This window comes from Urocitellus parryii, chromosome 1, assembly GCF_045843805.1.
Source record: "Urocitellus parryii isolate mUroPar1 chromosome 1, mUroPar1.hap1, whole genome shotgun sequence".
Lineage (NCBI taxonomy): Eukaryota > Metazoa > Chordata > Mammalia > Rodentia > Sciuridae > Urocitellus > Urocitellus parryii.
In genome coordinates, this window is record NC_135531.1 from 131,241,499 (window position 1) to 131,385,677 (window position 144,179).

Sequence of the window (144,179 nt, forward strand, 5' to 3'; positions counted from 1 at the left end):
CCTATTTCTACAGCTGGAGCAGGAGACGGTCTCCTCTGGTTGAAGCCAGGCCCTGAGCATTGATCTTGTACCTGCTAAGCCCAGCCTAACTATAGACTGCTTTCCCCAGATATTGACAGGCAATACTCTTCACAGCCAGGAAGCAGGGACAGTTCCTGCTGCCATCCGAAGAGGGTCTTTTCTAATGTTGCCTAAGGGATGCCAGGAACTGAGAGACAGTTTTGGGTAGGGATAGGGAAATGAGGAGGTGACTCTAGATAGCTCCTGGAATTTCAAGTCTTCTTGAGTTTGGCCCCAACAGCACCATTTCAGGTCCCCATTGGGAGCAGTACATGGAATGTGGAGGGGCAGAGAGCCTGGGATCATCTCAAGACTAGTTTCCTACTTTGCCACTATCTGCCTACTCTACTTGCCCTTTCTGGGGTCTCAGGGGAAAAGGGGGATGGTTGGTTGTGTGCAACCCTAATATGTAGCACTCTCACAACTCCGCCAGGGTTCTGGCTCCTGGGTCCTCCTGGGGCCTTACTGAAGTCCTGGTTCACCAGGTACAGTTTCCCGAGTTGGGTGAGGCACTCATAGCCGCTGGTTATCTTTTCCCTGTCTGTCCCCCAAGACAGTCCCAGTTTTGTTCTGAGTGGGTCCCAGCCACTGCGGGGCCTAACATGGGCAGGAACCAGGTGGGGTGGGCCAGTGCATCTCAACACTCCATCTACTTCCTACACCTGTGCCCACACCTAGCAGTCCTTGACCTGCAAAGAGGGTGCATATCGCACTCCATAACTTCCTGACTAGGTGAACTCATCACAGGCCAGGTGAGGCCTCAGCTGCTCCACTGCTCATTTGCTTCCTGGTCCAGTATAGGAGGGACTAGAAATACAGGCTGGGTGAAGACTGTGGGGGAGCCGCAAGGTGTTCCCTATTGGTTTTATTGCCACCTTCTCTGTACAAGAGGCATTTGAACACATGCAGGCAGTTGGTATCCATTCACCACAGATTTACTGAGCACTTGATATGCACCAGCCTCTGTCAGCATGACATGGGGTCTATGGATAGGAAATGGCCACCACTTCCTACTCTTGAATGTCAGCGGCAAACATTCTTGGGGCTGATTTAAGAAACAACCCTGCATCTTGGTTGAATGCTACTTAAAATCCAGAAGTCAGTGACTCAGAGTGGACGTGGATATCCAGGATTTATGAACATGTGTTTATACCAACTCTAAAGTTTACAAGGGAGCTATGCAACAGGATTGTAATGTTCACGTTGTCAACTTGGTGACCCACGTGTGTCCTGCTAAGCTGTTTCACAGCCGTCACCAGAAAGTTATCCTGATATCAGCAGGATCCAGAAAGGGAAGGGTGCATGGGGCTGCAGAGACAAGCCCATTGGGAGGGACAGGGTAGCAATCTGTCAGCAGAATGGCAGGGGCCACTGGTCGGCTCTGAGCTGGTATAGGCTTATTTCACATCATGTCATGATGCCTGCTATAGTTCCAGAGACTCTCAACCAACTGGTGACAAACTGTGTGGACTTCTGTGGTGCATGTCACTCAGTAAGATAATGCGATTGCAGTCGCTCAATTCTCTGGGAGTAGCACCATGTCCTTGTCCAGGATGGACAGACTGACTGGCAATGTGGCCTCTACCGTCCTTAAGGCAGGTAGTCACCAAGGCGTATGCCACCCATGTGTCTGGGGGCCCTGTCTAGTCTGCCAGGGCTGAAGTCCCACAGTAGGTTTCCTGTACCCATGCAGCTATTGTGGTGGGTACCAAGGCCACAAGGGCTTGATTTGCAAAGTAGTGAGGCGCTGCTTCTGCCTCCGCCAACTGGGCCATTTGAGGCGGGGCTGTGGATGGCCTCTGCTGGCTCCATCTCTTCCTCCTCTTTCAGCTCCAGGCTTCTCAAGTCTTCCCCAAAATAGAAGATCTGTAGATTTAAAAATGCCAGAAAGTGATGAGGGTCCCAGCCCTGATTTCTCCCCAGCATGGACACCTTCACAGCACATGAGAGGAGGTGGCCAGAGAATGTTTGGCAAGTCTTTTTGGCTCAGTCCTCACGAGCCCATTGCTGTGACTCATTTCTGATCTCCATTCTGCTGTCATTAACATGCAGAATAAACAGGATATGGTATGTGTGTTTTGCTTTCTGGAGTAGAAATATGGACTGAAAGTTTCTGGCCCTGGGACACATGTCTTGATTGCCCAAAGAGGCAACTACCAGCTACCAGTGGTCATGGACTTACCCTAGCCCTTGAGTTCTGTCCCAATCCCTATGAACTTGGGCTTATTCTTCTCCCTGTCTATGGTCTGGCCAAGGCCCCAGGAGACTGATGATCAGGTATCTCAGAAGCCCTTTAGCCCTCTTCCAAGCAGCCCAACCCCCTCCCTCCACCCACCCTATACCCATCCTGGCACAAAGACTGACCTTAGAGATTTCCACCTTTCTTTTTCTGTTTGGTTCTCTGGGCTCTCACTTTCATAAGAAGCCAAATAAAGACCTATGCAGAAAAGGAAGTGAAATTATATAATTATGGTAGATGATGATAATCGGTACTACTCTCAGACCTGGGTCTACATTTTATTTGTAAATTGAACTTTTGCTTGCAGACAATTGTAGATTCACATGTGGTTGTAAGAAATAATGTGCCAAGATCCTGAAACATTTTACCAATTTTCCTCCAATAAACTATAGTATAGTATAGTTTATACCATTCCTTGATGATGCTGTGAAAGTGATACTCATTCAGTAGAAACTGCACTTTGAATTTCAAATTTGTGTCTTTTCCCTGGTAGTGATAGGTGGGAAGATCTCATTTGAGATACCAGGCAGTTAGCCGGGTGATCACAAGGGGAACAATCAATACTCAACAGTGCATCATATTCAATGAATTATACAAGAACCTTTATTATACAACAAGCTTTGTGTTAGATGATTATGCTCAACGTGGGCTAATATTAGTGTTCTGAGCACATCTAAGGTAAGCTAGGCTGAGGTAGGTTAGGTGTATTCAGTAGTAGGTTAGGTGTATTCAGTGCATTTTTTACTTAAGAATATTTCTAATGCATGCTGAGATTTATTGAGATGTAACTCCTTCGTAAGTTGGGGAGCATCTGTGCAGTATATATCACAAGTGGAATATTGATACTGATTCAGAACATTTCCATTGCCACCAAAGTATCCCTCATGTTGACCTTTTATAGCCACAACTATTTCCTTCTTAGCCCCATCCTTTCCTTAACCCCTGGAAACACTGATCTTTTGTCATTTCAAGAATGTTATATAAATTGAGCCATAGAGTATGTTACCTTTTGGGATTGTCTTTTTTCACTTATCATAACTCTGGTGATTTATCCATCCTATAGCGTGTATTGATAGTTCGTTCTTTTTTGTAGCTACATAGGACATGGTAAAGATGTATTATAGTTTGTTTAACCATTCACCCACTGAAGGACATCTGGGTTGTTCCTAGTTTTGGGCTATAACAAATAAAGCTGCTATAAACATTGGTGTACAGATTTTTTGCTTTTATGTGACCTTGAGTATTCATTTGTCTAGAATAAAAAATGGTCAACAGTGCAATTACTGGGTCACATAACTTACATATTTAGTTTTATAAAATATTCTACCTAGCTCTATACAGATGCTCCTCAACTTTTGATGGGATTACATCCCAATAAGCCCTTTGTAAAGTGAAATAATTTTAAGTAAAAAGTGCCTTGAGGGTTGGGGTTGTAGCCCAGTGGTAGAGCTCTCGCCTAGCATGTGTGAAGCACTGAATTTGATTCTCAGCACCACATATAAGTGAACAAATAAAATAAAGTCCATTGAAAACTAAAAAAATATATTTTTTAAAGTGCATTGAACACCTAATCTACTGGCCATCATAGCTAAGCAACACAGCACACTGTAGAGTCTTGGATATTTTCCTTCAGGATCACAGAGCGGACTGGGAGCTGGGGTTCACTGCCCTGCTCAGCATTTCAAGAGAGTATTGGATTGCATATTGCTAGTCCAGGAAAAGATCCAAATTCAAAATTTGAAGGGTAATTTCCACAGATTGACATTGTTCTCACTGTAAAGTTGAAAAATCATAAGCCAAACTATTTAAGTTGGGGACAGTCTGTATTTTGAAAATTTTCTCTTGCCCCCACTCCCCAAAGTTTTAGAGTTTTGCATTTTGTATTTCTGTCTGTGATCCATTTTGAGTTATATTTTATTTTTGGTATAAGGTCTTAGACTTCAGTTAAGGTTCATTTTTTTGGTTTTTGGATGTCCAAATGCTTCAGCACAGTTTTTTGAAAGACTATCTTGACTCCTTTCAATTGTTTCTGCACTTCTGTTAAAAACCACTTGGGTACATTTGTGTGGGTCTGTTTCTGGGTTCTCTGTTCTTCTGCATTGATCCTTAAGTCTGTCTCCTCTTGCAGTATGACACTGTCTTGATTACTGTACTATATAACAACAGCCTTGTTATTGTTGTTGTTATTTTGGTATCAGGGATTGAACCTAGGGGTGCCTAACCACTGAGCAACATCCTCAGCCCTTTTTACTTTTCATTTTGAGATAGGATCTCATTAAGTTGTTTAGGGCCTGGCTTTGAATTTGAGATTATCTTTCCTCAGCCTTTTGAATTACTGGATTACAGGTGTGTGCCACCAGGCCTGGCAGCTCCAGGACTTTTTGTAGATTCCTTGAATTTTTTAAAAAAATATCATCATCTGCAAATATGGATAGTGTGATTTTTTTCCCTTTATGATCTGTTGTTTCCTTTTCTTGCCTTATTACACTAACTATGTTGACTAACTAGGGAACAGAACATTCCTTGCCTTGTTATTCATCTTAGCTGCCAGCAGATTCAGAGTTTGGTGAGAGTTAGTAAGAAAGCATTTAGTCTTTCACTATTAAATATGATGTTATAAGGTTATTTGTAGATGTAATTTATCAAGTTGATAAATTCTGCTCTGTTATTATTACCTGATAATTTTTTCCTTCCTCTCTCCCTCCCTCCCTTCCTCCCCGCACCCCCACCCCTCTCTCTCTTATTTTTTTCCTTCAGTTTTCAGAAGTTTGAATGTGATGTGCCATGGTATGGGTTTCTTTGGGTTGATCCTATTTGTGCTTCATTCAACCTTTTGAATCTGTAGGTTTGTCTTTTCTAATTTTGAGAATTCAGTACTTTTTCAATAGTGCTGGGGTTTTGTTTATATATTCACTACTGACTCACTGCCACGCACATTGCAGGGTCTCAAGAAATACTGTTTACCTCTGTCCCTCTTCTCATGTACCTTTTTTTTTTTTTAAATGTGATGCTGAGGATTGAACCTAGTGCCTCGAATGTGCTAGGTGAGCGCTCTACTCCCTGAGCCACAATGCCAACCCCTTCTCATGTACCTTTGACATATTTCATTGCCCAAGTTCCACTATGAGGTGATTGGCTAATGACAATAATCATCATAATAACTAGTATATTTGGTTGAGGATGAATATTTTCTCCAGAGAAACCCAGGTCCTAACCCCTAGGATGTTAGATGTGATTAAATTAATATTTTGGGGATGGGGAGATTATCTTGGATCATCTGATTGGGCCCTAAATGCAATCACAAATCCCTATAAGAGGGAGACAGAGGGAGATTTGACTATAGGTGAAAAAAGAGGATACAATGTTGGAAGCAGAGATTGAAGGTGATGTGCTCTGAAGAAAGAGGAAGGGGCCACAAGCCAAGAAATACAGGCAGCCACTAGAAAAAGGCCAGGAAATGGATCCCTCCCACCCCAGCCCCATAGCCTCCAGAAGAAACTAGACCTGCTGATAGTTTGATTTTAGCCCAGTGAAACTGATTTTAGACATCCAACCTCCAGAATTGCACAAGGATAAGTTTGTGGTTGTTTTGAGCCATCAAGTTGGTGGTGATTTGTTTTAGTATCCATAGGAACCTAATACAATTGTCCCTCCTTATCTTTGGTTTTTCTTTTTTGAAGTTTCAGTTACTCATGGTCAACCATGGTCTGAAAGCATTAAATGGAAAATTTTAGAAGTAAACATTTTATAAGTTTCAAATTACATGCCATTCTGAGTAACATAAAATCTCACGCCGTTCCACTTCATTTTTCCTGGTACATGATTCATTCCTTTTTCCAGTGTATCCACGTTATATATGTTACCCACCTGTTAGTCACTTAGCAGCATTATGGTTTGGATATGAGGCATCCCTCAAAACTCCTGTATTAATGAAGAAGGTGAAATGATTCAACTATGAGAGCCACAGTCTAATCAGTATATTGATCCATTTGATGGATTATCATTTGAATGGACCAACTGGGTGGTAACTTTAGGCAGGTGGGGCATGGCTGGAGGAAGTGGGTCACTAGGGTATGCCTTTGGGGTTTATATTTTGTCTCTGGATCCTCACTGTTCCCGCTCTGCTTCCTGAATGCTATGAGGTGAGCAGTTTTCCTCTGCTATGCCCTTGCACCATGATGTTCTGCTTCGCCTTGGGCTTAAAGCAATGAAGTCAGGCATCTATGAACTGAATCTCTGAAACTGTAAGTCAAAAGGAAGTTTTCCTCCTCTAAGGTGTTCTTGTTAGGAAATTTGGTCACAGCAACAAAAAGCTGACTAACACAAGTAGCTCTCTTGGTTATCAGATCAACTGTCATGGAATCACAGTGCTTGTGTTCAAGCAATCTTTATTTTACTTAATAATGGCCCTAAATCACAAGAGTAGGGGTGCTGGTAATTTCAATATGCCAAAGGTTGTAAAATGCTTCCTTTAAGTGCAAAGGGGAATGATTTCCACTAAACAAGGAAAGAAAAAAAATCATATGCTGAGGTTGCTAAGATCTGTGGTAGGAACAAATCTTCCATCTGTAAAATTGTGAACAAGGAAAAAGAAATTTGTGCTAGTTTTGCCATCACACTTTGAACTGAAAAAATTATGACCATAGTGCATGATAAGAGGAAAAAGGTATTATATTTGTGTATGTATACATAGGAAAAATATAGTACATATAGAATTTGGGTTTATCCACAGTTTTAGGCATCTACTGGGGATCTTAGAATATATCCTCTGTGAATAGAGGGGAGTACTGCAGACTAGCATTGATTGAGTACAGACTTGTGGGCTTTACCTCTTCCAACTCAAGTAATTCTCATTATTGCCCTAGGAAGAAGGTTCTCTCATTACCCCACTTGATAGAGGAAGTAGGTGAGGCTTAGAGAAGGTGATACCTGAGTTCATACAGACCTCTGTGTGAAGCAGCCTGGGCTGGTTTATTCATTGCTTTCCTTTTTTTGTGTGTGTGTTGGGGGTGGGGTGGGAGAGGGCAGTACAAGGGATTGAACACCTGGTACTTAACCACTGAGTCAAATCCCCAGCCTTTTAAAAAATTTTAAATTTTGAGACAGGGTCTCACTAATTTGCTTAGGGCCCTGCTAAATTGCTGAGGCTAGCTTCTAACTTGCAACCCTCCTGCCTTAGCCTCCCAAGCTCCTAGGATTACAGGTGTGTACCACCATACCCAGCTTGCTCTGTTTCTTGATGGAGGTAGGTAGTAGGAGGTTACAAATATAGGTAGAACTCCCTTCAGCAATTTCTGGGTCCCAAATATGAAAAGTAAAATGGCAAAGTTGGAAGTATCCAAAGGCAAATCATTAAAAAAGCTCGTCTCCCTAATTTTCCTATTTTCTCCCCTTTGGTGGGGCCGTAAATGTTCCCCAGACACAGATGTTTGTTGGTCCCTTTGTAACCCATGTGCTGGTGAAGATGAGCCGGGTCTCCTGTGTGCCGGAGTGGAGGGCAGATCCCAGGGTGAGAGCTGCTAAGCATTGGGCCACACTGCCCCCACAGCGGATGACAACCTGACAGCTGTCTTCTGTAGAGCTTTTGCTTTCTGAAAGGGGGATCTCAGGGTTTACTACTTAGCAAATTTGCAAGCAAACTGATTTGTGACAAGTGATTAGATGGGAATGTATGTTTACTGGAAGGGATAGACAGACGTTAACAGCACTCTGCAGAAAAGTCAACTCACATCATGCCAGTGTGTATTACACACCTAAACCAGCACACACTCTCACACACATACACATGTGGAAAGACCAGCCATGGAAAGACCCAAAGTCAGTCAGTGCTTAGCCATCCCCATGTGAGCCCCAGTTTTACCCTCACTCTCACTTCACTAATGATAAAAATGGGGTAATATACCCAGATGGTTCAGACTTGAAATACCCAACAGTGTCCGGACTGTATCCAGGGAGAAGCCTGGAGTTGGGGTCCTTGAGGCCCCAGCCCATGGCTCCTGGGATCTATCCTGAGTTCCTGATGGGACAGTTGGCCATCCTGGGTAATGCAGTCTTCTCTGCTCCATTTGAGGGCCATTAAGGGTGGGGATGGTGCATTCCTGCTCAGAGTAGAGGTTCCTGCATGGTGACTAAGAGGCCACCCAAGAGTCCCATGGCCTGAGGGGGTTAGGAAGGCTGCAGGGTCACCTTACCGTCCTCGCTGAAGATGGGGGCAGTGTACAGGTAATGGGTGATGCTGGGGTCTTGTTCGAAAGGACATTCCACTTGTTTCCATGTGATGAACTCTCCAACCTGCTTGGCCAGTTCCAGAAATTTCTGCCAGGGTCACACAGAGACACAAAATGGAGATACCCACAGTGCCTAAAGTTCTCTGTGAGTGTGAGTGGCCATCTCTGAGAAGTCCTCTTTTCTCACCCTTTTGTGATTTCAGGGATTTGAGGAGCATGGAGCAATAGATGGTAGCATTACCCAGCAAGAGAATTCATGTTTGTTGATTTATAGAATGATGCACATACATTTAGGTAAATGTATTTAAGTAAATTATTTTAATTACAATTTTATTTAAGTAAAATTTAAATATAGTAGTCTCTCAGTGTCCTGGGGGGATTGGTTTAGGACTTATCCTGCCCTGGGAATACCAAAATCTGCAGATGCTCAAGGACACAGGATTTACGTAGAACCTACATATGTCCTCTCTTAAACTTTAAATCATCTCTAGATTACTTATAATACTTAATACAGTGTAGATGCTATGCAAATAGTGCACTGTATTGCTTAAAGGATAACGACAAGAAAAAAGTCTATAAATGTTCAGTACAGATGCAATTTTAAAAAAATATATTTTTTTATCCACAGTTGGTAGGATTGTGGATGCAGAATTCATGGATATGGAAGCCTTATTGTAATGTGTATCTAATTTTAAAAACTATGCCAACTTTAAGAAGGATGTTAAATAAATAGCAGCACAAAGACATGCTTGGGTGGGGATCCCAGCTCTGTGGTACCCCTTGATCAGCCCTGGCAGCCATGTCTGGTTCCTAGTACCTGCTTTCCGAATCTGTGGCCCCATGATTTGCAATTTTACCCCAACCCCTTGCCTTGGTTTTGAGGACCAATTCAAGAAGGGCAAAAAATAGGAGATCCCACACTGGTTTGTGTGTCAGGGTCACCTGTGGAATAAAATCTCACTCTAGGCTGCCTGGGCCCCTGTAATCTCATCCATGTGGCCTCCAGCCTGGGCTGATCCCCAGGGGTGCAGCAGCTAGGACTGGACAATCTGCCAGATTGGACTGGATTTTCCCCAAGCTCTGCTGGCCTCAGGGGTGAGCAGGCTATCGGCAGCAGGTGATGGTCTGCAGGGGTGTCTGCAGAGGGCAGCTCCAGGCGGAAGGGCCCAGGCATGTGCTCTGGTGCTCATCAGCAGGGGACACTCAGAGCCTTTGGTGGCTCATGCTGTACATCTCCTCTTCCTAGCCTCTCTGTGTAGCCATAGTTGTGGTTGATGCCCCATTTTACAGAGGGAGAGACTGAGGCTCATAAAAAGCAAGTGACTGGCCCAGGACTTACTGCCCCTTGGGGAGTTGGAGGCTGAGGGCTTTTGCATCCATCTGTATCCCTGCTGGGGCTAGCACTAGGGTAGGTTGGCTCTTGAGAAGAAGAGTCCCTTTCTTCCTGCAGAGTGGGTGGTAACACTACCACATGGTATGTTCTGTCAGTCTGACTCAGTGACCTCCTGCTGCTACTGCCCAGTGTACTCTAGCCCACCAGTCACTCTGACACACGTGTGTGTGAGATGTTTTTGTGTGTTTGTGTAGCCCTGTCACAGCACCTTACAGTTGTCACCATGGGCCTATGGGGCCATTTTTCTTATTGCCCTTGTGCTCCTTAAGGGGCAAAAATGATTCGGCTTCACCCATGCTGGGCATAAGCCCCGGCACAGAGTGCATTATCCTCATGTGCATGGGCTTCAGAATCCCCCTCTGGTGGATGTGGGGGTGGGGAGATCCTGAGAACTACTATACTCTGTCTGCCTTAAGGCCCCCATTAGTTTGATGATTGAGGGTCCAGCAGGCTTTTTGGGGGGCACTTTTAGTGGCTGATCTCACTTGGTTGCATTCCCTTCCAAGGTCCCTGAGTCCTACCTCAAAGTTGACATGTCCATTGGGAAGGCGGTTGGCACATCCCTCGTTCAGGAAATAGATGTCTTTGATGAGTAGGCTGAAGAAGGGAATGACGATCTGGAAGGGAGAGGGTTTGGGTCAGCTCCCAGGCAGCCTCCCCATAGGGTTGGCTCAAGGGCAGGTGGCAACCTTGCCAGTAGACACATGCCCCAGGGACCTCAGATGCACCCCTGAATGCCGATGACAGGAGAGACTTCCTGGGCAAGCCCAACCAGCCTCGGGGCTTCATGAATTATATAAGACTATTACTTACTTTTCCATTACTGTGATAAAATGCCTGAGATAAATGACTTAAAAGAAGAAAAGGTTTATTTTGGCTTATGGTTTCAGAGGTTGCAACCAATGATCAGCTGGCTCGGTTGTTTTGGGGCTTGTGGTGAGGCAGAACACCATGGTGGGGCTACATGGTGGAGCAAAAGAAAGGATGAGCTGGGGGTCCAATATTTCCTTCAAGGGCACACCCCCAATGATCTGCTTTCTCCTACTAGGTCCCAATTTCTAAAGGTCCCACCATCTCCCAGTAGCACCATGGCTGGTGACCAAGTGACCAAGCCTTTAGCATACAGAGCCTTTGGAAGACTTTTAAGATCCAAATCATAACAAAGGATAATTTTAACTAATATGCATCATGGGGACAACATGAAAACCACTAAGAAAGGATGTACAGGCCTCATAACTCTGGGCCAGATTACGTTTCCTCCCAGGCCCATTAGGCACCAGTGCTGATGGAGCTCCCACTGCATGCAGTGCCATTTACCCTGCGTTGGGCTAGGTGCAAGATGCAGAGTCACAGTGACCCTTGGATGTTTTTTTCTATTACCTGCTGGGAGGGGCTGGTAGAAACCTCACAACATCCCCATCTGGAAGGCTACAGACTCAGGCCTCTCTCTCAAGTGTACTGGGAGCAGAGGCCCATGCTAAGCACACTATTAAACATTCCTGAACCATATATAAGTCAAATATTCTAAAATTTTGTGACCTGTTTTCTTTTCTAAAGAGTATTTAGTAATTTGTCATCCTGTCTTTCTTGATGCTAAAGATCCATCCTGATGCACTTATGATGAGACCAAGAGCAGAGCATTATTGCTCTGTTTTCTGAAGGGAGAGCCCATAGAAAGTCTTCTTCTTTGGGCCTAGCCTATGGTCTCTCTGGAAGATAGAGGAGAATGCAGTTAAAACTAAATGCACATTTTAAAGTCATCCACCTATAGCACAAGACCTAAATGCACAGTATCCCAGCACCCCAGAGTTTAGGAACATAAAGTCTGCCCTGCTCCATGGCTATCCTGCCTCAGCATGGATGGAAGAAAAATAGTGGTGACAGCCAGTGCTGCAAACTAGAGGCTGCAGCCACAGCTCAAAATCCAATGTGATATACCTTTGCCTCAGGGTCCAACTCCTGGGCTGTAAGCCAGGAACCTTGTGACTGTCACATATGGTCACTTTGTCCTGGGAACAGGGAGACAGACAATGATATGCAAAGACCATGAGATTCAGAGTCAGAGAGGTTGGAGTTTGATTTCTGGCTTAGCTCACAATTTGATAGGACAGTGAGGTCTCCTTGAGACTCAGTCTTCCAATCTGGGAAATGGCAATGCTGAAGCCATCCCATAGAATGGAGGAGGGGATAGAGATCAAGTGGCCTGCAGATGGTAGGTGCTCAGTGAAGTTAAATTTTTGCCCTTGCTATTCCAACTTCCTGGATTTCTGGCTTCTAGGAGACAGGCTCCTTTGCCCTGGAGTTGGAGGTCTTGCCTCACTCACTGCTCCACCGCATTCCATCAGCCCTCCTGGGACTCATTCACTGAAGAACTCACAGCCTGTACTAGAAGGACCAGCTGGGTAGCATATGGCCATCAGGGTTGTCAGTGTCTGCTCATGTGACCCCTGCTGTAAGACTCACTGGGTGGATGGTCAGGAAGTCCTGGTGGGTGGCACAAGCACATATCTTTCAGCCTGCTTCATAAACTTGACCACTGGTATCCATCCAGTACAATTCCAGAGTGATGTAGAATTTCATCTAGCATTTTTTCCCCTTAATTATCTCTCAGGATGGAGATAAGACCTCCACCAACCACAGTAGGGACCTGATTCCACCAACGTTCCTGCAGGAGACCAGATTTGAAAGGTACAAGTCTTGGTGTTTCCTTCCTTAAAACTTGATGACAAGTTTTAAGCCAGATGATTGTTGCAATCCTAGGACCTCAGTACAGAATCCTGTATCAGAGGCCAATCGGAGAATTTAGAGGAGAAATAAAATTGATCAGGATCATCAAAGGCCCTCCCAAATGCAAATGTATATGACATTTCTTGTGAAAAGGCAGTTTGGGTGAACAAGAAGCTTGGATAGTCATTGCCAAATCCAAAAATGTGATTTAAGGCCACATACATAGAGGTACTACATTTAGAATAACGCAGATGTAAAACCCTCTGTGCTTGGAGCTACAATTTGATCTGAAACAGAAGGGACTCTGACAGATGGAGCTCTTCAGGGTCATAGCCGGGAGGGGACTGGAATCGCAAGTTAGGCTTGGGACTGTCCATTCAGGCAAACAATGGTGGGGACACGCAGGCCGTGAAAGGACTGATAGCTAGAAGAGGAAGTAGTTCCCTTTAAGAGAATGTGATCTGAGGTGGCCAAGTCTGGCCCCACAAGGAAGCACTTATCAAGGAAGTTCAAGGCATCAGAGCTTCTTGGGGGTGGGGCATGACCTGTTTTGGAGGTGGCGAAGTTGGCCACACTGACAGCATGCAAGCAAGGTGACATGGCTATCTATCACAGATGCTGCTGAAGGGCAGGGGTTGGACCCAGTGATCTTTGAGTCAACCTCCAGATTCCCTGATTGCTGTAGTTTGGATCACAACGGTCCCCCAAATGTCCATGTGGTAAAGGCTTACCCCTGGGGGAGGAGGTGGTAGTGGGGAGTGGGGCCTGGCTGGAGGTCTTTAGGTCACTGAGACATGACCTTGAAGGAGACTGTGAAGCTATACCCTCTTCGTCTTCTCTCTTTGGCCCCTGGCCATGAGATGAGTGGATTTCCTTCACCACTGCCATAGACTCAAAACTTATCATAGGCTAACTTATCATAGAAGGAAACCTCTACAACTGAACCAAAATAAATCTTTTCTCTTTATAAGTTGATTATCTTAGCTATTTGTTATAGTAACAGAAAGCTGACTAACCCATTGATACAGCACACCTGGACTTTGACCATCAAGGCTTCTCACCTACCTTCTCCCGGCTGCTGTGGGCAGTCAGGGAGCGGTGGGCTGCCCCTCGCAAGGCTGTCCTGTAGTTGCAGAAATTCCCGGTTGGGTCCATCTGGTGCTGGAAGAAGACAGGGAGGCATTTGGGCACCTCTTTTCATGGGCCCGCTGGCTGAACCCCTTAGCCCAGCAACCTTGTTTACCTCCAGGATGAAAAACTTGGCTGTCTTCACTTTGGCCCAAGTCTTCTTCAGTCTGGAGACAGGGCTCATGTTCATGCCAGCTGGAAGAGGGAGGGGTGGGCTGGGGAGGGCTTCTCTGGCCTGGACAGTCCCCCTCACGCTCATGAGCAGGGAGGTCAGTGTATAGCTGCAGTTGCCCAGCCATTTAGGCTGAGTCCTAAGTACGGCTAAGGTCTGCAGTGGCCTCAGCTTGGGAGACAATGGGCATGTAGCAATGGACAATGAGGGTCCAGCTTGTGAGTGTGTAAACTCTGACCATGTTCCCACATTCAGGCCCCATCCTGGAATTAGTTCCTTCTCATTCTCTTTGGATCTGGGGATATGTTGCCAAGCCCTCACCAAGCACCCTAAGGAGGCTGAGTTTGCCTCAAAAGAGGTGCTTTCTCCAGGCCTTTGGGGGCAGGGACATGGGATTGCTGGCTGCCTTAGGCTGCAAACTGCTAAGCCCACACCCACCTGCTGCTCAGAAGAGGGTCTGGGCTTGACCCCACCTGCCTGGCTGTGCCGACTTGAACCTCTTTGAGGATCCTCCCATTGGGGGGGGGGGCTCCTGGAGCAACCCACTCACATATAATGGCCATCAGGGAGTTGAAGTTGCCAATGTTGAAGCACTCTCGGGCCACGTCAATGAAGAACTCGATCACCTGGGCCCTCTGCTTCTTCTTGGCTGGCTGGGGACAGGGCACCAGAGCCTTAGTGATATGTTTCTACCCTGCCCTAATCAGACACCCTGCTCACCTGCCCTGCCCTCTTCACCTTCTTCAAATCTATTTCACAGCTGAGGCCCAGGCAGAGCAGGACATAGTCCACTGCCAGGGAGACAGCTGAGCCCTGCTAGAGCTCCTGTCGGGGTACAGGAGTGACTTGCAGCACAGGATGGGCTGTGAGGCACCTCTGGGAGCAGCTTGATCACTCTTCCTGCTAGGACCTGTTCTACCTCTAGCACCTGTTCTTTTCTCAAATCAGAACGCATTGCCCCTTCCCTTTCCTCCCGGTACTGAGCTTGCTCTCCCCTCACTAGGGGCCACATGCAGATCCTGAGGCCCTGTCCCCTGAGCCCCTCCACTGCATGGCTCAGAAACCAACTGTGTCCTTCCCCTGAGCCATCCTGTACTATCCTGGGTAGGCTCCTGGGTGACCATGTGGGCTTAGTCCAGGCTTCACAAAGGTAAAATCCCATTTTAACTGCCAGACCAATGGTGTGACTGTAGGAAGAGGGCTGGGTCAGTGGTACCCTATATTGTATTTTTTTTTCCACAAGTAGACTTTACTTGCCTATGAAACATGCAGCAATTATCTATTGCCACCAAGAAGTTTGCTCTGGCCCCTGTGGGGACATGCTACAAGCCCCCTTTAAGATGTGATGTTGGCTTTGGAGAGCCACCTATCATTGATCCTATCCTTCAAAAGGGCAACCCTCATGGGTAACACTGATCTCAAACCAGGTGGGGGATAAAACCACCTCAGTCTATGTGGGCATTGCAGATCAGCTTCTCCCTCAGTGTATCCTGACTCCCCTGTACTCATTCACATCTGTTCCCCAAGCTCTCTGAGCACCTGCTTCCAGTGAGCCCAGCTGGCCTTAGAGACTGAGTCTGTCCAATCTGTTCTTGAGACAAACAGGGGCCTCAGGTGTGGGTCCAGAGGATGATTCCTCTGCTATAAGAAAGAGGATGGGCAGGCATGGCCAGGTGGACCCTCAACTCAGTGACAAGCATGTCCAGCTCCATGTTGTCAAGATTCCTTGCTTTCCAGGGGAAGCCAATGACCTGGACTTTTTATATGTACTCTCCTATTTCTTCAGAATCTGATAACTTCTCAATCCTGAGCAAGCCAAATCAAACCTCACTGCAGGCCAGGCTGCCTGGGGCAGACAGACAGGCATGGATGGAGGCAGTAGAGCCCCTTGGGCATAGTTGTGACTACTCCTCACTCCTTGAGCAAACATTCTGATTTCCTTGGTGACAGAGCTCAGTGGGTCCATCCTGGGTTCTACCCTGAGGGAAATGTCACTGCAAGAAAGCTTGGTGACACTTGGTGCCTAGCCAATCCTCAGGTGGACTCAGTCAAGATGTAACTGCCAGGAGACTATTGGGATTTAAGATGCCCTTCTAGTTCCCTCCCTGATAGGCTCCTCCAGGTCCCAGGCCACTTTTGCCTATACCAGGTCATGCCCACCCTGGCTTTCTACTCACCATGCAGATCTCAGTTGCCACAAGGTAGCACAGCCTGTTGAACCATTTCACATAAGCCTCCAGGTTGTTAGTCTTGTCATTGAAACAGGGCTAGAAGAGACACACAGGACCCCATGCTGAGTCTCTGCCAGTAACTTATTAGAACATGAAGTCAGTTCATGGTTATAGACAATTTGGACAATGTGAAAATCTCAAAACCATCTGGAAACACCAATGATTTGGTATGTAGCTTTCCAATCTCTTTTCTATATATTTAAGGGTGTATTTCAAAATTATGTGTGTGTGCATACCCATATACACAGACACACTTGATCTTCATTGTTCATGGATTTTATACTTGCAAATTTGCCTACTTCCTGAATTTTATTTGTAATCCCAATAGCTTGTGTGGTTTTCATGGTCATTTATGCGTATGTGCAGAGGAGCCAAAATATTTGTCACTCATCACTCATAAGTGTTTCCAGTTGAGGCTGAACTGAAGGACACTCTGCCTTCTTATTTCAGCCCTCACACTGTAAGTATCCTGTTTCCTATTTAGACTATTTAGAGTCTTCCCCCACAAATTTTGTGCTTTTTTTGTGGGGGGAATTATTTAAATGTTTAATAAAGTTCCCAAGCATAGTGCTGAAGTGCCTTACTACACAGGAAATATATTTATATAGTTGAGGTAAAGAACAAATATGGAAGCTTGAATTAAATTATTTGATAATATTCATGAATCATATTGTACTATTGGTCATGAGTTCAATGTTAATCAATGATATATATTTATATATATGAAATAAGGTGTCTTTAAACATGTAAAACAGGGTTATATACATTGATAAGTTGACAAAATGTGATAAGAATCTCGTAGGAATGTAACCCTGTATTTTCCCTAAAAGTAAGCATTCAGTATTTGCTGATTCAATGTTTGAGATGATATTATAGAACACAGCTACTGCAAATAAGGAGAATCAACTCTCCATGGGAATATATGCATGTATCTATAATTATACATATATGTTTCCACATTAATCTTTTCCTGGGTCAAAAAATATCCTTTGAAGACATAATTTTAAAATTTGTGTAGAAAAATAAAATTGGTGTAGAACATTCATGTATACATATAACCGAGCTTAACAGATCAAACTTAAATGTGTATGCTAAAACTGCCAGGATAACTTTCAATAAACAGAGGGGGGGATTAAATGGATTAAAGTTCATATAAGAACTCAAAGCAAACTAGGAAGGAAAGGGTACTTCCTTAAACGCGCATCTATAAAATCTATTAATCCAAAAGATGTAAAGAAAGGAGAAAGAAATAGAAAATATAAAGGAGACAAATAAATAGTGTAACAGAAGGCAGTAAGAGCAAATCCTTATGGATTAATAATCGTTTAATTTTTAAAAATTCCAGTTTCTTGTCAATTTCAAGATAAAAAGTCAAGGGTAAAATAATAGAAAAATATGTGTGTGATAAATATCACATAGCTATTTAGATGGTTTCCAACTTTTGATGTTTTGACTTACATTTTCTCTACTTTATAATAGGTTTATTAGAATGTAACTCCAACTCAAGCTAAGCAGCATCTTCATTAATGTCTGACAAAAGAGATTTTAAAGCAAAAAGGAATCTACGGCCAAAAGCATTAGAAGAGATGAAAGACTAACTCCACAACGATAAAGTTTCAATTCATCAGGGATATGTCAGAAGTCTAAACTCTGGGTAAAATAGGGTCAAAATACGGAGGCAAAGTAATCAGAAAGGTGACATTCCTTATTAGGAGAAGTTAAGTTCTATTGTTACAATCAAAGAGCTTAATAAACATGCCAGAAATTAATAGGTTAGGAAGACCGGAAAATAAAAAAAACAGTATGAATATAAATTTGAACAACACAATTTATATAGTTGAGGTAAGAAACAAATATGGAAGCTTGAATTCAATTATTTGATAATATGCATTATTTTCAGACATTTGGAAATCTAAGAACACGTTTAAAAATAATTATGGGTCTGGGATGAAATTATAATAAATTAGAATGGTAATAAAAGTACTAAAAAAGAAAACTTGGAAACTGTAAATAAAAATGTATATAAAGAGAAATGAATAGTCTTTTATGCTTTCACTAGAATAGAAGAAAGGATAAAAATAAGCTGAAATCCTACATTAGAAATCAGAAAAAGAACCACAGAATAAATCTAAAGAAAGTCAATGGAAGAAAATGGTAAAGATTGGAGAAGAAATAAATGCAATAGTAAAAGAAAGCTGCAATATTCAGAAACAACAGTCAAAAGCTTTTTATTTCTCTATGTATAACTTTATGTCTATAAGTGTGAAAGCTTAGGGGAAATGGGCAAATTCTCGAAAGAATATAAATTATAAAATGGACTTATGAGATATAAAAATATAAGCAGTCCTACAACCACTAAAACAATAGAATAAACATAGAAACAAGAAAAACCTTGGATCAGTGAATAAATCCTCAAATAACAAATGAGGCTCAGTGGCAAATTCTATAAATGCTCCAAGAACAGGTACCCCAATATTTCATATAGAATAGAGAATAAGGAAAGAGAAACAGAGTAGTCAAGAATAATGTCAGAAAGGGAAATAACAGATTAATTTCACTCATGAATACAATTGCAGAAATCCTAACCAAAACATTAGTACACCCAATCTAGCCATGTTTGAAAAAAAAAATAATGGCTTCATTTATCCAGTTTTTTGTATATTAGAAATGCAAGGTTGATTCAACGTTAATTAAAAAAACTAATATGAATAATCACTTAAAAGTTTAAAGGAGAAGAGAACATAAGAGTAGTAGGGTCCAGAAAAAGAATTTGATGAAATTCAATAACCTTCATATAAGAACTCTAAGTAAACTAGGAAGGAACAGGGTACTTCCTTAAACTGATAACATAGATCTAAAAAAAAAAATCCAATAACAAACATCATGCTCTTTTGTGACTGGTTAAAAGCATTCCTATTAAAGTCAGGACAAAAGAAGGATGTCAACCATCAACACTTCTATTTGACCTTGTACCAGAAGTGCAGGTTAGCACAATAAGCAAGAAAAGCAAATTCTATTGGATCAGGCAGAGTTATTCTGCAACAACTTACACTCTCAATATTTCAGAGACTTAAAATGATGCAGTAAAGTCTATCTACCTTTCCTGTCCATATCAATTCAGTTTTTTTAATATTTATTTTTTAGTTGTAGTTGAACACAATACTTCATTTTTACTTATTTTTATATGGTGCTGAGGATGGAACCCAGGGACTCGCACATGCTAGGCAAGCACTCTACCACTGAGCCACAACCCCAGTCCTCAAGTCAGTTCTATTCTATGACTACTATGGAAATAAAAAGAATAAACCTTTGAAAGGAAGAAACAAAACTTAATTATTTGCAGATGATGTGCCTGCCTACAAGAAATCCTCCAAAGAATGGTGACACATTAATATAATTAGTAAAGTTTTATAATATTGTCAGATATAAAATTGATACATAAGAGTAAATTAATTTTGGGGCTGGAGTTGTGGCTTAGTGATAGCATACTTGCCTGGCATGTGTGAGGCACTGGGTTTGATTCTCAGCAATGCATATAGATGATTAAAATAAAGGTCTATCAGTAACTAAAAAACATATTTAAAAAAGCAAATTAATTTCTTATACCCAAAACGAGCAGATAGAAAATACAATTACTAGATATGAAAAATTGTGGTATATATGTGTATTAAGAATTGTAATGCAAAAAAAAGTTTATGTATAATGGCATTAATTGATGTGAACATACTTTATGTACAGAGATATGAAAAATTGTGCTCTATATGTGTAATAAGGATTGCAATACATTCCACTGTTGTTGTGTATTAAAAAATAATAAAATCAATTAAAAAGAAAATACAATTACTACATAGTTGAGATAATGTGTAATTATGGAAGCCTGTGCTTATTTATTTGAGAATATGCACTCTTTTTGAACATCCAGAAATATAAAATCACATTTTAAAATAATCTGTGAAAATCGGTTTTTTTCATATGCAGTAGTAAAAGTATACATAAGGTACCTAGGGCAAAAGTGTAACAAAACCTGTGTAACACTTTTATGGAGAAAATTTTAAGCCATTTGAAAGATATATAATAAACCTAAGGAAATAGAAGTATATACTATTTTTATGGATTGAAAGAGTCAATAACATAAATCTGTCAATTCTTCTCAAATTGATCCATATTTAATATAGTCTAACAAAATCTTGGTAGGACTTTTCATATAATTTGACAGATGATTCTAAAATTTAAATGGAAAGGCAATAGGCCCAAAATAGCCACGCCATTCCTCAAGAAGAACCTGGGGAATTTGCTTTACTGGACATGAAGACTCATCGTCACGCTATAGTGAAGAAGACAACGTGTACTGACACAGATCAGAGGATCCTGAAGGAAAAGTTTAGTAAATTTAGGTGGAGCTTAAGAATGCTTGTTCATTAAAAGCCATGGTAACGAGAATGAGAAGCGAAGAAAACAACTAGAAAAATAAAAGGTTTAGTATCTAGGACATATTTCAAGTAAAACCAAAAACCAAAAAATTCCTTAAAATTTTTAAGAAAATTCACCAGTAGAAAAGAGGCAAAAAGTCAGAGATGGGGTATATCACAAAAGGAGGAAACGGAAATGGCCAGAACAGGTGAAAAAATACTCAATTTTCCAAACTTAAAAGTCTGACAATTTCAAGTGACTGAAGATGTGGAACAAGAATACCTCCCTACTGGGAGGTAAGTGGATACCTCACCTGGCATTACCTGGAAAGGCTGCCCACGTGCCTACCCTGTGACATAGTAATTCTCCTCCCTAGGTATGTGGAAGAGCAATAGTCCTGAATGTGTTGTCAACAGACTTCTCGGGGTCTCTGGTATACTTTCTGGGGAAAAGTATTTTCATAATAATTTGATCATATTCTTTTCCCCACTGTGTTGAGGTCTGCCCTGATGGTGCAAAAGCAATGGTGGGAAAAATTGCCCAGCAAAAGGGGGGGGGGAGTGTGACTTATGGATGTCCTTAAAGAGGCAACACTTTCAAGTTCTATTCAATCTCAGCCCGTGAGTACATGTTTCTTATTCAGTGTGACAAAATGGGGCATCAGAACAGAGCACTTTCGAAGTATACTCAAGTGTGGGGTTGTCTTGAGGGCAGGACTTGGCTCACCCATGCACTGAATTGGCCATTGTTTCCACTGAATTCTGTTTTTACTTAAAAAAAAAAAAAAAAAAAAAAAAGACTAACAGACTCTCATTCTCCAGATTTCAGTATTTGGCTGATATTTTCTTAAAAATGAACAAAATGAACCTGTCACTTCAAGGAAAACAGATCCCAGTATTTGTTGCCAGTGATAGAATTCAAGATTTCAAGAGAAAATTGGGAACTTGTAAAACATGTATCTGCTTCTGTGGCTTGACAGCTTCTCAATATTTACATACTCTTTTTTTTTTTTTAAAGACACATTTTAAACAACACTTTTTTTTTTTTTTTTTTTTTTTGGTGGTGCTGGGGATCAAGCCCAGGACCTCGCGCATGCTCAGCATACATTCTACCACTAAGCTACACCCCAGTTCCAGACATTTTTTAAAATTATGAGATCAGGAGTGTATACATACCTTGTTCATCACTCTACCCTTTTCTCTTGATATTAATGAATGTGATTTTAAAGTACTATACAATAAAATGTGCCAAACATTTGGAAGATCTGCCTAACTCAATGTTTCCTCATATTCTAAATGATCAATGTATGATGTTATAAAATCATACCCTCAAGATGCAAGGTGTAATGGATGTCATAGCATTAAGAAAGATCATTGATAATATTTTCAGATGTCACATTATAATTAATCTTTAAAAACTATTACTGGCTGAGTTTTAGTGCAGTATCTAACAAGAATATTCACAATTATCTGAAAAGGCTGTCAAATACTCCTCAATTTTCCAACTGCATATCTGTGTGAGATTATATTTCCTTAAACCAAATAGTATATGTCAAGAGACTGAACACAGAAGCAGATGAAAGAAATCGGCTGTCTTCTATGAAGTCAGACATTACAGAGATTTGTAAAAATTTTATAAAACAACATCACTTTTCAGGAATTTTCTATTGCAGAAAATGCATTTTTTAAAAATAAAATATGTTACTTATGTCACCATGCAATGGGTTATTGTATTTGTGAGTAAATATTTTAAAAGGAAATCAGTTTTGGGATTGGGAGTCTGGCTCAGTAGTAGAGCACATGACTATCATGTACAAGGTCCTGGGTTTGATCACCAGCACTACAAAAAAAAAAAAAAAAAAAGAAGAAGAAGAAGAAAGAAAAAGTAATCAGTTTTAATTGCTAATATGATAGTGATAGAAGTAATCAATTAACCAAAAGTTCTTTGGGGTCTTCAATAATTTTTAAGAATATAAAGGGATCCTGACCCCAAAACATGAGAGAAGTGGTGCCCCAGAGAAAATGTTCACTGGTGTATCCAGGGAAACACATGTAAGAATGCTCACAGCAATATAATTTATAATAGCAAAAAGAAGGAAATAAGACAACTGTTCATCTACAATTGGGTAGGATAAATAAATGTCATGTGTAATCTTGATGTATTTCACAATAAAAAGGAAATACTTGTAAATGGCCAAACAACACACACACACACACACACACACACACACACACACGCTCAAAAAGTAGCCAAGTCTCCTTCCTGTTCCTATGCCCTCAGTCCCATGGTCCCATGGTTGTCCTCCCCATTTTAGAGGTCATTTCTCTTGGTGATTGGATAGATGGATCTTGATGACTGCATACTTGTGGGCAGCCTTATTTTTTTTTCATACTTGAAAGCATTCTACTGATGGATGTACTATACTTTTTAAGTCAGTGTTCACGGGTGATAAGGTAATTATTTGCTTCCAGTCTTTGACCATGACAAATACTATGTACCCCAAATACCTTTGTATATGTTCATCTTTGTGTTACATGAATGTGTAGATAAATTACTAGCTGTGGAAAGTTGGACGGAAGATGTACACTTACTTATTTGGTGCTGGGGATCTAACCCAGGGTTTCATGTGTGCTAGGCAAGTGTTCTACAACTCAGCTACATCCCCAGCCAAAGGAAGGACATTTTTTTTTTTTTTGTACCAGGTATTGAACCCAGGGGCACTTAACCACTGAGCCACATCCCAGCCCTCTTATAATTTTATATTTTCTTTAAAGACAGGGTCTCACTGAGTTGCTTAGGGCCTCACTAAGTTGCTGAGGCTGGCTTTGAATGCGGGATCCTCCCTCCTTAGCCTCCTGAGCTGCTGGGATTACAGGCGTGCGCCACTGCGCCCGCCCGGCAAGAAGGACGTTTAAATTGTTGATCTACGATTGCTTATTTGCTCTCTAAAGCCTTGCGACAATTTCATCTGCTACCAATGGTGTAGGAGAATGCCGCTTTCCTACATATCCCCAATATGTCTATCCTACTATGTGATCTTTGCTTATCTGAAGGGTGAAAATGCAATCACGTACTACAGTATTTAGTTTGTACTTCTTTTATTAGGTGTGAGAGTACAAGACAGAATGTTTTCAGTTTTGGTTCGGATTTAGCCAGTTGTTAAGCACCAGGGACCCTCTGATTGAGCTCCTAGAAGGGAAGGACTGGCTCAAAATCCAGGTGTGGGGGACGGTGTCCTGAACGCCTTCCTTTTCCCGCAGCACCTACCACCCGCGCTTCCCCGACTGGCCGCTGGAGGGCATCAGCGCCCATCGAAACGCACAGCGAGGGTCCGCGCGGTCCTGGAGCGCGCCGGGGCTCCCTCCGCGATCCTCCCTTCTCCCCACCCAGGGCACGTCTAGCCTTCTAGGCTTCCCCAAGACTCGGGACTATCGAGGTCTCAGCTGGAGGTGCGTGAGTGAGTGGGTAGGACTCCTCCAAAGCCCCTCCATCCCTCTCTGGGTTCGCCCCTACCGTGGCCGCCACACGATGGGGGCGAGGAGGGTCATTGCTGGGACAGCTTGTCCAAGAGCTTTCTTTCTACCTTTGTACTGGCCAGAGGGTCCTTGTTCACAAAAGCCTGGACAAACTCCTCAGGTCCGATGTGTCGCAGTCGTTCCTGCATCAGAAGGGAGAAGGGTCGGAAAAACGGAAGATTTGGGGAAGAAGGGCTTGCTGGGGATGTGGTAGGGTGGGTGCTCCTGCCTGACTCCCTGACCTTCTTCCCCCCCGCCCCCCCACCATGAGGATCTGTTTGCAGTCACCCTTCACATGGGGGCTTACAGATCCTGTTTTGGGTTGTCACAGAGTTCAACACCATCCCTGAAGGAGAGATCCCCTCCTTTCCCAGTTCATGGAGGAGTGGGTGAAGGAAGCAATGTACCAGACTCAAAATCAGGTTATTGAAATGACCAGCTCTTTGGGTGGGGAAGGGAGGGAGGGAGGGAGACCTGGTGGCCAGGCATAGTATCTGGGTCAGAACTAAACCCTGGCTCTGTGCCTTTTGCTTGTGAACTCTGGCAAATCATGTAACGTTTCTCAACCCTGCAGGGCAATGGGAAGTGCATGTAAGCACTATGGCGAGTACAGAGTGCCATAATGGTGGAGGTGTAGAAAGGAAGAAACCCACTCCCCTTGTTCCTCTTTCTTTGGCTGGGCTAGGCATTCCCTTTACCAGTAGGTAAAAAGCTTGTGGAGCTGCTCTGGAAAGCTGAATAGGGAGCAATGAGTCTCTGTGAGCCCTGGATGGGGAAGTCACTAGTTCTGGAAGGATCACCCAACAGGTGGTATCAGAGCTGAAATGTGAACCCAGTTCTTTCATTCTAGAGCTAAATCCTCAGGCCAGAGGCTGACACCTCCAGCCTTCCTGTTCTGGGCCCCAGGAGTGTTGGGAAACTGACTGCTCCAGGATAGTCTCAGATGCTGACTGCCTGTGCTGTGAAGGGCCTGACCCAGGGTTATCCTGAGACCAAGTAGGGAGGGCAGAGGGGCGAGTGGTGGCCCATCAATTGGGTAGGATTCCCAGTTGTTTCCTGCCCTGGGGAAAGAGCAGCATTGCCTGCTTACCAGCTCCACGTGGGTCAGCTGCTGGGCCAGTGTGTAGGGATCGCTACAGATGCCAAGGAGCTCCCTATGGATGGAGGCTGGTGGCTTGGTTCTGTAGGAGATGGGCTTGTCAGCACCCATGAAGCCTTCAGATCCCTGGCCCAAAGCTGCAAGCTTCTGGTGTAGGGCCTGCAGGAGCTGATGCATCCTCTTCCGGTAGGCCTGGTGGGGCATGGGGGGGGGGAGGTAAGAAGGGGTACTCGGGTCTGAATACCCATCTTTACCTTTGAGGTGGACAGGGTCCATCAGGGCTCTACAGAAAAGGCCAGATACCAGCAAATGTGCTGGGACCTGCCCCCAACCTAAAATAGGATCAAACCCAGGCATGTGGGAGCTGGGGTCAAGTGAAGGCCAGTTAGGGAGAAAGCTCCAGGATTAGTGGTGGGAACTGAGAAGAGCACATATCAGGGAGGCCAGTGGGGCTCAAAGCACCCTGTCTGGGCAGCTGGGCAGAGTGGGGTGTGTGCTGCCAGGAGCTGGAGGAAGGAAGGAAGAGAGGAAGGAAGACATGGAACAGATCCTGCCCTGGATAACTGTCCTTTGTCTTGGCTTTAAGGGTGACCCCTTCTAAATCTTAAGCCCAGCTCAGAGAGAACTTCCTGACCAGCCTCACTGTTGCCCTCTACCCTGGCAGTATTCTGTAACGCTCTATGTGACTTCTTTTATAGGATCACTATCAGGGATAATCAGGTTTGTTTATTACCCACTTCCCCCACAACCCCAGAATGGCAGTTCCAGAGAGGCAGGGAATTCTGTGTTGTCTTCTCTGTGTTATCAGAGTCTGTCCCAGTTCTGTGAATGCAGTGGGTGCTCTATAACCTACCAACAGAGTCCCTTCACCATTCAGCTCAGACAGATGGATTCCTGCTCTGGACCATGCCATGGCCCTTCTTCCAGGGTAGGCCAAGGGGAACCTACCCTTCTACACCCAAGGAGAAAGTGATCAATTTTTCCCTTCAGAGACCTCTATTTCTAAAGAAAGATACCAATAGCCTGGGCTGGAAGAGAAATATCCATATATCCCCAAGGGTTTGGATCAATAACCCATAGAACAGGCCCCTGAGCTCATGAGCCTGTAGGAAATGTCACTCCTAGAGAAACATGCAATTCCCTATGAACCCAGGATTTGGGTGCTAGCAGAAGAGAGCCGAGTTCATGGCCTCCCAGCAATGATGAAACATCAACTAGACAAACCGGGACCAGAAGTCTCAGAAAACAATAGGCTAGTGAATAGTTGGTATAGTCAGGTAATTTAAGAAAGTAAAGGTGAATTTTTCTTCATGCTATTTTGAAATGCACAAACCCAGTGACATTTTGTAGACGCAGTGTCTGACTTACTGGGCTGTGAGTGGCTTTGGGCCTCAACAGTTCCTTGCAGTCTCTTAGGGTTTAATGAGTGCTGCTGATGTCTGAGGTTTGTTGGTGCCCAGTGCTGTGGTGATGGTGAGGCTGTTCTCTCTGGTCCGTGGAACTACTTCTCTGTGAAGCAGCCATGGGTGGCTATGGCAAAGCCTCAGGATACAGGGGACAGGATAAGAGCCCACTTAATCTGACTAGCCTCAGTGCTACCCTCTACCCCTGGCAGTTAATCCTAATCTTAACTCTAATCCTAAGCCTAACCCAAACTCCTAGAGCTACAGGGGTCAGACGCAGAAGGTGTCCACTGGTTATATGGGAAATAACCTGCTCACCAAAGGAATGGCCTCTCTCAGCAACACTGCACCAAAAGTGTAATAAAATGGTGCCTTGTAGGTTCTCATTGAGTGCTGGGAAGATGGTTAAGTTACATGCAGCATGGCCAGCCCTGGTGACACAGTCACTTGTGAGCCCTGACATTTCCTTCCAGTTTCCAACGCACAGCCAGTGTCTCCTGAGTGGCTACACCATTCATCATGTCTCTTTGTTTTCTGGTTTCACCCTCTATGACATCTCAACCATTTTGTCTCCTCTACAACCCTGGGTCCCTTTGTTCCCATAGTCCCACAAGGGAGGAATTATCACTCTTCCTTTTATAGAAAGAAACATAAGGTTCAGAGAGGTTAAGTAATTTGCTCAAAGATATGTAGCTCTGAAAATACCCATGCTCATCTCATGACCTTGTGCATAGCACTTTATTTCATTTAATTCTTTCCCTGTGTGAGAAATCTTTTATAAACACAATGCTAGGGCTGGGGGTGGAGCTCAGTGGTAGAGTGTGTGTTTGGCATCCCTGGAGGCCCTGAGTTGGATTTCCAGCACATATACACAAAACAAAACAAAACAATAATGAGCAAATGTTTTTGGAGCAAAAGATATAATCATCTTGATTTGGTTACAACTAATTTATAGAGAGGTGGAAGTGTGTGAGGGCACAGAAGAAACAAGTTTGTCAAAGTTTTGATAACTGTTGAGTATAAGTGATGGGTACAGAGGAGTTCATGGTTACTCTTCTTTATGCTTGGGTATGTTTGAAATGTTTCATGGAAGTTAAAGAATAATTCTCATATGCCTGAATATGAGGAACAATTTGCCTCTCATTGAAGCTCATAATTACTAAGTGCTGAAATAACTTCAGACCTCCTTGCTGCCAAGTTGCATAGTGGCAGTGGTGAATGTCTGTGGTTTACTGATGAGAAAACTGAAGCTCAGAGAGGCAAAGTACCTTGCCCAAAGCCACACGGCTGTGGTTTCTGAGACTGAATCTGGGCTCAAGTAATATGATCTAAATCCCCTGGCTCTGAGCCCTACGGGACTGACTCACAGTCTGCTTCATTGCTCTTCCCATCCTAGCCTGTGTGGTGCTGGGAGGGGAACAACCTGCCGCCCACCAGTAAATATCCAGCATAGAGAACCAGTGCAGAGAGGACATCCTCTTTAGATTGGATACCTTCTGTGGAAGAGTGACTTGGGGACAGTGAAGACATAAGGAAGCATCCCTGGCTTAGGCCTGGGGGTATGGGATAGAGACCAGGGAACTCCCATTCTGGTCCACACCACATAGCCTTGGGGATAGGCCTGACACTCTCAGAATGGTGAAGAGGCCATGGCTTCCCAAGGAAAATCAGCCTTGTCTCCCAGCACCTGAGACAAGGCTCCACCAATGTCAGGCAGGTCAGATAAGGGCAAATAACCCTGTCTCATCATATGATTCAGATCTCACTGCTGCCAAAGAAATCTTGGAGGGAGTGGGGATGAAGCAGGAGATAGAGCTCCCACCTCACTTACTCTGCTCCATCCATCTCCCCACCATCCCTTCTCTACCCATGTGCTATCATCCACCTTCCCTTTCAAACAGTTACCACTGTACCCACGGGTCCATCAGTTTACTCATCTATCCTTCCTACTTCACCCACTCACTCACTCATCCATCTACCCATCCACCCACCCACCTATCCACCACTTACCATCACTTATCATAGTCCTGTACCCATCTCTTCCTGACTCATGTGCTATCACCCACCTCCCCCTTTACAGTTACTTACCCACAGGTCCACCAATTTACTAATCTATTCTTCCTCCTACCTTTCTATGTTTACCCATTCACCCCCTTCATTCACCTTTCCACCCATCTATCCATTCACCTACCCATATATCCTTCCCCCCTTTTCATCTCCCTTCCTTCCATCAATTTTTCCACATTCATTCACTCCATTAATCCACCTGCCTATGCAAATTACTCAAGTACCTATCCTCCCCTATATGCATCCATAAAAGCACCTAACTGTCCACCAAGTTAGCCAGCATCCCTCTTCCCTGCTTCCACTCTCTCCTTTTCCCATCCATCCAATCAGCAACTCTTCCCTGACCTTTTTCTGTTCTACATCCTAAGCCAGGTCCCATCATCCTGAGATGGATTAAGCATAGAGGCAGGAGGGAGACCTCTGTGGCATAGGCCCAGGATATGGGCCCTGCCAGGTGGCCTGGTGGGTCACAGACCAACAGCCTGACTATGCATCCACAAGAACCCATGAGTAGGTCTTCCCTTCTTGGCCACTTGATGCCATCAATGAGAGCAGGGCACAGAGAGGTCAAGAAACCAGTCCTGGAACCAGAGGCCTGGATTAGCTCATAGCCCCTCAGTACCTGATTCCTTGATGGGTCACAAAGGGGCTGGTTTTACAGCATGCAGTGTGCAAAGCTGGGAGATCAGGGGACCTAGGAAGCCACGGGAAACAGGTTCAGGCCTGGATTTGAGGGTGCGGAGAAGGCAAAGTAACTTCCACCCAGGCTTGCCCACCTCATCACAGGGGGCTATGCGGCCCACCACATCCTTCAGATGCCCAATGGTTGATTCCTCCTGGAAGTCCCGCGGGAAGGTCTCTGTCCACTCGGCCAGTAGTTGGAGCAGTTTGGGGCCAAACTTCCGAACACGGGCCTGCAAGGCAAGCAGAGGGGCAACAGGGATAGGGCACTGGGATGGGAGTGGGGAGGCCTAGGCTGCACTATGGGGGAGCAAGAGGGGAAAGATATTTTGGGGCCAGACTATCTCTTGATTTTGCTTTCCTGGCATCCCTTCTCCTTTTTTATGGTGACAGCATCTCAATTTTCCCTGGGAGCCTTCCCCTCATTCAGGCACACTGTGTTCTAGAACAGCTGACTTTGCCCCAGGGGTGGAACCAGGTCAGCGCTGGCCAATCAGAGCAGAAAATACCATCTTATGTAATAAGTGGCTCACAGGTGGGCATGCGAGCTAAGCGAGGTCAATGAGATTGGGACTTTTACTGGCCTGTGGAGAGAGGGGCTAGTTCTTGAGATTGGAAAGAGTAGAAGGTGTCCCTGCTGATAGAGGCCATGTACCACTCAGGAGAACCTGCAAGAGCTAGAATGAGGCCAGCAAACCCAGAGAAAAACCACAGCAGAGGATCAGAATGAGGAAGATAAGGTTTTAATGCTGTCATTTAATCCTCTGGAGGCAGCAGTACCCGAGACTTGGCAGTTAAATGAACCCCTTGCCTTAGGCCAGCTGAAGCCGAGTTTTTGTCATCATCACAGTACAACCTAACTGACATGCATATAAATAGTGACAGTAGGCAGGATCAGGCCAGTAACAGAGGAAAGATGTGAAGAACCATGGGAAGGCTGGGCTATCAACAGACGCCAGAGAGCAGGGACATGGAATCGAGCGTACTGGGTGAAGGAAGTCTAGTGGAGGCCATAGGACCATCCCAGTTCACAGAGAGCAGGAATACTATTCACTGAGTTTTGGAAACCCAGGACTGGGTTCAATGTGAGCTCAAGGGTTTCCACAGAGCCCTGGAAAACTGCATAGCAGAACAGACCTTGGCTCTGTCCTTTTAGGGCCTGGACTTCAGACAAGTGAGAAAGCCCAATAGGCTTCTTGTCAGGAGAATAGGGACAATCACTGCCTCCCCGAGAGGTTGATTTCAGAGGCTCCCTGGTCTTCCAGCCCCTCACCTTGTCCAGTACCGGTTTGTCCAGCTGCTGCTGCTCAATACATAGGTGGCAGACCCTGGCCAGGAGCTCCCGAGGCTCGATGAAGAGGCGAGAGCTCAGTAGAAAGGTGAAGATATAAGCTTTCTGCAAGAAAGATGGCACAAGCACAAGAGGGCACGGAGGGAGGACATATTTCCAGCCTGTTCCACCTTGCCAGGCCCGAGGTCACTCCCAGCCCTGCTGCCTGCTCCACTCCTAAGTGAAGGAGAGAGCCTCCCTTCTTCCTTCCCCTCTCCCCTTCCTCCCGCTGGGTGGCTCACCCACCTCTGGGTAGTAGTCAGCTGTGGGTACCAGGTGCTGAATCAGGGTGTCCAGAGAGGCTGAGGATGGTGCTCCATCCAGGAAGGGCTGCCCAGCCTGCTCGCCATCGGTGGGCTCTGTAGGGGGTGGGCTGAGTCTGCCTGGGGTGACCATGTCGGAGGTGCTCAGGGTCTGGGGCATGCCTGCCTGCAATGGCAAGGAGCAATTTGGGGTGCACCTGAGCGGGGAGCCTAGGTTCCCTGGGTTCCAGGCTGGAAGGACTCTGCCTTCCATATTCACCTCTGTGTGATCTCTTAAATCCAGTGATCGCTTCCTGGGCAGGCTGCCAGGGCCCTCCTACCTCATAGTACAGCATCTGTTCTCCTTGTTAAACCCTTCAACTCTTCCCCCAGGAGCCAAACACTTCTATTTCCAGTTTCTCTCCCTGAAGGTTGCTTTTAACGAGTCTTGTATCATCAGCATATTTTCTCCTGCTGCTGGCTGCAAAGATTGGTTCAAAGCCTGATCAAAATTTGGGGGCTCAGGCACAACCCCAGAACTTCTTTGGCACTTGGAAGCTCTCTTTCCTCTGGGGCCCCTGAGCTGGTGTCACTATTAAGGACTAGGAAAGTGGGAAACAGCATTGGAGATTCTATTATGCCTGAAGTTGCTCTGTGGACTTTTTCCATATGTACACCTATTTAAGTTGGGGTTCTCTCAGGTACATTCAAAACCACTGCCCTCTGTAGCCTGGCATCCCAGCATTTTTGTGATCTAGACCAGCTGACCTGTCCAGCATCACCTCCTACCACCCTCCATTGCATGCTGCTGGCACCAGCCACATACTCTATTACAAGGCTTTCTCCAACTCTGAGCCACCATACACATGGTTCCCTCTGAAGGGTGGCTTTCCTATCATCTTCTCTCTTCCATCCCTCTAGATGTGGTTGAAATGCCCCCTTCTTAGTTGGGTCTTCTCTGCTTCCCTCAGTGTCCCCCTGTCCCAGGGTGATTCCTGGCCTCTGATTGGCATCAGTGGACTCTCCCTGTTAGCCTTGTCGGAGGTCTGAGGCACTGCTTTTCTGGACCTGACCTGGAGATAGGTCAGCTGTGGCTGTTACGCTGTCATCTTCATCCAAACCTCCTTTAGACAAAGACCAGAGCATATCCTCTGTGACCTGGCTTCCCTCTATTCCATGTTCAGGAAGCCTGTGTGTTCTCTCTGAGTCTCTTCCGCACATTCCCGTAGGCTGGTCTTCCTTGAAAGGGAAGAGGCCCTCATGGTGACATGTCTTGAGCAAGCCTGTGACGGTTCAACCAGTCCCCACCCTAGATGTTGGGGTCACCCCTATATTCTCAATCACAGAGTCCTGTGAGCTCACCACCGGACTCACAGTGTCCCCTGCTTGCCCTGTCCCTTCTGCCCCCAAAGCAGACCCTAATTAATTTCTGTCTCTTTTAGCCCCTGAGTGACTCTGCCCAAAAGGTAGAGACAGAAGGACATGGGAAGTCAGAGATGATATAGGGTATCAAAGGGAACCCCTCAGAGGACTGTCCCATGGGCCTGTGGTTATGAGAGGAACTGGGACTGGGCTACAGCATGGGGAGGGCTTGGCATCTGTGTGATGGCATTCTGCACAGTGCTGACCCTGGTGACAATCACAGCTTTATTTTCACATTCCCCAGCTAAGCTGTAAGCATTCAGTTTTCAGCTGATGAAACTAACATTTCACAAAATTACCTTCTGTCTTTCCCAGTGGGGTGGCTGATGCATATGTGGGCACATAGGGAGCTGCAGATGCTCAGCGGGGAGTGGTGGCCAGCTCTGCAGGGTGCTCTGGCTCTGCCTCATGTTCAGAGCTCAGTGCCTGAGTAATTCCACAGGACAGAAAACTCATCAGCTGTCAAGTTCTGTTCCATCCCACCAGTTGCCTGACACTTCTTTCCAGTGCAGCATCGAGCCTTCCCCAGATCCCAGTCCAATTTTCTCAAAGATAGATCAGCCAGTACTGGGGCTAGAAGTGAACTGGGAACTTCTCTGCAGGGCAGGGCAGATGGTGGAAGGAGTCAGAGAGGGGCCCTTCTGAGTAAGAGTCCTTCAAGAAGTGACCCTGGAAGCTCTCAGAGTACCTTGGGGGCTGGCCTGGAACTGGGCGCTCTATGCAGGGCACTGGGCACAATGGATGGGGTTGGGTTGGTAAGGATGGTTCTCAGGCTCAGCTGTGCTTTGGAGCAGCTAGATCAGCCTGGGGACTGGGGTTGAGAGTTGCAAAACCATCATGGGATGCAAAACCCACAGGGATGCCTAAAGAGGGGACAGGCTGCTGGGAGCCCTCTGACCTCCAAATACCCATTGTGTCTCCAGCTGGTCCCAGGCCTGGGTTTCTTCTGCTTGTCAGGGGTATTGCATACATGCACGGAGGGACTCCTGGCACTGTTCTAGGCACTGGGGGTCAAAGCACAGCCTCATGGGGCTGGTGAAGGAAAGCTGACAATATACAGGCAAAGTTATGCATAGAGACTGTCCCACTGGGGCACATGCTCTTTCAGGAGTGGCAACTCTCTGGTTGTGGTTGGATGATCTCAGGAGACTATTCAAGAGAAAATGAGATAAGAGCTGCCACCACTGGAGATCAGGGAGAATGCAGAATGATGGGGTGCATCATGTTCCCCTGTGCAAAAACACAGCCAAAGAGGCCTGTGGAGGTGGATGTCTCAGCCCAACCCCTCTTGTACTTGCTTTCATTAGTTTTGGACAAGGACAAGGAAATATAAATATATATAGTCCCCCTCTTTATTATACAAAAAACTAGCACAGAATCCACACTGTCCTGTGTTGGTCTCTTTCCATTAACAATGCATTTGGGAGATCTTTCCATAACAGGACAGGAGATTTTTTTCTGCCTCATAGTATTCCATTGTTTGAATATCCAGGAGTAATTTTTTAATTTTTGTGATATTAGGGACTAAGTCTAGGATGCTCTTCCCCACCCCTTTTTATTTTTATTTTTTAAATTTTCAGACAGGGTCTTGCTAAGTTTTCCAGGCCAACCTTGAACTTGTGATCCTCCTGCTTCATCCTCCCAAGTAGCTGAAATTACAGATGTGCACCACTACACCAGGCATCTGAGAGTAATTTTAAAAGCCAGTGATGAAGTCTGGGGATATGGCTCAGTAGTAGAATACTCGCTTACCATGCTTAAAGCTCTGGGTTTGATCAACAGCACTTAAAAAAATCCGAAGTCAATGATAAAGCAGTTGAAGTGTCCACTGATGGATAAATAAAATGTAGTCTATCCATACAAATGGGATAGTATTTAGTCTTTTTTTGGGGGGGAGGAGTTACATCGGATTGAACCCAAGAGTGCTTAACCACTGAATCACATCCCAGCCCTTTTTGTTTTGAGACAGAGTCTTGCTAAGTTGTTTAGGGCCTCGCCAATTTGCAGAGGCTGGTTTTGAACTCATGATCCTCCTGCCTCAGCCTCCTGAGATGCTGGGATTACAAGTGTAAGCCACCATACCTGGCAAGAAAAAAAATAATCATGATCAAAAAAATTTTTATTCCTTCCCAATAGCACGATGCTGGGGACAAAATCTTTAATATGTGGACCTTTGGGGGATACTTAAGATCCAAACTATAGCAATATCCATGAAGTAAATAAGACAATAAAATAACCAATGCTGGCAGGCATGTTGGAGTAGCCCCTGAAAACATTACTGGAGGTGAGGTGTACAGTGTCACACTCCCTTTAAATTGTATCAAGATCGATGTGCCAAGATCCTTATGTTCTTAGGTCTTTTCACCCTCATCAAATTCTTGGCAATTTACTCCATGAGATTAACCTAGAGGAAAAAAAGCTCTGGAAAAAATTATTTGCTTTGTATTAATTATAAACAGTGAACTCATTCTAGAATGCTGTAAGATGATGAACAAGAACAGACAAGGAGACAATCACACACCCATCGGTGGATTTTCTTTCGCTGTGGAAATTATGGTTATGAACGTCCAGTAATAACAAAGAAAATGGTTATGGCATAATGAGATTAAAACAGCAGGGGAGAAAATTGCACAGAATACAAATGATAATGTTCATGTGGGCAAAGACTGTAATGGGGCACTGACGAATGCATCGTTGACATGCCCTCTGCTTGCCCTGTTATTATTTTAGTGTCATTCATTCAAGCTGAATGTAAAGCCCGGTGCTCAGATGCAGCCTCCAGGATGAAAGACCCCAGGAAGACCTGGACATATTTTGGGGCTGTGTGAATGGTGAGTAGGGTTGGGGGTACATGCCCACCCTGTGACAAGGATACCAAGGGGACATTTACTGAGAGGTAATGCCTTGCTCTGGCACAAAACTGAAGTGGCTGAGCCAAGGTTTGAGCTGCGAAGTCTACTTTTTGACCACCCCTGGCGAGGGTCCCCTATGATCAGGGTGAATTCCTTGACAAGCTCAAACACACGTCGATGGTCTTGTCCAGGCTGCCCCCTCGTGACTCCCCAGGATCCCAACTCCCCATCCCCCAAGACCCCAGACTGGCTTGCTCACTGCTACACCCCAGAGGCCTGACCCTGTGCCCAGAACATAGCGTGCTTAGTAAAGATGTGTCATGTTTAAGTGACTCCGGTGATACAGGTAAGAGTTGTTGAAGACAAATTAGTGCAGATGGAGATGAAGGGCTGGCAAACATGCCAGGCATTCAAGAAAGTGGGGCCAGTGGGAGGGAAGAGCTGGGCTAATGCTTGGGGACCTGGCCCAGGAGAGTTCACAGGGCCATTCCTCTCTGCCTGACCTCCAAATCATCCTATAGCCAGCCCCCCTCCTCACCTGTAAGAAAACTGAGGCTTAGAGAGTTAAAGGCAGGTGGCCAGCTCACATGCCAAGTATACCTGGCAGAGATGCAATTTGAGAATAGACAGGTGTTTCTGAGGTCCACTCCTTGTTCTTCCAATCACTCACATAGCCATTGATGCTTCTGGCCCCAAGCCACAGAGCTCAGAGGACACAGTCAAACTCCTGAATGTGCCCTGGACATGAACAGAGGAGTACATATTAGCTGGCCTTTTGGTTACAACAGCCATCCTGGGACAGGCCAGTTCCCCAAGCATGGTGTTTGGTTCCCCAGGGCCCTGTGCCAAGGTTATCCCACACATAATTTTTTTTTATATGGAATGCTTCATTAATCTGCCTGTCATCCTTGTGCAGGGGCCATGCTAATCTCTGTATCGTTTCAACCTTAGTATAAGTGCTGCAGAACCAAGTACTACATGTCATTCTTGAGCTTCCTGCAGCCCCTCCGAGGGTCTAGTTCTCTTTCCATCCTAGACCTGAGCTTGGACCCAAATTCGCCCCTCCTAGAGCTTCTGTCTGTTTGATTTGCCTTCTTAGCATCCAGTTTTTTTTTCTCTCTCTGGTTAGACCTTTAGATTTTTGCTTTGGGAAATAATATCATTCTCTGATGAAAAAGCAACTGTCTTGCTGAGATAGTCAGTGGAGGCACCATGCTCCCCTGGCCAAGAGGTGGGCACCAGCCAAGTCTGGGCCAATAAGATGCCTTCCTGGAAGATCCAGCTGGTGGAGACCTGACATAAGAGCCAAACCTGTGGCAGATCAGCTGTGGGAGGGGGCTTGAATGGCTTCTGTGTCAGATTTCCTCTTCCTGCCTTTGGTCTAGGCATGCACTTCTGCCTCAGTTTCCCTGCCTACATCTATTCCCATTGCCTAGGTACATCTCCTCATCCTGCATCAGGTCCACAGCTAGAGGTCCTCCGGCTCCTGCAACAGTTAAGGGGACACCTAGCATGGGTTGCCTGGGATTTGGTCACAGAGAAGCAGGTAGACGGAAGGGAAAGGACCCCCACAATTTGCCCTGAAATGGGGGGCATCCTGACCTCCACCAATGCCCAACTGGGATGCTTCCTTCTCTAGGTCATGCTGACAGGCACAGAGCCCACTCTGCTCTTGGACTCTGGCACTGGCAAAGTTTCTAGGACAGGATGACCTAAGCCTAACTCCTGTCTGGGAGACTGGAAGAGGTCTACAGGGACAAGAGTATGATGGGCCTGGGGACTGATATGAAGGCACAGCCTAGAGGAGAGCTGGGTTTTTCATTTCCCTGCTTTTGACAGAGATGTACGTACTAGGAATGCACCTTTCATCTTCATCCAACCGTACAAAAATACAGGGCAAGAAAGTGCTAAAGGCTCTGTCACTTCTCCTCAGTGTGAGGCTTTTAGAGAGTGGCCTGGGATGTGGTGATGAAAAAACACAGGCTTTGCTGGACTCCCAAGGGGCTGATCACATGCCTATACCTTCCAGGTTTAAGGGACACCAGGACTCAACTCTCGTGTTTCTATTCTGACTTTCAGTGTGGCCGGTACAGTTTTCCCTTGATATCCATGGGAAGTGGTTCCAAGATCCCTGTGGATACTAGAATGCATAGATGCTCAAGTCCCTTTTATTTAAAAAAAAATGTAGTATTGGCTGGGCAGTGATGCACACCTATAACCCAAGTTACTCAGGAGGCTAAGGTTGGAGGTTGGTGAGGTTGAGGCCAGCCTGGAAACCTAGCAAGACCCCGTCTCAAAATAAAAAATAAAAAGGGCTGGGGATATAGTTCAGTGGTAGAGCATCCATGGTTCCATTTTCAATATTGGAAAAAATAAGAGATGTAGTATTTGCATATAACTTACACCTACCCTCTTGTATACTTTAAACCATCTCTAATATATATGATATATATTATAACTACCTTTAATAATATATAATGCAATGTAAGTGTTATGTAAACAGTCATTTTACTGTATTATTTAGGGAAAAATAAGAAAAACGTTTGTATTTTGAACAGACACAATATTTTTCTAAATATTTTCTGTCTGTAGTTGGTGGGATCCATGGATGCAGAATTTGCAGATACAGAGGGCTCACTATAATTCTGCTTTTTAAAAAAGCCACCTTGGAGGCCATGCTGTGAGGCATTTCAAAAGTACATTTAGAAATGACATCTCTAGCTCCCAGGTGGCCAATTTATAATCCCCATCCTGCAGGTGGCTGGTCAAGGCAATGTTGTTCTCATTACTTCTTGGGGACTAGAGAGGGCATATTCTCCAGGCAAACTTTCCTGAGTAGGCACTGGGCTAAGCAGGTGGAAGGGACAGAGGCAAAGGATACTGCAGGAGGAGGGCCCTGTGAGGACTACCGTCATGAAGACACTCCCCTGAGTTCTAACAAGTGTCCTCACCTGCTCGGAACAGGGAGAACAGCCAGTGAGATCAAATGACAAAGCAAACATCACACCACCTGCCATAGAGAAGGCTGGGCCCCCAAGGTCAGCTCTCCCCTTGGGAACTCACTGCCTGCCAGCGGCTGGAACTACAATACAGGTGGTAACTGTTCCACCTGCTATCTGAGGCTCTGTGCCCAAAAGACTTGCTGCCTCTGCCCCCCTGGTCCACCAGAATTTCCATGCTGGCCGTGACCCAGATAACCCACTATCCTGCTCATCTAGCCTGCTAGCTGGACTTTCTGCAACCAGGCATCAATAGCTACTGGGAATTATCCCTGCTGAGCTGGCCTTGAAGGTAATAGTAGTCTCATGTTCTGGACTGAATATTGTTGATCCTCTCTGCAACTTGATTGCCATAGTGGCTATGCTGATAGGTGGGGCATTTAGGCTGATTAGATAGTTACCTGGAGAGTGAATCCTTATAGAATGTGATTTCTCCTCTTCCACACAAACTCATTTGCTCCTTGGCTTGCTACCAGGAATTGAAACAGCATGAGGTCCTCGTAAGAAACACGATTTTAGACTACCCAGCTTCCAGAACCATGAGCCAAAATAAAACTCTGTTTTTTTAAATAAATTATCTGTTCTCAGGTATTCTGGTATAGCAACCAAAAAAGAAATAGGACAGCCCACATCTCCAAATCAGAGCTATTCTGCTCTTGCCATAGTATGTGTAGAATTTTAGACATTCTTGCCCAATAATTTGCTTTCCTTTTCCCCATTATATCTTTGTAAAATTTTTGTAATAGGGCTGGGAGCTTAGCTCAGTAGTAGAGTGTGATGCTGGCCTTATAACTCTATAAGTTATAAATATCTCTAAATATCTGGAAGCACCAGGAACTTATGGCCTCTTCCTTCCCCTGCCATGAGAAAGATCCAAGCAGCTTGGCCTCCTCAGAGCTCCTGTTTCAGTCTCCATTCAGTTATACTTTTTCTCTGCAGGGGCCCCAGAAGCTCTCAGAAGAGGCCTGCATTCCTTACTTTATCACAGTGGCCAAGGCAGTAGTGCCCCCTGGGTATGTATCTGATGGCTCAGGACATCATTGAGGGAGTCACATTGGCATCTTTGCTTGGGACAGCTTCTGCTGCTCTTTCAGGAACAAGGACCATCCCCTTTGTATTAGGGGGTAGGGAACTGAACTAAGGCCTATTTCCAAGGGTCCTGGGTGAAGCACCTGCTTTACTTCCCCATTCAGGTTCTGACCTCCAGGAGTTTTAATTCAAAGAAGAAAAACTCTGCATCATGCATATGTGTCTTCTGTTTTCTATCACTCAGTACTTAAACAACTATATGGGAATGATTGCTCACTTCACAGAGGAACATACCTGGCCCCTGAGAGGTAATGTGGGTGGACAAGGTCACTGCTGGTGACTAGTGGACGTCCCTGGATGCCTGGGCTCCCAACTCTAGGTCCAACTCCTGGGCATGGTTCTGTGAAGAAGAATTGGTCATGGTTAAGTAGAGAACAGATATGGCCTGGAGATTCAACAGGGGAGCTGGGATAAGGGGCTGGGAGCTGGGGAGGGCCACCTGATTCTAGGAAACCCCAAAGTGGCCCAGTCTCCAGGGGTTGCGGAGCTCCCTAAGCATGTCCTGTTGGATTCTCATGAAGGAGAAGCTCCAGCCCACAGCTCAGCCCTCCTCACACTTTGCATCAGAACCTTTGACCAGCCCCACTCCCCACACTTGGACCTGGATCATGCCAGTTCATACACAGCTGCTCTGAGCAGTGCAGAGCCCAACAAACTCTGGGGTCCTCCTCTTTCCCTTCTGGCAAAGCCTAAAGCTGAGGCACATCTTATTGCAGTTTGGGTCCTCTGAAAGGCTCCTCCCTGTTCCTTGGTGTCTGAAGGGATGCTATGGGGGTACTGGGATGTACTCCTGAGCTCGCGACCGTGCTTGCCAAGACTGGGAATGCACCTGGCTTTGCCTCTAGGAGGCCACCTGACAGACTTGGTGGGGAGTGGAGCACAGAGCTGAGTTATTTTGGGCTCCAAATGGCCCTCGGTTACCAGCTGACAGATCCTGCTGTTTCCCCACCTCCAGAAGCAGTTTCTGAAAGCTCAGGGCCTGACTTGAAGGGACCTGTCCAGTACAAGTGAACAGCACCAAAGACCCACAGAAGATTGGCAACTGAAAATAGAGCTTTCCACAGAGTGAAAACGTCCTCTTCTTCCCTGGACCACATTCTCAATTATTTCCCAAGACACTTCTAGAAGGAGAGGCACTGGGTCAAAAGATACCATCTCTTTTATAGAAGTTGAGACATACCACCTAATTGCTTCCTCAAACCATATTGAAGGGATGTTATTTCAAATTCCTGATGCTTCCTCACTTCCAGGAACCATTTCTCCTCATTGGCTGGGACCCCCTGTAGGGGAGCTAGAGAAGCAGGATGGGTGTAAGTAAACCTGACCAAAGAGTGCAGCATCCCCTCCTCCCCCTGAACAGATGATGCAGGTTATATGATTAAAGTAAATCCCAGGCCTTGTTTGGAGACTAACATGGAGAAATGTCCTTTCAATATTTCCCCTTCATTAATTAAAAAAAATAAATCAAACACAAAAAAGAGTCTATAAGCACATTTGTGATTTAAATAATAATAAATTATTATTATAACAACTTGGACTTTTGTGACTTACCCAGCCTAATAAAATGAGCTTTAAAAATCCCTTATGAGCACAGATGTGTAACCCATGGAGGGTGGACAGGGATATGTCAGTGTAAGTGTCTCTGGATACCATTTCCTTACTAACTTTTAGTGTTTAATGTAAATCTCTGTTTTTGGTGATTCAGGTCAGCACTTCTCACTCCCACCCAGGGTCCTTACTGAAAGAAGCCATTTGGCTCCAACTAGGGCAGAACAACAAAGCCTCCATGGTCCAATAGAGCAAGCACTGCCTTCTGTCTTTGTTTTCTGTTGCTAATAATACAACATCACAGACTGGGCAAGTTAAAAAGAAAAGAGGTTGATTTTGGCTCATGATTCTGGAACAAGACCAAGGGGTTGTATCTGGTACTGATGCCCTTATTGCTGGCAGAGTCCCAAGATGGTGCAGGGCATCACATGGTGAAAGGGAGCGTGTGAGAGTACTAGCCCAACTGGCTTTCACAGAAAACCCACTCTCAAGATAACCCACTAGCCCATGAATCCATTCATTCATTATTGCATAAATGGACTAATCCATTCATGAGGTCAGAGACTCACTCCCTTTTTAACAGTCTCACCTCTTAATATCTCATAAAACTTCAACATGAGTTTCAGACAGGACAAACCAGTTATATAAAAATCATAGCACATTCCGTGTGCAGTTGTTCTCTGGGGCCTGCAGATTGATCACCCTCTGCTCCTGGGCACCAGGGTATGTTGCTCTCTTAGTCAAAGGGTTTTTCTCAGGCTGTGGGCAAGGGGAGACTCCCCACTGGTGACAAATCTCCTTTGTTGGTGACATACTTTGACCATTGCTTCACCACCTGGGATCACTATACTCGACTCCCTGAAGTAAGGAGACCTCTGCTCTGCTCATATCTAGACTTCTACCCCAATACCAATTCCAGCATCCCCATCATCCCACACAGGCTTTGCCTCTTGGAAGAAAAAACTGCTTTTCGTTTCAGTTAGTCATATACGATATGCCTATAAGTGATAGAAAGATTTAAAAATGTTTTGGAAGCTAAGAAATACAAAATGAACCTCTAGATAGAGAAGTGGGGGGAAAAATGAGTAGAAGAACATCTATAGTGCTAAGAGTCCTACAACAATCTTTACACAGCTTAAGAGCCTGCCTATACAGGCCCGGCAAATCCCTAGTGTAGATTCATAAATGTTTCCTACAAGGGCATCAAGGCATTTTCTTTGCTATGCTGATATTCAGGTTATAGCATCTGTATTTACAACATAGCATAATGTGGCAATACTCAGGAAGTGTGTCAACAGGAGGAATGACAGGAAATTGAGAAAGGGGTACATGCCAGCATTTGATGTGTCCCTGGAAAATTGTGGATATTGAAGGGAGATGAGGAGGAGGAACATCACTTAAAATAGAGACAATGAATAAAATAAAATACTAATAGCATAAAGAAAATAGAGACAACTTCCCACCAACATTCCCTTTTCCCCTCTCACACAGCCAGCCTGTCCAAGAGCACTGGGGAGGAAGTAGCTGCAAAGAACAGAGAAAAACTGAACTCTTCTTTTGGGATTTCAAGTTTTATAAGTGTGGGAAAACCAATATGGATAAAGGCAAAGATCTTCCAGGAAAGTTAACAGGATTGTTTTGTATACTGGAAATTGACTAAGACAGGATATTTTAGGTGCTCTTAACCATTAAAACAATAACAATGAACTATGTGAGAGGATGGAATATATAACTTTGACGATAATAATCAATACACTTATATTTATGTCTACCAACACATCATGTTATATACCTTAAACATGTACAACTAAAAAGAAAAAAGACAAAATTCCTTTATAGCCCCCAGATTAGAAAAATGCTTCCTAGGCTTGTGGGAGAGAAAGTTGCAGGGAGGCCCTGAAAAATAGGGATTGGCAGTAGGTGGGAGAGGGTTCTCCCTCTGCTTTGCCCAGTGTATCTTTTGGGAGGCAAATACTGACCAGATGGGTCAGCAATTCTGAAGGCAGAGGACCTGATTTCAGGGTCATTAATTTCTTTTTCTTTCTTTCTTTCTTTTTTATTTATTGTAGTTGGACACACTATCTTTATTTCATTTATTTATTTATTTATTTGTGTAGTGCTGAGGATCGAACCCAGGGTTTTGCACGTGTGAGGCAAGCGCTCTACCGCTGAGCCACAACCCTAGCCCAAGGGTCATTAATTTCTATACTGATCTTCATTGTTTCCTTTATTTGCCTTGCTTTGGGTCTGTCTTGTTTTTTTTTTTTTTTTCTAGTTTCTTAAAATAACAATTTCAGTTACTGATTAGGGAACTTTCTTCCTTTCTAATGTAAGAATTTAATCTTTTTAGGTACTTTTTTAGGTATTTCCTACAAATTTTGAAATGCTGCATTTTCATTTTCATTTAAAAATATCTTCAAATTTCTCTCTTTCTTACCTATAAACTTAGGAATCCTTATAAGTAAATGTGTGCATATTTTTCTGTTACTGTTCTATATTTGATTTTTAATCAAAGTGCATTTTTGTCAGAAAATATTTGTATGCGTTTGATGCTTTTATAATTGTTAAAGTGAATTTTATGTTCCCAGATATGATTTTATTTTGGTGAATATTTCACATGCACTTAAAAAGAATGTGTGCTCTGCTGTTCTTTTGGGGTGACTGTTCTGTAAATGTCAATTGGATCCAGTTGGTTGCTGTTGCTGTTCAGTTCTTCTCTATCTAAAAATATCAATCAATCAATAAACCTATCCTGATGTTTTTTTTTGTGTTTTAATAAGTATATTTATACTATTTACAATTAATATATCTGTTGATGTATTTGTATGGGGGTTATTAGTTTTATTTATTAGTAGATTTATTCTTTAGAGCTGCTTTCTATTAATTCTGAGAGAGGTGTGTTAAAGTCTTTATATTTATGAATTTGTCTACTTTGATTTAATTCTGTCTGTTTTGCGTCATTTATTTTGAAGCTATGTTGTTAGGTATGTGCACATTTAGGATTATTATGTCGTCTTCATAAATGTCTCTTTGATTGCTATTAATTATTCATATTTATCTTTGGAAATATTCTTTGCCTTGAAGTCTACTTTGCCTATTGTTAAAATAGTCATCCTAGGATGAGGATGATGATCACAATAATGATGATTTTGAATGTTTTAGTATCTTCTTCCATTCTGTTTCTTTTAAATTACCTATGCAATTTATTTGAAATGTTTTTTTTTAGGCAACAAAAAAATGAATCATTCTAAAAAAAACTATCCTATTTATTGGGATGAACCCAACTATTATGTACAACTATAAATCTCTAATAAAAAATAAAAATATCAATCAAGCAATAAACCTCTCCTGACACTTTTGTCTTTTAATAAGTATATTTATACTATTTACAATTAATATATCTGTTGATGTATTTGGATGTGGGCTACCAGTTTTCTTTATTAGTTGACTTATTCTTTAGAGCAGTTTTCAAATCAGAGTAATGATTCCTTTTTTATTTCTTTTTGCTGCCTCTTTATTTTCTCTCTCACCTTATTTTCATTCTGTTTCCTTCCTTCTGCCTTCTTTTGAATTATTTGATTTTTTATTTCATTTTATATTCAGTTTTAAAATTACATCTCTTTGGTATTTTTTTTCATGGTAGCACTAGGCATTACAATGTACATACTTTAATGCTTTGCAGTCTATTTAGAATAAATATTTTTCCAGGTGTTATGGCACACACCTGTAATTCCAACAACTTGGGAGGCTGAGGATTGCAGGCTCAACGCCAGCCCTGGCAACTTAGTGAAGCCCTAAGCAATTCAGCGAGACCCTGTCTAAAAATTTTTTTTAAAAAGTGGGGGAGGGTTTACAAATGTAGCTCAGTGGTAAAGTGTTCCAGTACCAAACAAACAAACAAAATCTCTAGTACCAAACAAACAAACAAAAACATTCTAGAATAAATATTTCACAACTTCAAGTGAAATATAGAAAACTTAACACTCTGTAGGAAGTTTTACCATCCCTTATTTATATGTAGGTCTCTTTTATGTTACAACCACATCTATTGAAAACATCACCTGACAATGTCATCTTGTTTCCAACCGTTAGACATATCTTAAGAATTCAGGGATGACTACTCTCCCATTTACACAGGTATTTATCCATTTCTGTTGCTCTTCCTTCATTCCTGGTGTGCAAGTGGACTTCGAGTTTCATTTCCTTTCTGTCAGAACTTCTTCAGCAATGCTTTCAGAGCAGTTCTGTTGGCAACAAATTCTCTTAGTTTTGCTTCATCTGAGCATGTATCCTGAAGGATATTTTAGTAGGTAATTTTTATAGAATTATAGGTTGCTGGTTAGAAGCTAAAAATGTTGTTCCACTTCTGGTTGCTAAGGTTTATAAAGAGAAGTCCACAGTCATTTGATTCATGCTTCCCTTTTAAGTAAAACATCGTTTTTTACTGCCTGCTTTACATTTTTTACCCCTTTGGTTTTCAGCTTGATTATGGTGTACCTGGTCATGAATTTGTGTTGTATTCTGGTTGGGATTCATCTTGTTTTGGGGTTCTTGAATATGTGGGTTCATGTCTTTGGGAAATTTTCAGCTATCATTTCGTCAAATCCTTTTTCTTTATGGCACTCTTTCTCCTGCCCTTCTTGGACTTTGGTGACACAAACGTTCCATCTTTTGCTATTGTCCCACAGGTGCCTGAAACTCCATTAACTTTTCTTTCATGGTCTCTCTGTTGTTCAGAGTGAATCATTTCTATTGAACTATTATCGATATCCCTGCTCCTTTTCCCAGTCATTTTCATTGTGCTCTGGAGCCTAAACGGTTTTAATTTGTTTTGGTACCAAGGATTGAATCCAGGGGTGCTTAACCACTGAGCCACATCCTGAAACCTTTTAATCTTTTATTTTGAGACAGGATTTCTCTGAGTTGTTTAGAGCCTCACTAAGTTGCTAAGGCTGGCTTTGAACCTGTGATCCACCTGCCTCAGTCTCCTAGTCGCTGGGATTACAAGCATGGGCCACTGTGCTATGTGAGTTTCAAATTTTTGGTTAGTGTGTCTTTCAGTTCTAAAATGTTCATTTGTTTCTTCCTTATATCTTATTTCTTTGCTGAGACTGTCTAACTTTCCATTTGTTTCAAGAGCATTTCCCCTTACTTGATGGAGGATTTTTACAATAGCTACTTTAAAATCTCTGTCAAATAATTCCAACGTTTTTAAAAATGTTTTTTTTAGTTGTAGATGGACACAATACCTTTATTTTATTTATTTACATGGTGCTGAGGATTGAACCCAGTGCCTTACACATGCTAGACAAGAGCTCTACTACCGAGCCACAACCCCAGCCCAAATAATTCATTTGCTTCTTCTTGGTTTGGTATCTGTTCATTATATTTTCCTGTATAAGCAAAGATTTTCCTGATTTTTTTTACATGTCAGTCTTGAATGATGTTCTGTACATTTTGAATACTAGATTATGGAATTTGGGTATTTATTTAAATCTTGTGGAGAATATTTAGCAGGCAATTGATCTAGTTAATATCAGGCTCAAAGTTCTGACCAGGCTTCTGTGGGGTTATTTATGGTTTTAATGTTATTTTCAATGCCGTTGAAAATTGGTATTGAAATATGTGTGCTACCTAATGACCAGTGTGAGACCAAGACAGTGGTTTATTTTGTACTTCAGGTATCAAAGCCTACGGTGTGCTGTTTAGGGTCAGATTCATGTTCATGCAGCTTAAGGATAAGCTAGGAGTTAATAAACAACTTCATAGGGCTGCTTTTCCAAGTTCCTCCCTCTCTGCAGTCTCTATGGTATTTTCCAGTTTCCGGAGGCTTCTCCTTTTGGTCTTTTAGCAAGAAAACTAGGGCTTTACTTACCCTGTTCTGCGTGCACTTCCCTGAGTCTAGGAGGATAGGGGGAAATAGAAACAGTGAGTTCACCCTACCCTCTTTGGGACAGTAGGTTCTCTACTCAGAAGGGAAGGTTTTGCTTCACTCTGAGTTTGAGCTCTTACAGGGTCCGTGCAATGCTCCCATGAGACTGCTTGTGGCTAGGGAGTGAGGGAACACAGAAACAAATTTTTAAATGGATTTTTTCCTACTCTCTCTGAATAATAAGAGGACCCCTTTCTCCTTCCTTGAGCCACAACCAGAGGGTTTCTCTTGGAAGCCTCTGTGAGTCTTGATGTCCCTTCCATGTTTCAAGCTTCCTGAGTTCAGTCTGGGCAATGTGAGGTTAGGAAAAATTATAGAGTCACTTCCAGGTTGGTGGTACTTCAAATTCTGCTTTTATTTCTCAATCTGCCTAATATTTCATTTTTAAGTCCTCACATAGCTGTTCATGCATTCTGTCAGATTTCTAGCTGTATTCAGTGGGAGAGAGTGAAATGTACTTACACCAGTCTAGACCAGAATGCTGGTGTTCATATTTATGTTATAATTTTTATCTTTTTAAAATGAGGAACATTTGTGTTCATTACATTAACTTTTATGGGTTGTTTTCTATTTATGAGAAGTCATTCTGGTGATTTAGGTAGGAATGTAACATTTCATTTTAAATGTATTAATTTTAATAAGTATGTTGATTTTATGAGAAATGCTGAACAAGATGACATCAGCCTAACTACCTGCTTGCTGCATCCCAAGCAGGACATGCATCACCTTTATGTCAGGATGCTATGGTTTGAATGTGTCTCCCCAAAGTTCATGCGTTTGAGACTTATTCTCCAAAGCTATTTGGGGAGGTAATTAGATAGTGTACAAGAGACCACTACCCAAACTGACTTACATAGCAGACATACTCTCAAGATAACCCATTAATCCATTCATCCACTACTGCATCAATGGGCTAATCCATTCATGAGGGCAAAACCCTAATCACCTCTTGAAGGTCCCATCTGGTCCCACCTCTTAACATCTCATAATAGGGATTAAATTTCAGAATGCCTTTCAGAGAGGATAAGCGAGATTCAAATTATAGCACCTTCCACAGGCAGTTGGCTTCTGTGGCCTCCAGAATGGATACTCTGTATCCAGGAACCTGGTAATTTCAGAGGTCATGAGGGTGGGGCCCCCATGAAGGCATTAGTGGCTTTAAAAGAAGAGAAAGAGAGCCTTGAGCTAGCAAGCTTGCTCTGTCTCACCATGTGATGCCCTCACCATGTTGGGATGCAGCAAGGAGGCCCTTACAGATGCTGGCACCATGCTCTTGGCCTCTAGGACAATGATAAACCTCTATGCTTATAAATTACTTGGTCTCAAGTATTTTATTACAGAAACAGAAAACAGATGAAGACACAGGCTTTACTCTGCTTCCCCTCTTAGAACACCCTTCTTCCTTGTTCCCCTTGAAGGTCAGTTTCAGTGTCTCTTCCTAGGAGAAGCTTTTGAAAATGCCATAACAGGGTGCAGGTCATTTATGCATTTTTGGATGTGACTATTCCAGGAAGAAAGCAAACAAAGGGTTTTGTAAGCATTGGGGGCAATAAGGTAAGAACTGGCAAGGGTTGGCCAGCTGGGAAAGGGAGATTGGGAGGCAGGTGGACATGAGAAACATTTGAATATGGGCTGGTTCCTTTCTGAGCCTCAGTTTCCCCCATGCAAAACAAGGACAATAATAACCCTGTGTAAGTATGGACAGGCTGTGAGCAAATGTGCCCAGCGCAGGCCTGGGACTTGCTCAGCACCATCTTTGGCTGCATCTCATGACCTGCCCCGGCCCTTCTGCTGTCCCAGAAGGTCCTACATGATTGAGCTCCAAGCCCACTTTTCTGACCTGGTCCCCCAATTCTCCCTTTGCTGTCTTCTTGCATGCATGTAGGATAATGTCTTGCAATCCTTAGGATTAGGAATTACATATGACACATTTGCTTAGGGTGAGGTGCTCATTCCTGTCTCAGGGCTCCAGGCTTGTGGTTCTCCCACTGGAAACACCTTTCCCCAGTTCTTCCCCTGGCTGCCCCCTCACCTTCCCTCGGAGGCCTTCCTGACTTCTGGTCAACACACACTTACTGTCTAGTCCCCCTTTACAATGGACCTTGTTTCATTTTTCTGGTGGCATTTATCCAGGTCTGAATTATATGTACTCCTCATGGGTCTGTGGGTTCCTCTGGGGACTGCCTTGCCTACTCCTGATGATTGCTACATCCTGACACCTAGAACAGTGCTCAGCAAATGCTTGCTGGGTCAAAGAATGAATGAGTAAAAGAATGGCAGAGAGAGGGAACTGGAGGCAGCAGCAGATGGAGGAAGCTGGGGAGCAAGGAGAAAGCTCAGTGGGTGCCTGGCTAGCAGCCAAGCGTGACAGCAATGTCCTGGCTGCTTCCACATCATTGGCCAGCTGGGCAGCAGCTGTGGGAGAGGGGAGCAGGCCTGTTTGGTGAGGCAAAAACAAGCGCCTTATTTATCACGGAGAATGAATATCAGACTGTGCACAAATTGCATTTGCCACTGAGACCTGTGAAGTGACAAGTGCCCAGGGATGAAAGTTCTAACTGTCCTCAGTGGAGATTCTCTTCGAGCTCCTCCACCCCCAGCTAAAAGGTGCAGTTCTTCCCATCCTGCCTGCTCTGCTCAGGTACAGCCTCCTGGTGTCTGCTGGGCCACGGCCCATGCCCAAGCTCACCACCCTGCCACGACCTTCCTAACTCAGACTACCCCAGGTCCCTCTCCATCATAAATTCCAAAGATTCCCATGGCTCCCAAGACTGCAGTTGGAGCCTCTATCCAGAGCCAGCTCTCCAGTTGTTTTTTTCCCCTCACCCTTTGTCCTGCCCTGGGGCTCCCCAGAACTTCTTAGACTTCAACATGCCTTGCTAACCTGACCACCTGCCTCCCGCTACCTTACACCCTCTCTGTGCTGCAGCCAAAGTGGCTCCTCTGGCATTTGAGGCCACATCCTTCTCCTGTTCCCCCAGTCCTTGGGGCCAAGGTTGGAACATGGGGGCCACTGTGGATCTGTCCCCCAGGCTGAGCTCCCTGTTTTGGGCCTGCTGCCTTGCCCGGAAGCCTCTGCCTCTGCACAGGTTGTGGTATGTGTGATGTCCCCTCTGGAGCTCCTGCCCAGGGAGAGCCTAGAAAGAAGGGATACTGCAGAGCCACTCAATAATTGTGCCTTTTAATCCTAGAGTGCAGGGAGACAGCCCAGGGCAGAAGTTCCAGAGTATGGGTACAACACTGTAAAAGAGACAGGCTATGGCTCCCCCATTCTAGGAACCCTGTGGCCTTTCCCCAAGCCAGGAATGGGACCCTGGAGAAGAGGACCCAGTGGAGTATGAGGGCAGGGGAAACTATTCTCAGGCTTTGAGACTTCTGAGCAGCAAAAGCCTGGGACACTCAGCTTCCAATGGGTGAGTGCTGAAAGAGATTTGGGGGAATCCTGGAAAAAGTGAATGCCATTACTAGGGGCAGGGGATAGGGTGCTGAAGCAGTGGTCTCATGGTCAGGCCCTGAAGTCTGATGGGAAGGGTATGTCAACATTGACCCAAGTACTCTCTCCCCATAGCCCTGGTACCATAACATAATCTGTGAGAGGATCAGAGACCCTGCAGTTGATGAGAACCCCAGGTGCCTGAGACCCTGCCTCTGGGGCCTATGGATTTATCTGCAACCACATTTACAACTTTTGGAATGTCTGTTCCACAAGGGCTTCATTGCATCAGCACTCACTGTCTGGGCCTTGGGCCTGTCCTGCTGTAGGTCACCTTGAGTCATCCTGAGCACCTACATCCCTGTGATGGGCACCCTGCCCCCCATTCCCCACCTCCTCAGAGTCTGGGGCAAAAATAGCCAGCTCTGTCTTCAAGTGTCTGCATGAGTCACCCACACCTCCTGACAAACACCTCTCAGGCGCTTTCAAAAACAGGGAACATTTGGCAAAAATAAATACTTGGCTTTTCCTCAGCAGACTGTGGGAATCATTTCTAAGAGTAGTCTTCGGAGGTAAGCCTGGGAGGCCCAGGGGCCTGCTTTGTGACCAGGGACAGAATGTGGACCTGCTGGGCAGGGCGGTGTCTTCCCCACTGATTGGCTAGCAAATGGACCCTTCACCTTTTGAAGCCTATCAGACCCACCTTGTGGATCTTTTGGGGTCAAGAGTAGGGTCAGTGATCTATTGGTGTGGCCCTGCCCTGTCCACTCCACCTGAAGGTGGACTGAGGAGCAATAGCAGGGCCACCATCTCTGTGATGAGAGACACAGTGGGGAAAAGTGACCACTGATGTTCTGAGTTCTTGCATCAGGTACTGAAGCCCTCCCTACACCCATAAGGCTGGATGGTCACCCTACCCTGCTTTTCTATCTCTTAATGTGGCACGTCTGGGAAGCCTCCCTGGCCTGGGTTTCCTGTCCCTGCATTACTGCTTGTGCTACCTGGTTTCTCTGCTGAGCTGACTTGAGGACCTGGCTGAGTGTGATGTGGCCTGGGGATGATGAGGTGGCTAAGGAAAGGCTTGGAGAGCAGAGGTGCAGGCCTCCCCAGCAGTTCAGACACTGAGTCGCCATATATATACCTCCCAGATGCTGTCTGCTTACCGACTCTGCTCACCCTCCCCTGAAGCTATACCACAGGGGTGCTGTCTGCCAGGGCCTCTCAGTCAGCACAGAGCCAGGTCCACGCCCTTCTTTTCTCTAAAATCCCTGCCTAAGATACCACCCCTGAGCTGGAGCCCACCCAATCCTTCCTCCCCATGCCCAGTTCCCTGGTGTGGGCCTCTGCTTTTAGCCGTCCCACCTGCCCATGTTCTCTTCTGGCCTCTGTACTCTTCCTGCCTCCATGCCTCCTCCCCCTTCCTGGGTGGCCCTTTCCTGCCAGTCTGCCTGGCAGAGGCTTACTAGGTTCAGCTCATGTCCTTTTCTTTGGGAAGCCTGTCCCCTCCCTCCCCCTGACTGTCAGAGTTCCTTTTCTGGGCTCCGGTACCCTTTGCACAGCCCTCTAGGCATGCTCATCCCCTGGCAGGTCCTGGGCTCCCTGGCTGACTCTCTTGCTTGCTGGCTGCTCATGGGCAGGGGTGAGTCAGTTTACCCTTTGGTTTCCTGCATCAGTTCTGGTAGACACCTGCCAAGTCCGTGGTGATGGTCTCTCCAGGTGAGGTTGACATGCAGTGGCCTAGGTGTCCTGGTTGGTTTGCACAATGCCCTTTTAAAAAGTGAATTTTCTTACATTATTTACCCACTGGCAGCTTTCATGACAATCAGTATGTCTGTCTTCCCTGGAAAGTTCGGGAGAAATGGCCATATTGGCCTGCATTTGGTTCCTGGTCCTGTCCATTGACTGGAGCTGAGAGGTGCACCCCTTGGAGATATCACTAGTTCACGGTCTCCATCACCTGCACTCCTGCTGTACCTGCCTCCTTATAAAATTCTCCATGGTTGCCTGAGGCTTGGGGAACGAGGAAGGCACAAAGGCTAGGGTCTTAGTGCCTCGGGACACACTGGAGACTAGACTCTCACACTGACCACCGCTGTTTAGGTAGAAGTGGCCATCTGGACATGACTTCCTGGGGTCATTTTCTTTCATACAAAGATGCCTGTTAAGGGTCTAGAAGACCTTAAATAACAGAGAAATAAGAATTTTTTTTTCATTTCTCCCCTGAATTTGGAAATTTGGGGAAATGAGTCAAAACCTGTGCACTTTCTCATTAAAGGTGATCCGTGTAGGGAACCTAGACACATGAGTGGTCTCAGAAAGTAGGGGATACATAGTCTTCTTGTGTCTGCTGTGGAGGAGTCTGGAAAGTCCCTCCCTGTGAGTGACCCAGGGCAGGTGCCCCAGAGACTGGGAATTAGAGAAAAATCAAGTGCCAGCATATGGTGAGCTTGACAAACACTGAGTGACACCAAGCAGGACCTGAAAATATCTGAAAATAACTCTGAAAAGCAAGAAGCTGCTTTGGATAGTTCTCATTCTTGCTATAAGAGGAGGCTCTCACAGTTGAACTTTAACAAATTTGTCATCGTCTTTTCTGGGAAGAACAAGGACGATGAAGTCATCAGCGTTATGATATAACAAAGAAACACACTGTTTTCTCTGACTCCTCTCAGAAATGTTGAGCAGACAGAGAAAAGGCCCTTGTCAAAAAAACTAGGAAGATGTGTGCATGTGTGACCCCCCAGCCCAGAGGCTTTATACGGAATTCTGGGCTCAGTCCCTTTCCTGGGCTACAGCCTCTGGGACAGTGGGGCCTTTATTTAGAGCCCAAACCCGGACAGTGTGCACACAAACACACAATCACAAATCTGGTTCCTCTCAACTTGCTGCAAAGCATTTTTTTAAAAATATGGACTTATTAAGATGTAACTAATATTGTAATCCCCCCATTTGAAATGTACAGCTCCATGATTTTTAGTATACTCATAGATTTATTTCTGAATTCTCAGTTGCATTCCTTTAGAGTATATGTCTATCCTATGGCAAAACCACCATGTCTTGATGACTGTAGCTTCGTAGTAAGTCTTCAAATTTTTGATTCCAATTGGTTCTCATTTAAGATTATGCTAGTTATTCTGGAACCCTTGAATTTTCATATAGAACAGATCACCTTGTCAAAATTTGCAAAGAAATCATCCAAGACTTTAAAGCAAGGGCTGTGTTAAAATTATAAACGATTTTGAGGAATATTGCTTTCTTAACCACTTGTCTGATGTCTTTCCATTTCTTTACATCTTCTTGGATTTCTTTCAACAATGAATTATAGTTTTTACAGTATAAGTTTTACATTTTGTTATCTCTGTGTATTTTGTTACTGTTGTTATTTGTCTTGAGATGAGATCTCACTATGTCACCCATGTTGGTCGTGAAACCCTGGGTTTTTCCTAAGTGTTGAAACTACGGATTTGTATCATAACATCCAGGTTTATTATTATTTTGATTCATACAAAATAGTTGTACCTATTTAGGGATGCAGTGTAATGTTTTGATACATGAGTATATTGTATAATGATCAAATGAAGGTAGTTGGCATATCCATCACCTTAAAGATTTACATTTCTTTTTTGGGGGGGTGGGGGTACTGGGAATTGAACTCAGGGGCACTTGACCATTGAGCCACATTCCTAGTCCTGTTTTGTATTGGGTTTAGAGACAGGTTCTCACTGAGTTGCTTAGTGTCTCGCTTGTGCTGAGGCTGGCTTTGAACTCATGATCCTCCTGCCTCAGCCTCCGGAGCTGCTAGGATTACAGGGGTGTGCCCCTGTGCTTGGCCATTATCATTTCTTGATGATGAGAATATTCAAAATCTCTTGCAAAGTAGCTTTGTTTTTATGTGTGTTTGACATAAGGGGAAACTTAAGCTTGGGTAGAGAGACTGACCTGTACTCCATCATCTCATCTGGAACCTGGGTTGATGAGACTGCTCACCCCCTCCTGTGGACTTAAACTGACACTGGGTGTTGATTATTGATTGAAGATAGGCTTGAGGATACCTGGAGACAGGTGTCTTTTTCTGCCTTGGGGGTTCTCCAAAGAGAGACTTCAGACAGGGAGAGGTCCAGAGTGAAAGCAGGATACTCATACCACAGGCCTGAGAAGCCAGCCCCTGCTGTATGGGACTCAACCCTGGGGACTCAGCAAAGTGGCATCTCCCAGACACCCCCTGAAAGATGCCCATGGGCAATCAGATCAGGAGAAGACGGCCTGAAACATGTTCTCTCTAAAAGGCTGCTTGGCTATGGCCAAGCCAAGGGGGACTTGCCTGAGTCTGGAGCCTCCCACCTTTGGGGGAAGGCCCTTCCTGATCAGATGCAGGCCCTGGACACCTGTCTTCAGTCTCAGCCTCCTGGGGAGGCTGGCCAGATGCTGAAGTAGCTCCCAGAAAATGCAGGTGCCTGGGCCTCACCCCAGTTCCCTGCAGCCCTGATGGTTCTGAGGCTCGACCTGGACAGATCCTTTAACTAGAAAGTGTCTTAAGTTTGGGACCCCAGCACATCAACCCTGTGGACTGCCCTGGCGTACACCTGGAAAAGTACAGGCCCCCTGAGTCCTGCCAAGAGCTTGGCCTTTGTCTTAGGTCCTCCAGGCCACAAACCCCTCATGTCAGTGCTTATTGAAAGAATCACTGCAAACACCCCACAGAGACTATTTCCCAGGCCTGAGCACTTACCTGCCTCATGTCAATTCGCATTTTAAAATTAGCATCTATCCTTTCCATGATTTCTGTGAGCTCATGGGTTTAATGTGCCAACTATAGGCTTTTAAAAAAAAAGCATTAAAATAAACTCACAATAATGACTAAAGATTGTGACAAATGTTGTACAACATTTGTTATAATGTTGCATAACAGCCCAACCCAAGAGGCAGCGAGCGTTGCTGGCCTAGAAGGGGTGGAGAGACACATGGTTGTTGGGAGGGGTAGATTTTAGGACTTCCCTGGGCCTCGGAGGCCACCCCCTCCCAGGCAGCAGGCAGGTTCTGGAGACAGAGGCCAAGGCTGAGGGGCCAGCCACCTTCCTCCTCCCTGCAGGCTTCTAGCAGACAGAGTGGCCCCAGGAGGGCACTTGATCTATCCACGCTAAGTGCCCACTTTAATCTTGCAAAGACTCTGCCTCACCCAGGCCCATCAATCCTGTCATCAGAATAATGACTTCCGGCCACTCTGGGCTTGGCAAGGGCCTCCAGGCAGCTCAGGCACCATCTATCACAACCCCATGTCCCTGCTAGCACAGGGAAGGCGGGGAGGAAATGCTTCTTGTGCTGCCCGTCAGCTGTGCTGCACAGGTGACAGAGGGCCCTGGCTTTCTGAGGGTAGCATTCTGCCATGGTGGAGAATACAGTTACATCGGTGCTCTGGTGATGCCAGCTGCGGGGGCTGGACAGGTGCCAGTGCTATCTGTGTTCCCTTCTGGCTTTTGAGTGGTCCAAGGCTTGGCCTCTGACGCCTGCCCCACCTTGATTAACCTGGTCTCCCGGAGGAGGAGGCTGCAGAGAAGAGGGCTTCCGAGAGACGACAACTTTGCCAGTATGTGAGGGGACCAGGGTGGGAAGTGAGATTCTCTGAGGGAGAGGGAGGGGCTCCCTGACTGGCAGTGAGGGGCAGACTGGCTGGAGCTATTTCTAGAAACCTCCTTCCCAGAATAGGAAGCGTGCAGAGCCATCTGCACACCAGACCCTGGGCCCAGCAGCCCTGCCTGATCCTTCCTCCTTCCTCCTTCTGGCCTTAGTCACTTATTATTCAAGCTGAATTCACTGAGTGCTTATGTTTTGCTCTTCTAGCAGCTTCCCCAAGGAAAAAGACTGTTAATTGGCTCCACTTTTAACTTCCTCTGAGCTGCCGCAGTCCCAGCAGAGGTTTTCAAAGGAGTGTGTCTGCAAGGTCCCTCTGGCCAGGCTGTAGCAGGACACAGGCAGAGTGGGCCTGGGGTGAGGCAGGTTCCGTCCTGTCAGAGGGAGACCCAGGTTTACCTCTGGTCCCATGCCAAGGCTTGCCCCTATCACAGCGGCCCAGGGTCACAGTTTCTGTGGCTTCTGTCTGCCCCACATCTGTTTTTCCTTCTGGCAACAGAACCAACTTGTCCTTCCTCTTTTGCCTGTGGTAGGAGGACACACAGCCCCAGAGCCACTCGTTTCTTGGTCAGGATGGTTGCGATGGGCACAGGATCCAGGCCCAGCTACTCAGAGCCTTCCATCCTCCCAGCCTCTGGGACAGACTCATGGTTAGGTATGTCATCTGCGTGGGCCACCAGACTCAGTTCTTGGGGTGTTTATTTTGAATTGTTGGAACAGAGTGTCTTTTTCTGCTCAGGTCAAATGAAGGATAGGCAGTAAGAGTGAAGCTGCTTGGGGACCTCTTCTGAAAGAAGCCCACATAGAGACAGCAGAGTCAAGAGTGAGAGAGACTGAGACCATGTCCTAGATCTAGTCATGCCCAGAGTCCACCCTTAGGCTTTTTATTTGCAGAAGTAAGTAGATCTTCCCTTTGTTCTGAGGTGTGTTTAAGTTGGTTTTCTGCACTTGCAATGAACAGCATCCTAACAGTCCAGGCTTCAGAAACTGACATATTTCTGGAAAGTACCATTACCAGCCATCAGGGTTATACTGAATCAGCTGTAGACTGTAGGAAGTTATTGTGGTTTGTTTTCTGTTACTATAACAGAATACCCTAGACTAGATAGTGTATAAAGAAAAAAGGTTTATTCTGGCTAATGGGTTTAAAGTCTGGGAAGTCAGAGAGCATGGTGCCACCATCTGGCAAGAGCCTGGTTCTGCTTCATCTTGTGATGGAAAAGCAGAAGGGGAAGCAGGCCTATGTAAAGAGAGAAAACACGAGGACCTGCCTGGCTTTTTAATAACACCTGCTCCTGTGGTAACTGATTCAGTCCTGAGAGAGTTTACTCAGTCCCATTAGAGCATCATTAATCCTCCCATGGGAGTGGAGCCCTCACAACCCAGACACCCTTCAAGGTCCTACCATCCTGTGACACCATGACACTGGGCATCAAGTTTCAACATAAACCATAGCAGAACCACACTGTCTTCAGACAGGTGGACGAGAGAGCAGATGTGGGCTCAGTCCTTGTTGGCTCTGAGATCCTAGAGAGGTCACTTTCCTTACATTCTCTTCTGTCAAATGGGCCTAATGACCCCACCTCACAGAGTGATGTATGGAGATGCTATCTGGTCTGAAATTCAGGAGCAGGAAGGACCAGCCATGGGAAGAACATCCCAGGAGCAAGGCAGGGTGTGTGTGTGTGTGTGTGTGTGTGTGTGTGTGTGTGTGAGAGTGTGTGTGGGAGTGTGTGTATCTATGAGTATGTATGTGTGTGTATGTACAAGTGTGTGTGTGGGGCGGGGTGGGGGTCAGAGGTGCCAAGGCCCAGAAGAGAGAGCAAGTTGAGAAGAGAGCAAGGTCAGCATGGCTGGAGCAAGGTAAGGGATGGGGACGCTGTGGGTTTGGTCAAGGCTGTACAATGGCTCTGGAGTGAAGAATAGGCTGAGAACAGAGGGAGAGTTGTGGGTAGGGAATAAATTGGAATTAAGGGGGTGGGAGAAGGGGCTGCATTCTGGACACAGTGGTAAGGGGACACCCACAGGCCAGGTGTGGATGGAGGTGGGGATCCCTGATGACAAGGGTGTACTGGGCTCTTCGGGGCTGTGCTTGACCCACCAAGACGACTTGACTGACATAAGGAGACTATAGGCAGAAGAGGTTCAGGGGTGAGTTCTGGGGAGGGGGCGGCTTTCAGAAGCATGGAGAAAAGGCTGAAGGGTTCACGATGGACGGGCTGGTCAGTGGGTTGAGAGTACAGAGGAGGGCACAAGGGTGAGCCCAGGTGTGGCTTTGGGGACCCTCTGCAGAGCAACTCTGGAGGATGGCCTGAAGCAGAAGCCCCTAATCCAGAAAGGACACGAAGATGAATACAACACCTGGCAAGGGGGTGTCACTGCGCTGCTGAGTAGCCCAGAGCGAGAAGTACCCAGCCACAGGACACAGGAAGCAAGCTGGTCCTTCTATTCAAGAAATATCACGCAGCTGTCGAAGGAATCAAGAGATTTGGGGGAAGAATGTCCATGAATTGTTCAGTGAGAAGAGCCAAACAATACAAGCTATGCTCAGTGGGAAGAGATCTTTGCAAAAGAAAAATTTACACGTCACACACACCCCGAGAAAAGGTCCAGGTACACTACACGACAAGAGGACTTGTCATCCGGAAGAGGGGAAGCGAAGGGGTTTAGTTTTCTCCTTTATCCCTTTTCTGTATTTCTGACTCCCCGCCTCCCTGCAATGAGCTTCTATCACTTTTATAAACAGAACAGAAGAAAGGGTTTTTTAGATTGGTTAAAAAAAAAAGAAAGAAAGAAAGAAAGAAAGAAAGAAAGAAAGAAAGAAAGAAAGAAAGAAAGAAAGAAAGAAGGGAAAGGAAAGAAGATGGAGGTGGAACAACTATGCCACTGGTGAGGTCGGGGTCCCCTGGCTGCCACCAGAAGGAGGCAGCCTGCTTCTTCTGTGACTGGCCTGCAGCTCTGGGGAAAGCCAGCCAGCAATTACACTAAAAGGCAGCAGACAGACTCCTCTCCCTCCAGCCACTTTTTAGTCTGCGGAGGTAATAACACATCAAAGCATTTAGGGCACATTTGAGTTTGACAGAGAGTAGAGGTGATTGATTGCAAGTCATTTGTCAAAGCAGGGGTTGGCATAAAGAATGGCTTGACTGCTGCTGCAGATACATGAGAGTCACAAAGTTACCTCTTTTCTAAAGCCAGCACCCTACCACAGCTGCTTTTTGATATGCACTCCAAGACCCAAAAGTAGTCAGAAGACAGACAGGTGCACTGCACTGTACAGTTTGCAGAGTCGGACTGGCATGGGCACCAAGCTACAGTGTGCAGAGTTCATTCACCAGTTCCAGGTCCCTGCCTCCAATTTATGGGAGCTAAGCCCCTGCCCAGACTGGCCACTGGGCAGTATCACCTCTTGGGCTCCTGCCCAAGGGACACCAAAACCCACGTCCCTGGTGCCCTTAACTCCTCTTTTAGCCTTTGTTGTTGTTTTGTACTTAACTTCTTATTGAAGTATAACCTACATCCTGAAAAGACATATGTTTGAAGGATGCAGCAAAGTGAGTTCTTCCAAAGGAAACACACTCAGGCCACCAGCACCCAGACTGAGAAACAGAACACTTCCAGCTGCCCAGAAATCACCTGGTTTCCTCTTCCACTCACTAACCCCTTAATTTCAATTACCAGAAAACATGAAGAGAGACCACTACACCTCAAACTATTATTGTTCAGACAAAATTTCAAGTTTCAACATGTTGTGCCCAGGTGGGCGAGTGCATGAGAAAGCAGAGGAAGGGAAGTCCTGCCAGGCGGGCCTGGCATGCCCCTGGGGGTTGGACACTGAGCTGGGGTGCCTCCTCTGTTCTTCCCATCACTGACAATCAGGAGGCATCAGCCCAGAAGATGTGACCAGCCTGCTAGGCTGCATCCACCCCTGGTCTACACAAAGGAATCAAGAACACTGAAAATGGCAGCTACGTGGGGAAATATAAAGACTATCAAAATACAGATTGAGCATTCTTAATCCAAAAATCTGTAATGTTTTAAAATCTGAAACTTTTTGAGCATCAACAGGAAGCCACAAAAGGAAAATTCTGCTCCATAAAACTTTGTTTCATGTACCAATTATTTAAAATATAAAATTATCTTCAGGCTATGTGTATAAGTTTTATATGAAACAGTGAATTTCATGTTTGGGTCCCATCCCCAAGATGTCTCATTACAGAAATGCAAACATTCCAACATCAAAAAAAAAAATCTGAAATAGTTCTTTGTCCTAGAAAAGGTTGGTAAGGGATACTCGACCTGTATCTTTAAAATACAATTGACTATTTTAAGCAAAAAAATAATAATAATAATGTAGTGTGTATGGGGGGGCTTATATGTGGAATAAAATATATGACAATAATTGCATTATTACGAGTTGGATTATGCCCTTTCCAAAATAGATATGCTGAAGTCCTGAGCCCCAGTATCGCAAAGCATGATCTTATTTGGAAATAAGGTAATCGCAGATACAACTTATTAAGATGAAGCCATGTTGGAGGACAGCAGAGTGGACCCTAGTCCAATGTAACTGGCGCCTTATGAGAAAATGTCCCTTTCAAGATACAAGCCCACTAGGAGAACACTATATGACAATTGGAGGCAGAGACTGAAGTTGTGCAGCTTCAAGTCAATAAAAGCAAAGGATTTCTGGCAACCACTGGAAGCTAGGAAGAGGCAGGGATAGCTTCCTCTGTTGATTTCAGAGGGAGCATGGCTCTGCAGACACCTTGATTTGGGGTTTCTAGTTTCCAGGACTGTCAGAGAATAGATTTCTCTTCTTTTAAGCCATCACAGTTTGTTGTGTTTTATTAGGGAAGCCCTAAGAAACAGATACAGGGGCAAAGGCTGAGAGTGGAGAATGCAAGCGTACTGGCATAGGACTTCACACTACATGAAGTAATCTAAGATCCCTGGAAGATCAGCCGTGATAAACTAATAATATTAAAGAGGGAAAAATTCTAAGATGGTCCCCAAATTCTTACCCCCCTAGTGTAAACATTTTGTTTAATTCCCTCTTCTTGAGTGTGGGCAGGACCTGTGAATATGATTAACATGATATGATTAGGTTCTCTGGCGAAAATGAAAGGATTCTGAAAACTTAATTAATACTCTTAATTACTTGACTTGAGTTAATCCAGAAGGAGATTGTCCTAGATGAGCCTGATCTTAACAGGTAAGCTCTTTAAAAGAAGATCTAGAGCCCAAGGACTCACATCTTGAGGAAAGAAGCCACTATGATTTCTATAGCTGCAAGGAAATGAAATTTGCTACCAGTCATGAGCTTGGATGGAGACCCTAGCCTCAGATGAGACTCCAGACGCAGATTTGTGAGACTTCGAGGGGAGAATCCTCGAAGCTGGATCAGGACACTTGAAAAGTTTTAAATAATAAATATGCCTTTTATTTTGCCAAGACTGTATTAATGTTGTAGGCAGAAACAAAAAGTGTATTATGACACTTAAATCAAATGCTAAACAACACAGCAAAAGCATATAGCTAACAAGTCAACAAAGGAGATAAAATAGAATCATTAAAATACCTAATTCATCCAAAAGAAATAAAAAATAAGATAAAAGAATAAAATAACATGTGGAATAAATAAAATATAAATATTAAGATTGTTGTTTTAAATTCAACCATATCAATAATCTCATCAAATATAAACAGTCTAAACAACTCAACTAAGAGGCAGAGATCTTTGGATTGGCTACAAAAGCAAGAACCATAGAACCCTAGTTTAAATTTAAAATGAATGAGAATAGAAAAGAAAGTTTAATTTCTCCTTATTGAGAGAAATTAAATACCCAAACAAATATCTGTTCATGGATCAGAAATTCAGTATTATTAAGATGTCAAATCTCCCAATAATTATAATATAGAATTATAATTATTATATCTATATCATCATCAGAATAGGTTTCAGATCAAGGAATATAACTGTAGATAAAGAGAAAAGGAGAAAGAAGAAAGTGGAAAGAAGATAGTGGAACTGTCACCTCCCAACATCACCAAACTGGGGACCAAGCCTTTAACACTGCGCCTTTGGGGCAATTCAACATCCAAACTATAGCCACCTTTAATAATATAGAACATCTTCTGGGTCATAAAACTCGTCTCAGTACATTTAAAAAGATTCAAGTTTTAGAAAATACATTCTTTGACCAAAAGGAGTTAAAGTAGATATCATTTACAAAGATATCTAGGAAACTCCCAAATATTTGGAAACTAAGTATTAGTTAAGGCTAAATGTAAGAAAGCACACACAAGAGCTGTGCATGGAAAACTATAAACTTTATTGAGAGAGATTAAATACCCAAACAAATATCTGTTCATGGATCAGAAATTCAGTATTATTAAGATGTCAAATCTCCCAAACGGATCTATATATACTATTAACTGAAAAACCGATTGTAAATTGTATTTCAGAATACAAAGGAAATGGAATAGCCAAACCCACTTTTAATACAGAACAAAGTTGGGAGCATTTGTAAAGCACTACCTATCTTCAAGACTTGTTTTAAACCTATAGTCATCAAAAGAGTAGGGTGTTAGCATATCAAGATATATAAAGAGATGAATTGAATAGGCAGTCTAGAAACAGAGCCACAAATATATAATCAGTAGACATTTTAAGAAGACACAAATGTAATTTGGTGTAGAAAGATGGTGAATTCAACAAATGATGTTGGAACAATTCATTAACTTGTGCAAAAAAAAAAAATTGATACTGATCCACTTTTCCTACCCAACACAAAAATTAACTAGAAATGTATCATAGGCATACCAGCAAAACTGAAAGCAATAAAGTTTCCAGAGAAAAATACAGGATATAATCTTTGTAACACAGGTGATGTTAAAAAAATTGACAAAGTAGACTTTATCAAAATTAAGGTCAATGCTTTTGGCAGGGAGTGAGGAGGGTACTAGGACTGAACCCAGGGTTTTGCTCATGCTAGGCAAGTGCTCTATCACTAGGCTATATTCCCACTCTTTTTATTTTACTTTGAGACAGGGTCTTGTTAAATTGCCTAGCCTCATCTTGAATTTGTGACTCTCCTGCCTTAGTCTCCCAAGTACAGCTACTATCACAGGCATGGGTCACTATGCCCAACTTCATCAAAATTAAGAACTTATGCTCTTCAAAAGACACTATGAAGCTGGGCATGGTGGTGCACACTTGTGATCCCAGCAGCTCAGGAGGCTGAGGCAGGAGGATCGTGAATTCAAAGCCAGCCTCAGCAACTTAGCGAGGCCCTAAGCAATTCAGTGAGATCCTGTCTCTTAATAAAAATACTAAAAAAAAAAGAAAAAGTACTGGGGATGTGGCTCAGTGGTTAAGTGCCCCTGGGTTCAATCCCTAGCGTGTGTGCGCGCGCACACACACACACACACACACACACACATTCTATGAAGAGAATAAAATGATAGCCACATAGTGGGGCAAGAGGACTTATAAATCATTATGTGACAAAACTTTTACCCAGACTACGTAAAGAACTCTCAAAACAACAACAACAACAACAATAATAATAATAATAATAATAAAGAAAAGTGTGCAAAGTATTTGAACTGGCACTTATCAAAGAAGATTTACGTGTGGTAGCATAAGAAAAGATTCTTAATATTATTAGCCATTAGGGAAATGAGAATTGAAGCCACTATGTACCTATTAGAATGGCTAAAATATAAAAGACTGACAATATCAAATGTCTCAAGGATGTAGAGCAATTGAAATTTTCACAGGCCGTTAGAGGAACATATAATGATCAACCACTGTCGAAAAGAATTTGGCAGTTTTTTGAAAAGTTAAACATGGATTTACCATATTACCTAGTCATTTCACTTATAGGTATTTATCCAAGAAAAATAAAATCATATATCCACTAGCATATAAATTTCTATAGCAACTTTATTTATAATAGTTACAAAGCATAAACAATCCAAATATCCATCAACAGATGCAATGGATACAAACCCTCATTTCTTATCATTACCACACAGTGATTTAAAATAAGAAAAAATTATTATTTCTCTCTTCCTTTGGGCCAGGATTCTGGACCATTCTAGTTTAATTCTTTGCTCAGGCATTCAAAAACTGGTAATGATGCTATGGGTTTTTTTTTAGATGTAGTTTGTTCCCTCCAAAGTGCATGTTGAAACTTGGATCCCAGACTAAAACATTGAGAGATGGTGGGGTCTTTGAGAAATGATTAGATCATTAAGTAGACTAATGCCTTTCTTCAGGGAGTGAGTTCCACCTTTTATGGAACTGGGTTAGTTACCACACAGCGGGTTCTTATAAAGTAAGTTCCTGCCCTAGATTTTGTCTTCTACATTGACCCTTCCACTATCTTCCTTGAGTTGATGTAGCATACAGCCCTACCGCAAGCTGAATAGATGATGGAGTCCCATCCTGAACTTCCCAGCTTCTAGAACTCTGAATCCAAATAAACCTCTGCTTTTTATAAATCGCTCAGTCTTAGTTATTCTGTTGTAGCAACAGAAAATGGACAAAGACACATGGTATCAGTAGGAGTTTCTGTCTTGTTTGAGCTCTGGGGTCCCCTCTATGTGCATTATTTTACTTATAGTCATGTTTTATAAGAGTTTACATATATCTATATGTTTTGAGTGTTTATTATATATTGACTACATAACTTTAAAAAGAGAGGTTTATAAAACCCAATGTCTGCTCAGATATTGAAAAAGTTTTAAGTACGTTTTTTGAATTGCAATTTCCATGAAATCTAAATTCAGATCAATCCTTACTGATGAAAAGAACACTGGAACTTAGATGTGCTGTAAACACAAAAAAACCACATCTGGTTTTGAAGAATGTAGCATAAATCCTCAGTAACTTTTGTATTGGCTACACTACATTGGAATGATAATATTTTGGATATAGTCAGTTAAATAAAATGCTAATTTTACCTTTTGTAATTGTTAATTTTACCTTTTGTCAGTGTTACTTTAGATCTAAATACTACTTTGGAGAAGAGTAAGTGATAGACAAACAAGTTAAATGACATCCTAAGGATATAAAAAGCAAAATTCAGAACACAAGGATACTCTGCAGGACAAATGTCCCCATTTATCTAGCAAATTAATGGAATGAAGACCAAATGAAAGAAAATTTTAAAAAGGAGAGATGAAGGACTATTACAGAATAAAAGAAGTTCAAGAGGTATAAAAAGTAAATACAAGGGTTGGGGTTGTGGCTCAGTGTAGAGTGTTTGGCTAGCATGTGTGGGGCACTGGGTTCAATTCTCAGTAATGCATATTAAATAAATAAAAATAAAGGTCCATTGACAACTAAAAAAAAAAGTAAATGCAACATGTAGAATTTGTATCTTTCCTGATTTGTAAAAAACAACTGCAAAAAGATAGATTTTAAGTAATGAGGGCATATGATTATGGACTGAATATTATTTGATGATGGCTGTGGTTTGAATGTGTTTGTCAGAATCTCATGTGTTGGAAACTTAATTCTCAAATTCATATGTTAGTGATATTTGTAAATGGGGCTTTTGCGGGGGGGGGGGTAGATAATTAAGATTAGATGAGATCATGAGGGTGGGGTTCTCATGATGGCATTTGTGGAAGAAGAGGAAAAGAGACCCAAGCTAGCATGCTTGCTCTGTCTCATCATGTGATTCCCTCCACCATGTTATAATGTAGCAAGTAGGCCCTCACCAGTCTTTGGGCAGAGGCCAGTGCCATGCTCTTGGATTCCCAGTCTTTAGAAGTATGAGTTAAATAAACCTCTATTCTTTATAAATTACCTGGTCTTAGATATTTTGTTATAGAAACAGAAAACAGACTAAGGCAACAATATTAAGAATTATTATTAATTTAATGAGGTGTGTCAATGGCATGACGGTTATGCAAATAAAATCATGACTCAAATCAAAGTCATGAGAGAAACTGATTTCATGTCTTAGATTTGCTTTAAGAACTTAACAGGGTGGGAGTATAGATCATGGAAGATGAACTGAGAATTAACAGCCATGGGAGCTGGAAGATGGGTATTGGATGGTTCATGTTCATTACATTCTTCATGTTTTTGAAAATTTCTATAAGAAAATTTTTGTTGGGAAAAAAAAAAGAGAAAGGCTTGTGACTTTCTCCCTGAAAGTCCTACTGGCCTGCCGGTGACCTTGGGCTTTGGGGAGGCAGTCCCGCTGGGCCCTCCTCCCTGTCAGAGCTGGGGATGAAGACAGCAGCAGGAAGGAGTGCTGGGCTCTGCGTGTCTCTCTCTCTCTCTCCTCATTAAGGTAAGTGGCAGCATCACTGATCACGTTTATTATATGAAATGTGCATCTGTCAACGACTCCACTCACGAAATTGGTTACGGCACCATAACCTAATTTGTTCCTCCTTCTTATACTCGCTGTTTGCAAAATAGAAGTACATTTTCCCCAGCAAACATTTCAGAACTGCAACACGCAGGCACTTAAAGCCCTTTTCATCATCCAAAGTGCTAATACAATTTGGCTGCGTTCATGCAGAAACATCTGTTTTCAAACCTCAGGCCACTGGGGGCCTGCAATTCACATCCCAGGAGCAGCTGTCACATGCTCTGTCATCTTAGCCTCTTTAAGCCTTTTCCACAATCTGCCTTGCACACGTTCACAAAAAACCCTGAATGTGCAATTTTTTATTCTTAAGGGGCTTGTCAAAAAAGCCTCTTTGTCAGAAGTTCTAAGCTGGGGGAAAGCCCTGGTGGGGATATGGCCACTTCCCAGGTGACGGATGGGTGCTACGAATGGTCAAACATTAAAGTACTGGGAAGTTAAACCATTTTGGTGGAAATTTGTCATAAGTAGATTGCAACTCCCTACAGGGGCCCTGGCATGTGATTAATTTCTGGGGTTTCAGTCAACCCAATGTCCCCAATCCACACGCTAACTGTTCAGGGTCCAGTAGCTGAGTGTGCAGGGTGACCCTCCTCTCCAAGGGTGCCCCCAGCCTGTTCCTGTTTTGTTCTGGCCCCATCTCTTCGCTCCTCTACCTTTCTTTCTGGTGCATGAGGTCTGCTGTAGATTGCCAGGAAAACTAGGAAGTTGCTGGTTAAAAGAGAGGGTGGATATCGGGTGCCAAAATACAGCGAGGTGATAAGGAAGTAGTTCTATGACACTGCAGTAACTATAGTCTACAACAATTACTTACACTTTTCTAAATAACTAAAGTTTGATGGCTCCCAACATATCAGAAATGAAAATATTTGAGGAGATGGAAATGCAAATTACCCTGATTTGATCATTATACATATATACAAGTATGAAATTATAACACCATTCCCTATAAATAAGTACTTTTTTGTGTGGGGGGGGGTACTGGGGATTGAACCAGGAGTGCTTAAGCATGGAGCCACATCCCCAGCTCATAATATATATATATATACATATATACATACACACACACACACACACACACACACACATATATATTTTCTTTCTTTCTTTCTTTCTTAGAGACAGAGTCTCACTGAGTTGTTTAGGGCCTTGCTAAGTTGTTGAGGCTGGCTTTGAACTTGCAATCCTCTTGCCTTAGCCTCTTATATGTCAATTAAAAATAAAAACTTTTAAATGAAAAGGAAAAGAAAGAAGGTCCAGATCCCTCCTGCAAACCTGGTGCCGTCTTCCTTCCCTGTGCAGTAAGGTGACAATGGAGTAGTCCATGACTGGCTTCAGAGGGCAAGCACTGAGCCACCAGAGTCTCTCATGCTGGGGCCTTGACACTTGCTCATCCCTCCTCTCCTTCTCCAGCCACATACATTTTGCCTGACTCCTGTTTGACCTTCAAGAGCAGTTGAGCATCCCATCATTCTGAAAGCTCCCTTTGAGTTGACCTCAACTGCAGCCCTCACACACATGAACTCAGGGTCACTGTGCGCCCTGATAACTATGTGGCTTGATTAATTAGTGGTCTCCCAAGGGAAAACAGACCAACAAGAGGAGGTTAGAGAGATGATGGTGGGGGGAATGTCCTCTCAGTCTTTTATTACATAGATTGAGAATCTGTATTCTGAAATCCCCAAATCCCTATGTGTGTAAATTGTATATAAAACATAAATGAATTTCATGTTTAGACTTGGGTGCCATGCCCAAGATATTTTATTATGTATGATGTGCAAATATTCCAAAATCTGAAGAAATCAGAAATCAGAAACACTTCCTGCCTCAAGCATTTTGGACAAAGGATGTACTTGTTGAAAAGGATTGTTATGCACTATTCATTACATAAAAAGACCTGCAGCATATATGTCATGAAGCATGATAACAAATTAGATACCTGGAACCCGTACGGCCAATTAAGCACTACAATACCATTAATTATCTGTATCCTCCTCCTCCCTCCTCCCTCCTCCCCCTCCCTCAGCCCAATCCACATTGTCTGGAATCAATTTAAAATTTATTTTTAATAAATTAAAAGGTATAATTATATACCTTTTATATAATAGTGACCAATAAAAAGTGTATATATTCATGGTAACAAGATATTTCAATAGAGGTATATATTGTGAAATGGCTAAATCAAACTAATCAAAATATTCATCATTTCACATACTTAATCATTGTTTTGTGGAACTTTAAAAACACTCATTTGCAAAACATTTTTATTTCAGAAATAGGTATCCCTAAACAAAATGTTATATAGCTTGCTTGCTTTTATGTTTTATGAAAATGATATCATCCTGTGTACATTTTTCTTTTACTTTACATGATGTCCCTGAGATTCTGTGGTGTAATGGTCCATCATGTGAGTGTGTCACATTTCCTTTTCCATTTTCCTCCAATGGAATTTAGGTTGGTTCCAGTTTCTCCTACCAAGAGCAGAGTCCCAGAACTCATGTACATAAAATTCTCTTAGGAACACCCCAGGGTGGAAATACTCTTTTATTTTCTATTTGTAAAGAAATTTTTAAAAAATGACAGCAGAATGTATTACAATTCTTATTACACATTTACAGCACAATTTTTCATAATCCCTGGTCATATATAAAGTATGTTCACACCAATTCATGTCTTCATACATGTACTTTAGATAATGATGTCCATCACATTCCACATAACCCCATGCCCCCTCCCTTTCCCTCCCTCCCCTCTGCCCTATCTAGAGTTGGACTATTCCTCCCATGCTCCCCCTCCCTACCCCACTATGAGTCAGCCTAAACATTTGGCATTTTGTTTTTTGGGATTGGCTAACTTCACTTAGCATTATCTTCTCCAACGCCATCCATTTACCTGCAAATGCCATGATTTTATTCTCTGTTATTGGTGAATAAAATTCCACTGTGATACATACCACTTTTTTAATCCATTCATCTACTGAAAGGTATCTAGGTTGGTTCCACGGTTTAGCTATTGTGAATTGTGCTGCTATAAACATTGATGTGGCTGTGTCCCTGTAGTATGCTGTTTTTAAGTCCTTTGAGTATAGACCAAGAAGAGGGATAGCTGGGTCAAATAGTAGTTCCATTTCCAGTTTTCCAAGGAATCTCCATACTGCTTTCTACTTCAACAAATGGTGCTGGGAAAACTGTAAATCCATTTGCAACAAAATGAAATTAAATCCCTATCTCTCACCATGCACAAAACTCAACTCCAAGTGGATCAAAGACCTAGGAATTAAACCAGAGACTCTGCATCTAATAGAAGAAAAAGTAGGCCCTAATCTCCATCATATGGGATTAGGCCCCAACTTCCTTAGTAAGACTCCTATAGTGCAAGAATTAAAACCAAGAATCAATAAATGGGATGGATTCAAACTAAAAAGTTTCTTCTCAGCAAAAGAAACAATCTGTGAGGTAAATTGAGAGCCCACATCTTGGGAGCAAATCTTTACCCCTCACACATCAGATAGAGCACTAATCTCTAAGGTATATAAAGAACTCAAAAAGCTAAGCACCGAAAAAACAAATAACCCAAGCAATAAATGGGCCAAGGACCTGAACAGACACTTCTCAGAAGGGGATATACAACCAGTCAACAAATATATGAAAAAATGCTCATCATCTCTGGCAAATAGGGAAATGCAAATAAAAACTACTCTAAGATTTCATCTCACTCCAGGCAGAATGGCAGCTATTATGAAGACAAACAACAATAACTGTTGGCGAGGATGTGGGGGGGGAAAGGTACACTCATATATTGCTGATGGGGAGCTGCTTTTTTACAGGATATGTGGCAAGTATGTGGCTGAGGCAGGTGAGGCTCTCCTCAAACCTTCCCTGGCAAGGCAGATCCCTCTCACTGGTGGAGTCCCTGTGGCCAGCCCTATATCCAATGTCCTGCTAACTCTCTTTGGTCCTTTCTAAGGTATTTTGTCACAGTGCCAGAGAGCTGGCTAACGACAAATAAACCAAGTAAATATTTACTCAGCAGGGGCATTATTAGTAAATTCCAAGAAGTTGCATTACTTCTTGGCCTTTAGCATATCATTGTATGGAAAGCAGGAATTTGCCAGTCAGAATGGTCCTTGGTGCAGGTTGCAAAGGCCTTTATCTGGTAACACTAGCGCCTGTGTTAGCTTTATTCAAAAATGGTGAAACTGAGCACTCCCTACCCCGTACTCATGGGTCTCTCACAGATAAGTTGACAGGGCTCTTCCTGGCCAAGTTATGGGCTCAGTAGTTTGGGGTATCCTTGGCAGCTGAGTATTGGATACTAATGCCCTAAGGAAACCATGGAAGTCAATAGGACACTAGTATCTTTTTGCAGAACACGAAGGGGCTTCCTTCTGGAGGCTCTAGCCCCAGGGAACTCTTCTGGGCTGAGGAATGTCAGGTCCCTAGGTTATCATTTCTGAAAATGAGGGACACATGTTGGCTCCCCCAAGAAGGGAAGGAAATGAATGCACAGTGGATACCTGCTCTGTTCCAACCCTTGGCATTATTAGTCCTATTAGTGTCTTGGGAGTATAAGAGTCAGCAGTGAGGAGATGGTGTGTGCTAGTCCGTCCTTAGGGCTATCACAAAATGCTTGGGCTGGACAATTTATATATAATAGAAGTTTATTTCCCATAGTTCTGGAGCCAGGAAGTCTAAGATCAAGATCAGCAGATTTGATGTCTGGTGAGGCCTCACCGTCTGCTCCATAGATGGTGTATTGTTGCTGCTTCCTCACATGGAAGAAGGTGCAAACAACTCCTTGTACCTCTTTTATAAAGTCACTAACCTTTTTCACGAGGGTTCCAACCTCATGAGTTAATCACTTCCTAAAAGCTCTACCTCTTAATGCCATCATCTTGGTGATTGAGCTTCAGCTATGAATTTGGGGGTACACATTCTGATCAGAGCAGTGACTTGGGTGCTTTCTACCACATTTAATTGCTCATGAAATCCTTTAGGGTGACTTGCATGTTATGAACACGGCAGGTACCTTTGCTGAAAGGGAAACCCAGTGAGGCAGAGCTGGACCCACAGGGGCAGGTCCACAGGTGGGGGAATAGGAGGCAGTCCCCTGGGAGGATGCAGTGATATGGAAGAGGACTGGGAAGGACACTCAAGTTGAGGGAAGGGACACTGAGGCAGAATCCCCAAGGTATCACAGAACATTCTTGCACAGCCTTTGGCCCAAGGCCCTCCCCAGTGGCTATTCAGGCGAAGGTATAACACTTCTCCTCTCCTTACCCACTTTCCACACTTGCTGATAGATATCACCAACCCCAGAGGGACACAAGCTAGGGGAAGGCACTGGTATCACACCCTGTAATCACACACACTCTGTAATTTTAAACAAGTCTCACATTTGGTAATCTTAAAATGAGTTTGGCCTGAAACAACTTTTATTGTTTTTCATAGAGTCTAACAGATCCAGATCATGTGAGAAAACTGATACAGAGCTTTCGAAAGATGGGGAAAAAAATGGAGGGATTATTGCAGATTAAAAGAATTTAAAAGACATGACACGCCAACACAATGTTTGACCACTGATTAGATTCTTCATTTTAAAAATAAGGCCCAAAAGGACATTCAGGGGCAACTGAAAAAAGCTGAATATGAACTGTATAGGAGAAAAAAATTGTAATTAATGTTTAATTTCTTGAGTATGATATCTAGGTTATTTCAATATGTTGCTGATACTACGATCCCTGCAACTTACTTTTTTATGGTTTACCAAAATATGAGCAGTAAGATATTGCAAATGTTCCAATTGTGAAAAACTGATGAATCTTGACAGAGTACACAGTACTTTATGAAGCTTTTGCAAGTAATAAGGTTGGTGACATTTCTAATTCCCCAGGGTAATAGCAGCCACCTAAGTCTAAATCTCTTTATGATAAAAGCCAATACAGATCAACCAAGAGAGCTAATGTAACCACCCATACCCTCAGCCCCTGCGTGAAGAGGAGACAGGACATTTCACGCTTCCAACTGGTGTGAGTGAGGAAAGAAAATTCCAACCTTCAGAACTGGCTCCAGAGACCACACTGGTATGAAAGATGTTTCTAAGTTAACAGACAATGACAGACAATATCCATACAAAGCCAACATAATCCCCATAAACCAATTTACAAGGGGAAAAATGTAACCCAAAACTCTGGCTTGAATTGCCTTGTGCTACAGACTGAATGTTTGTGTTCCCTAAAATTCATATGTGGAGACCCAATGGCCAATGTGATAAGATGGGGCCTTTGAGAGGTGATTAGGTCTAAGAGGAAAGCCCTCACTAATGAAATTCATGCCTTTATTTTAAAAAAGACCCCAGAGATCTCTTCCCTCATGGGAAGTGGCAGTAAGAATGTGGTCTATCAACCAAAAAGTGGGCCCTTACTGGATGGCTAATATTCTGGTGCCTTGATATTGTACACCCCAATCTCCAAAACTGTGAGGAAAAAATTTCTGTCATTTTAAAACCACCTAGATACTATGGTATTTTGTTATGGTAACCTGAATAAGACACTCTAAGAAAACAATCATACATATGTACATATTAAAACCCCTAAATTATAAATTCATAACCTCAACAAAAATGGACAAAAAATAGGTGAACATGAAATTAGAGTTGTCTGAACTGGGCAAAGAAAATAAGGAAAAGTCAGAATCAGCCAGAAACTAAATTATTAAATCTCTTAAGAATAGATTTGACTAAGAATTTAATAATGGTCATTAAGAAAATGAATGAAATCAGCCATAAAACAAGTAAACAAAATAGTGAAGAGAATCACAGAAGAAAGTGTTAGAGAATGGAATATAACTCGGCATTAAAAGGGAATAAAATTATGGCACTTGCAGGTAAATGGATGGAGATGGAGAATATCATACTAAGGGAAGTAAGCCAATCCCCCAAAACCAAAGGCTGAATGTTCTCTCTGATAAGTGGATGCTGATCCACAATGGAGGGGAGATGGGGGCAGGAAAGATGGTGGAATGAGATGGACATTATTACCCTAGGTACTTGTATGACTGTACATATGGTGAGACTCTACATTGTGTACAACTACAGAAATGAACAGTTGTGCTGCAATTGTTTACAATATGTCAAAATGCATTCTACTGTTATATATACCTAATTAAAATAAATAAATAAATATTTTTTTTAAAAAAAGAAGGGTTAGATACAGAAGTGGGGAGGCATGTGGGGAAAGATCTAAAATACATATTTTTGGAAACTCTGAAAAAGAAAAACAAAATAATATGACATCAATAACATTTAAACCTATGATCCAAGAAAACTTTACGGAAATAAAAGAAGCTTTGAATCTGCATATTCAGTGTCTCCCATGTACCTGAGAAAATCGATCTTCAATGAGATCAATTCTAAAGACACTGCCTAATGGAAAAATTAGACTTTGAGAGTCAAGGAAAACAGAGAACAACAACAACAAAAAAGTCCTTTGGAAATCCAGAAAAATGATCAAGTCAATTGCAAAGGAAAGAAAAGTGTGCTTATATCATACTTCTTGACAACAATGTGTAGGTCACACAACCCATAGCAAGATCTTAACAAATTCAAGGAAAGAAAGTGTGAGCCAAGGAAGGATTTTATAACCAGCTAATCTATCCTTAAAATATTAAGGGTAGAGGAAGAAAGGAATCAAGAAATATTATACTCATAAGCTCTTAAGAAACCTGTCAAGTGCTAAACTTTGTCAAGCCAAGGAATGACTGGAGAAATTTTAACAAAAATAAGTATTAGCAATCAGAATCCAACCCTCTAGTGGTGGACGGTCTTATCAGCACCCACCTACGATGCCTGACTTTTGCTATTCATACTGTGGAGTATGGGTGGAATCTTTGACTTTTCTCCAACCAATGGAATATGGCAAAAGTGATGGGATAGCATGATTATGTGATGCTGTTATTTTATGATAAGTTATGTTTTGTTGTGTTATATTGTGACTGATTTGCTAATACATTTGCTCTAGAGTTTCTCTTTGCTGGTTTAATGAAGTAAGCAGCCACACTGGGGAAGCCCACCTGGCAAGGAACTGGAGGTGGTCTCTAGGAACTACCTCCAAAAGTTGAAAGTGACATCCAGCCAACCGCCAGCAAAAATTTAAGCTCTCAGTCCTACACCCTCAAAGAACTAAATGCTGCCAACAGAAACAATGAGTAGAAAAGCAAATTCTTCCCTGGTTGGTGGGAACTTAGTCTCCACTAACACCAGCAGAAACCCTGCTGAGCCCTGTGTAGACTCCCGAGCCATAGAAAGTGTGAGATAATAAACTTGTGCTGCTTCAAGCCACTGAGTTGATGATAACCTGTTCTGTAGCAACTGATAACTAATATAATCATACTGAAACAGAATAAATCATGCTCAAGTGGGTTTGGCTTCCTGAATGCAAGAATAGCTTAGTATTTTTACTATATTTTTCTTATTGTTTTCCTCCCTCTAGTCCCAGACCTGACACAAGGAAATCCACTAATATTATTCACTATGTTAATAGTGCTAAGGAGAGATGATATTATCATTTCTATATACGGCTTCCACAAATATTAAATATTTCCACTAAAATGGGAATCAATGGATACTCTGTGATATGGCTTGAATGTGTCCCCCAAAGTCATGTATTGGAAACTTCATCCCCAATGTGACAGTGTTGAGGTACGGCCTAACAATAGATTAATGTCATTATTGTGGCACTGGGTTAGTTATCTTGAGAGTGGGTTGTTATTAAAGGATCTGACCCTTGATCTTGGACTTCATCTCTAGAAACATAAGCCAAATAAACTATTGTTTATAAATTATTAAGTCTTTAGTATTCTCTTAAAGGAGCAGAAAATGGACTAAGACACTCCCTTAATATTTTACCTATCCATCCCTCCCTCTACCCATTTCTTCCCATTCTATAGTCATCATCTTTCTAAATGGGGAAAGTGCCAATGGCCTTCTTCACTAAGGTCAAGGACAAGGTCCATCCAATTTCTAACATTGATTGAAAATATTGGCCAATTTAATTGGATAAAATAAAGCAGTGAATGTATGAAAAGCAGTAAAGAAAAACTATTTGAATTTGCAGGTGACAGAATACCTGAACTATCTAAGAATCAATGATAAAATTAACAACGAATAAATTTAGTAAAGTGGGAAGACATAAAATTACACATATAGAAACAATATCCAGCTAGAAGACATAGCTTAAGAAACAGTTACAGCAAACAAAATACTCATGAGTAAACTTAACAAGGAATGTGAAAGACCTATGAGAGGAAAGCCGTAAATCACTCCCCAAAGTAGCCTTGAACACGTATAAAGACATTTTCCTGCTTCTGGGTGAGGCGGCACAACCTCATGAAGATGTTCATTTTCCTGAAACATAAACTTAATATGATTCCTTGCAAATACTAGCTACACAGTGGAACAGGTAGGAAATTCTTGAAATAATAAATAAATGTAAGAAACCAGCCCAATCAGGTATCAAAATACAACAAGACTATTGCAATAGTCTTGAATAAAGCCTTTCTTGTCTTTAAATACACACGTGTTTTGGAGTGCACCCATGCGCACACACGTGTACATACACGCACACAACACACTGTAATGCTTTCACCAGCACACAAATAAACACACCTGTGAAAGAGACTAGAAACACTCCCAGTGCTTTTGGATGTTTAGCATGTGATAAAGGTACATTTTTAATCACTAGAGAGAAGATGGATTTTTTAATAAATGGGAGTTGGAATAGAGGGACAGACATTTGGGAAAAGTTTAGATTAGGTCTGTACATTAAATGAAACATCAAACAAGTATTAGAAGACATGAATGAATTTCTTCAAGTTGAGCTGGGAAATGTTTTTCCAACTCTGATTCAAAATCTGGATCTAATAAATGGAAAGTGTGATTAAATCAACTACGCTTCATCCCCCACTGGACATAGGGAGATGGGAGACTGGTAGTGACACACCCTGGTGAATGCAGGGAGTGGGGCAGTGCTTGAACTCATGCTGCAGGTCCTTCCCGGACCCAGGCCTCCTTGTGGCTGTGGCCCAAGAGGGTGGATGGCATATCTCAGAGCCTATTGGATCCTCCTCACCAGTATCTGTCTATCTCATGATTACACGACCCAGTCCCATCTCTGCCAGGTTGACTCCAGTAGGCTCCTCCCTCTCCTGCCTCCTGGAGACCTCTCCACAGCCATTAGGAACAACCTTTCAATAATCAACCTCCAAACCTTCTGAGGTCTGCCCCCTGCACCTAGATGAAAATCCAAACTCCACCAGCTCCTCTCACTGGCTTTGTTTGGTTCAGCTCCTGCTGTCCACCACCTGTACCTGCCTCAGGGACCTTGAATCTGCTGTTCCCTTAGACTTTTCCCATGAGATCCATCCTTTCATTCACAGCATGGTCAGAGGTCACCGCTCAGGAACATCTTCCCTGAACAGGCTAAGTAGCTGCCCCCATTTGCCTCATTTGATTGTTTTTCTTCCAAGCACTTATTCTCTGACATTGACCTCCAATTTCCCTTTTATTTTTTTCTTTTGGTTCTGGGAATTGAACCTAAGAGCTATCTACCACTGAGCTACATCCACAGCAATTTTTAGAAATTTGTTCTTTTTAGGTATACTTGACAGTAATGTACGTTTTGACATATTATACATACATGGAGTATAACTTGATCTAATTAGGATCCAATTCTTGCTATGGTACATGGTGTGGAGTTACACTGGTCATGTATTCATATATGAACATAGGAATTCATTCTATCTTTCCCATTCCTATCCCCTTCCCTTCATTCCCCTTTAATCCAAAGAGCTTTCATTCTTCCATTGTGTGTTAGTATCCACCTATCTGAGAGAACATTCAGCCTTTGTTTTGGGGGAGATTAGCTTATTTCATTTAGCATGATAGTCTCCAGTTCCATCCATTTACCAGCAAATGCCATAATTTATCCTTCTTTATGGCTGAGTAATATTCCATTATATATATTATGTGTGTGTGTGTGTGTGTGTGTGTGTGTGTGTATCACATTTTCTTTACCCATTCATCTGTTGAAGGCCACCTAGGTTAGTTCCATAGCTTAGCTATTGTGAATAGAGCTGCTATAAACATTGATGTGGCTGCATCACTATAGTATGTTCCCAACACTTTTTATTTTTTGAGACAGGGTCTGGCTAAATTGTGGAGGCTGACCTTTAACTTGCAATCCTGCCATCTGAGCTTCCCAATAGCTGGGATTACAGGTATGTACTACCACACCTGGTGGGATTCTCCTTTGATAATCCTAATTGGATGGCCTCCTCCCTCCTACACCAGCTGGAGAGAGCACTTACTGGGGCAGAATGTAGGCAGCACACAGTAGGTGTTCAATGAATACTCTAGGCAAATGAATGGAAAACCCCAGCGCTCCCCAGGTCGGTAGGTTGGACCCTCACCTTTGCCACTTCATGGCCCCGAGACTGAACAAATCTTGTCAACTCTCTAAGCCTCAGTATGTCCGCTATGAAATGGAAATACAGCATCTATCTGACAGGTAGACCTTTCCAAGAACCCTCTCTGTCTCTCAGCAGAACACCCGCCTCACAGTCTCAGGAAGCAGTAGGTAAGAGCTGGTGGGGAGCCTCACCGCTTCCGCCCCAGGTTGGTCTTTTCCATGCTGAGCATGAAGCCCTCCTTATCCCAATCTAAACAGAAGAAACGAAGTGGTCACTTGTTCGTGCACGCTCTCACAGCGAGGGGGACACACCCAGAGCCCCCAAGCAGCTCCCACCGTCAGGAAGGCCCTCTGATGGTAGCACTGATTCCAGCTTCTGTGACAACACCCTCTTCCTCCAAGGATAAGGCCCTTTTCCCTTCTTCACAAGCACCCTACAAGTAAGCTGTGCCGCCCCATTTCATAGGTGGGGAAACTGAGGTCCAGTGCGGGGTGAAGCCTGGCTTTTCCTGCCACCCGAGTGGCTGAAGGGAGCTCGTTCTTCACGCAGAGTGGAGCGGCGGGGGACTCACGGCAGAAACCGGTCTCTCTCAACGGGCTAGGGGGCGTGCCCTAAGCTGGTCCCCTCCGCTGTTCCTCCTTGCATCTCCAGTCCCAGCGACCCGGCCCCCGCTGACCCCGCCACGCGCACCCCTGCCCCTCCCGGCACACTCCCACGCAGCTCGCAGCCCCCTCCACGGTCCACCCCTCGCCGCGCGGGCCTCACACTCAAGCGCGCCGCGGTTCCGGGCCCCGCCGGCCCGCCGGCCACGCGCACTGTCACCCGTGCGCGCACCTATGCCCTGGGTCAGACCAGAGCGTCCCCGCCAGCTTCTTGGATGCCAGCCATCCACGCCCAGATCGCCGCCCCTCACCTAAGCATCCCGACCTCTCCCGCACCCCGCGCCCCACCGCCGCTTGCAGCCCCTCCCATGCGCCCGCGAACCTCGCGCCCTTGTCCGCAGCACCAGGTGTCCCGCCTGGCCGCGCCACCACTCACCGGCTCCCGGCACGCCTGAAGCCCGGGCCCGGCCCACGGGCAGCGCCCGCCGCGCCTGCTGAGAGCCGTGGCGCCGCAGACCCGGGGCGCTGCCCGTTGCCCGCAGCCCGTTCAGATCCCGGTGCAGCCCGCCCGTGCGCCTGGCGGTCGGCCCCGAAGGAGCGCTGCTCGGCGCCCCCTCGCGGCCACAAGGGGGAGCGCCGAGCGGGAGGGGCGCGGGGTGGAGCCCCGGGAGTCCCCGCAGAGCGACTGTATTCCCGCTGCCTTGCAAGCGGCCTCGTGGGTACCCTTGGTGGCTCTGTCCACCAGGCCTCTCCTCTGCTCCTGGGTCTCGGGGTCAAGGCAGACGGCCAGTCCTGCTTTGGGGACCCTCCGCTGCGGCTCGCTTCCCACCCCTGTTGCCAGGTCACACAAGTCAGAACTGCCCTGATGAGCATTGTTCCTGGAGGACTCTGCGCTTGAACTCCCCTCCCCACCGACTCCTCTTCCCACAGGGGTGATCAGCTCTGCCCACTGGGGGAGACAGGGCTGCCATCCATACAAACAAACAAACAAACAAAAAAAGACAATTACAGAGTGCTGAGTACCATAAAGTAACCAATATAGGGAGGTGATAGAGTGTGGATGGGGCTACTGTAGACAGGCCTTCCTGGGATGTGGCATTAGACTGAGACTTGAAAGATGAGGAGCCTGGGGAGGTGTGTTCTGGGCAGAGTGGAGATCAAGGGCAAAGGCCCTATGAGCAGTAGACATTGATGAGGGCGAGTGAGTGATGAAGGAGGCTGAAAAGTTCTGGGAACTAAGGAGGAAGGGGTCAGGACCAGGTAATTCCTCCAGGATAGGAGGAAGAGATGGATTCTGTCCCTTGGGTATCACAATAAGGGCAGGTTTAGCGCCAATTCTGCTAGGAAGGTGCTGGTACTGTCTCCAGCTATACTGGTCCTGGTTCCCCTGAAGGCTTTCCTAGCATCCCTCTGGACCCCCTGCCTTGGTTGCCCAGATGACATCTCCACATGGATGCGACTCTGGGCCACCCAGGTTTGCTCCACCACCGGCACAATGGGTTGGTGAGTCTTTATCCACTAAGAGTGGATGTGAGGGAGAAGCAGCAGGCAGAAGCCTGTGGAGGTGGCAGCGGCAAGGAACAGCTGAGTGATCTATACCAGGCAGGGGCAAGAGATGGGGTCAGACCCAAGTGAGGGCTATTTCTGGGGAAGAAGCTGCAGGGCTTGGTAATGGGAAGACAAGGAGAATGTGTGAGGAGTGGCAAAAGCTGTTAGGGTATGACCAGGGGGAATGGAGACATTTTTCCCAAGGATGGGGAGGAGCCCCTTCACAGAAGACAGGAATCTGCTGAGATACCTGCCACAAGGAATTTGGGACACATCTGGAGGTAACTGGACTTGTGGATGCTGTAGGGGGGTGAGACCTTGGGAGTGAAGGAAGAAACCCTTGAGGTTTCAATAGCTGCAGACGCCCAGTGCCTGGAGCCTGCATGGCCTCCACATCACGTCTGCCCTCAACTCTTGGCACAGCCACAGCAGGTGACTCAGGAAGGAATCTGACAGCAAGCAAGACTGCCGAGCAGGATTACCAATAAAATCTGAGAACAATGAGGACAGAATTTTGGGTTCTGGCCAGTGCATTTTATTAGTGTAACCCATAAGCCAGTGTCCATTCTTGGGTCTGGTGAAAGCTAAAGCTCTCCAAAGTTACTACAAGGGCAAAACTCCAGGAGGAAGTTATCGTATAGTCAGCTACTGGGGTGTATGGGTGTCACATTCTACTATTACTTATAGACCAGGGTCCTGACTATCCAAAGAGTCTGTGTGGGTATCAGGGAGGAGTGAGAGAGTATTGTGTATGCATGCGCATATGTGTGCACATGGTATGTGTATGCAGAGTGTGCATGTGTGTGTGAGTGGGCACGTGTGATGGCATTCCAGGCATGTGCATGGTACATGTTCATACAGTACATATGTGTGTGATATATGAGAACAAATAGTGGTGTGTGTGTGTGTGTGTGTGTGTGTGTGGTGGATGTGTGGTGTGTGCAGTGAGCATGTGTGTGGGGTGAGTGTGCACAAACCATGCTCCTGGCTGTGCTGAACTTGAAGGCAGGTGAGACTACAAGGCAGGGTGAAAAACTTACCTGCTAAAATCCACCCCTTAAAGACTCATATTTCCTCGGGACTTTGATTAAGTTCCCAAGGTCATGATCCCTCCTTGAGCCCCTAGAGCCCCAGGCAGCACTTCTGCCAGTCTGTGGCATACCTGGGATTGACCTGCAGTGTTGGAGTACCCAGTTACTATGTCCTTATCAGGCTATGGCTATTGAACTTGTCCATCTATAGCTTATTTATGGGACATGGAAATACAGAGGGGCCCATGTCCTCTCTGAGTTTCAGACATGATCCCCCTGCCCTATCAGATGGCAGCAGCCCTGTCTATCCCAGTGGGCAGGGTCAATCACTTCTGCCAGTAAATTTGCTCCTTTCATTATTGGTTTCCTGGCATTAAAGCAATATTGAGTTGTCATTTCTGCCTCTGTGACAGGCAGAATAATGCCCCAAGTGTCCTGGAGCATTAGATTAAGGCTCAGAGGAAGTTTTACCCGGTTCTGGGTGGCATCATGCAGCACAGTCTAATTCTGTAGGCATGAGAAACACCTCCTCAGGGTCCTCGGTCTCCAAAGCTTGGGGGAAAGTTGCCACATGATCAGGTATCAGGTTCTGGTGGGGAACAGAAAATGTAAACCTCTTTTCCCCTCCTGAGTCCTCCCAGGCATCTGCCACACTCAAGGTGTCATTTATCCAAGAGTCAAATGTCAGTGCACATAGGAATCAACTGGAACATGTAAAGAAAAGAAAGTACCCTAAGATCCCCCTTGAGACCCAGGTTGGGGGGTAGGGATGGCCCTGCACTGTGTATTTGTAACAGGTGATTCAGGTGATGCTGATGCCACAGGAAGATGGAGCAAATTTTGAGAAATGCTGATTTCAAGCAATATCGAGTTGTCATCTCTGTCTGTGGTAAGCAGAATAATGACCCCTAGAGTTGTCCACCTCCTAGTTCCCAGAACCTGTGACTAAGTTACCTTCCATGGCTTTGCATGTATGAGAAGATTATTTTAGATTATCCAGGCAAATCCAGGGTAATCACATGGGTCCTTAAAAATGGAGGTTGAGGAAAGAGGATGACAAGTTCAAAGCCAACCTCTGAAACTTAGGGAGACCCTGTCTCAAAATAAAATATAAAAAAGGGCTGCACATGTAACTCAGTAGTGTACATGAGGCCCTTCCAGTACCAGGAAGAAAAAAATCAGAAGAGGGAGGCAGAAGAAGAGAACCAGAGAAAGATATAACAATGGAAGCCGGGTTAGAGAAATGCTGAGCTTCTAGCTTTGAAAATGGAGGAAGAGGCCATATACTGAGAAGTGTGGGTGGCCTCTAGAAATGGGAAAAGGCAAGAAAATCTGATCTCCCCTACAGCCTTCAGAAAGAGCCACCCTGTCTGACACCTTGTTTTAAGCCCAGTGAAACCCATGTTGGACTTTTGACCTGCAGAGCTATAGGTTGATACAATCGTGTTGTTTTGAGCCACCATGTCTGTGGTAACATGCACAGCAGCAAAAGGGAACTAGTATGCATTTCACAAGAGGGACTCAGAGAGGACACATGACTTGGGTACATGACCCAGCAGAGATAGAGCCCACCGTCTGCCCCACTAATGTCCAAACCCTCCGTGCTTCTCATTGGCTGGGCAGAATGGATGAAGTAATCCTGACTTTTTCTGAGAGTTTGTTTACAAAACAGATACCTAAGACCCCTGAGAGACCTTTGAATCAGAGGGTTTGGAGCCCAGGAAATCAAATCTTTTGGCACATATTTTGAGTAGTTCTGAGTCAGTCAAGTTTGGGATCCAGTGCCTCAGCCATTTCTTTCCTATTCATTACAGCCACACATATCCCTCTTTCCAGAGAGCCTAGAGATAACCAAAATGTAGTGAGGACTGTATAGGAGTAATACCACCCACATTCTATTCTGAAAAGATTGGGATGCCCAATCCATATGGGTCAATCAGGCACCTGCTGTGGATTCAGGTGGATGAGGTTCAACCTGGTATCAGAGTGTGTTCCCTGGAAACAGATCCTCAAAGAAGTGAGAGCTCAAATCCATCTCATGATGGATTAGTCAAATGTAGAATTTCCCTGTCCACCCTTATCCCCTGTCTCCCCACTTTGACCCTGGTGGGATTAAAAAAAAGACCCAAACAAACAAAGTCTACTTACAGCCACCACCAATGACAAACAAACAAACTTGAGCTAATTTATTGACATACATTAATTATGTCAATCCAAGCTACCATACCAAAAGAAAAGGAGGGATAGATGCAAAATATCAGGAAGGAGAGGAATATCTTATGCTCTGCCTTCCAATCTCCTGAATACCCCAGGAAGGTATGGTAAAGTTTAACTGAATTTGGCAAGTTTGAATGACCTGGCACTGGCTATTTTTTTTTAATGAACTGAGTGGTTTTTTTTTTCCTTATTAGTGACCAGAGAAGTTATGAAGTTTGTCAATGTTTTCAATCTGTGCTCCCCACATAAACTATGATGGGCCAGAGGACAAAAATAAAGCTGCGTACTAATTATGTCACATAAGCCCTGCTTTTTAGCATACTGGCTATATTTGATTTTATGTCCAAACAAATCTAGATAAGAGTATAATACAAGTAGTTGAAGGCAACACTGGGATTCAGTGCAACTTTCTTTACAGGTAGGCAGATGTCCACATAAGGGTTCTATAGGTTAGGAAATTTAAATATGGAGTTTTAACTTTAGTTTTAAGAAAGTGCATACTGGAAAATTTAGGGGTGAAGTTTTATGACGTCAATACATTACTTAATTCATAAATTAATTCATAAATTAATTATGTCAAGCTACCATACCAAAATAACAGGTTTGATGGTTTAAACAACAGAATTAATTTTCCTCCAGTTCTGGAGGCTGGAAACATGAGATGAGGGTACTGGCATGCTCCAGCTCTGTCTGGGCCCTCTCCCTGGCTTGCAGGGGGGTTGCCTTCTTACTGTGTGTGCACATGGAGAGACCCATCTCTTTCTCTTCCATTTCTTAGAAAGTTACCCACCCTATTGGTTAGGGACACTAACCTTATGATCTCATTTAATCTTACCTCCTAAAAGCCTTGTCTCCAAATACTGATGCACTGAGGGTTAGGATTTCAACTTATGAATTTTGAGAAGGTATAATTCAGTGTCTCATATCAGGAAGGGTACACACACACACCCACCCACACACACTCACACACACACACAGTTAAATCAAGGAAATCAGGGTGCAGAATGTTTATTACTTCCTTTTGTATGAGGGAACATTGGCATGATAAAAAGACTAAAGGGGCTTTTGCTTCTGGTTAGTAGGTTGTGGCAGAGCAATGTTTTTCTTCTGACAACCAGAAGAAGTTAGATATACATTTAAAAAAAATCATATTTTCAAGGGCACCAGAGAGTTGTGAAAGCACAATTTCAGACGGGAGAGAACTCTTCTGAACTGAGCCCACTGAAGGACAGTTTTATTTTGCCTGCACACTGGCTATTTCTGGGTATGTCCTGGGGATACAGGGTTTAGAGAAGGTAGAGGGCTACTGCTGAGGGAAAGTGAGTGAGCAAAGCTGTTAGTAATTACACAAGATTGGAAACAAGAGACTAACTTATTTCTCTCTGGAGCACTTCCTGAATTTTGAGGCTGTGGGTGGGGCTTGATGGGGCTGAACTTCTTGGATATTCTGAGACCAGAGTTAAATCCTCTAATTTCACAGTGCTGAGACAAAACACACTGGAGAAGGGGATCTGAAAACAAAATAGGCAGCAGGTGAAATCATAGAAAGGCAGTGAATTGATCCTGAGGGGCCAAGTGTTTTCACCTAAACAAGAGTCAGAGCATCAATGTCATGTCCTCAGGAAGCCAATACCACACAGACAGGAGATCAACATTGAATTTGGTGTTTTTTCGGGGCTAGAGTGACAAAGATGAAGGCTACAGGTAGGCAGATGTCCACATAAGACCTGTCACCCCCAAAAGACATTTTACCAAATTTTGAAGGTGTGTGGGTGAAAGGTGAACAGCTCTGAGGGGCAAAGCTTTATTTCCTTCAATCCCAGGAATCCAGAAGTTTATGGAAAGGGGAGGCTCAGACTTTTCCAGTTTGGCACCCAGCCTGAACCCAGCTCAGTGCCCATTGGTTTGAGGTAGTAAGCTCCCTGAATATGTCAAAGAGAAGAAAGAGGGACCCTTCTGGTGAGAGCCTCTTGAAGCCTCTACTTTTTAAAAAAATCACAATGTTCAACATACTATAAAAATATACAAAAGTCCTTTGGGTATAGACTGAGGAATCAAAGGCTAAATGTTTTCTCTGATATGTGGATGCTGATCCATACTGGAGGCAGGGCAAGGGGAGAATGGAGGAACTTTGGATTGGGCAGAGGGAATGAGGGGAGGGGAGAGGATATGGGAGTGGAAAAGATGGTAGAGGAAAAGATGGTAGAATGAGATGAACATTATTACCCTATGTACGTGTATGATTGCATGAATGGTGTGACTCTGCATCCTGTACAACCAGAGAAATGAAAAATTGTGCTCCATTTGTGTACAATGAGTCAAAATGCATTCTGCTGTCATGTATAACTAATTAGAACCAATGATAAAAAATACTGATATATTAAAATATATCAATAATTGTGGTTAAAAATATATAAAGATAAAAGGTCATGTAACAATAAACACAGACCCACAAGTGATCCAGGTATTGGAATGATCAAAAAGGCCTTCAAAATAACCAAGAAAATAAAACTAGTGTTCAAGAAAATAGAGGAGGGCTGGGCTTGTGGCTCAGTGGTAGAGTGCATGAGACACTGGGTTCAATCCTCAGCACCACATAAAAATAAAGTAAAGATTGTGCCCACTTAAAACTAAAAAATATTAAAAAAAGAAAATAGAGGAAAAGAGACAAAATTGGTAAAAGGTTAGGGAAGTTCAACAGAATTGGAATCTGTGAAAAAGAATGAGTAAAGGACTTGGGCAAGAACTTCACAAAAGAAGATATTTGTGTCAGTAAAACATGAAAAAGTGTTTAACTTGAATAGTCATTATGTTAGTAAGGTTTGCATCACTGTGACAAAATACCTGAGGTAATCATCTTATAATGAGAAAAAGTTTATTTTGGCTCATGGTTTTAGTCCATGATTTCTTGGCACATCATAGTGGGGAACACATGGTACTGGAAACACTGCTCACCTCATGGAGCCAGAAAGCAGAAAGAGACAGGAAGGAGCTGGGGTCCCTATATCCTTTCCAAGGGCATGCCCCAGGGACCTAACTTCCTTCCACCAGACTCCATCTACTAAAGGTACTATATCTCCTAATAGTGCCATGGGCTGGTAACCAAGCCCTTAACACGTGAGACTTAGGGAGACATTGCCGATCCAGTCATTATATTACATCAAGACCACTATGCACACACCAAAATGTGTGAATAAAAAATAAGATAGGTTATTTTATTAGTTATCCTACAGTGAGAAAGAAGACATCAAAGGTCACAGAGTATATATACAACCTAAATTGTCATCTACCACTATTGGGAATAAAAATGGAAACAATGATTTTGGAAATTATTGGGCAATATCTAATTCTGGCAAGTTGAATAAGGACCTTTTTAAGATGTCCACATACCAATACCTGGAACCTGTGAATATGTTTTATTACTTGGCCAAGAGGACTACAAAGATGTAAGGTTATAGACCCTAAAATTGGGAGATTAGTCTGGATTGTCTTCATGGGCCCAGCCTAATCACATGAGAACTTTCTCTGGTTGAAGAAATGAGGCAGCAGAAGAGAAGTCAGAGAGACTCTAAGCATGAGAAGGAATTAATACTGTTGCTAGTTCTGAGATATAGGGACTCCATGTAAAGACTGGAGAGAGTAAGGGTGGCCTGCCTTAACTAACAGCCAGAAAAGACATAAAGACCCCCATCCTACAATAGCAAGGGACTGAATTTGACCAACCAGGAAGAACTTAGAAGAAAGCAGATTTTTTTTTTCCCCAGAGCCTCTCCATAAATCCCAGCTAGTTGAACCTTTGTCCCATGAGAACTGGAACACAGAAACTATTTGAGTCAACCTGGACTTTTGAGCCTCCCCATAAGATCCCAGGTAGTTGACCCTTTGTCTCATGAGAACTGGAGCACAGAAACTATTTGAGCCAACCTGGACTTTTGGGCCATAGAACTGTGAGATGATAAATCCCTGTTATTTTAGCTACTACATTTGTTGAAATTTGTTAGAGTAGCCACAGAAAAGTAATACACTACTAAAGCTGAATATATCCCTTGGCTCAGCAATTCTACTCCCACCAGAAAAGTACCCAGACATGCATGAAAATGCTTATAGTAGCATAATTTTACTGGAAACTACCCAAATACCTATCAGTAGTAGAAAGGATAAGTAAATTATGGTATCCTATACAGCAATGAGAGGAAATAAATTAACAACTCTGTTTAATAACTGCAAGGATTTGCAGACATAAGAATATATACTTCTTCATCCCAATAACTGAAGCATAAAACAGGTGAAATTAATCAATGTAATTGGAGCTCAGAGAATGGTTATCCTTGGGGATTTGTTACTAGAAAAGGCATAAAGAGGTTTGGGGGGGTGAATCTAATGCTTAATTTTTGGACCTGAATGGTTTGTAAAAATTCATTGAACCATCTATTTGAAGTCAATCTAGTTTTTTTGTATGCATATTACTTCAGAGAAAAGTTTAAAATAGCTTCCCTCCATTCATAGCAGGCATTTGACACATGTAGTTTGTAATCAGTTGAAACTAGTGTGTAATTCTTACCAAGTGCATCTCTAAATATTTTTTTCTTTTTGAGATTCTGGGGATCATATCCATGGCCTTGTACATGCTAGGCAAGCTATCTACTTTTGAATTATGCCCCCAGTCCTCAAAATGTTTCTTTGACTTGGAAAGGGATCTTTGTCCATGAAAGAGACTGATCAATCTCACCATGTGTACAATGGCTTGGTTCTACTCATGAACATAAAACTGCAAATAAACTTATGAAAATGAAAGTAAAAAAAAATGAAAGTCTGTTAAGAGAAACTCTTAAGAAAAGCAAAAAGGTGTGTACAAGATGGGAAGTGGAATTCCAGGACTCCACTTGCCTTGAGAGTGGTACATTTATTAGGTCAACAGGGTTTACTGACCTTCCATTTTTTAGAATCCACTAGGAGAAAAAGTGTAGAAGATGGTTTTAGGACATTTCTGTGTCCTATGACAGTTGGCAACCTCAGTAGTGCAGAAGTAAAGGTATGTGTGGCAATATGATGGGGGAGGGGGAGTCTAAATTTGAGAAACACCCATGTGGGCAACTGGAATCCATAGTGACTTTAAGTAGGACAACATAGTCAGTGGGACAACAATGAGGAGTCTTGTTCCAGAATAGGGTAAAAGATGAGGGGCAGCCGGACTAGAATGGAAACCAGGAGCCTCTTTAGACTGGAACAGCAACTGTCCCTGTGTATGAGGACTGGACAATAGTGATGATGGAGATAGGAGGAGCCCGGCTGAGCTATCTTTTAGAGATGAAGTCAACAGGATTTACCATGGAACTTCTCCTTGTCCTTCATTGTGAGTTTAGTCACTGCTTCCTCAGGGAAGCTTCTCTTACCTTGCCAACTAGGTGTGACCCTCGTGTTATAAAGATTCTCTGTGCCATCCTATTTAGCACACATCCCCCAATGAAACTGCAGATGGATTCATGTAATTATTTAATTATAGCCATGGAGTAATAAGGTCCCCAAAGGCAGAGACTTGAGTGTCTTTTGTACAGCTCTTGTCTTCAGCCCATGATCTAGAAGAGGAAATGCTCACTGGTTGTTTACTGAAAATGAAGAAATAATGGTATGCAATGGGGTGAAGGGGTGGGCAGGGGCCTTAGAAGTTGGGAGCTCAGGAAAACATCACTGTTCTGTTGAGGTGTTATGGACATGGTCCTGCAAGAGTCCATTTTGAGTTGGGTAAAGAAGGCAGAGGTTTCCCTAGGGAATCAGTGCTCTCTGCCTCCAGCTGGGCTGTTGGCTATTTCTGGACTTGGGGGATTGGTAGGCTGAAGGGCCTTTCCTTTAGGTAAGTGACCTGGTCAAATCCTTTGCCCTCTTTTTTCTTTTTCATAGTTAAGTCCCATTAGTTTATACATACACATGCATGCACATATACATGTGTATGTGTATATGCAGAGAAATCATGAAGTCTTATCTGCTTACTATTAAGTTTTGCCCTTTTTCAGGATGACCTGTCATGTTAAACAAAGAAGGGACGGAGAGTGTTCTTACCCACTCTACTAGCCAGGGGGAATGTCTGACATTTGCTGCCTTCTCTTGCTCTTTCTTTAGCAAGTCCTGCAACTCCCTAAAGAAAACTCTTTCCTGTGTAGAGTTTTGATAGTTTTTTAAAAATAAAAATAGTCTATCGGAACTATTGAGTCACTCCTGCATTCTGGCTTACAGCAAAAAATGCATCTATGAAAGGATCTATAATCTTCTTGATCCGTCTTTATCTAATTTTGGAATCCAGATGAGACTAGCTTGGTAAGATAACAGAGAAATGTTTTTGCCTTTCAATTTGAAAACATTTGTGAATATTGACTAAAATCATGACACTCTAACCACTACCCATGTTCATGTTAAGTCTGTAATAATAGATGGTGATATAGAAAAATAACTGTCACTTAAAAACACACAAGAATTAAACATGCTATAAATTTCTCTTTTAAAATGTAGTCTGTATTATTTTTCACCAATCATAACACACATAATATATTTTATTATAAAACATTAGGCAATGTTACTTTTGAGATATGCAATCTGAAAGGTCACACCTGTATTTACTACCAGTATGAAATACCAGAGGAGTTACATCAGAAATCAACCAGACAAATTCTTATACTGTTATCATGACTTACACAGCATTCAGTCTGGATTAAACCAGTGTCACATTCAGTGTTTCAAATATGGACCCTGGATGTCATCAAGAGACCCTGCAGTGGGCTTTCTTCTTTCAGCACTGGGATTTTGAGTTTCATATCCCAAAGATAAGAGCAGAGCCTGGTTCCATCTGCAGGGCCAAAGCTGTTGGATGCTGTGCAGCCAGTGTTTCCAGACCTCTCTCCTATCCTGACAGGACTCTGCCTGCCTTCCCGAACCTGCGCTTGAAATTGAGACCCAGACATAGGGGAGGCAGTCACTTCTGTTTTGACTGAAAACTAAGCCAACAAAAGAAACAAACCTAGTCCAAACATTCCAGGATAATCATAAATTACCTGGTTATAAAAATACATGTCCAAAATAGTTACTTCCAGGGTTGTGTACAATATAAATTACAAAAATAAAATAGAAAAGATGAAAAAGTTGAGCACAATTTTCAGTTCTTTATCCAACATTAGCATTTATCCAGAGATCAGTTTGAAACAATTTGCATTGCACCAGGACCCTGGCAAATCTAGGCTCAGGAGGGAGGACCCTGAAACTGGGGTGAGGTATTACTATGGAGCTCTGTTACCTGTTCTGTGCCTGATGGAAAAGGATCTTGGTAGGAGACCCTGTTCATACCAGCATGTTCCATCTGTGACAACAGGCTCACAGGACGGGTAGAGGAATAGGTGGGTAAACAGAAAGCCATTCTGTGGAGTACCTCACTCCACTTACATATGTATATCTCCTTGTAAGTGGGACCTGGATGAGCCATTGTCATTGGTGTGCTGCCTTTACACAGTATAGGGCAGCTAATGCAGTTCTAAAACTCCCTTTTCTTTGTTTGTTAAAAGATAGATTTATTGAAGTTTTTTAAAAGAGTATGTATCAGAGAGAAGGCCATTGTAAGATGTTTATACGTGAACAGTGAAAACTTTTTTACTTGGACCATCAGGCCTCCAGGGCTAAATAATCCCAAGCCTTAGAATAGATATTTCTGCCTCAATCCAAGTTAGCCTTTCCATTTTTTACTTGAAAGTGTCTAAATGACACAATATAAAACTATATATTTCAAGATTAATTTTGTTCATCAAGGGATCTAGTTTCCAGTGATAAGACTGACCATTAAGATACAACTGGTGCAGACAGAATCATATCTTTCAGATAATATTTATGATAAACTTTCTTATCAAAGTTCTTCCTCAGAACACATTCTATAGAATGTTGACCAAATAGTTTCCAAAGTAACCGAACACAAGATATGAATCAGTAACAAAGTAAGCTCAAGGGACAAAACATTCTGAGCACAAGTAGCCAAAATGTGATCATTATAACTCCATTTCTGCAGTGACACGTAAGTACTCAGTATCTTAATAAATTTTGATTTATTACATATCAGGAAGTCTGAAAGTATCAATTTCAGGTGAGCAGTTTTAAATCAGAAAATACTCAATAGTGAATCACTACTTTCTAGGGTATTTCCTCCATATCCCTCTGAAGAGTTTTCCCAGAACAATCATGGATTTCCCTTATGAAAAGGAAATGCCTCTTCAAAATGGAAAACAGCAACAAACAGGCATCTGCGTCAGCTGGACCTTCTAAACAGACCAACAGGGATTTACCTGGTTTCTTTCAGTGAAGAAAGAAACCTGAGTTAGAATGAAGTGTTGGCAAAGGAAATGCTGACTTTGTATTTCATCTTGTATTTCACCTTGCATGACAGTTGAGTAAAGGACCCAGGTTAGGCTCTGGCAAAGGAAGCATTTGGTATTTACTGCAATGATCCGAGAGACCATTTGTAAAAGCTCTACTCTGATGTTAGACAACGTGTTCAGGAATCTATTTGCCAGCATGTTATGGAAATGGAGTGTGATGTGTTGATGAAGAAAGTGAAGTTCTAGGTAACACTTTAAATTAATAAGAAGTTCAGCAGACCAAGGAAAAAGTAGTAAGGTACACAGGATTTCAAAGGTATACATGTCTTAAGCAGCACAAAGCAAAACTTAAAAGTTTTATCATGCAATAGAGCTGAATGGACAATCATCCCACACCAGACAATTTAGAGAAAACACAGTGTCCATATAAGTGTCTTGTTTTAGCAATGATAATTCTCAGCCCAAAACATCACAAATTTAAGAAAAGCTATATTTTTATTTATTAAATAGATTTAATTATATTCCTTCTGAAATACAAAAGATAGAATAAATCATACCATAAAAGAGGGTAAGATGTGATGGTGGCCAATTAACACACATAAATCTATTTTTCTGGACAAACACCAAATTACTTAGGAGAATTAATGGATAATTCTAAGAAGCAGCACTACCTGAAAGATTATTTGGCATTTAAATATTGATTTCCAAAGTGCCAGATGGGCAAGTCCAAGCAAGCATTTGTGGTCACATGCATAAAGTCCCAACAGTTACATGATGAGGAATTGTCACCACTATTACCATACAACTTGTAAAAATTCATCTATTCTAATTGCTCACCTGAAATGATCTTGAACAAAATCTCTAAAATGTGGCCTGTACTTTTTTTTTCTTCAGACATAATCTGCTTCATTTTATAATCTAAACAGGCAATCCTATTAGAACTGAGTAGGGGCAAGGCGTCGTGTTTCTTACATGCAGAACATGGAGTTTTTCTATTTGGTTCCATCAACTCCCACACACTTCGGGACCATGGAAGCAAGAGTTCCTTTGCCAATGACAAGTTTGCTGTTTCCAACTTATCATCGACAACCTTCAAGGGGTCCCGTCGAGGCATCCAGACTGCTGTCTGTGTCTGAGGCCAGTGTCTGCTCAGTGGACATGGATGAAATGTCATTGATAGATGACGACTGAGAAGGAGTGGCGTTGCTACTTACTGCTGCATCTGTGCTAAGAAAACCAAATAGAATAAAATCTGAGGCACGACATTGCTGCATATTTAGGCAATGAGACCATGTCATTTCTTCTGTTCTTTTGCAGTTTTCCAATCCTAACTATCAGTATAAACAAGAAGTTAATCAACTGTATATTTTAAATTTCTCTTTGAGTTTTCCTTTTGGCCCAGGATCCCAAATATTCCTGTGTCTGTTCCTGTGACATTCTCCTTTACTTCCTCTGGCTAAACATGTATGTGGTCATGTATAATCACATTAACTACTTAAAAAATACTTGATGATTTCAAATAAACCTTAAAAAGAAATTGCTACATTTATCATAAAAGTATCACAAGAACCTTAAGCTTGAATAGGATTCAAGTCATCAGACATTTCAATCATAATATACATCTAAGTCTATTGGGGAAAAGCATTAACATTCAAAGAAATCTTTTTCTATAAAAATACCTTCTGAAATAGATAGTACATAAAAAGAGGAAATTATTTAGTGACCTCTTAGAATATACTTGTGGATCCAGAAAACTGACATTTTAATCTATGAAGGCAAGGAAGTTATCATATTTCTCACTATCCACATTTTAGTATGGTTTGAGCAAAAATAAAACATCTGGATTATTCAGAGATCAGTGTTTACAGTCTTAAATTTGTACTTGGTTAACAACAAAAGCACCTAAATTCTTGCTAAAGTTATATAATCTCTATGTGTTTAACACATCCGTCATATTGAATATAAAATTCAAGAAAAAGAAGTAAGCTGTGCATTTACACTCTGTATGTACGTGTGTGTGATTTCAAGTGGGAGTGAGAAAAAATATAGCTTAAGAATTTCATTAGTAAGCAGGTAGAAACCTAAAGACATAGTTAATAACACTAATATCAGAGTCTCTCATAGTCACATAATTATCTAGTCATTAGGTCACTAGTACTAGGTAGGTCAAGTATATAAAAATGGGAGAATACTATGAACAATTCTCTTAAAACCAAATTTAGTTTTACCTAAATTGCATTAATTTGCTGTTGTTGTATTTTAAACTAAATGAGACCAGTACAAAGAAGGTCAAACAGAGTGAAAAGGCTTTACATTCAATTTCCTCATTGAGGAAATGAAGCTGACAGCAGTTGTTGCAAGGATTAAATAAAAATGTTTAAAATGTACTTAACTTAGTGCCTGGCTTATCAGTAAATAGCTGCAGTCACCATCACTACTGACATGACAAGCCAAAATGGGAGACCGGACCATTTTATACAAGGGGTTTTCAAATCTAATGATAGCCAAGCAGTCACTTAACACACTGCTGCCACTGGCAAAAGTTGAATAGGCAATGGAAATATTATATGATCACATGATTGAAGCGATCACTAACCTGAAGGCTGATCTTTTACAACACCATTCTTGCTTCTTTCTTCCCAATCCATTACTTCTTTGTAAATTAGCTCTTCAAACAGAAATGCAAGTTAAAATGCTTCATCAGTTTATTTGCATCTCTAAACATTGCTTCCAAATCAACTGGAATCACTCTAAGAGCACTGTATTATGTTATTTTAAATTGTGATATATAGTCAATTCATTAATATTGCCTACCTGGATCCATTTTTGTTTTGATATATTATAACATCTTTTTCCTTCTGAAATTTTTTGTAGTGCTGAGGATAAGATCCAGGGATAAGATCCAGGATAGGATCCAATTGCACATGCTAGGCAATCACTCTACTACTGAGCTGTTGCTCGAACCCCTGTTCTATCTTATCTTTTCAATAAAACTATTGAGGCAGCCAAAAACATAGGGTTATTCTGAATCTATTTGGGAGTTTTACAGAAAGAGTGAGAGGGTGAGAGTGAGTGAGCAAGCATGAAGAATAGCTCAAAGAGACATTTTAAAGACATGGATGATCTCGAAACCATTTGAATGTATTTCTATCCACTGTTACTTGTGGTTCTCCAAATGTAAAGAGTATCCATGTGTGGGCTCCCAAAATTAATTCATATACCTAAGTTCTGTCTTGTCTTCAACTTTTATTGTTAAGAACAACTAATTGGCTACCAAGCAAATTATATTTCTAAAATTTCAGTATTCATCAAGTAACATTAATACACTGCAGGCACACACTGAGGATTATGGCTGTGTGCACTGCCATACATGCTAGTAACTGGCACACCACATCCCATGATGGTTCCACCCAACACATCACCAGTATTGACTCGTACTGACCTTGGCCCTCAGTTACCACTGATCTTGCTTTAGAATGAAGTATTGCTAATTCAGCCTTTTCATTATGAGTTTTTTCCCTGATTTTTTTTGGTTGTAGATGGATACAATACCTCTTTAATTAATTTGTTTATTTTTATGTGATGCTGAAGATGGAACCCAGTGTCTTACACATGCTAGGCAAGTGCTCTACCACTGAGCCTCAACCACAGCCCCACAGGTTTAGTTTTTTGTGGGTCATTTGGTTAATCTTATGGTTGTAAAAATACCCAACTTGCTTATTTTTGATTAGCAATTTTACCCAAACTAGATTTTAAAACATATACAACTACATGGCTTAAAAATATATGCAGAGGGGCTGGGGATGTGGCTCAAGCGGTAACGTGCTTGCCTGGCATGTGCGGGGAGCTGGGTTTGATCCTCAGCACCACATAAAAATAAAATAAAGATGTTGTGTCCACCAAAAACTGAAAAATAAATATTAAAAAAAATATATGCAGGCCAGGCACATTGGAACGTGCCTGTAATCCCAGAGGCTCAGGAGGATGAAGCAGGAGGATTGTGAGTTCAAAGCCAGCCTCAGCAACAGCAGGTGCTAAAGTGATTCAGTAAACCCTGTCTCTAAATATAATACAAAATAGGGTTGGGGATGTGGCTCAGGGGTCAAGTGCCCCTGAGTTCAATCCCTGGTACTCAAAAAGAAAAATTCAGAAGTTCAAATAACTCTCAGCCCTGGCTTGCCCCATGTCTGTTTAGCGAAGGAACATTGTAGGTAGTATGTGGCCTGTGAATAGGGGTAACATGACAATTTGCAATATGTTCCCAAGATAAATGTGATACAATTACTAATTCAGTTTTCAAATCAATATTTCATAATGTAAAATCATGTGGAAAAGCCCACGTATTTTATTCTGGAAGCAAACAGTATGGATTCATACATGTTTCTCTCTAATGCTGTTATCTTCAAGTTTCTTTTCTACAGAAAGTTAGAGGAAAAAGGATAAGGGAGCTGCAGGTTCTCTTGCCCCTTTCTGAAGGACTATAACAAAATGTAAAAAGCCCCTACTTTCTTATAAATAACAACATTATAAGAAATGTCTAAATAACAATCAAAATAAGCTGCCTTTACCTTTCCATTCTTCAATTGCATGTTCTCTTTCTTCCAACTGTGCATCATAAATTTGAGGTGGTGGCTGAAAATTAAAAAACATGTAAAGTCAACAGAGTTCAAAGAATAATGAGACATGAAAAAAAGGTAACACTACTTAGACTATTTCTAGTCTTATCATGTGGATTTAGTTCATTAACATTTAATTAAAAATTTTTGCTGTGTGGTATTATGTAATTTTCACAATCAAAATAATTAAGGAAAAATTAACCAAAAAGAGAGCTATTAATAATAATCTTCTTTATTCATGACCTCAAGATACTATAAAAACATCTATCCAAATGTAATTACAAAATTAGTAGTCACAGGCTACTTCCTTGAGACTCCTCCATGGACAAGTGCTGAGCTGAGAGCTATGCAAGGTGCACTTCTTTCTTAGAATATACTTCACATTTAGATTTCTTCATGTAAGGACTCCACAGTCTAATTCCCAACACATAAATGGACAGTTCCAAAAGGCTGCTTATAAATCTAATTTCTTTTGTTATAAAACAATGCTTAAAATGGTAGTTAAATCCATAGCCAAGACATAAAAATGTGTTCCATCAATGTTATAAAGTAAACATGTCACTGTGTCGTTATTTCACTCACAGCTAAAGATCATTCTTCATACTAGAATTGCTATGGGAAAATGCACGTGAGCACCAAATTCAGAGGGGAACTCCCTTAGTAGGGGAATAGGAGAGGCCTCATGTCTTTGAAGAAGGATAAACAAATGTATGACTTCCAGCAAGTTGGTTGGCCTCTCTGAGAGGCCTAAATTAAAAGATTAGCCAAAGCACAGTGTCAGTAACATAAGAGATGCTTAATAAATGATTATTACACATCAGCAGTTACATAAATGATGACAACTGTATCATCACAACATAAGCATGTTCATTCCTGAAGTACTGCCCCAAAAGCAAGTGCCCCCAGTGCATAGTGAACCCAGCACCTTGGTCTTCTTTGTAATTAGGATTCCTAAAATCTGGAACTTGCTATCCTTGTGTAGCCCTTCTGGACTAACAGAAGAGACATGGAAAGCAACCCCTGCCTTTACATATGTATCCTTTTTCAAATAGATACTTACTGCTTCTGCTTCAGTGGGATCATACCAAACGGTAATATATGGATGACGTAGGGCTTCATCTACAGAGATCCGCTTGTCAGGATCGATCACTAACATTTTTGATAACAGATCTCTGGCTTGACTCGCTAGGATGAAAACAAACACTAGATTAACACCCTGATGTTGTTAATGTGAAACAGAAAATCACATGATAAAGAACTGAATGTGATAGCACAATTAGAACAAAGATATATTAACTTGGAGAAATGTTTGATAGGATCAAGATCAATAGAGCCCAAAACTTTTAGAAAAGATCAAACTTTCAAGCAAAGGTTTTCAAAAATTTTTTTTTTGTCTCTGGATCTGAGAGAGGAGGAAGAAAAACATGGGCACTGGTGTGTGGGGTAAAGGCTCTAGCGAGCCTTACTTAATCCATTATCCACACAGGACCTCAATCTGAGAAACTACAGATAGGGAGGTGGCAAGGGCCGAGCTCCCGGTGGCACTACCAAGAGTGGGGGCATGAAATGAGGGGAGTATTTTTTCTTCAAGTCACATTAAAACGAAATCAGAACAAACTTTTAAAACCACACAATAATCTCACGTTACCACAGATGACACACTTCACAGATGCTTCTACCTAGCTGTATACAATGTTGGCAACATAATTTTTTGGGGGGGGCGGGTACTGGGGATTGAAGTCAGGGGCATTTGACCACTGAATTACATCCCCAGTCCTATTTTGTATTTTATTTAGAGACAGGATCCCACTGAGTCACTTAGTGCCTTGATTTTGCTGAAGCTGGCTTTGCACTCACAATCCTCCTATCTCAGCCTCCTGAGCTGCTGGAATTATAGATGTGTGCCACCGTGCCCAGCCACATTTTTTTTTTTTTAATTTAGAGATTAGTAGTTAGGGAAAAAAACAACAGGTTCAACAACTTAGTTAAATATAAGACTTGCCTAGGCAAAGGAAAGACTGGGGCTTTTCAGTTAAGTCACAGCTTATCTTGCTATGGAAGAAAATGAATTTTTTCCATCAATCACATTTTAATAAAGGGATCAAGAAGGGTGAAGAGAATCTCTTTTATTGAACTACTATCATATGGTTCCTGATTCAGAATTTTTATTCAAGAGTTTTTTTTAATTAAAAAAATTTTTAAAGTTGTAGTTGGACACAATACCTTAATTTTATTTATTTATTTTTATGTGGTGCTGAGGATCGAACCCATCACCTCATACATGCTAGGTGAGCGCTCTACTGCTGAGCCACAACCCCAGCCCCTCAAGTGTTTTTTATAACTGAAAACTTCTTGAATTATAATTACTAAAATTATAAGAGTCTTTTAGACTGGTTTGAATATTTTAATTTTGGCTGAAGGTTTCAGTTAAGTGGTTTTACTGAGGACAAAACTTTTAAAATTTTTCTCTGCAATGCCTTTATACATTAGACTTCCAGCCTGTTAAGTATCTTTATTTCAGGGCTTCAACTATTTTATCTCCTCATGTTCTCAGGTTTTAGAATACAAACATGAAAAAGTGAAAGTGCCACCTGGATTATGAAAACAAGTATAAGAATAAAAGGATATCTTACTTTTAATTTTGTCTCGTTCAGATTCTGATGGGAATATCCAATCTGGAAAAAGTTCCTCAAATTTGATTCCAGGATACTTTGGTCTGTTTTCTACATAATTCCTCACAGTTGGCTGAAGTTTCTTCATGAACTCTGCAGATGGTGTTCCTAGCTGCTCGATAACTTTATTCCATTGATCAATATCTAAGGATCTCTTGAGGAAAATACAACTGAAATGCCTTATATTTATATTGCAATGTAGTAGCATCATTTGAAAGAAAACTATATTTACACCTTTGGACAGGTAAGTAATTAGGCTACCCCACTGGGTCAGTGGAAACATTTTGAAAAAACATTAAAATAAGGTTTGGTTTTCCAAATTAGACTATTTTTTTAAACTCTTATACTTTGTATTCTTATAAACTATAATCAGTTTATTAAATCAACACAATAAAATTTACATGCATCCCCATTATAATTCAAAATAAAATTCTGATAGAAATGATTAATATGAAATTAGATACATAAGGAAATTGAAATCAATTTTCATACTAAACCTACCTTAGATTTACAAGGTAAATCCTTTCAAAAGGAAGGCTTCATAGGTCTATCTAACCTCCTTAGTTTATAGCTGGGCAACCAAAGCCCTGTGGGACAGCCTGGCCTGGGGTGGCACGGTGAGGGAGGGGCAGAAACCAGGGCTATGGCCTTTGTGCACCTTTGGCCTGGTCCTTTCCTATGGGACCAAATTCCTTCCTGAAACTGACCTTAGACTGAACAATGACTACTTTCAGATATCATCCTGTTTTACTTAGCATTGACTCATTCCCACCATCCCTGCAATATCTGGAAATGAATTTTATTTCCTTTCAGAGTGCATGACCTAGGTTTCAGACTCAGCCGTGCGTTAACCACTCATAAAGTGTCAGGAAGTCCATATTCCTTGCAGCAACTTCCTTACATGCATAATGCAGGCAATACCATCTTTGCCAAGTACATAGGGTGCTTGTTAGGCTTGGGATAATTGTGATAATGTGTGTGGAAAGTGATACTGAAATAGTAAACAGTCACACAAGACAACGCAAGCCAGAAAAAAAAAAAAAAAAAAAGCCATGCAAATAGCAGCTCAAAAAAGTGACTCACTGAAGCATGTCTTAGAAATCACCTAGGTCCCAGACACATGAACTCAGCCCTTCCAAAATTTTATGCTTCAGAAGACTGCTTGGGAAATAGGTTTTGGAGATTCAAACCACAAGTACCTTTTCCTTCACTTCTCTTTTTTGCCAAATCAGAATTATGGTACATTTTATTAATCTATACTGTGAAAACACCTCTCCCTTATACTTTCAACAGCTCTTCCCCATGCTCACTTCTTGCTGTGAAAATGGAACCAATCACAAGATGGCCCTTCCTGTGATGTCCCTATCCTAGCATTTGCATACCATTCACCACTGAGAACTGTCTGAGCTCCTGGCTAAAGCCACCCCAACCCACTTCAGCTGGCTATACTCTGTTGTCTATTCAGTACAAGCACCTATCAATTCTTATTTCTTACTCCTATATCAACATTTTGTTCTCAAATGGAGAATTCCATCAATAAACATGAGGTTTTTTTTCTCCAGTGTTATCACAATGACCATTTTCTAGCTATTACTGCATTTATTTACTTCTATTTGTAGCAAAACTCCTTTAAAGAGTTATATACTATACTTGTATGTCTAATTCTCCGACTTTCATTATCTCTTGAACATATTCTCTTCAGGGTTTCTCCCACATATCTGTGAAAATTGTGCCCATCAAGGTTGCCAGTGGCCATCACTAAATCAAAGGGTCAACTCTCAGTCCTTATCTTAGTCCTTTGCCCTTTTCTCTTCTCTTTCTTCAAGCACTCACTACCTGTCTCAAGACTTCAATGCTATTGATACAATGAAAACTCTCACATTTATTTCTCTATACCAGATCTATCCCCCTGAATTCCACACTCTGTATTTCTACTACTAAATAGATTGCCCACAAGGGGAGTAGACTTTCTCCCTGCCTGCATTTCTACCAGCCTGGCATGAGCATCTGCCATCTCCCACTGGAAAACTAACTGCCTTTGCAGCATTCTACCCTCAACTCAGCTGCTGGAGTGAGCATTTTAAAACCAAAGTTAGATTAGGAATCTAGAAATGGGTGGGCACTCAATAAATATCTGCTGGGTCAATGATACAGAGTAGTTTTTATAGACTCTGTATACTAGGAAGGCAGAAAGGGGAAAGAACCCTGGCAAACCTAGAGGACCTTTTGGGCATGTGCAGACTCTTGTCATTGAACTCCTGTGATTCTGAGGGGCAGAACACAGTCTCTCATTTAACATAAGGGGAAACCAAGGTTCAGAGGGGCCTCGAATTTCTCAAAGATGCATAGATACCATGTGGAGGAGTCTCAACTTGAACCTTATGGCCTGGGTAAATCTTTTTCTTTCTTACAGGCTACAGTGAGGACAGAAGCTCCTTTTCAACTTCAGGTCACAAATCTAAAGGAAATCTATGAAAAACCTCAGTCTGGCTATTGGAACCTTCTTCTATCTCACAAAATTTCAATCTAATATTTGAAAAAACTGGTGAAACTTTAGAAAATGATGTTAGTCTCTGTGTGAGTTTAAATAACATTAGACAATCTCCATAATAATAAAGCCATTAATTACTGATGTTGTGACATGTTAATGTATAAAGTAGAAATTTTAAATTATTAAGATGAACTAAAAAGTAACAACATTTTTCACTCTTGAATCTTTTGGGGAAGATATTTCTTAATAAAATTAGAAAAGACACAAAATGAATAAAAATTGGGACACGCTGAATGTTAAATAGATACTTCCAAATTATTTATCTTTAGTATGCCTCAACTTTTCTCTTTTTAATTGTGTTTATTTGCAAAAATAAAGAGGCTTCCTTATTTGTAGTTTGAAACAAGTGAATCTCAGGTAATGGAAAACTGCAAGAAAATGTATTAGAACAAAATACAATGCTATATTTAACTTCACATATTATGTAATCTATGATGGGGAAAATATAAAGGAAAGAAATCATAGGAATAAAGTTTTTTTCATTTTAAGTTGTGTTGTATTTTATAAGAAAACTGATTCCATTAAATTATAAAAAACTAAAATTATTTTTGTGAAATACATACAAAACCCTGACTAGAGAGCTTGATTTCCTTTAAAAGCAACCATTCATCTGCTACTGGAAAGAGACAACTTTAAGCTTTCATAACAAAAGACAAAAATCAAAGACTAATGAAAATATTGAAAGGTTAGAACACAAATGAAAGAGGGTACATGTGAACAACCATGTTAGGGTAAAAATATTAAAGATGAAGAATGTATGAATAAAGAAAGCTATTATAACTATTATCTAGTCTCCTTTATACTATATCATTAATATGAATTGTTGACCATAGTATAGGTTAATCTTTTGCACTTTTATATTTACCTTCCCCAGTACACAAAATAGCCCTCTAGATAGATTAAAAAAAACTTCTATAAAATATCATCAGAGTAATAAATAAGGAAATTTAATAATATTGTTCTTCATAAAATTTTCATTTTAAAGTTTTCCACTTAGGCCTCACATAATATGCTTCCATTCTAACTTTGGGGGGAAATATTTTAATGTATACCAATAACTAACAAAATAGTATATTAATTAAATCACACAAGCATATTAGCCTATTAAATTTAGATGGCACCTTTCCTACTTAAATTAATGGAATAAACTAAATTATAAAATATTTGCATTTAAATATCAAAATACACTTATCAAATAGTAAATAATTTACATGTCTAGCTATTTTTGATAAAATTAAGAGCTAATTTAATTGGTTTAATTTAACTCTGAGTCTCAACAAAATCATCACAGGTAGTTAAGTAAAAAAGAAAATGTTAATGTGAACCACTTGGTGTGACACTAATTTAACAAACAAAACAAAGACCCCCTTAGAACACAATGTGAAATTACAGCATTTTCCTTCTGAGCGTTCATATAATAGGTGCAATCATGCTGCCCTTGATATGGAAAGCATGGCCAGGGTCAAGGTCCTGGGGAAGGATACGGTCAGTGCCTTGGAATATCACACAACCTTTCACCAGCTCTCCCATGATGCAACCCACTGACCAGATATCAACTGAAAATAAAATGAAATGATAAAATTATGAAGTGCCATGAACAAAACAAAGGTGAAGAAAAGGAATTCTAGCAGTACTAAACACACAAATATGAAAAAATAAATTGCTAGCTCAGGGTGAACTTTTTACACAATATGAATGATTGCTGACCTCTATTTTAGCCTTCAGTTTGCAGCAATCTGGGATTTTAGTGCCAAAGATTCCAGTACTTTACAGTTTAAAAAACAAAAAAAACAAAGAAAAAACCAGAAACAAGAAGTGCCTATGAACACAAAGGTTTTTCAGGGTCACATACCCACCCCACCTCTAGCCTCCATGGCCAAATGCTGGGTCTCTCCTTGAGAAGGATACAGTCTCTTCCTGGGAACAGGACTTTATGGAGGACCATTTCTGCCATGATGCACCCGACAGACCAGATGTCCACTACCAAACACCAGGTGATTAAAAACCAGCTAGAGAGCCCCATATCTCTTTTCTCTAAACCCCCTCCCAAACAAGAAAAGACCCAGTAAACTTTACCAGCTCATCAGTGGAACCTTTGGTAAAATACTGAAACCATACCTTCTGAATCTAAACTGACATATCAGAAAGGCAGTAGTATTCTGTGGGGAATGGACTGCACAGGGTTGGGCTTACTGGTCTGGGCTCTAGACAGGGCCTGCCAAGTGCCCCAACTTCTATGGCATTCACCCTCATGTGGGACCTAGCTGAATCCCATGCCTTAGACACTATAGGCAAACTATCTAAATGTCCCTGCTGGTGGGTACACATGGGGAGAAGTGAAAAGGGAATCTGATTTTCTCTCCATTCCCCAGGAAGCATATGAAACTGTGTTCACAGCAGGAAATAAAAGCATTGAAAACATCAAAGCATTGAAGTAAACTCACAAACTCATTTCAGAAGAGCAAATGTTACTCTTTTTTCTTTTTCACAAGTAAAAGTGATTTAGTTCTTTTCAATAAATTTGTTAAAAGCTGTTTCAAATAACTTTAATATTACTAGAATAAGTAAAGTTTTAATGTCAAAAAATATCAATTTATGCAAAATAGATGTACATGTTGCATTATTACATTTATATCAAGTTAAAAAAAAATAAAAATAATCTATGGTGCTTGTAATCAGGATAATGACCATGCTATGGATTGAAACCCAGAGAGGGAACACTGAAAGGCCCCTGCTATTATGTGGGTGTGCTCATAGTAAGTTGCACACTCAGGATGTGTATACTTTTCTATAAGTGTGTTACATGTTGATAAAAATAATTCAAAAATACTAATTTCAAAGGTGAATTTTTAAAAGTCAATGATTTTAACCAATGGAAATAAAAAATTAATAATTTCTTATCTTTGGATTATGAAAATCTATTTGTAATACAGTCTCTCTATATTATATTTCATACATTAAAGGAAACAGAGCTAGTGATGACCACTAGTGCTATTTTAAAATATCACAGGCTCTTCCAGTTCTGTCTGTACTCACCATTCTCTTTGTAGCCCATGCCCAGGATAACTTCAGGGGCCCGATAATACCGAGTTACCACGTAGGGGGTCATCATAAAGTTGGTGCATGCTGTACGGGCCAAGCCAAAGTCAAGGATCTTAAGGGTGCAATCTGATTTTACTACAATGTTGCTAGGCTTCAAATCCTAGGAAAGAAATGGTTCAAATTAATAAAATGAACCAAAGCATGCTCAAGACACAATTTCACACTGGTAAGTGTATGTGTAGGAAGGACAGGTAAAACTGAACTATGGGATTTGGGAACAATTTTGGAAAATCCGCCAAACTGAAATTAATATAAATCAGCCTAAAGAGTCAAACTGTCTCCATCACCCTCATTTGTTTCTTTGCTTAAAACCAGAGAGCCCACACACCCCTAGCTGCAACCTCCCAGACCCTGCAGGCTGCCTTGCCCACCTTCCTTCCTCATTCCCACTACCCACTTCTCCCTCCATACATATTCTTCCTTCAGTTCCTCTAACAGTCCACCCCAACCACATAGCCCAAAGGTCCTCACACTCATCAGTCTAGAGCCATATTGTTCAAAAGAAATATAATGGAAACCATGTATGTAATTTACATTTTCTAGTAGGCATGCTAAAGAAGTGTAAACAGAAACAGGTGAAATTAATTTTACTAATATATTTTATCTAATCTGTTTATAGTATTACCATTTTAGAATGTCACCAACATAAAAATTATTAATGCAATATTTGACATTCTTTCTATAATGGCCACATCCTGAGTAATCAATGGCTTCATGTGGCTAGTGGCTGCTACCCTGGATATCAGAGGTCCAGAATTTTCTGATCTGGGAATCTCTTCTTTTTAGTGGGGAGGGAGTTACCAGGGATTAAACTCAAGGGTGTTTAACCACTGAGCCACATTGCCAGTCCATTTATATATATATTTATATACACATACATACATACATACATACATATATATTTTGAGACAGGGTCTCACTAAGTTGCTTAAGGCCTTGCTAAGTTGTTGAGGCTGGATTTGAACTTGCAATCCTTCGGCATCAGCCTTAAAGAGTTGCTAGGATTACAGGCATGATCCATGGCACCCAGTCTAATCTGGAAATCTTAACATGGTGCTCTCTCTTCTTGGAAGAGGGATTTCATGATTGCTAATCTCAACTCTCTCCTCCCCCACAAGGACTCACCACTCCCTACCATACCACCTGGGTTATCAATCCATGGCCTGGATATAGTACAAATGAAATCACTTGCTTAGTTTCTGGTTCCCATCTCTCTTCCTATCCCCACCATTGAATCTGGGAGAGCAGGGCCCTATGCTCTCAGGATTCAAAGGCTTGCCTGATATAAGGAGACACTGAGAAAATGTTTGTTGAGTGAATGCATATATCATCCTCCCTCACACTTCCAAGGTCTTAACACAACAACTTTTTTTTCCTTCATAATATAAGGGCCTTTCTTCATGCTGATACCCCACATCGCAGACTCTTCCTCAGACTACAGGAATTTGACTTATGCCTGGGGAGGCCGATCTACAAACTCACCCTAGAAACTGTGACTTCTAAATAATTGACAAATTTTCTTATACAGGAGAATTTAATTGTGTAGCTGTAATGTGAAACCATCAAGTAACTATCACACAGTAAACATGGAGGTACTTGAGTATGAATTTTAGGTCCCATCAAACTCAGCACCTGACTTCAAAACTTCCCAACCAAGCCAGGCATTGGGTGCCTGCCTGTAATCCCAGTTGCTCAGGATGCTAAGGCAGAAGGATTGCAAGTTGGAGGCCAGCCTCAGCAACTTAGTGAGACCCTAATAAGTTAGCAAGACCCTGTCTTAAATAAAATAAACAAAAAAAGGTCGGGGATGTGCTCATGTGCTCAGTAATTAAGCACCCCTGAATTCAATCTCTGGTACCAAAAACACAAAACAACACACACACATACACACACACACACACACACACACACCCCTACAAACTTCCTAGCTGACTGGCCACAAATGGGTTGTAGGGGTACCTTGAGATAGTCATACTATGAAATTATCAGGATAAGCAGAAAACCATTTAAAAACTTATAAAAGTGATAGTTTAATTTGGGATTATATGAACCTGTATTAAACTATTCTGTGAAATTTAAATGGTAAATACATGTTTTAAAATGCAATTAAAATCTCAATCAGCCCTACATAGAAGTCCCCATGCTCCTCTAGTCCACTTCAGATTGTACAAACATAATCATCCCTTAGTATCAGGGGGGGACTGGTTCCAAGACCCCTCCACCACGGTGACTTGCTGAGGGCCATTGCCAAGTAGGAATGACGCATCGATATTTCCTTGCCAGCGTACCCCATGTTAAATGGACTTGCCTTGGAAATTTGCTGTGTGTTTGAGAAAGGTGACCCTGCTCAAAGACCAGGGCGGATCCAGGTTTAGAGATGATCAGGTTTGAGGAAGTTTCCCGCTCCTTGAGTTTAAGGCGTTCCTGGTCTGAGACAATATGGGTTTTAGGGAAGTTGGAGGTTAAAGATTATTGCTGCTGGGATTAGGGTGTTCCTGCTGCTTGTTCCCGTTGAGTTCTCGTGAGATTCAAATGGGATTTGGAAAAAAGCCTCGTGGAGTAGGTGATTTGGGGCGGGGGCTTATTGGAGATTTGAGCAGAATGTGTTTGTAGAGGCCGAGGTGAGTTCGGGAATAAAGGATTGCTGTTTGAATCTACAAGGTGTGTGGTGGCTCGTGATTCAGTGCCAGCCAAGACACTGGCAGTGACTAAAATCTGTGGATGTTCAAATCCCTTATTTTAAATGGCTGGTATTTGTATATACACCTCTAGCATATTTTAAAATAATTTCTAGATAATTTATAATACTTAATACAATGGAAATACTATAGAAATAGTTATTATATTATTTAAGAAATAAGGACAAGCAAAAAAGTTTGGTCATGTTCGGTACAGATGCAATTTTTTTTCAAGCATTTTTGGTCTGTACCCAGTTGAATCCATGGCTATGGAACCCAAGGATATTGAGAGCTGACTGTACTACCCAGCAGTCTCTGAAATCAAGGCTAGATGAACAGACTCAAGAACAAGATGGTTAGAGGAGCACTGGTTCTAACAAGGACATATGGCAATGGTGGAAATCATTTTGACAGTGGAAACTATCTTTATCTGCCAGCTTGATGAATCCCTGAGTGAATCAGAAAATGCCTACCTCAAGACCCTGCCATTTACCAAACAACTATCAGTACATACTTGATTTTGTGGAAACAACATACTTTACTGCCATCTGCTGGAAAACTAGGATAATAAAATCCAGTTCTGGAGCGTCTGTAATGTGAATGGCTGTCTTCACATGTAGTGCTCTTGGTGAGGCATCATGGGCATTGAGAAGTGGCCGATGTCTGCTCATGAGGAAGTGGTTAAAGAGGTTGTATAGGTTCCTGAGAGTTTTTACCTACCCACAGACTCTACAAAGCCGGCATTCCAAAACTTAACTGAATTTTTAATTTCAAGACAGCAGAGTCAAGTGAGTTCTGCCTTTTCTAATCTTCAGAACCATCAGAAACAAGGAAAACAAGAAACACAAATGAAGATACAAATGACACTTGCCTAGTAGGTCAGGTTTGACCCACACAGGGTAGTAAAGATGTCTACTAGAGCATGACATCCATAGGGGCAGCCAATAGTTGCAAACAATCTACCAAAAAAAAAAAAAAAAAAAGCCAGGAAAAAAAAAAGGCAAAAACAGAGGGGTAGGGGTCCAAGTAGGGGTCACCATGATTGAGTGGCACCACTGCTTGCTCAATTCCCAGGTCCAGACAGACTGACTGAAGAGGTATCCTTGGAAAGGACAAATGTCTACTGTTTGAATTTCTCTGGGTCTTTCCCAAAGGTACCTATGGTCATTTATTCAGGTGGCTAAACAATGAGAGAAGAGAACAACCAGACATTTTGAGGATGTTTGAACATAGTTCTAACTGGATAGATGCTGAAACCTGAAAACCCCAAGCATAATGCACTTGATGGAGAATTGGGTGGAGGCCAGGCAGTAAATGGAATCTGGGAGAGCTAACACAGACCTGAGGAAAAAGTGTAAGAGAATGTGGCTGCCCACTCCATATGGGTATGAATGGGTTTTGACCTTTTTTGGGGGGAGGGGGAGGTACCAGGGATTGAACTCAGGGCACGCTACCACTGAGCCACATTCCCAGCCCTATTTTGTATTTTATTTAGAGGCAGGTCTCAGTGAGTTGCTTTAGTACTTCACTGTTGTTGAGGCTGGCTTTGAACTTGCAATCCTCCTGCTTTCACCTCCTGAGCTGCTAGTGACCTTCTTTTGTAATCAGTATAGAAGAATGCATTTACCCAATCAATATGCTGAACTTAAAGCCTTAGTAATCTGCTCTATCAACTATACTTTCCAGACATGGTAGTTGCAAATGGGACTACTAGATAGTTAAGGCTATGATAATCTATGGCTGTTCTTCAGGATCCATCTAGTGTCTTCAAGGGCTGGACAAATGAATTAAACTGAGATGTAAGAGGGACCATCATCCTTGCATCCTTGAAGTTTTAATGATTATGCTAATCTCTATCTATCCTTTCAGCCCTGCAGGGTACAAGAATGATTTTATTATCTTGAGGGAGGCAGTTTCAGGTGTCCATTTGGCCTTCCCTGTCCTCATAACTCTTACCTCACAGGCCAAGGAACTAATGTAGGAATTACTCATACTGCAAATTATATCAGTTACAGCCACACAATTAGGGACTGGGGGGATGTCCAATGGGTGGGTTCAAGGACCTAGTGGCCTACTGTGAGCCACAGGACTCAGACCCCTTGGAAGTGAAGGTTTGGGTTGTGTACTAGGTACACCACAGACACCTGCCAAAGTGATAGCTCTGAGAATGAATAATGGAGAAGGAAGAGAATGAACTCTCATGTAGTTCAGAGATCATTTGCACTGAGAGGATCTTGTCCCACTAACCTCCATCTTCCAAACTTTCCCTGGGGAAGAAGCAATCATGGAAACCAGAGGGAAGATGCTCCCCAATCCACGTAGAGAAGTAGAGATGAGAAGGCTGGAGGATGGGGGCCATGGGAATGTACTAGACGGTCTCCTGTTGCAGAAGTACAATTGATGATGGCCTCAGCTACTGCTTCCTGAACTTACTACTCTGTTCACTCCATGGCCTTGCCCCGCAAGATGGCTCTCAGCAAGTGACTAGTAGGCAGGAGAATGGAGGTGGGCCCATTCCTGTGGATACCAAAGTCCACTGATGGTTGATTTGAAGAGTTCTATGTCTAAGCCAAAGCTTTTTAGAGCCATACTGTCACCTGCAATTGTCTCACTAACCTTGTTTCATTTTTCTAGGGGTCAAGTCTGTACTATCCTCTGGTTACTTTCCCAGGTGACTTGCTCCCACTCTCCCCCCTCATAGGCCTTCTCCTAGCAAATCTCCTGCATGTCTAATGCCTCTGTGGACTGCTGATGCTTTCAATGGAAACATGACCTGTGAGGATGGGAAGCGGGAAAAAAGCAATAGATTCCTGGGTTAAGGAAATTCTAACCACTGAGGTGAGATCCAAAGTAAGATAATTTGGACTATTAGATTCAGGAAAGACCCAGGAAGTGAACCACTGGTACTATGGAAGGCAGGGGAAGGCAAAGAGTGGAACACTGAGGGATTTATATTTTCAATTCCAGGTAAGGAGCAGCTAGACCTCCCAGATCCTCATCTCCATTCTAGAAGTTAAGCATCTACTTCTTCCACACTACTGCTGGCCTATTACATGAAGGCCATGAAACTGAAGCCTGACTCAAGGGCTGAAGGCATTATACTAGTAAATATACTGGTATTAAGTACAGAGAAGTGTGTGGGAAAAGGATCCAGCCTGGGGACCGTGCTCTTCAGAGGAAGCCTCTTCTGCCACATAAGAATCCTAGCTCCACCCCACACAGTCCTAAAATGCCAGCAGCGAAACTTATATGCCTCCATAAGAGACTGGAGGAGGCTTTTCTAGAGAAACTAAATGGCCCCCAGAGAAAAGTCTATAGACAATGATACCTATTGCCCTAAAGAAACCTGTCAGCCAATAATTCCTGCTCATATATTTAGCACTTCCAGTCAGCCTTCTAATGTTTTAGTCTTAAGTGTGATTAGACCACAAAGAGTGGCTATTTGATGAAAACCTTCCACATTACAGGGAGGGACCAACCACACTGAAAAAGAAAGGGAAGAGATAAACAATGCACAGAGTAATAAAAAATATATAAAAAATTTACCCTCAGAGATGTGGTAGTACTCCTTGCAACAAGAACAAAATGCTAGAAAAAAGGAACTTTAAAATTCCAACTAAATTATGCTTTGGAGGAAGAGAGAATAAAGAACAGAGTGAAGAGGTTTTTTTTTTTTTTAATTTCTCATAAACCTGACTTTTTGATTTAAAAAATAAATGAAAAATAACTTTTTTTATTATTTTTCCCTGGTGCTGGGGATTGAACCCAGAGCCTTGTGCAGGAGAGGCAAGCACTCTACCAACTGAGCTATATTCCCAGCTCTGAAGAAGGTGTTTTGAAAGAAATAATACAAACATCTTGGAATTCTACGAAAGGAATTCTGAAAGAAAGAATACTGCATTCACCAATCTGAAGGCAGCTGATTTGTAACCAAGAATTCTACATCCAACCAAACTATTAGGGTGTAAAGGATAGAGTAGAGAATTCCAGACATTTGAGACCTCTGACTGCTGCACTGCCCTCTGACTGCTTTCCGAGCTCTTCTGACTGACTTCCACTTTTTCTCCTCACAGGCTTTCCATTCATGTATCATTTTTTAGGAAGCTATTGGAAGATATATCCCATCCACAATTAGAGAGTAATCAGAGAGAGTGATAAGTTTAGAGAGTAATCAGAGAGAGTGATAAGGAGGGTCAGGAAGCAGCAAATCCACACTGGAGGGAGGTGAATGAACTCCCCAGGAAAATGTTGGGGGAAATTCAGGGTAGTCTTCTGTATCAAATATGATGGCAACCAAAACAAATAGGGGTGGAACTGAGGTTCCAAGAGAGGCTTGTTGACAAGGTGAAACTGATGAAAGACCTGAGGTTCTGAAACATCTGAGGTACTGAGAGATTTAGATGGCCGGGAAGAAAACAGGGTTCTGCAATAAGAACATACTACTCCCCCTTAAAACAAACACCTCAAGCAAATAAAAGATCAGTGTTGTGAAGTCCATGTTCAAAATATTGACAGGGAAGTAAATATAACTGAAAACCCATTTCCAAAGGGAGGAACACAGGAACCCAGTTATTAAAGGGTGAAGATGGTGCAGAGGTGGGTCATGAAATTGTTCTCTCAGGTCTTCATAGGTTTCTAAACACTCTGGCAGGCAATCCATATACACTTTGGGTCCTTTCTGACCTGCCTGCTGGTTGGTAAGAATGGACCCTGGGCTGTAAGACAGGATATTTCATAAAGGCAAGTATGTGCTGTAATTCTCACTGGGTGATATTCGTTTCCCACTTACCACTGGGCCAAAGAGGGGAGGAGCAAGTAAGGCAAATTGTTTCCCCTTCCAAAATTACTAGGGCTTAAGAATCTAAGAAATTATTCTAAAGCATGAATTTAACAGAAAATAAATGTATTTATGAGATATTAAGAGTTACTTATATTATTTAAAGGCCTGTGAAAATTTTAGGAGTATAAATAGAATGGTTCATTAGGAATCTTTATTTTTTAATCCAGGAGTCTAGTGTTACAGTTTTTAAAGTAAATTTGCCATAATCACTTATATTATTTTAATTGACCACTTGGTGGCAGCAAAGACTACACTTTAAACAACAGCACTCTGGTGGGCAAACCAGATGCTTATCAGAGTGCTAGCCTCTAGGAGAATGATGTGCCAGATCTCTGCCCTCTCTGGGTGGGTGCCACTGTGGGAAGCTTCTGTTCAGTGACATGATAGACCGAACCTTCCCTGACACCTAAAAGGTACACTCATACATTCCTGGTGGGACTGCAAATTGGTGCATCTACTCTGGAAAGCAGTGCGGAGATTCCTCAGAAAATTTGGAATGGAACTATCACTTGACCCACTCCTTAGCATATATCCAAAGGACTTAAAATCAGCCTTCTGCAGTGATTCAGACACATTAATGTTTATAGCAACTCAATTCATAATAGCTAAGCTATGAAACCAACCTAGGTGCCCTCCAACAGATGAATGGATAAAGAAAATGTGGTATATACACACAAAGGAATATCACTCAGCCTTAATGAAGAATAAAATTATGGCATTTGCAAGTAAATTGATGGAACTGGAGACTATCACACTAAGTGAAATAAGACAATCCCCAAAAACCAAAGGCCAAATGTTCTCTCTGATATGCAGATGATGATTACAGAGAGGCAGCAGAGGCAGGGAGTGGAGGTTCACTGGACTGAACAGGGTGAATAGGGGAAAGGAGAAGATGGAAATGGGAAAGACTGTAGAATGAATCAGATGTAACTTTCCTGTGTTCATGTATGAACACAAGATCAGTGTAACTCCACATCATGTACAAGCACAAGAATGGGTAGTTATATCCCATGTATGTATGATATGTCAAAATACATTCTACTATCATGTATAACTAAAAAGAACAAATAAAAAATTTTAAAAATGATTTAGGGGATGCTAAGACTATCTAATTCCAATAAAAATGTATTATCTCTGCTGCTAGTTTCACTCAACATTTTAGGTACTTAAAAAAATTCTATCATGATGTTCTACTTATATAGCAGTACAAGTCAAAATGATAAAAACGTATACAACCAACTTGGAGAATTACATTTATCTCTTTGGTTTTTAAGTATTATTTCCTGACAGTACAGGTAACTCCATCATACTATTTGGGCCCTAATTTTCCCTTTTCCCAAACCTAAATTCCTTGCTCAAAAAAAGATATTTCAAATATGGCAAAAATGTTAACACTTGGAGAAATTTTGAATATGTTATTTGGGAATTCTCTTGTCATATTCTTGCAATTTTTCTCTAAGTTAAAATAAACAAAAAACAAAAAAAACAACAAAAAAGGATTCCTCTGAAGTACCAGACTGAGCTGCAGGAGCTATATCCCTATAGCTCCCTCATCCCTGTGCCAGAGTACCAAAAATGTTTTCTGATCTGAACAATGTTTTGAAATATAACAAAATATACTATAGTATATCTGAATTTTTAACACTGTTGAATTTCTTTAAAAAATTAAGTTTTTTTTTTAATTTAGAGGATTGTGACGACCAAATGATGGTTATTTTAAAAATAAAATTATCATGTTATCACTACTTACTCTGTGAATTATACCAGCTGAATGTAGATGTTTAATACCACAAAGCATCTGGTAAAGAAGGTAGGACATTCTTTCATGATCCAACTCCATATGAATAACCTGACATAAGTTAGCATCCATTAGTTCCATAACCAAATACCTGGGATAAAAACAAACAAACAAAAAATGTCAGCTATGGGGCTGGGGATGTGGCTCAAGTGGTAGCGCGCTCGCCTGGCATGCATGCGGCCCGGGTTCGGTCCTCAGTACCACATACAAACAAAGATGCTGTGTCCATCGAAAAATAAATACCAAAAATTCTCTCTCTCTCTTTAAAAAAAAAAAAAAACATCAGCTATATACATGAAAATTATCTAACATTTCTTTGTTTATTAAACCAGAATTTTTATGAAATAGCAATAACTTATCTAATCATCTCATTGTCTAATGTAAAAAGATAACTTATTTTCTCTAAATATATATAAGGTATCTTAAAAAGAATCAAATGTATAATAGAACTTTGTAAAAAGTTTCCAAAGGACATAAAAAAACTAACTTACTCAATGTCTTGATTTCAAGTTAAAAACAAAACAATTTTTATATCACAGCAAATAGAATCTCATACAAATTCTTCTACTTTTTTCTATTTGATTATTCTTACCAAGATATAGACCATGCTGTTATAGGTTCATCAATCTTTAACAAATGAACTATCCTGGTGGGGGATGCTAATGATAGAGAGGCTCTGTAAAGGGGGAGAGGATATATAGAGACTCTGCACCTTCTGCTCAATTTTGCTATGAATCTAAATTTACTTTTTTTAAAAAAGCATATTTTTTAAAAGCGATCACACAATAACAAAATTAAAACTTTAAATTCTACTTTCCTCACCACCTACTGCTCCACCTTTTGGCTCCCTCTTCAGGCTTAACTCCCCAAAGAGGTAGTTATACTTGCTAACTATAATTCTTCATCTATTTTTTTTTTCTTAATGACATTCTGATCAGACTTGTGCCTCTATCATTCTGCTGAAACTGTCCTCAAGACCATCTATAACTTTCATGTTGCTAAATCCAATGGCCTGGTCCTGGCTGATTGTCCTGACCTTTCATACCCTGAAAGGTCAGCTTCCTATTGGAGTGTCCAGAAATCAGTTTTGGCTCTTTTCTCTAACTACACACACTATCCTGGTGAATTCCAGACTCACAGCTTTAAGTACCATTTACAGTTTCCCAAATTCCAAACTTTGACACATACTTCTCTCCTGAATCCCAGGCTCACTTATCTACCTGTGTACTTCAAAGTTCCACTTGGATGTCCAATAAGTGAATGTCCATGTCAAAAACTGAACACCTAGTTCCACCTGCTCCCCACCCTTAATCTGCTCGTCTCATAACTTTCCTCATCTCAGTTCAGAGCTCCTTCCTCATGAAGGTGCTCAAACATCTAGGTGTGGTTCTCAAATCCTCTCTTTCATACCACACATCCTACCTAACAGCAAATACTGCAACTTTACCTTCAAAACAGTTTTGGGTTCCAGTCTCCTCTCTTCACCCTATTACCCACCATAATATATTACATGATAGCTGTAATAACTTCTCTTACTAACTGGGATCCTACCCTTTACAGAGGGTTCTCTATCCCTAAACAGTTATTCTTTGAAAACAAAAGCCAGGGCAGCTCACTGCTCTGCTCGAAATCTTACAGGTTCAGAGTGAAGGGACCTTCTTACTGCAGTATCTAGGCATACCACTTCTCTGAAACCACTTTCCTCCCTGCCCCAACTCTAGCTACACTGGCCTTTTGGAGGACTTCACAACCATGGGGAGAGGTCTCACTGCTATTCCTTTACTTTGTCTGTTTATTCTATCTCAATTGCACCTTACTCCAAATATCTATAGGACCAAATCTCTCACTTCCTTCAAGGCTTTCTTCAAATGTCATCAACTCACTGAGGTATTTCCCTAATTACCCTGTGATAGTTCATTTTAGGTGTCAATTTGGCTACACTAAGGAAATCTGGTAAAGCATTATTCAAGGTGTGTTTAGGAGCATGTTTCTGAAGGAGAATAGCATGTTGAGACTGAGTGTACTAAGTAGGGAAGATCTGTCATCAGTGTGGGCAAGCACCATCTAATTGGCTCAGGGCCCAAAGAGATCAAACACAGAAAGTAAGTTGGACTTTTCTCCAAGAGCTGAGAGACTTTTCTACTGCCTTGGATATCAGAACTCTAGGCTCCCTGTTTTTTTTTTTTTTTTTTTTTTTTTTAATTCTGGGACTTGTACATTAGCAGTCTCCTTAGTACTCAGGCCTTTGGCCTCATTCTAAAAGTTACACCATTGGCTTCCTGATCTGCAGCCTTTTGACTGGGACTGAGCCATGCTAGCAGCATCCAGAATCTCCAGCTTGAAAATGACCTGTCAAGAGACTTCTTGGCCACCATAATCATGTGAGCCATTTTTTCCTAATAAATTCCCTCTCACATATCTACATACATCTCCTATTGGTTCTGTCTCTCCAAAGAACCTTGACCAATATACCACCCTATTTAAAATTGCAGCCTGATTCCCAGTCCCCAGTATTTCTGATTCCCTGACCCAGCCTGACTTTTTGTCCAAAGCACTGAACACATTCTGATGAACTACACTTTTTCCTTATATATTATATTTATTGTCTGTCTTTCCTAGCTTTCCCAGCAAGGCTCTAGGAGGGAGTTTATCATATATAATTCATAAGTAATAAAAGGAATTCTTGCTTGTACTGATCATAAATGTATAGCAAATCCAAGAAAATGTATAACATATGGTGGGCAATCAAATTGAATTGACCAAATACATCAATAAATTTAGGATGAAGTTGGGCATTATGTCTCAAAATATAAATTAGTATTCTATTTCACTGTTAGTAAGATGGCTCTGTTTAGAGGTCTGGAAACACATGATACTTAATGACATATCATTTCAAATAACAGTTCTAAATACCCAAACCCTGCAATTCTGGATATCAGGGCCTGAAGAAAACATTTTATAGTTCAGTACAACTACAAGGGTAGCAGTATTAATGGACACTTTGTGCTCACAGAAATTCTTTCCATTATCCTTTGCCTGCTATGGAGATGACAACATTCTGGGCACAAATATCTAAATATTATGATCCATTTTTCCTAGTATTTGTCAACCACAGACAAAAGTATCTATGATATCAACAAAACTACATGGTCACCTACATTTTCTAAACATAAAAAGCAGTTACTTTAAAATGTTCAGTGATTTTTATTGTATGTTACCAAATAAAAATGATACTTACACATCTTGAAATTCTTCTAAAGTTTTTTGTGGTGTAAACACATTTAACAAACTAATTATCTGAAAAGAAAAATTATATATCAGTATCTCAGATGACTCTTCTTGATTATAAAAGTTGTACATTAAAATGTATTAGAATTAGAAAAAAATCACAGAAAACGCAATATTTTATTATTATTATTATTATTAAGGTTTTTACCAAAATATTCTATTACATGGCATTTTTAAAAAGTTAAACATCAATTGAAGATAAGACAAACTTTTAATCAAATCACTTTTATATATCTCTAGTAACCTAAACTACTACTACAGAATTTAAACAAAGAATGTCATTTTGGCTCTGAAAGTAAAAGAGGTAAAATTATGGGTAGGAAAACATTAATTAAAGTAATATATTAACTCTGAAAACTTAAATAATATGTACAAAATTAAAAAGTTTTGAAATATGAAGGCTTAGCTTATAGTTTTTGGTGTGATAAAGATGAAATGCCTCATAGCAGTACGTGTTTACTTAAAGAGGGTTAAAGAGTTGACTGCACTGCAGACCTCTTCCTTGGCCTGCATAGTTGTAAACGATGTCTCATTGCTCTGCACACCAAACATACCTCCTTAGTCATTTCAAATGACCAAGGGAAAGATAAATTTTTCACTGTCTAGGATTGGATGACTAGTTAATTACAGAAAAAATAAAATTGTATCCATATATCCTTATATCAAAATCAACTCAAAATGGAACAAAGTTTTAAATCTAGAACCAGAAATTATAAAACATTAGAATATGAATAAACATTTATTTAATCCTGGTACAAAAAAATCTTTTATAAGCATGGCAGCAAACTTTGTATATCTGATTAAATTAAAATAAAACAAAAAATGGATTAAAAAATCAGTATGGCAAAAGCATAATGATAAATGTGAAAAGAAGTTCATTGTTTGAATATACAAAAACCTAAAAATGCACAAGAAAGAGATGAAAATGAAAATGGACAAAGACCCTGAAAAGCAAGTTTTCAATTAAATAAAAACTGACTCATAAACATACAAAAAGGAATTCAACTTCATAAATAAGATAGTATATGTCAGCCGGGTACAGTGGCATATGCCTGTAATCTCAGCAACTCAGGAGGCTGAGGCAGGAGGATTGAGTTCAAAGCCAGTCTCAGCAGATTAGTGAGGCACTTAGCAATTCAGTGAGACCCTGTCTCTAAATAAAATACACAAATGGGCTAGGGATGTAGCTCATAGTTAACTACCCCTGGGTTCAATCTCTGGTACCAAAAAAAAAAAAAAAAATAGCATTTGTTATCTATCAAACTAGCAAAAAAGAAAAACCACAAACAAAAAACCAACAATTCTGAATTCTGAATTCTAAAGCAGAAGACATTCTTAGATATTTTAATGAAAGTATAAAACTGACAGCCTCCCCTGATGTCAGTTTGTCAGCATATATTAAAACCAGAAGTGTGAATATTCTTTGGTCAGCAATCTTGGCCAAGAAATTCACCCGGATAAATGTGCAAAGATTCATGTATAAGTGCTCATTGTAGCATTGCTTATAACCACAAAAAACTAGAAATAATATCCAATGATGTGTGATTTGTTAAATAAATCATTGTACATCTGTATTATGGAACCAATTTAAAAAATGACTTATATCTATGTTCATTAAAGTATATGGGATCTACTGACATTATAAACCAGGATGAAGAATAATATAATCTTGCTTATATAAATGTGCACACATATGTGAAAGAATGCTCATCAAAAAATGTTAATGCTAGTGATCTGTTGATGGAGGAACTAGGGAATTTTTGCTTTCATATATATATATATATATATATATATATATATATTGTTTGAATTTAAAAATAAATAAAACCATATATTATATAACATAGAAAAATTTTCAAATAAAATAAAGCATCTATTTAAGAAATTACGACCAACTTAAACCACTGATTCAAAAAAATGAATCCATTTTAGGTTTGTATTTAATGTCCCTACACCAGAAAGATCTAGCATAAATGTTAAAACAAAGGGAACCATATAAAGTTTAGTGTAATCTTAACTATTCTTCCCTCTTTAAAACAAAAAGGCAGCGGGGTGGTCCTCATGAATTGATTTCTAAAATCTCTTAGATTTCCCATTTTATTATTTCACCACATGGCCAGGTTATCAAAAATCAAAAATGCTCAGAAATCATAAGTAGGACATAGAGTACACTTGACCAAACCTCATTTTTCTAGAGATATAGTATTTCTTCTCAAAACTTAGTGTTTTGATTTCTGTGGAGATGACAAGTACAGCTATCCTGAATGTCACATCATCTAAAAACATGTAATTTAAAACAGAGATCTCTGTATACAAAGTAAAAAGTACATCTTTCAAAAATATTTTTTTCCAAAAAATATTTAGTTGTTTTTAAATTTATTAGGTCAATATATGTTACTATTTTATAGTGACAGAAGTAATGTTTATAGAGAAAGAAGTGTCACAGGATTAATTGGCATTCCTTAGTTGAGTGACCTAAATTCCTATGGATGATGAATCCTCTTTCTAACTTCAATCTTCCCAGTGATGATTAAGAATTTTATCAATAAAATATAATCATTTTAATAGGCTTTTTTTCTCATTTATCCTAGGTCTAAATTTAATGAATCTCCAAAAGATTATCATATCACTGACAACACCAAAGCATACACACAGAGGAAACAAATACATAACTTACATTTTTATGATTGACACATTTTAGGAGGACAAGTTCACGGTAAGCTCTCTTTGCATGAGTTTGATTTTGAAAAGGACGACTTAGTTTCTTGACTGCAACATTTATCCCAAGAACTGTATCAAAAGCAGCACTATAATTAGGAAATATAATAAACAATCCATTAGGATGATTTTAGAAAAAATAACAATGGAAATATATGTATCCAATAAATTATCTTTTAAAATGAATAATGTGGGAAAATCTTTCTACTTGTTTGTAGTAAAGGGACTTGTACACCAGAAGAGAAAAGTGAATTGGCCAAGATGGCAGGATGAACTAACTCTTGCATGGAGTCATGGAAATTTCAGCTGCAATTAGGATGGGATACAGTGATCCTTTGCACATTAAACTTTCATCATGTTAGTTGAGATTATTATAGGTAATTTAATGCAGAGCATCTAAGACTGGTGAAGAAATGAAATCTTCAGGTCAAGAAATTGAAAATATTCATTATTTTTATCAGTAAGTAAAATATATTAAGGAGCATCAAAGCAGAGGAAATGGTTATGCTCATGAAGAGAATTTAATCAATCTAAATTCTGATGATATTTTTCACAGACAAAAGAATCTTAAAAAGAAATAGAAGCCAAAATCTCAGTTCGTGGTAAATCCCCAAGATACAAAATCTAATCAAATCTAATCAAATCTAATAAAAATGTAATCAATTGCTATATAAAAATTTTGCTAGAAATACTTCCTTCTATTATAGTAAGAATAAAATCTAGAGTCTCTGTTTCCAGCATTTCAAGTTCCATGATGAAATTTGGTGTTCATTTTCCTCCAGGAAAGAGACATGAAAATTGAGTAGCCTAATGGCATATTTTCAGGTTTCACCTTAGCACTAAATACCATTATTAGGGTTATTACCTTTTGATTAATCATTAGGGGTAAAAATAGCTTAAGAACATCAGAGAACCTAAGCATCATTTAAAATATTGCTCCTAATTATTTATTTATTTTATTAAGTCTATAACACTGTTTTATTTATTATTTTCTCTTAATGATGCTTTTTGGCCAAACAACTCTAATTTAATTCAATCTATTTTTAAATTGAAGGCTGTCACCATAGCATTTGGTTAAGAATTACTAGAAATGTCATTCTTAACTACTTTTTCTTTAATTTATTTCATAGTACATGTGTGTGTATACACATACATAAATCTACATACCCACTTGCCAATCACATGAATCATAAAATATTAAAGATTAATCTATTTGTGTTCATTTATATCAAAATATTTATCAGATTCAACAATTTGAAAACAGACACATCTTGGTTTTAAAAGTTTTGTCCAAAATTTCAGTTAGACAGGAGTTATGAGTTAAATTTGCCTTCTCCTATATAACATGGTGACTACGGTTAATAACATGGTATAGTCTTGAAAATTGCTGAGAATAGATTTAAAGCATTCTCACTACAAAAAATTGAAGTATGTGAAGTAATACATATGTAAATTAGCTCAATTTAGCTATTCCATAATGTATGCACATTTCAAAACTACATGCTCTACACGATAAACATATACTTTTTGTCAGTTAAAAACATTTTGTCCAAAATGAGCCAAATGGGCCTATTTTAAGCATCTGAGTAGACACATGCTTCTTCATTCCTGGCTCTGACTCCAGAAGCTATGACTTCCAAGTATTTCTGGTTTGGGTTCTTGTGATCACTTTTTAGCTTCAGAAAAAATATTTTTAATCACTATTTATTCATTTACCAACTTTAGAAAGTAACTATTTGCTACCTATTATAAAAACTAAGTATTTAGCCATGTACTTGAAATTCCTAACACCTCCCAGTTTTGATCTTATGTTAATTTTAGGGTTTTTTTTTTTTTGGTTGCCTTTATATCTTTAAATAATATGCCTAAACTTCTTGTTCCATCAGTTTTCAAAGGTACTTCTGGACTTCCAAGTATGTGAAATGAGACAATTTTATTGCATCCCCTATCTCCTTTCTTTTACTCTCTACCATCCTCCTTTTTCTTCCAAAATTCAGTCATAAATGGTTAAGCTTACTAACATATTTATTTTATATTTATAGCTAAGTATTCTGTGTTTCCTCCTTAGGATGGGTTTAAATGAAAACCAATACACTGAATGTGAACATGTAAATATTACTAGTTATAGAGCTGGGATCACATTTCATTTTCTAAATATCACATGACCTTTGCTGCCACTCACATACATGCATCTTGGAGCTTCTTTTAAAGCCACTACATAGCTATTAACCTGGGATTTCTGTTCACTGCCTCTTTTGTTTCTCATGTTACACGTTATGACATTGTCTTTCTTATTAGAGTCCATCCTCAAGGAATTTCCCCAGAAAAAGTATGTAGAAGAGAAAGAGCCTTACTTTGCCCTCATCTTGCATTGATAATTTTCCTTCTAAAGTTAAAAATCAATTTTCTCTCAGAACTTGAAGGCCATTGCTCCACTGATTTCCATCTTTGAGTATTGTTGGCAAGGAGGCAGTCTATCTGATATTTATTCCCGAATTTTGTGTTTTGTTCTTCAGATCAATGATTTATCATAAAGAGCCATGTTCAATCAGCTGCTCAAAGTTCTCCTCACACAACCCTTCCAACTGTTATCCTTCCTGTCCACCAAAGACAAGAACTACTTCTGGCTTTTATGGTAATCACTTCTTTGCTTTCACTTGCTAAACACACCTCCTTAAGGTCCCATAGTTTATTTTTTGTTTGGTTTTTGAAATCTATATATGATTTCTTTTGTTCAACATTGTATTTATGAGTTTCACCCATTATTCTGTATAGTTATAATTCATTCTGTCATTGTTATAATATTCATTTCATGACTATATCACCTAACATTGACAGATATTTTAGTTGCTTTTAGTCTTCAAGTAACTGTAATAAATATTGTCATAAATATTCTTTATATAGGTCCAGGTTCCCTATGTATGTATTTCTGATAAGTTAATAGCTAAAAGTGGGAATGAATATATTCTATTTTGGTATACATTCCCAAAGTTATTCTATTAATTTCTAGGTCCACCTGCACTAAACAAAAAGTTTACCTGTGGGAGCTGTATGTGAGCTGTTCTATATTCTCACCAATACTTGGTATTATCTACATTTTACTTTTTTAACCATTGTGCTGACTGTACAGTGGTATTCATTGTATAAATGAGAATACAACTTTAATTTGCATTGCCCTGATGAACAATGACATTAAGCATATTTTTTCTGTTTTTCAGTTATTTGAATTTCCTCTTTTATGACAACATATTTTTTATTTGATTGTCTCTGATTTATTGATTAGAGCTCTTTATATATTCAGAATAAGAGACTTTGGTCAGTCTATACTCATCCCTCAGTATCCATGGAAGATTGGACCTAGAACCCTCCACAGATACTCAAGTCCCTTACATAAAATGATATGGTATTTGCATATATCCTATGTACATTCTTCCATATACTTTATCTCTATATTAATTATAATACCTAATATAATGTATATACTGTATAAATAGTTGTTATACTGTTTTGTTTAGGGAAAAATAACAGGGTAAGAAGTCTGTATGTGTTTAGTACAGATGGAATATTTTTTCAATCTGCAGAACCTAGGGATATGAAAGGTAGACTGTATCTTCTTTTTTGGAGGGGCAGGTACCAGGGATTGAACTCAGAGGCACTTGACCACTGAGCCACATCCCCAGCCGTATTTTGTATTTTATTTTGAGACAAGGTCTTACTGAGTTGCTTAGAACCTTCCCGTTGCTGAGCCTGGCTTTGAACTTGTGATCCTCCTGCCTAAGCCTCCTGAGCCGCTGGGATTACAGGCATGAGCCACCATGCCTGCTCAGACTGTATCTTCTTATGCTTATGCTTGTCTCTCTAGTTTCTTAATTTTAATAAATTAAAATTTTAATTTTAATATAAATTTATGAATCTTTTATGATGCATGCTTTTTATGTCTTGTTTAAAGATGTCTTTTACCCCAAAGATCATGAAAAAATTCCTCCTATATTAAATTTAAATAGCTTTAATACTTTTTCTTTCACATTCAGAGGAATTCAACTGAGATTGAATTTTGTATATAATGTGAGGTTGGGGTTAAATTTCACTTTTTTCCATGTAAATATTAATATGCCCATTTACTGAAAAGACTATCCTTTCCCCAATGCTTGGTAAGACCACTACTATAATAAATCATAAGCCCATCTGTGTATTATTCTGTTTCTAGGTTCTTTATGGTATTCCACTGCTCTGTTGTTTCACCTTGTATCCACATCACACCATCAAATCACCACAGTTTCCTAGTTAGTCTTTGTATCTGTAAGAGTCTTTCCCCCTTTTTCTTAAAGGGTATTTTGATCATTTTTGAAACTTTAATTTTACATGTAATTGTTAGAATCATCTTATTAATTTCATTTTTTAAGAAAAGGCTATTTAGATGTAGGTTATAATCAGTCTATAGACAAGTTTGAAAACTGATACCTTAATTTATTCATTATATAATTAATAAACATGATATATCCCACAATTGTTTATTTCTTCTAATATATTTTAGCTTTTTGTAGAGGTCTTTCCCATTTTTTATGATTTTTCACCTACAAATGTAATAAGAAAAAATGTTATCCTATTTTAAATGGTATCCTTTTCGAACTTTCATTTTCTTTTTTTTTTTTTCCTTCTGTTTTTTGTCTTGTTTTTTTAAGATGGGATCTCATTACATTGATTGCCTAGGCTTCTTAAAAGAGCCCTTTAAAAACAGAGTTTACACTGGCTGGTGGAAAGCAGGGAAGTAAGAGATATGCTTCATAGGAAGTACTAGTCATGCCATTGTTGCCTTGAAGATAAAGTCCGGGTCAATTGAGAAGGAAAATAGGCAGCCTCTAGGAGCAATGAATGACCTCTGTTTGAAAGAACAGAGGATTGGGGACCTCAGACCTAGAGTAGTAAGGAACTAGAGTCTTTCCACAACTGAAATAAACTTGGAAAAAGACTTTTCCCCAGAGTCTCTATGTAAGAGCTCAGCCCAGGCAACATCTTGGTTTCAGCCTTCAAGTGAGATGCTGAGCCAAGACTGCAGGCAAGCTGGCTCAGATTTCTGACCTAAAGAACCATGAGATAATAAATGTGGGCTGTTTTAAGTCATTAATCTTGTGGTAATTTATTATTCAGTAACAAAAAATTAATATATTCTCTCTTTTATAGTTTTCCTACTCTTTTTGCCTCTCCAGGCTTTATTCTAGAAAATTTTTGCTGATATATCTTCTAGGTAACTAATTCTTCCTTCAGTTATATCTAATATGTTGTTAAATTTACTCATTAAATTCTTAATTCAGTTATTATAGTTCTGAGTTCTAGAATTTCCATTTAGTTCTCTTTTTAAAAAGTTCTCATTTCTATACCTAAAATTTTAATCTTGCCTTTTATTACCTTGAACATACATATCATCATAATTACTTTAAAATGTGACTATAATAATACCAATACCTCTTGTGAATCTGTTTCTGTTGGATCTTTCTTATTGCCTTATATGTTTAGTTATTTTTTATTGTGTGCTAGATCTTGCTTTGTAAAAACTATTACCTAGAAATATTGATACCTAGCACAATGCTATCTTCCTCCAGAAAGAATTTATATTTACTTCTGCTAAGCATATGGGGACACTAACAATTTAGGTTCACTTCTGTAGAAGTTCAGCAAATGAGATGTGCCTCCATGGACTTATCTCTCTCTCTCTGGTTTCTTTACTTTTAGGATGTAACTTTTGGTCCCAATACAAAGCAAAGGAAATTTGCTAGGTTCTGTTAGAAAGCCCTGAACTCTAATCCCTATCTCTTATCCGTAAGACAGTCCAAAGCACTAGTCAAATACTTCATCTGCCCCTTTTAGAATTTAAATGTCCCCAAGGGAAAGACAACCTCAAATGTTGGGCTCCCCACACTGGGCTTCTGTCTTTCTCTGGATCCCAATTTAATAATTCTTCACTAACTTATAAGCTCTCTAGGGACAAATGCTGAGCATGGGGAAAGCGGTGGGAATATTGTGAGCACAACTATTTCTTCAGACATATTTTTTATTAATATCCCTAATTTTAGCCACTTGTTTCATTTTTTATACTTGTCATCTCTATATTCACAGCCTCTTAGGATCTATTAAAGAAAGATTGTCTTTCTTATTACAAATGACTAATTTATTTATTCTCACTTCCTCTGCTGTTTTGTCTTATCAAGATTCCAACAACTTTAAATATTTCAGAAATTTTTTAAAAACCTTAATTCACTGATATTGCCATTGTCCTTTTTTTGTGTTTCATTTACCATCTTAAACAAGAAATTCCAAACTGTCATTTGAAAGGTGAACATATTAAGACCCATGAAGACAGGTGGGTTGCCCAAGGTCACAGAGCACTATAGCAGTGAAGATCGGAAGTGGATTTAGAACCTATGCCTTCTAAGTCATAGCTATTTTGTGCCTCACACCAAATGTCTCTTTTATCATGGAAATTTTGTTGTGAATATTTGTTTATAAATACACACACTATACATATATACACATACACACTAATAGAGAAAAATAAAACAATTTAAGAGCAGGCCAATGTTCATTATTATACAAAATTGGAGGAAGAAGGGAGTAAAAGATATACCAATTATTTCACACTATGGTTGTAACTGTTAATGACCTTTTACTGCCAGACCTAATAATAAACACTTAAAAAAAGCTAAATATTTCATAGAACTTTCAAAATATAAAAAACTTTTCCTATTCTGGTTGAACAATTTAATATTTTAAAAGGAGAAAGAAAAGGTGTATGTTTGTTTTCTGCACTCTTCCAATTAATTAATATTACTATATAACTTAGTTGAAATAAGTATTTTCAAATTATAAACATTTAAAAATTTATTTCCTAATAAATTTTACCAACATCATCTAATGAATAAAACATAGAAACAAATCAACAAAAACTTTAAAAACAATTCAAAACTAGGGGTTGAGGACTAGGGGAATATATAAATGGTAGAGTGCTTGCCTAGCATGCACAAGGCCCTGAGTTCTTTCCCCAGCACTGTAAAACAAAACAAAACAAATTTAGGCATCAGAATATTTTATTCTTGTTCCAATCCTCCCATTTAATTGTACGCAAGCCAACAATCTGTCCTTTGGTTCATGTGTATACCTGTCCCTATGTCTTTACAATGCTCTAATTTAATAAAGACTAACAAGTTTTATAAACTATACACTCCTGTTACATTTATTTTTCAAAACTGCAAATGCACAGTCCTCTGTATTAGTTTCCTAATGCTATTGTAATGAATTACCACCAAGTATTGGTTTAAAACAATAGGCATTTATCGTCTTATAGTTCTGGAGGTCAGAAGTCCAAAATGGATCTTATGGGACCAAAATAAAGGAGTCAGTAGAACTTTACTTTTTTTCTATCTTTTAGAGGCTTCCAATATTCTTTGCTTCCTGGTTTTACACTATTACAAACTCTGTTTTTGTTATCACATCTCCTTCTTTGACTAAGACCTCTGGTTTCCTTTTTGTAAAGACCCTTTTAATTATATTGTGTCTACCAGAATAACTGAGGCTAATTCTCCAACTTCAAGATCATTAATTTAATCAAATCTGCAGAGTTCCTTCTGTTGTATGAAGTAATATATTGATAGGGTCCAGGGATTAGGATGTGAACATTGGGTGGAGGGCATTACTGACAAAAGAAAGTTTCAGATCATCAATTAACAGTAAACTGACAATATTTTAATAAGCAATATGATAGAATTCATTTCCTGGTATGGAACTTATTGTTTTATTAGCTTATTTGAGCAAAAGCAAGTTTGTTGTTTGTTTGCTTAAACAGTAATATGCCATTACCAGATTATTTCCCCTCTCTTATGTGGTGTCTATAGATTGGTACAAGGGAAAAGGGGGACAAAGAAAGCTAAAATCACTTCTAAAGTTTTTATTTTCCCAAATTAGAACATAAGATGAGAAGATACCATAAAACTGAATATCAGTTATAGCTATAAAATTAAAACTGTTTTTAAATGTAATAGCTGTCCTATAGAGATAAATATAATTATCTGAGAATTTTCATGTAGGTATTTAATAAATATGTATTTACTCATTATTGCTAAGATCAGTGGTTCAAATTTAACAATAATTCTTATCTAGCTGTAAGCAACAAGGTTCCAAATTACCAACAACTGGGTTTTGGTCCCAGGCCTATCACTAATACCCTGTTAGACAGGAAGAAGTCACTGAGTCTTCCTAGTCCTATACCATTTGTTTAGTGAGGGTTATGGAAGCACTCACAGTGATTAGATAAAATATACTATTCACATTACTACTAAACCTTCAAAACTAAGTAAATGACAAGCCTATAGGGATAAATGAAGCCCATATTTAAAATAACTGTCTGTCTAAAAGCCACAAAATGAACTCCCTGAAGATCTTTGATATGTCCTGCTTCTATATCCTTCCTTCCCTCCTCTCTCTATTGCCAAATTATCTGTGTCAAACTACCATTTAATTCTCAATAAGAAATAACTATAAATCAAAAGAATGTTTTATTGTTCATAACTTTTTATTAACATCAATTTTTTTCTAATTTGAAAAACTCACTGATTTTAAATCTTCTCCTGGCACAAAGAATTTAGATATGGATTAAGCATCTCTAATGTGACAAGCTCCAAATGATGCTCAAACAATTTTAGATTTTGGAGTATTTCAGATTCAGATTTTTTTAAAAATTAGGGATGCTAAATTGGTTAAGTCTATCCAAATATTCCAAAATCTGGGAAAAAAAATCTGAAATCAAAATACTTCTGCTCCCAAGAATTTCAAATAAAGGATACTCACCCCATACCAATAAAGCACGTTGTCAGTAAGAAGTCAAGATCACCACTATTTTATATATAAACTGGGCATTCCCTCCAAACCCCTCTCCCTCATTAGTTTCTCTTTCAAATTCTGGACTGCAACCCTCTTAGCTCTAAGGGCCTTCAACCACCTAGGCATAAAAGAACAACTGATTTCCCTGATCACATAGTCTCTAACAGAGGATCAGTTAAAAATTGGTAAGGAAGTTTCTCTAAGCTCTGCATCTCTACATGAAAAGATAAACTCCTCTACCACCCAAAGAAATTCTTTTATCTTTAATACCCTTTGCCTACTAGCTATAAACAATACAGTTTCTTTTAGAGACAAAAATAATCTTGTTTTTATTGACCAGAAAGAGGGGGTAAAAAGTTTTGCCCAGAAAAATAAGGGATAAAATGTTTGGGAGGTGCTGATAACTATAGTCTAGAAAACACGTGAAAAACTTTACCTTTAGCTGGCCAGTGATGTCGCAGCAGCTGACTGTCTTACCATGCAAGAGACTAAGGTTCAGGGTCAGACTAACGGTTCTGACGTCCTGGGCTGGACACATAGTTGAAGAGAGACACCAAGGAAGAGACGGCCAGCCCAACCCCTCACACAGCATCCCTTCCTGGTTAATCCATGGTGTGATAATGACACTGACTGGCCTCATCCTGCCAATGAATGGCAAGGCACTGCAATGATGGCGCCTAGAAATGAATAGGAGTGATTGGGAATAAAAGGGGGAGGGGGGGAAAAGGTGGCCATGATGAAGAAATGAATAAAACTCCAAATTTCTGTTACACTGTCATACCTATTACTCTGATATCATAATGACAAGGAAAATGAAAAACAAAACAAAACCAAAAGAAAAAAAAGAAATAAACAAACAAAGCAAAAGAAAAATTGCTACCTATTAATGCAGCATTCTAAGAATTTGGGTTTGTTCCTACAACCTGACTACATAATAACTTACTGCAAGAGGTTGAGTCAATTTAGCTCATAAACCTATAACAGAGTATTTCTTTTATCATTTAGTGTTTCTAAATTCTGATGATTTATTTTTACTTTTTATTAGAGCAAAAACTCTATCCACACTATTAAAACAGATCAGACTTACCAAACAATTCCTTGGGCTCCAGAGCCAATTGGTTTCAACTGCTGATAACGTTTTAGGACAGTGAAAGTTGAGTCTGCCACTTGCACACTGTAAAACTGACTATCACATTTACTGTCACTCATGATGTAGTGTCATACAATATTCTGAAGAGCTGGTACTGTTGTCAAATTCCTTAAAAGAGAAACAGAATGAATATGCATTCTTACTGAATTATACTTACACAGCTCACTTAATAGTATTTCAAATATACTTGGATATAAGACAATGTGGCTGTTAAGTTGATAAACTGAGTTGACCAAGTTTTAAACCTAAGTAAGACAAAAAAATGCAGATATAAATGCATAGATATTTCAGTGGAACAAGATCATTATGAAAGGAATTTTGAGGCCCAATGAGACAAAATCTTAAGGGTTTGCTTTAAAAAATAACCACTTTTGAGAAGATTTATGTATTATCACCAGCAATGGTAAAACTACTACACTACTAAATGCTTCTCATCAGTTTGCTTTTTGTGAGACAAGTTTATGCTTAGCAGTCTCAACCACAAATGAGGGCATTATTTCAAAATGATAGCTTCTAGAATTCCTAAAGAAAAGCAAATGGCCCAGTCTTCCACTACAGATCCAAGACAAAGTGATAAACCGGAAAGCAAGATTCATGTTAAATGATGGGTTGTTGGAGGCCTAGTAACATGGGTAATCGTGATGAGCCTCTGTTTTATGATGCTGGCCTGAAACCCCGGTACCTACAAACTCTGCCTTACCCTACAGTAGAAAATATCAACACTACAAAGTTTATTCACATATGTATGAATATAAATTGGCGACTTCAAAAAGTAGTTTTTTTGTGCTTTAGGCAGTGATGAGATTTCTACTCTGTAGGAATCTACCTGATTTTATACAGAAAACAAGCAAACATTTACTTGGTTTCCTAGTTCTTGTCTGATGACACTTACTAAAAAGTTAGTAAGTTATTTGTCTTTTTAATTAAAAAGCCAACAATAAAATCATATAGACGGGCTGGGGATGTGGCTCAAGCAGTAGTGTGTTCGCCTGGCACGTGTAAGGCACTGGGTTTGATCCTCAGCACCACATAAAAATAAAATAAAGATGTTGTGTCCACTGAAAACTAAAAAATAAATATTAAAAAAATTCTCTCTCTCTCTCTCTCTTTAAAAAAAATCATATAGATAACCATCCCATACTGCTTAAAAACAGATTTTTTTTTCTACAGCTTCATCAAATCCCTGCCTTTTGTTCTATCATTTAACATTTAACATCTACTCAATCAGTTTTTTGAGGCATGATTTGTATTTCAATACAATGATATCTAGGATTGCCATGAAACATGGAAATAAATTGATTAATAACAACCTCAACAAAGATGTGAAGTGAAATCAATAGTTTTTCCAATTGACCATTGCCCCATGTTTTTCCTCATTATTCTTTTTTTTTATACTTATTTTTTTTAGTTGGACACAATATCTTTATTCATTTATTTTTATGAGGATCAAACCCAGGGCCTCGAATGTGCTGGGCAAGCACTCTACCACTGAGCCACAACCCCAGCCCCAATTACTCTGACCAGCCATTCCTGCTAAAAGTCATTAGTACAGCTGGCTAGATGGGCCTCCAAGGGCCATTTGCACTAGATGTTAGACAAACATGCTGGCTCACATGGACCCTCCCCTGCCTCTAGCAGGATCATCATTCCAACTTATACTGGAGCAACCTAAAGCTTCATGATCTAGAACAACTGCCAAGGCCACACTTCTGTGTGGAGGGGACTCAGGAACAGTCCCAGGCCAAAAGGTCACCGTACCTCATGCCCCAAGAGGGTAGGCATAGGTCTATCTGCTCACCATGGCATCTCATACTCCAAGGACAGGTCAGGGAAGGCCTGCCAATGGGACACTGAGTGTTCAACAAACCTTCACTGATCTGACCCACATTACAACATTTAATGATTCCCTATAATTCTGTCTCATATTATTGACATCTGAATGAATATCCTTTTCTACAGATTAACAAGAGGCTGAAAGAATTTAACTCAATATTTAGGGGGTGTCTTTGTACATAAAGTGGTAAGTATCACAGAAAATACACCATGAGTAGTTTTGAACCAGTCTTGAAGTAGCATATAATTCACTATTGATGGGAGAAGTATGAGGATCAAGTCCGTTATCTATATTCTAACACAAGTTACTATGAGTTAATGGCCATAAGAAAGACGTAAACAAAGGCAAAAAGCAGAAGAGATCCTACATAATGGCAGGGCTGCTGAAGACAAGGAAGTTTCATGGAGGAGGCAGAATCCACCTTAGACTGTTTTGGTAGGGGTAGACAGTAGAGGCACAGAACTCAAATTGTCTAAATATGGCAAAATTTTCAGCTTGGCTAGCAAGGTACAAGTGCAAAGGATTAAAGAGACTCAGCAAAAGAACAGATACCCACTGCAGCCTGCTTTGTTGGGGGCTGCCATTCCTTTGTCATATTGTAAATACACCAGTGATACTGGTTATTCACAAAACATTTACCCATGCAAATGAGATCCCATGCCATAACAATGCCTGTCCTCAGTGAACTTATAAAGCATGTGCTGTAAGTACACTCAGAAAGAGACCTAATACAAAAAGGGTCCTAAACCCAGAATGATAGGGAAGATTTTGGAGTATAGGGAGAAGTAGCACCTACAGAGTGAGTGAGATAAGTCATTTGAGATCTAGTTTGCTGTATAGTGGGGAAATGATGACAAAGAAAAAATGAGGTCAGATCAACAAAGGTCATATAAGCTTGGTCCTGAGGGGTGTGTCAAAGCACCAGACATGATCAACCTTGCTTTTCAGATAGGTTATATGGGAAGATGAGAAGGGGATGGATTAGAGTAGGTAGGACTAGAGAGAAAAACCAGATAAAAATGACAGGACAGCAACACATAGGATGAGGAGAAAATGTATGATTTTGAGAAAGTTTATGTTGCTGACCTGGAGATGAGAAAAAATGAGGGTAAGAAGAAGAAAAGCTGAAGGTAAAGCATAAAAGACATGCAGAGCTGGTGAGTTCAATTTTGGGAAAGTGTGAAATTCTAAGGCACAAGCAGCACAACTGTGGCACAGGCCACTGATATACGCTAGAATCCATCCTGTCCCTACTGAGCTGCTCAAGTAGAAACAACAGCTGGCAGCTTTCCTGGAAGCCAGGAATGGCCAGATGAACAACTTTTGGCCTTTGAGGTGTGAACAGAAGTGATGTATGCAACTTCCAGATCATGTTTTTTTGTTGTTTGGCTTTTATTTTATTTTGTTTTATAGAAAGCTGCTCACTCTCCAATCTTTTCTGTCACAGACCTACAAGGAAGTTACACACAAAAGATGGAAGAGTTGTATTCCTGAATGACCTTGAGCACAGAGCCACCTTCCATTCTGGACCACCTGTTTATGCTGAGGCTGGGACAAATCAATCTCAACATTGTTGAACAACTTTTTTTTTTTTATTTTTTATTTTTTTTTTTTATTGGTTGTTGAACAACTTTTGAACTCTCTTCTACAGTTACTTGCTACTCATATTCTTACTAGTACCTATATTGTACTAGGTTAGTTTCTTTGAATTTGTGGAGAATATCCAATCATACTAGGATCTATAATTATTAATATGATTTCATCTCAAGATTTAAAATAAATCAAAAATTAAAGTGCCCTTCACTTTCAATAAGTGCCCTTATTAAGCAAAAAAAAAAAAAAAAAAGTCCCGTAAGAGAGAAATTGTCAAAGCTCCTTTCTCTGTCACATTTGGGCTTCATGAGAGCAAGAGAAAGAAACTCAAGACAACCTGAGAAAGGCACACAATTTAGCTATTAATGAATCTATACTGTTGAGATTGTACTTCAATAAACTGAAGTATCAACTGGGGCTCAGAAAAAGTTTTACAAGTTGGGAAGTACAAGAATTCTTCCTGCAACTACATTAGTATCACACCAAAATCTATATTCACTACCTCTACTTCCCACACCAGTGGGTCCTGGTTCTTCACCTGGGTTCCCATGCTGTGTTGCTATAGGCCACTATCATCAGTCCAATACAGTCCTGCATCCATACTACTTCTGTATTTGGTAGCACCCACCAGCCTGGATTATAACAACTTTTGTAGATCTGCTTCTTCCCCTAGGCTGTGAGCTCCTCAATAGTAGGGAAGAAGGGGCTAGTGGTATAGTACAGCAGTAAGGTACTTGCCTATCAAGTACAAGACCTGGATTCTATCCCCAGTACCACCCCCATCAAAAAAAAAAAAAAAAAAAAGAGCAGGAGGGAAAGGAGTAAACAAGGGTATAGAGATAAAAGTAAAAGAAAGCTTCATGGAGGAAGCAAGACCTGACCTGTTCAAAGTATCAACCAGGACATGAGAATGTGGATACTTTCAATACATGCTATTGAGAGCTATAAATTGGTAAATACTTTGTTTTTTTTTTTTGAGAGAAAACAAGTATCATAACTACAATTCTATAATGTATCTAACAAATATATGTGTAACAGAGTATTCAAAGATATATGTGCACGATGTTTGTAGCATTTCTTGTGATAGGCAAAAAAAAAACTATGAATACCTTAATGTACACAGAGGATTGAATTATTAAAATTACAGCATAAAGTGCTATTAAAGCCATTAAATAGAAGCAGGACTTAATATGTATTGATATGGAAAGATGTCTAAGATATAGAAAAGAAATAAAGCGAATTGAAGAGTATACATAGCAAATGCCAATCTATGTACACGTACACACCTACACACCTACACACACAGACACACGATGTAAACAAGTACAGAGAAACTGTAAGAAATGAGAAAATTTCCCTTTCTGGTCTTTTTTATTTTTGGAATCATTCACATATTTCACATTTTAAAAACCTGATTAAAAAATATGATATGTCATGAGCTTTGTAATGTTGTGAACAACCAATAAAAAAAAAAAAAAACCTGATTAAAGAAGAAATTTTAAATGAAAATCTAAAAAATGATCCTTCTGATACCCAAGGGTTCAAGGCAGATGAAGCCAGAAAAGGGAGAGTGGGCCAGGCTCTAAGGGACACATTGATAAATGCTCTAACAATATATGAGGGTAATACTACTCCTACTGTATAAATGAGGAAATGGGTTTGGAGACAGGCAGAGAGTAATTCCCAGTACAATCCAGATTTGAACTGGTGTGTGTTTGACCACATATTCATTTTCTTCCCAACATACTACTCTAATATTTCTGATTTTATTTACAAAGTAGTCACGTGTCCAAGGGCTAGTCAGGACTAGGCCAGAAAAATTACAGTCCTTCTCATGTTATCATATTGCTTTCCCTACACCAAAACATTTTTTCTTTTACTGATAAAGATGACTCAGTGATCCACACTCAAACCTTTTAATCACACTACAGCTTCAGAACACTCAAGACATGCACCATATAAATGAACCGACTTGCTGCGGTTAACAGATTCTCATAATCATCCTCTTTTGTTTCAATACTTCCTCCTGAATTTTTTATTATCAAACTGTTTTTTGGTGTCCTATTTTAATTCTTATGAAAAAAATAGCTTTGTAAAATAAACTTCTTTCTTCTTAGTGCTAAGGATCAAACTCAGGGCTTCACATGTGCTAACCAAGTACTGTACCACTGAACCACACTCCCAGCCCAAACTCACTTTGATAATCAATAACCTTATAGCTTTGCAGAGCCATCCTCTGAACATCAGTTCTTAAGTGACAATACATACTACAATGTAGAATAACAACTAGTATTTGGTTATCACTTCACTAAACTTTTGGGTCCTAAGAATATAGGAGGCTTCTGCCAGCCCTGCTTTCAGGCACCTGGGCCCATCCATTCTCCTCCTCTTCAGCCTCCACTTGCAGCTGTGGGGTAGGCCTTCTTATCACTCTCTGAATCCAGAAATATCAGAAGCACTATGTAAGCCTCCATTTGGGCTATTTTCAAACCACTGCACACAAGACATTTTAGAGAGATCTGTCCACCTGAGAACCTGTACATAAATACTCATGTACTATTTGTAACAGATTCAAAGTGAAATAATCCAAATGTCCTTCAACTGGTGAATGGTTAAATGATTGTGTATCTGTATCACGGAATACTCCTCAGCATGGAAAAGAACCGAACTACTAACATAATTCAGGTGAACCTTAAAGACATTATACAGGGCTGGGGATGTGGCTCAAGCGGTAGCGCGCTCGCCTGGCATGCGTGCAGCCCGGGTTCGATCCTCAGCACCACATACCAACAAAGATGTTGTGTCCGCCGAGAACTAAAAAATAAAATATTAAAAAAAAAACTCTCTCTCTCTCTCTTTCTTTAAAAAAAAAAAAAAGACATTATACAGTTGGCCCTCCATAACCTCTACATCTGAGAATTAAACCAACCATGGATTTAGAAAGGATTTCAGATGATTCATGGGTACTAAGATACAATTAAAAATGGGGAAAAAGTTCTGTTATATATAGCAGGGTGACTATAGATAACAATAATGTGCTACACATTTCAAAACGCTGAAAAGATTTTGAAATTTTTTACTATAAAGAATGATAAATGTTTGAAGTGATAGAATGTCTGACCTGATTTAAATATTATATGATGTATAAATGTATCAAAACATTATATGGTACCCCTACTAATATGCACAATTTTATGTTTAATATATCAGTTAAAAATAATTTTAAATTTAAAAAGAAGACATCTGGGGAAAATTGCATCTATACTGAGCATGTAAAGTACTGACATTTTCTTCTTGTCATTATTCCCTAAATTACACAACAACTATTCATACAGTATTGACATTGTATTAGGTAATATAAATCATTTAGAGATGACTTAAAGTATATGAGAGAGTTTGCATAGGTTATATGTAAATACTATATACCATTTTATAAGGGTCTTGAGCATCCATGGATTTTGGTATCCATAGGAGAGAACTAGAACCAATTCCCCAAGGGTACTTAGTTAAATAAAATTGCAAAAGGTCACATTCTATATAATTTCATATATATTCTTGAAATGACAAAATTATAGATGTAGAAAATATTAGTGATTGTCAGGGTTTTAGATGGTGGGGGCAAAGTAGGTAATAAGGGGTAGCACAAAGAGATCTTTGAAATGATAAAATAGTTCTGTATCTTTATTGTGGTAGTGGTAGTAGTTCTACAAATCTCCATATGTGATAAAATAATAGCGAACTGTACATACACACCGTACTAATGCCAATTTCCTTGTTCCTTGATAACGTACTATTATTATGTAAATATACAATCACTGGAGAAGACTGGGTGACAGGTACTCGGGTCTTTGCAACTTCTTATGGGTCTACGATTATTGCACAATAAGAAATTTATAAAAGTGACAAGTGATCTTACACTTGTCCCTGAGCGCTGATTTCTTGAAAATATGCAGTAATCACAGCATTTCCTGTTTGAATTTCTTTAATAGTAACTTTTGAGAGTAAGATTCAAAACCTTAGTAGGAGATAGAAAGCACTCTGATCCACTTTTGGGCAAACTAACTAGGATAAGCATACACACCTATTGCACACCTGCAGGCCTATGCCCCAGCAACTTCATCTGCTTGAAATGACTTCCCTTCTGCTTCTGTTCTTCTCCTTCAAAATGTAGTTAGAGCATCTTCTTCTTCCTCAGCTTTCCTCTACAGCCTTTCCTTTCAAACTGTGCTGGGCCTGCCCCATTTTTGCCATCACAACTTGTTTTTATTTAAAAATATTTTACCTTGTAAATCTACCTCCAGCTCTACTCTGAGCTTTTTAATGTTAGAAAATATGTCTGACTTACTTCTCAATCTCCTACTAATTACATAGTGGGTGCCCAGTCAATGTTTATTAAGGTGAAACTAATTGGGAGAATAAATATGGTAGGGTAGTGTGGAGCAGTGGTTAGGATCTGGAGTCTAGAGTCAGACTCCCAGTGGGTCAGCCACTTAGCTGGGTGACCTGGGGCAAATGACAGTAGTCATCTGCAAAACAGAGATGAACACAGAATCTCGGGGTGCTTCTAGATGGGAAAGTGCAGGCCACCCAAGATGGTGTCATTGACAAGTGCACCCTGAATCTTACTGAACCAATTATAATTTTCAGGAAATAGAGAAAAGCATTAAGTTACATTGCAGAGATGTAGTCAGTAAAACCCCAACTGTGGAAATGCTACAGAAAAACCCATGTACATCAACAAGTAAACTCCAAGGGAAACTAAAAAGAAAATAGAGGGGGAAATCTATATGTTAAAAAAAAAAAAAAGTAAGGACATATCAACCAATCACAGCATATGGATCTTACCTGGATCTGCCTTCAAATTATTAAACTATAAAATTCATGATTCAATCAAAAATTTGAATACTAACTGGTTATTTGATTATATGAATGAATTACTGCATGTTCAAGTTTAAAAGGTCCTTATCTTTTGGAGACATATACTGAAAAATTCACGGATGAAGTTAGGCAATATTTAGGATTTGCTTGAAAATAATGAGTGGAATAAATATGTAAGTGAATAAGGTTTGAAATGAAACAAGATTAATGTTTTATCTTGTACATCATGAAAACAATTAGCTTAATATTAATCACTTTGTATAACATTTTACTTGGAAAATTTTATTTTAAATAGACAAATTCAAGTGTATTTTCAAACCTTTATTTAGGGGAGCAAATAAACACATTTTAATCTATCAACAAATTATTATAAAGTACTGTCCACCTCAGATTTAAATTCTCTGAGAAAAATCAAAGCTTTCCAGAGACTATGCCAAAAAAGGATTATTTCTAACCTCACAGGATTCTTCTGGAAGAGGAAAAAAAGGTTAAAAGGAGGAAAACATTTAAATAGACTGGACTTTATTTTTCCAGAACAAATTAAAAGCCAAACAAAAATATTCAGAGGAACTAAGGACCCAGGAAAGAATGTTGAACTGGGGGAAGATCTGGGTTCAAATTCCACTTACCAGCCACTTGCTATGAAGCAGACTGCAAAATGCTGTGAGCCTCCACTTCCTCATCTGTAAAAATGAGTTTCACAGCCGCTACTCACAGGGTTCCAGTAACAATCAAATGAGTACCTAAGCTGGTACCTGGGCAAACAGGGCCTAGATCCCCTGGCCTTAGGCTACTTTTCCAGATCTTCACAGCTCCTCCCTCCCACACAATCTGTCCTGAAGGCTGACAATCTTGCAACTAAGGTTGAATGAGGTCTGCATTTAGCTTGGCTCACAGAATTTTTATGAAAATTTTTAATTAGATATTGCCAACATTTAAAACCCAGGAAAGTACATAAACAAATTTGGAGTTCTGACTTGTAAAAAATTGCTACAAGAAAATTGCTAGTTCTCCAGGATCCCCACTACTCCATGATCTTACACTTGTCCCTGAGGGCTGATTTTCGGCTCCACAGAGGACTAAAGTCCTTCCTTAGTTTTAACCTTTCACACTTCTGTGCCTCTCCCTGTCTAGAAAAATTCTGGTCACCATTAAAGGCCCACCAGCAACACCTGTCACCTCCTCCACATTTCCATGGCACAGAAACTCCTCTACAGCAGGCATAATACCCTGTCCTGGAAACAGTCTTCTCTCTGGGTTCCTGGGTCCTCCGGGGGAAGGGACCCTGTTGCTATCTCCTTTGTGTCCCTAGGGCCTAGCAAAAACCATGACCTAGATAATGCAGAATTCAGTAGATGTCTCTCCAATGTGTAGAAAGAAACCAGAGCTGAACTCTTACAAAAATGTAAGATTTATATCACAGCTTGTTCTGACAGCCACCAAATAAAGGGGTCAAGGATATTAAAACATTTCACAAATGAGAACAAGTTTCCATCTGCTTACAAGTTTCAACATAGAAGTCACTAAATGTACAGATAAAGCAGAAACAACAGGCAGGCAGGGACATTCCTTACATCATTCATCAAACTGATACTACTAAATACTTACTGTGTGTTTCCTAAGCACTGCATAAATCAGGCAACTACCTGTTTTCATAAAGCTACAAAAAATAAACAGCCAAATAAACAAAGAAGTGTCAAACCAGAGTTAAGTGCCAGAAACAAAATGAAATAAAGTAATGGAATAGAATGACTAAGGGAAGAAAGAGAATGGTCAAGGCAGGCCTTACCAAAAATGAGACATCTGACCAGAGGAAGGAGCAGTAAGAGCCATCTGTGTAAAAATGCCAGTGACAACTACAAAACAAGGGAAACAGCAGGTGCAAAGGTCCTGAGGTAAATGGATTTGGCATGTCCAAGGCAGGTGTGATGGGTGAGGTAGAAGACCAGTGTTCTGGTGGTGGGGAGGGGGTGTGGGGAAGTGGTAGAGGAGGTGGTCAGGGCTCACTTTGGCTTTGCTGGGAACTGTGCAATGACAAGGCATTGGAGGTGTGCAGGAAGTGGGATTGGGGGAGGCCTCTGGGCTGACTGGGAGAGGGTTCCTACCACACTCACACCCCCAAGGGGCAATACTCTGCCCAGTTTTCTACAAATGTGCACCGACTCCTGCCCCAGACGCTTTCATACAGTCATACAGACCAACAACTGTGCCCCCAAAAGTAGACATTGCCCCCACTTTCCTGAGGGCAAAACCGAGGACAGCGAGTGTTAGTCCCTTGGCCAAGGTCGCAGGCACCAGACTCGGAGCTCCTAACATCCGGCATGGGTGCGCAGCTATGTGCCCCACAACCCGGAGGGCTGGTGCCCACAGAAACCCCTCGGGCAGGTCTCTGGGGTCAGGCCGGAAAGCGGACCCAAAGCCCCGGACTGCTGACAGCCGGACGGGAGGGGGCGACTGCGGCATCCCGGAGGACAGGGGCGGCGGCTGTGGCCGACAGCGCCTGGCGGACCCCTGCCCACCCCTGCCCGGCAGCCTCGCGCCCACCCCACAGACCCGGGCCGCGCGATTTTCCCGCCGCCCCTCCCCAGAGGGGCCCGGCCCAAGCAGCCCCCGCCAGGCCTAGACCGCCCGCCAGGCTCACCTCGCCTCCCCGCCGCCGCCAGGAGAGAGGGCAAGCCGGCAGACTGTCGGCGCAGCGCACTAGCCGCTCCCGGCTCTGCTGCCCGGGGGCTCGGCCCGCCGCCCCGCCCCGCTCTGCTCCGCCCCGCCGCCGCCGCAGTGGCTGTGAGGGGCGCCGGGGCGCTTCGACCCTTCCGGTCCGGCTCCCTTCTCCTCCGCTGCTGCCGCCGCGGCCGCGGCGCTCTGCCTGACCGACCCGCGGGCCCACCAATCAGCACGCGGAATGTCGGACAGGCGCGGCCAATCGTGCCAAGGGGGCGGGTCGCTGTCGGAGATAAGGGAGGGGCCAGGAGCTGTGTAGGCCGCCCCCCCAGGCCTGGTCGCTGGTCCGGTGGGAGCGGCGCCCCCTAGGTGGCTCAGCCCAGCGGGCCGACTGGCTACTGCGCTCGGGTCGGCGCTGTGAGCGCAGCGGGATGGAGACCTCTGCACGGCTTGGCCCGCCTGCCTAGCCCGCCCTCGAAAAGGGTGGAGGTGGCGGGACGCGGAGTGGGTGGACCGAGGGGACCCAGAGCCTGCGAGGGCCGGACCGGCGATGGTGGGCACCTTACAGCTGTGGGGTCCGAGGGGGAAGTAGGGCCTCGGGCCTGCAGGTGCAGGCTCTTAGCGGCGAGGCGGCTTGGAAAAGGACCCGGGCCCTCCAGTTTCAGAAACAGCCCAAAGCGAAGGGAAGGGAGGCTGGGGCCTCGGCTGTTAGGAACCCGCGGTATAATGGACCCGGGAGAAGGAGGCAAAGGCGGCGAGGGAGAAGGGAGGAGGAGCGTAGAGTCTCTAGACTCTTGCTGGCTGCGGCTGGGGACGCTGCGCTTGCCACACCGAATCGGTTTGTAGGGGTGCGGCCAGAAGTCTGGCTACTGCAGGGAGGGAGGAGTGAGGAGAGATGACCATGATCCCGATGAGTCGGTGACGGGGAAGGGAGAGAACTCTTGGTGACAGGAGTCAGGCCTCTGTAGGTAGAGAAGGGGTTTGAGCAGTGCTGAGGAACTGCTAGGGACTGGGGTCCTTTGACAGTGAGCTGCTTTTGAGGCAGCTTCCGCAGCCCTTGTCCCTCACATTGGGTTCCAGCAGACCCAGGTTCGTATAAAAGGTTGGGGGAACACGCAAAGTTTGAGGTGTTGACAGATCTGAGTTTGGATAGTAAAGTTAGAAGTGAGGCAAGGAAGCTTAGAGATTATGAATGGGTAGAGACTATGGGAGTTGGGCTTTGGGGACTGGAGGACCAGGAAGCAGTGTTTGATAAGGTAACTCTGGAGGTAGAGTAGCGGTCACAGGACGCCACCAAGTAACCAGGGCAGATAGGGAGGTCAAGGAGCTGGGGATATGAAAGGTGGCGGCAGAATTTAGGGAGTGCTGCAAGCTCCTGACCCCAGGTTTCTGAGCCAGACTGGTGGAAGCACCAAGGCCTCAGAGGAAGAGTGGGGTAGAGGAAGGGACTCTGCCATGATCTCCCCATTTAGTCACTCCACCTTGACCACCAGAGGGAGTTTTCTAAAATTGAGTATGGCTCATCCCTGCTTAAAATTATTATAGCTCCTAAGTGTAGGCCGTGTTGAAAAAGGTGTATGGTGGACTGGTGCCCATACCTGTTCTCACTTCAGCCTTACCTGCCACCTTGGGTGCACAAGAGAAAACACTACCAACAATTACCATTATGGGAAACTAGTAAAAAGCCTGGGTGTGGTTTCACCAAGGAGCATCATGAATTATTCCGCTCAGATTAGGAAGGGGCCATCAGTTCTCAGACAAAGCTGATTGTATAACCCCCTATGCAAGGTAAATAACCCCAAATCACTATATATACATTCATACCTAGACATATGTCATGCTGGATTTTCTATAAGCATTCTTTTATTTCAGAGATGCTGCTTTTTTCTGTTTATGAAATATGATGAACATTTATGAATGCAGAGCCTGAAGTGACATGGCAGAGAGAGGAGTTGACAATGTCTTGGAAAAGCACAAAGAATCCTGGTCAAGGCCTATAAGTGAGAATATTCTGCCAAAAGTGTGATGTGAACTAAATGGGATACATATACACAAATGACATTTGATCATGCCTGCCAGATGGGAAAAAGCAGCTGAGGGAGTACTCCTGGGGAGGAGGAAGCCCCAGCTGAGACTGGAAAACCAGTAGGAAAGTGCTGGGCCAATGGCTTAGGCAAGGAGGACTGTATGCTGTGTTCAACGAACCACAAGTCATTGGATTTGCTGGAGAGAAATGAGAGGGGACTGAGGAGATAAGAGCCTTTGAGATGTCCTGGCACTGTTGCCTTGTGGCACGAGGGCTGGTGTCAGCTCACTGATATGCTTTTTCCTAATGGGTTGGAACACATACACACGTGTGTGTGTGTGTGCGTGTATATATACACACACAACCTCTTCCCAACTTGATTTCTGGCAACACATTGATCAATTTTTATTTTTCCAGAATGCCATACGAATGGAATCATGAAGGATCTAGTCTTACGCTTGGCTTCTTTCACTTAGTATCATGTTTTTGATACTTGCACAAGTTGCACATTTATCAGCAGGTCAGTCCCTTTTATTGCCTGGTATAATGACTACAGCAGGCCACCTTGAAATTTTGGGGTGATGGATATGATGTAATTGTAGTGGTCATATGACTATATTTGTCAAACTCAGAATTATGCACCTACAAAAGGGTGACTTTTAATAATGTAAATTGCACTTAAATGAACTTGACATAAAGGAAAAAGAATGAAAGTTGAGATTCTCAAGTCTTAGTGAAAGGTGGGACATGGGGGCAAGAAGCCAGAGGAAACTTCAGTTCCTGACTTGAGATTTTCAGAGTGGAGCTCTTTGCCTTGGGCCAAAATGTTTTTGCAAAGTAGATACACCATTTTGCTTTCTTACCAAAAGCGCATGAGAGTTCCAATTGCTCCGTGTTTCAACACTTGACACTATTCTGAAGTATAGACATCATAGTGGGCATATAGTGATAGCTCATTGCAAATTAATTTGTATTAATTTCCTCCCTACCTAGAGCAAAACCCTTTCTAGTCTGCTTCCCAGATACCTGACTGTCTCTACCCCTTTTTCCCTGTACTTATCTTCAGCTCTGTGGTCCTTGGCTAGGTTCCTTCTCTGATGAAAGTCACCTCCTGTTCTCTCCTTCCGAAATCCTTAGCCTCCTTTGGCTTCCTTTCAGTCTCTCTCTCCCTTGTCCTGACTCTCAGCTCTGGCCACTCCTCAGTGCCACAGCTGAAATTTCACAATCAGTAGAGCAAAAAGACAACAAGATGGACAAATAGAAAAGGTTAGAAATATAGAGGCCAATCCATATTAATCTCTGAATAATATGCATTCCAGAAAGACCAGAGAAACAGAGAAAGTAGACAGCAACCAAAATAATTGAAGATTTTCCAGAATCTATGGGCATGAGTTACCAGGCTGAAGTCAACACCAAATGAAGAGACCCAAGATACCACATTATAATATCTCAGAACACAGGAATAAAA

At 41.4% G+C, this 144,179-nt stretch overlaps 2 protein-coding genes and 1 non-coding gene across 4 annotated transcripts; all 3 read right to left on the reverse strand.

Annotated features, from left to right (window-relative positions):
* Positions 1-1,901: 1,901 nt before the first annotated feature.
* Rasgef1c (RasGEF domain family member 1C) lies at positions 1,902-78,825 on the reverse strand. The gene is made up of 15 exons (XM_077797170.1): positions 78,728-78,825; positions 39,521-39,626; positions 30,929-31,111; positions 30,626-30,748; positions 29,448-29,585; positions 25,193-25,393; positions 24,171-24,245; positions 16,124-16,213; positions 14,497-14,599; positions 13,890-13,969; positions 13,712-13,807; positions 10,441-10,536; positions 8,491-8,614; positions 2,425-2,497; positions 1,902-1,926 (listed from the first exon to the last, which is right to left on the reverse strand). Exons 3-15 carry the CDS (start codon positions 31,103-31,105, stop codon positions 1,902-1,904), a joined length of 1,401 nt encoding a protein of 466 aa, XP_077653296.1. The 5' UTR covers positions 31,106-31,111; positions 39,521-39,626; positions 78,728-78,825.
* On the reverse strand, positions 36,070-36,173 carry LOC113199392 (U6 spliceosomal RNA). The gene has a single exon (XR_003302953.1). It is a non-coding gene; the product is annotated as a U6 spliceosomal RNA (small nuclear RNA).
* Positions 78,826-89,614: 10,789 nt separating the features above from the next.
* On the reverse strand, positions 89,615-140,876 carry Mapk9 (mitogen-activated protein kinase 9). Of its 2 annotated transcripts, none has more exons than XM_026412290.2 (12): positions 140,666-140,876; positions 129,657-129,827; positions 119,658-119,787; positions 116,931-116,989; positions 113,645-113,783; positions 104,311-104,476; positions 102,759-102,830; positions 98,685-98,867; positions 97,112-97,236; positions 96,004-96,067; positions 94,032-94,103; positions 89,615-92,657 (listed from the first exon to the last, which is right to left on the reverse strand). In XM_026412290.2, exons 2-12 carry the CDS (start codon positions 129,776-129,778, stop codon positions 92,515-92,517), a joined length of 1,275 nt encoding a protein of 424 aa, XP_026268075.2. In that variant the 5' UTR covers positions 129,779-129,827; positions 140,666-140,876; the 3' UTR covers positions 89,615-92,514. The 2 variants fall into 2 exon arrangements, with proteins under 2 accessions (XP_026268075.2, XP_026268076.1); XM_026412291.2 differs by having other exon boundaries at positions 92,554-92,662.
* Between the last annotated feature and the right edge of the window lie 3,303 nt (positions 140,877-144,179).

Coding starts and splice junctions, on each gene's coding strand:
- Rasgef1c (XM_077797170.1), bottom strand. CDS start 31,105: ATGCCCCAGACCCTGAGCACCTCCGACATGGTCACCCCAGGCAGACTC. Junction 16,214..24,170: donor ACCCTCTGGCCAGTACAAAG/GTAGAAAGAAAG, acceptor TGTCTCTTCTAG/CCCTGTTTCAATGACAAGAC. Junction 8,615..10,440: donor ATGGACATGTCAACTTTGAG/GTAGGACTCAGG, acceptor TGACCCTGGCAG/AAATTTCTGGAACTGGCCAA.
- Mapk9 (XM_026412290.2), bottom strand. CDS start 129,778: ATGAGTGACAGTAAATGTGATAGTCAGTTTTACAGTGTGCAAGTGGCA. Junction 113,784..116,930: donor TTAGAAGAATTTCAAGATGT/GTAAGTATCATT, acceptor TTTTTATCCCAG/GTATTTGGTTATGGAACTAA. Junction 96,068..97,111: donor ATCCCACTGAAGCAGAAGCA/GTAAGTATCTAT, acceptor TTTAATTTTCAG/CCACCACCTCAAATTTATGA.